Here is a 144,179-nt window from a genome sequence, read left to right on the forward strand (position 1 = left end):
TTTCCCTCGATCCAATGGCCCTTTTCCATGATCACCTTGGTTCGCCCTCCGCCACCTGATCACCATCCTGACCGTCGATTCATCTCATCCAATGACCCGTATGCCTTGTACCCTGCTCCCCATCAGTCACCCAGAGAGGAAAGCCATTGGTTCTGTCAGTGTCTATGGTAGCTAGACAGTTGAACTAAAATAACAGAAGGCATGGCCGAGAAGGGAAAAAAGCAGCAGCATGATGCAACCAAATTAATAGAAAAGGATCATGGAACATCTTAGCACATTTGAGCCACCTGATAGAGTGGTGAAGTGACCAGGATCAGTTACTGAGGTGGTTAGAAATGGTGCCCCTGTACTCATGCTTGTCTAATTATGGCATCAAGTAGTCAACAAGACAGAGGGATAGATTAAGACATCTTGAGCCCTAGAGAGCCCGAGAGCATTGTAAAAGCCTATAAATGGCTGGAAGTTAGATGGATCAAGGGTTCAACTTCTGGAGACTATAGATACTTTGTTCCTTGTAGCTTCTCATCTTCATTCCAGTAATACAAGCTTCTTTTGTTGTTACATGTTCAATGTCCATTTCTCTTCTGTTCTAAACTTGCATTTGGATAAGTATATTCATGATTTCTTTTGTGTCTAATTCCAGATAACTGGCATCTTATCTATGCATTAATAAATTGGATTTATAATTGAATAGGTTATTCACGTTTCTTCTGTGTCTAACGCCAAATAACTATCATCTTATCTCTGCGTTGATAAATTAGATTTTCAAGTTTCATTTACTTCCTATAGCCATCCACTCATATATGTTTATGTATGCATTTTCTAGTACAGTCAGTATTCTCCATCTATCCATTGAATCTATAAACTATTGAGCATTAGTGGTCTAAAGCCTTATCAATTTGAGGGTGTTCATGCATGTCTGGAGTGAAAGAAAAGTTGAAGTGGTTATATGGCTTGATCCAAACCTTCATCCATTCCAATAGTTCCTAGAACAATATTGAAGATTATATGTTACCAGGCATCTTCGATCTACAACCTAGGAGAGTTTCCTGGAGAGATAACAAGAACCATCACTTTTACTTGTGTATACAACACTGTCACTGCCAATTTTGTATGAACCTTGGGTTGATAAAGTAAAGTTGGTAGCCCAGGAGTTGCAATATTCTTGTTGGAATACTAGTGCTCATCATCTGCCACATCTCTTCTCAGAGATAAGCTACCATCACCTGAGCTAGTCTTATTTCCATTTTGTTTGTAAGCATATTTCAATATGTGATATTAATGAAATGAAGTGTTGTTTCTATTGCATCTTTGTATTTGTGGTTACATCTGTAATTTTTTGCATTCTTGTTTAAATTTAGATCATCTAGGTGACTCCCTTAATGATGAGTCTCCTTCTTGACAAGTCATATTAAAGGTCATGGATTCACTTATTGATAATCCTAGGCAGATTATGCCTCTTGATGCTTCCAGTCTCCCTAAATTGAAAAAGATAGAGCATGGAAAAGAAAAGCTTGAATCGACCCAGGGGGTGTATCCTTGGCCCTCCTTGGAAATGCTACCCTTGGATTGATCAAGTCTTGGGTTTCTAATGTTGAACTTGGTAGTGAATTTTCCATCTCATATCCACCTATTGATGAGTTGTACTCCTTTACGTCTTGATAGTCCTTGTCAAGGAGCTCCACTAGCTCACAAGACCACGAACCTTGTATGTCCTCGGGTCATTCCTGATAAAGTTATGGTTCTAGGTATTCCCTATTGTCATCAACAATTAGGAATTGGACACATCAATTTTCTATGGCATGGCCCCATCATGGTGTGCCATATAGTACCTCCACTCCTCCATGGGTTCATGTATGGAAATCCTTAGCTTATGCCTAACAATGGGCACACATTCATGTGACCTATTAGATTGAGTTGTTCTTGTACATATTTTACATAAGAGTGTGATGATTTATCTATTTTTTGGTTTGGTATGTGATGCGAGTATTTATCATGCCTTATCTATGCCAAAAATCAAAAGAAAAAATCATTGAATTCAAAAAAAAATATGGCCCTTTGTTTACATCCTCTGTGTTTTTTCTCTTCCATTATGTCATTTAACCATGGGTGTAGTCTTTCTAGATGGTTTTTACCAGACAAGGTGATATTTTTATTGTCACATCTATTAGACCTTAGGTGTGTTTCTCTTGAACCTAGCATATAGGGGTAGGTCATATATCACCATCACTAACTCATTATTAACCATCAATGCCATCATTATGCCTTAGGTATGACCCTATGAAGTTTTGGAATTATCCACTCTTTTCTATGCACCTTGTAGCTTGGTAGTAGAGCTTACCTATACATGGATGCCCTATTTTAGTACCTCTTTATCATATTGGTGTCCATGCAGTCACTTTTACTCTCTTTCGTAATCCCTCCTTCTATCCCACCATGACCTAAAATCTGAGCCTCGTGTCCTCTTTTTTGTCATATTTCTAGCCTTACCATGGGAGTATTCCACACTCTATCCCTTGTGGTTTCCACTTTTTATTATCATATTTTTTCATGTTGAGCCTTGGTTTCTTCATTCCATCATCACCATATTATTGGCATACCATTCGCTTCCACTTGGTGTTTTGCCTTTTCTTGGGGGAACTATTGTGATGAGTGGTCCTATTAGCCATCTTCTTGTCCTCTTCATGTTTTGAGTAGTTCCACCATGATTGGAACTAGTTGCTACCATTTGTACCACCCATTCCTCTGGGAGGAGTTTCCTTTAAGGTCTTTTTAGGCTCCTTAAATAAGAAACATTGTTGAGTGAACTTGTCTCCTTCATGCTCTTTAAAGAACTTGAACGAAAGTCTATTCAGTATAAGTTTAACCCTTTTCTAGACTAAGTATTTAGTTATGAAAAACTAATACTCTAGTCCTTTATGACTAGAAGGTTCTCCCTTGTATTGTTTTATCTCTTTTTTGGGATTGGGAGACTAATTACAAAAAAGAAACCTATTGAGCAGACTTGTCTTCTCATTCATGCTCATTAGGCCATGAAGGAGACTAAAAAGAGAAAAGGGAAGTGAATATTTATTTCCATTATTCATAAAAATCACAAAATTAGTAGTGTCACTCTTGAACATGGCATCTGTCAGCATCATTATCTCATAGTTGGGTTTTAGCTTTCCTAGGAGTCATGCCATACATATGAGTCTATTTAGCCCTCTAGTTGGTTTCTCTTCCAGTTATATGGAGCATGATTCAATGCCTCCTACATTATTGCATGATATCACATGGTGCTCATTAGTCATGCTACCAAGTCACTCTTGTATCATTTCATTACATGTTCCAGGGAATTCTTTGCCTATGTTGACTATATACAATTTCTTATTGACCTTCTTGATTCAGCCATCCCCGTATCAGTTGTACTTCATGATGTGTTGACTTTATCCATCCACTCCATCATCTCAGTATATTCTATGCCAATTGATGGGGGATACATCAAGGCTCTCCTTTGACAAATCTTCTATTTTCGACTTCATCTCATTATCGAGGAGCTTGATCTAGGAATGAGTAGTACCTTGGAGCTTGCAGACCTCAGTGATAGTCTTCCTCGTGATTGATAGTGGGTTCAAATGATTGATTCCTGATTGGTTGATTTTCTAATTATTTGACGTTAACTCGTTTATTCACAGCTAATGGATTGTACTAGGTACCTTGGGGTATATTTTCCTCATTGGTATATTCCCTCACGTCTCTTAACAATACACCTCATTGACCAATAATTAGACGGTTTCTACCATGCTCAACATCAGCTCATCTATTTTCATATCGTAGATTCATACCATCAGGGTTATGTCGAAGACCCTAGGCAAGGGACATTTTACTCTTATATGGAACCCTGCCTAGGTTGTGTTGGAGTTATGTATCATTATGTACTTTGAGGACTATTTTGGGACACCTTTTATCTATTATGTGTCCATAGTCCAACTGATCTATATTGTGACATAGATCCACAATTTATTTGTTGGTGGCTATGATCTTTCTAACTTCTCACATGGATCCATTATATATTGTACATGGCCATGTACTAGCATTTCATGTTATGGATCCATAGTGTATGTTTTTTCAACCATGTTCGGTATCTCTTTATGATTGAGCATGGGTATACTCGCCTCAAATATGTTATCAGCATAGATGAGACTTCAATATTTGGATTCTTTTGATCTGGTTTCTTGGCTTTGCCTCCTGTTATGTTATGCAACAACCCAACCCATTTATTTATGTATAAATATCTTAGTAAATTATTATATAAATAATTGGGGACCCTTTAAATTTTAAAAAACATAGTGTTGTCTAGGAAAATCCTCTCTGCAGACAAAGACGATCCCTCTAGCCCAATGAGTGGGACTAGCAACCTACGTGACAATCTACAATGACACTTTCCTAAATTACAATCAAAATGGGAGAAGAAGAATATGGCCTACCTCGTTCTAATGCTATAATGTACTCCTTCATTGAAGACCTTGAATCACTTGTACCTTAGGCTCAGCTCTATTTCTCACATCATTTGAATTCTTGCACAAGAGATAAAAAACACAACAACTCATACAAGTACAACTAGCATAATTGAAAGTAATACACTTAACAAATCAAGGAGCATTAAGATAAATGATGCATTAACACAAAAAGTTATGGAAAGTGAACCAACAATTGTATATATTAATGAAATAAAGGAGGAAGCATACATTCAAGCCTTGATGACAATAAGCTATCCTAGAGTGGATGTCCAAGTCCAAGCTCAAGCTCTCCAAGCACTCCTTCTCTAAGCCAGATGACTAGCATGTAGGCACTATCTCAGCATAAGGGTGCAAATAGCCAAAGACCAACCATTTGGGAATGGGAGAGGATGAATATATAGGTAGGGAAAGTGAGTTAGGACCTCTCCAAAGATAGGAGAATTCCCTAATATCAAGGAGGTAGCTCATAGGGATAAGATCAAAGGGAAATATTTGGAGAATTCAGCGAAATCCCCACCTAAAAACCTCCAACTCATCGTTTGGGAATCCATTAGATAATGAAGGTTCTTGTCCTCTTAGGGAAAACTTTCCTTCTAGGGATCAACACAGGTATCCAAGCAAAAATCACGCTGGCATCATGAGGCTAGTATAGTGCAACTAGCGATCAGCACGTGTTTCCACTATCAGGGTCATATTGATCATGAAATTAGGGTTTTATAGATCACTTATTCAGGTAAGGCTCAAGGCATGTTTCCATCAGTGTTTTAGGGAGGATCTGAGTTGTATATTAGGATGGGTACACTACATGATTCCCAAGTTTCAGGCACTTTGAGGTATGACACAGGGAAGTGCAGGAGATGTGACAAAATCATGTGTAACACATGCCCCTTAAAGAATGAAGGCGGAACATAGAGTGATGGATGAGATACTTTATGAGATTTTGTAAGGATAAGAAAAAAAAAAATTGTCAGGAGAACTGCAAATCAAGGACGCATATACATATACATATTTGATATCAAAACATGAATGTGTAGCATGGAAACAACCATCTGGATAGAAAGGACTGTGTGAAAAGATCCACAGTATGGGCACAGCCATCCAAATGAAAAGGATCATCTGTAAATCAAGATCAAGGGCATGAACATAGCCATGTGATATAGAAGGATCATCATCATAATTATAAAGTCCCACAGTATTGTCACAGCCATTTGTATAGAATAAACATGTGTACACTCATTAACAATATATAACTCAATGCAGCTTGAATCATATCAGACAGGACTCAAGGTCTTGCACTCCATCCCAACCCAATCAAGGTACGAATCCTAACATGTGAATGAATGTGTCGAAGTAGAACATTCTAGAAAACCACCTGATTATCGTCCAATGATGTGGATTGTTAAAAGGCACGAAAGAAACTACCAATAATGATAATGGCCCTCAAGGTACAATAGTACAATCCATGAATGTGAAAATGAAGCTAATGTTGAAAAATCATGGAATCATTCGATTGAAGGCCAATGATGTAAACCTATTATTAGATGCGAAGAACTTTCCATTAAGTAATGTAAGCTATAATGTGCTGAAAGGGAGTCTCTAAGTCATTTTCCTAAATAATGAGTTGAATTCGAGAAGAAGTGACCCATTAAAGGAGGGCCATGATGATTTCCCCATCATCGACATGAAACAAGGAATAAAGTGAAATGAATGAGTATGATCAACACTGTAACAAAAGGTCAGACAATGTAAAGGTAACAAACTACAGATAGAACATATCTTGAACACATCGATGACACAACTCCGGATTGTGGTAGCATTTTAATCAACATAGGACTAACAATCATGATGACGAAATGGAATAGTTATGTGAGAAGAAAAATGAAGTACCCAAACCCGGAAAGACAAGTGACTGAGAGAGAATATCCCAAACCTGACATGAGAAACAAATGAGTGTCATGTTCAAGAGTGACATGCTTCCTATAAAAGAGATGTTTCACTTTCATTTTCCCCACCATTTTTATCACAAGCTTGAAGGAGATAGCATATGCTTGTCATATAAGTTCATTCTTCGAATGAATCCATCCTTGTAAGTTTTACGAGTCTTAGGAAGGAAAAACTCGATCTCATCATGGTGACAAGTCTTTCATGTTTAATTTTTAATGAGCCCAATGGAAGAATAACTCGATGTCTTTCTCACATTTAGAGAGTTTTAAAAAGAGACGAAAAAGAAAACTCCATCATGTCCCTTTTCGTAATTTGTCTCTCAAACCCGAAAAGGTTGAAAACAATATTCGAGAGAACCTCTTGATCATATCGACCGAGGTGCACCTTTTTCATAAATAGTTAACCTCTGCCCAAAAAAGGGGTAAACATACACTGAGATGACGTCAATTCATTTAATTTAACAAGTTCAAAAAGACAAGTACTCGGTGATCCTTTCATATTTCGAGAGTTAGAAAAGAGCTTAAAGATGACTCCAGGGGCGTTCTTTTTCCATATATTTTAAACGAGTCTAAAAAAGAGATAAAATAACAACTCATTGAATCAGTCAAAACTAATCACCGTAACCACTGAAAAGAACCTGTAACTACAAAAAGATATCCACACATCACTGATATTGAGGAAAATAACAAAATATTGGTAAAAATGTACTTAAAACTTATAAATAGACTAAAAGTAAAAACATTTTTACCATTTCACTTGGAGTAAATTGGAGAGCACATTTTTCCCTATTTTCCTTGATTCTTCAGGCAAGCAGTGTGGGAGATCCAGGGAATCATTTCACGAACCATTAGTTGTAGGTAAGAGCTCTTCCTTTTTCCCTGCTTTTCATTCTACTTTCATGCCATTTCTTAGGGTTTTTATCAGCCAGAAGAGAGGATTTCAAAATTTTAAATCAGGGGTGATCAACGTGGGTTTTCTCATTAGGTCTACGCTAATCACCCCTGAGCCCAAAAGGCTCTCGCGATGCCAACGCAAGATTAATTAAAACAGTCGTGTTGGTTACAAGGCAGAAAAATTGAAGAGAAATCTTCTCTTTTGAGTGAAAATTTTGAGTTTTTATCCCATGAGAAAGAATTTGATCTTTGTTAATGGTTGTTTTGTAGGATATTTCGACAATATGGTCATCGAATGGAAGGAAAGAGCCCATAAGGCAGAAGATCACCAGGCTGCCTAATATCCTTAATGTGTTAATGCTTTGAGTAACTGCGGGCTACTAAAATTCTTCTTAACCTGAGGACTCAGAGCCCAAAACAAGCTGCTACATTATTTGATCATTTTATGGGATGTCAATCAGGAGATCTTCCTCATTCAAGACCACGAATTAGAGTTGGAAGTGGTAGACATTTACTTCATTACTAGATTATTTAGAAGAGGGGAAAGGGTTAAACTCTTCATATCGTATGCAGGAGGTGAGAACACCAATGCCCTAATCAGAATCCATTTCCCTCGTGCAGAGACAACAATGAGAGGGAAGATGAAGATATTGACTATGAAAATCTTCCCTTGGGGACAATTATACACACCATGGCCTATGTAGTTGGGTCGCAATATTTGCAAGAGGTTTCAAAATCTCAATTCCAGTATGCGGTAGACTGCCTTACTCCAATAATGTTCAATTAGTGTGAGGGACTATTGGCCAACATGAAGAGGCTATTGACCAAAGGCAAGGGTGAAACTTGAAGCAGTTCAGCTATGGTTTGATTTTGGTCACTTTCCTTTTGCAGCGCGTGCCCCAATTTTGGTATCAGTGGACAGATGTGTCGGATCCTGCTCCACAAGATCTGAGGCTAGTCAGTTGGAGTGAGCTCATGCCTCATGGAGGAGGGGGCCAGCAGATGCATTTTCCTCCATATTTCTGTGGTTGGTTGCATAGAAAACTGATGGTTGTGGATGACTATGCCTATGTAGGCACAGACTTTAGATGGGATATGGATCTGCCTCTACCACTAGGTGAATAGTGGACTGATGCAGCTAAAACTTGTTTTTGGATTTTTCAAGTTTTATGAGTTTTTTAATTAAAGTGTATCTGAGAGTTTACTTGTGATAAATGTGCATATGTGGGACCACAAAGGCCTCCACACATTTCGGAAATAAAACAACAATTAGCATGTCAGATAGAGGATGCCCCAGAGGATGCATGTTTTTATCTTCTACTTATGTGTTCATTTATCATGATGATATGATCAGTTTTATAAATTACGCAAATGTCTATCAAGAACATAATTCAATAATGGATCTGTTAATGTATTCAAATTACATGGAATGTGTTGATATGTGATATAATAAAAAATTATTTCCATTAATTGAACTCGTAGATACATACACAAAATTTATGAATTTCTTACTGAGTAATGAATATTTAATTGTAACACAACGAGTTGTGAATCCAACTTAACAACTAAATTTCTAATGCCAAGAGAAACTACTTCTGATAACAATTCAATAATTGCACAGTACTCGGAAATATTATTAGTTGTTCATCAGAGGAAAATACCTTATAAATCAATCAACTCGCCATCAAGGGAAAAGGGTGTCAATGATGCAAAAGATAAATTATGTGTTCTATGACAAGCGCCATCAGCAAAACCAATATAATGGTTTCACGAAATCTTCAAACCGAGCGGAACACAAGGTAAGCAGAGGAAACATGTCTGCAAAGAAAACAATCACACCAAAAAATCAAAACTGCACACCAATGAATTTTCACACTAATGAAAAAAATAATTACACAAAATTCACGCATAATACTTTTTCAGGTAAATCCCTTTACGGGGTTGTGCTAATGCACTACCTTCATAGTCAACTAGCTCATATGTGCCTTTTTGCAAGACACATTTAATAATATATGGCCCATGCCACATCGGTTCAAACTCCCCAGCTCCCAGCATATCGTTGGCTTGGTCATACAGCAAGACCAGGTCACCTTCAGCCAAAATGCATAGAGAAACAGTTTGATCAGAATGAGATTTAACTCATTTTCTCTATGCCTCGATCACCATCAGAGCAATATGATGGGTCTCATTAAGTCTCTTGAGATAAAGTAATCGTTCCTCTTCAAGTGAGGTATCGGGGAGTAGCTCGATAGCTAATTTTAACGAAGGAATTTCACACTCGATCAAGAGTGTCACCTCTGAACCATAAACAACTAGAATGGAGTGAAAGCAGTGGCTATCTTAGGCGATGTCCGGTAAACCCAATGAGATGATAAAAACATGAGATTCCAATCCTTTCTATGTTTCCCAATGGTTCGTTGAAGCATAATAATCAAAACTTTGTTAATTGCCTCAACCTGGCCATTATCTTATGGATAGTAAGGAGTTGAGCTATCGCGGTGAAGATCCAACTAAGTAGTCAGGTTTGGCATCATGTACTAATGAAAGTATTATTCGTGATTAGTGACAATGGCTTGATGGACACCAAAACAGGCTATGACATGGTTAAGGAGGACACGAGTGATAGTGATATTGTCATCATTATATGTAGGCATCACCTTGGCCCACTTAGTGAAGTATTTGACAACAACGATGATATATCCATGCCCCCCAACCAAGTGAGGGTTACATTTCATGATATTTATGCCCCATTTAGCAAAGGGCCAGTGATAACGACTAGGTGTAAGTGTGTTGGCAGGACGTGTTCTTTTCGGTTATAAATCTAACATTCATGTCAATTTTGAACGACTACAATACAATATTTGAAGATGGAAGGTCAGAAATAACCGACGCAAAGGATATTATTAGTGGCATAGCCTGAAAAATGACCACCAAATTCCCTAGAGTGGTAGCCATTCAAGACTTGTTTAGCCTCTTCAAGTGTTAGACATCTACGAAGAACATAATCAACACCGACTTGGTACAAAGTATCACCAATAATCTGATAAGGTTGAGACTAATGCCAGATGTGGCATCGACCACATTGAGACAAATTGGATAAGAATGTTTGGACTTGAAGATAAACAATGATATCAATTAGTGTCAATCTTTGAAACCTTCCACCAGTGATCAAATGGCTCTTACAAAGTAGTCTTAGGGTGTCAAAGTCAAATTTTGTCATTTCAGTGAGTCTTCAAGTAAAATTTGGTCACTAGGTATTAGGTCTAGGCTTTGTTTTCACTCCTTCCAAAGTTTTCCAAGTGTCGGTCCATGTCACCATTCAACTGAGTGTACCATCATTCAAAGATTTGTCATTATCATTTCAGGTTCCAATGGGTCATTTTACACCTTGTTCGTGCTTTAGTTGTGCCTAGGTAAGATTCATTTCCCTCTCTTAGGGTTTTGAAGGTAATTTCTCTTGGATGGTCAAATCATCAACAAAAATTGTATCCTGATGCTCATACACCTTCCCCTATCCTTAATATACCTTATTAAACACTTCCCATCACTGATATCCCTCAAATTCATCATTTTCCCGCAAACCCTAGTTTCTTGCTACAATTTGACAATTTTCTAGGCTAGGCCTGTGTTTTTCCCTTTTGGACCCCTTCCCCTCACTCAATATTTTAAATTCCACTTTACCCTATTTCCTCACATCCCTCCCTACTTCCTAAAACTTTCTCAAGAATTTAGAAGCCCCTTATCCTCTTCATTTCACTTCATTTCGACAAATCCCTTGTTTCACACATCGGGATAGGTTTTACTCAAGTGATGCTTCTGAGCAAGAAAAAAATGAATTTGGAAAAAGTGAGAGAGGTTTTCATCCATAATAGGATAAGGAAGAAAAACCTCTTTCAATTTTTACATAGGTGTCATGGTTTTAGAGAAATGTCAAAAATATAGTTGCCTCAGGAGAGTTGTTGAACCTCTGGAGTGACCTTAGGAGAATCAATATATCTCCTAGATTGGTGGCCAAATGAATTTCTTGATGAGTGAAATGATAACTAGACACAAATAGCTTTCTAATGAGCTATCATGAGCTTAATAAGGAGTTGAGGAACACATTCAAAAGTTGACTACAACAACACTCTGCATTTAAGCAGCCTCATTTTGCACATTTTGACAAGTCTTGCAAGATTTGACTTTTGACAGGGCAAATGAACTCCGAATTGAAAAATTGAAGATGTTAGGAAAGTAGACTCAATAAGCTTTCCAATGAGCTATCCTACACCCAATTGGGAAATTTGAAAGGCCTCCAAAAGAGGTCTGCAAAAGAGCATTGCGCATTAAATCAGTGGCGTTGCGCATTAAATTTTGCAACACAGGAAAATCCAATAGGTGCGTAGCATCAATGGAGCTACACTTTCGATGGGGACCTCTATTTGCAAAATGGCCTACACATTTGGAATCAGCATGGAAAAATAAGTAAACCCAGAAATATTGAGAATATTTGGACAAGGACTTGGTCACCAAAAGGGCAAAAAACACCCAAAAAGTGCCCTCTTTGCCTCTTTTTTGCCACACAGGGAGCAGTCTTGGGAGAACCAACTTTTGGTGGGGCAAATGAGCTCCAAATCAGCAAATTGTTCCAGAAACTAGATAGACAGGGCTTTCCAACAAGCCAAATTTCCCATGATTTGGACACTGGGATGGCCTAAAACACTGTCCTAAAATGGCACTATGCATTAAATTTTTGGCGCTACGCATTAAACTGATTTTTCCAGTTTTGCTTAAATTTCCAGTTTTTTCCTAGTTTTCTTGGAAATTGACTTTTTCCTCATTTCTTGGTAAATGTATACATGGTAAATGATGAATTTGATGTAAATATGGATGAAATATACCTTATAGGATAGATACATCAAGTTTGAAGTGGTTTTGATGATGAATGAATTGGTTTCCTAAGTTTTAGAGGCAAGTTGTTCCACTGCCTACTTTTGTGTTCCCAATTTAAATATGGTTGAAACCACTCCTCTTTTCATGGTTTCAACCCCTGATAGTTATCTTGAGTAGTTTCATTTCCTATATCATGTATTTTTTGATTCATTTGTAAATGTTGGACCCTTGTGGAAGCTCTGAACTCTATTGTATATCTCTACTGTAGTTTGGCAAGGAATATAACTAGATTTCATAGTTATTTTTGTGGAATTCTTGTGACAGTGATTTTGTGTATTGTTTCTTCTTTGTAATGAGATTTTCTTATGTTTTATATGTATCCAAATCTATCTTTCTCTTCTAAAACTAATTGAATCAAGGTGAATGGACAAAATACATTGTTGTGCTTTGCCTTGGGAATGCATTTGGTTTTCAATGTTTTCAAATGTTTGAGTAGGATTCATAGTTTCTTTATGCCCTCCTCAACTCCTCAGCTATATTAAACTACCATCTCAATCCATTTCTAGTACATAAACCCTTGTCTACCTCACCCCACAGAACATGACTGTATCCCTGAGTTGATTTCCCAGACACAATTTGCCTTCTCCAATTGATCCAGCAACCAAAAACTAAAAATCAAACCAGAAACCCTAATCTACTATACCTAGCCTAAAATCAACATTCATTTCAGTCATCTCAAGACATAATTGCAACCATCCTCACTGAGATTGACAAGGAGAGAGCCCTCTCTCGACCTGGTAGGGCTAGCTACCAGGTTAAGCGTGGTTTGTGGTTATCCTAGGATTGCTTCCCTTCAGCCTGAGGTCAATCTAGGCTCCAACAATATCTTCATACCATGGGTCAAGAGTGCTAATGAGAAACAAAGTTTCATCAGAAATCTGCTCAGTAAAATTAGTGGAGGTGTTTGCGGAAGGAAGGGCGCAGATCAATTTGGAAAAAATGAGTGATTTCTTTGATTTTGCAGCAGTAAAATCTAAATCAAACTCTTGCAAGATAAAAAGTCATTTACAGTATTTTCCCCCAATAAATTGACGAGTCAAAATATATGTCATGGGGTTACAATCAGAAATCACTGTGGTCTTCCATAGAAGAATGGAATGGAAAAATCGTTGAACAACATGTGCTGCTTCCAAGGCAAGTTTCTCAACATGACCATATTGAGTTTCAGTTTCAAGAATATTTTGACTGAAATAGTAAACCACATGTTCATTTCCATCATCATCATATTGGACCAGAACCATAGCAATGGTACCATTAGCCATGGAAAAGTACAGGAAATAAGCATTATGATAGTCTAGGGGATGCAATAAAGGAGCATTGATGGGTGTTTTCTTTAGAGAATCAAAATAATTTTGGGAAATTTCATCCCACATGAATGGGATCCCATTTTTTAGCAAGCGAGTAAAACCCTTGGCAAGTTCAACATAATTCGGGACAAAGCGACAAAGAAAATTAGCCTTTCCTTGCAAAATCTGCAATTGGTGCAGCGATGAAGGAAGGGGTAGATTTATAATGGCCTCAACTTTCAAAGGATTGATGCAGATACCTTCTTTGGAAACAAAAAAACCTCAGAGTTGACCAAATGCTATGCAGAAGACATATTTATGTGGATTGAGATGGATATTATAGTGTCGACAACACAGAAAGATTGCTCGAAGGTGGTCTGGATGGTCGTGACACTTGGTAGAATGAGCTGGTAAGTCATCTATATAAGGTTGAACAATGTGTTTAATATCATGAAAGGCATATGACATTTCTCTTTGAAAGGTAGCACCAACGTTTTTAAGATCAAAAGGGAGCTTCTTATAAGAAAAATTCCCCCATGGATAGATGAAAGTCATCTTGTGTTGATCAACGGGTAATATGTTAATCTGGTTGTAACTAGAAAAACCATCAATAAAAGAGAAGATCTCACTACCAGCGCACTCATCAATGATTTGATCAATAAATGGAGTAGGATAGTTATCTTCAGGGCATGTGCAATTGTTTCATGGTAATCAACACAAACTTGAATTGTTCCCTTCTTTTTAGTAACACGTACAATACTAGAGATCCATTCTATCAATGGGATAGGATAAATAAAACCAACTTTTAGAAGTTTTTCAACTTCTCCCTTAACAGCAGCGGCCTTCCCGGGATGCACGGGACGGAGCCATTGATGAATGGCTCTTGCATCAGGATACATGGGTATTTCATGCACCATAATAGTTGGATCAATACCATGAATTTCCTCATATGACCAAGTGAAGACATCACAAAATTCTTTGAAAACATCAATGTAAACCCTGATCTCATCAAGAGAACAGGAAACCCCAATGTGAATGTTCTCAACAATTCTAGGTTTAATGGAAATGTCGATTGGTAGGATTGTAGTAATATTCCCCATATTACCCTCGAACAAAACTTCATTCACCAAAACAAGTGTTTGAAGTGGGTGCATCAGGTTATGAGAGAGAAAATCTTCAAGACACGAAGGAATCTCACTTAGGCTTGGAAGAAACAAGGAATGATGATGGATATCGTTCCAAGGATTTTCCTCAAGAGACATAACCTCAACAATACACTCATCGGTGGGGAGTATCTCGCTCAAAGGATCCATAGAATCCCAAGAACCAAGCCAAGGAGATTATGAATATGTAACCAGGTACATACTGAGAACAACTTGAATTTTTGAAGTAGCCACAAAAGCTGAGACAATTTCATGATAAGCTTGTTCCAAAGGACTTAGCGGCATAACTTCACCAAACGAATCAACTTGATCTGGGGAAGGAATAATCCATGGGTCTGTAGAGACATAGATCAAGTTGATCAAGGCAACATGCAGAGGTGGGAGAGAAAAAGTTCCTATTAAAGCAGAAGCTTTAAAAAGACCTAACCCCACACTCTCATATGGAATATTGGTATTTCCCACTTATGGGATGTAACCATTCAAGGTACCAAAGGAGAAAAAGGACAATTGATCGACAGTTACAATTTTTCCTTCATGGCATGGGTCCAACTTCAACCAAGTAGAAGGTTGTAATTAAGATTCGCGTCTACAACTTCCACTTCTAGCTTGGCAATATTCCCTTCCAAAGTGATGGGAAAACTTGTGAGAATACCATAAGGACAGGATCCTCAGCGATCAAAGGCCTCCAAGGTGTCCAGGAACTGGTTAAGAGGTGAAGAGCCAATATCTTTTCAACACGAAACAAACATGATGTAGGTGGAAGCACCTTCATCAATGATAGTATGATGGATCATCTTTCCTTTTATAATGACTTGGATCAAAAAGGCAATCCAATGAGGAAGACGAGGAACATGGTTTTCAAGATCTAAAGTAATCAAGATGGAATCAGAAAGATCAATGCCTCATATAGTAGACAATAATGATTTCTGTTGTGTTCGACATGTTTGGAGAACTTCTAAAGAAGACATCATCGAAGGTGCTTGAGCTAAATAATCAATAATATTGTAATGTCAAGTAGCTCTAGCATTCAGATTATAGGATGAATTCCAAAGCACACCTTTGGGAGGTGGTCAGATAAGGAATTCATTATTAGGTCTCTCAATATGGAGAGGACCAAAACTGGGTGGAGTGGAAGTAGAAGGTATATCAGTGGCTTCCTTTTCCACTGTCTTCTTTTGAGGGGTTTGATAATATTTTGATTGAGTGGCTACAGAGAGGTAATGAAGCCATCATCCTGTAAACATGAGATCCAGATGAGGTAGAGGATTTTGGTCGGTCTACCAACTGAGTCTACTAAGATGGGAATGGATATTTCAAAACAGTTGGAGTCCCTTGCAATAAATGACTAACTTCAGCACGTTGGGGACAATCCTTCATATAATGGTCATCCTCAAAAATGAGGTAAGGATATTCTGGATTTCGTTTGGAGGCATCATTAGCAGATGACTTAGGAGGATCCTGTTTCAGGGATATCAGATTGTGCTTTACCTTTACCCTTATTCTTACCTTTCGAAACTTTATCTGCCATGGTAGAATAAATGTTATTCACCTCGAAGGTCTTACTAGGATTCGATGGGTTTTTCAAAGGATGACTAGAATCAATATTCGAAACATATTTTTCCTTCGAAGAAGCTTTGGTATAATATTGGGATGCTCAACCAATTATACCATCAAAAGGTGGTACATCGGGATACTTTGAAGATGCTAGATCCGAAGATGTTCTTGGAGCATCAGGAAACATTTCATATAGCATGCTAGATCGTGAGTAAACCAAATACAAATGCTAGGCACGTGCAATAGCCTAGTCCTCGATAAAACAACCACCCATTGTTGTATCTTTAGCAATTTTTTTTACAAATGACTTGGTAAACTATTCAGTCAACAAATCTTCAGGACTTTCAAATTTGATAAGGCAACACTGACATCTCCATTCATGGATATGACCAGAGATATGGGTCACGGTATTTTTCTTCAGAGACGTGAGAAAATGAGTACCAGTTTCATAATGAACTGGTAGTTGGAAGTGGGTGAGGAAGGCCATAGCCAAAGAGTTGAAGTCTGCATAGGTACCTCGAGGAAACTCAACGTACCACTTTGTGGCAGCACCTGTCAAGGTTCACTGAAAGAGGCAAAGATGAACAGAATCATCAACGTAGGAATTGGAAGAACACCATAAGTGATATGTCATCACATGGGCCTGAGGGTCCTCTTTAGCTTTTCCTTCAAATTTGGGGAAATCACTTGGGATTTTAGTGGGAACTGGAGGCCAATAAGGTGAATGAAGAATTGGATCATTAGTAAGCCTCAAGACATCAATTAGTTCCAACATTGCTAAAAATGGAAATTGCGGGTTAAAAGGCATATAAGTCCTTTGATAAGGCTCAGTCTGTGGGTTCCAACCTTGTTGGTAAGGATTCTTCCCCCAAGGTGGAGGATGTTGACCATCGGGGGCTTGATTTTTCCCCCACTGAGGGGTACCTTGACCATAAGGTGGATTATGTCTAGGGTAGGGTTGATATTGACCTGCCATAGGCCATTAGTAATCATAAGGAGCATAAACATTATGTGTGGCATATGGATTATGAGGTTGTTGCACCTGCTGACCTTGGTAATAAAGTTGTTGGCCTTGCTGCTACAGGGGCTAGCCTTGTGCCACCAATTTTAGACCTAGTTGATATATAATTTGACCTTGCAGCTACAATGGTCACCTTGCAGATTCAAGGGTTGATTGGGTTTTTGAACAAATTGTGTTTGTTGTTGCAAAGGAAATTGAAACTGCTGCAAAGGATTCCCCTGCTACTGTAAAGGTTTCCCTTGCTACTGCAAAGGTTTCCCTTGTTGTTGTAAAGGTTTCCTGTGCTGCAGTAAAGGTTGTTGTATAGTCCCTTGAGGGATTCCCTATGGGTATTGGTAATTTCCAAATGGGATTTGAGCATATGCACTGTGAATAGAATTCTGACCAGCTTGCACATGAGGACCTACTTGTGGAATATAAGGTGGATTTTGGAGTGCTAGTTAACCATATGCAACATAAGACTGTGTTGTGTTGTTCAATAACCCCCATTATTATTATTTTATAAATTTCTTATGAAAATTATTATATAAAAATGGGGACCCTTTTTATATTTTCATAAACACAAAAAATGAAACAATATTTCTTTTCAATAAAACATTTTCATTTTCTAAACAAACTTTAGTTTTACAATTCATCTTTATTTTATTTCACAAAAAATAAAATATATATATATATATATATATATATATATATAGAGAGAGAGAGAGAGAGAGAGAGAGAGAGAGAGAGAGAGAGATATTAATAACCCCTGAAACCAAAGTTTAATACTTAGGCTTTTAATAAAACCCCAAGTATTAAACATTGGTTAATACATATTAATCAGAATTGTTTTTTCAAAGTTTAAACTTTGGGCATACCCTGCATCACCAATATAACATGCCCCTTCCTTTCTTTAAAATGCGATTGTGATTTAATACCGACCCGATGGTAAAACTAAATCCTACAACTGCAATACACACAGACCCTTTCCCCGTGGCACTAAGTTTTACACGATTGTAATTTAGCGATCGCCCGGATCCGATGGGATTGTAAACTCCACTCCATAAAGATATCGCATCTTCAGGGATCGCAAAACCAATAAACCAAGTCCCGTGGCTCATCCCCTTTGCGATTGTAATAGCTTGGAACCAACGGGGTCATACACTCCATTTAATAATACCCCCGCATCCGTGTAATCACAAGATCCAAAGGCTTGACCCTGCTCCGCCACTCTGAAATTCAATTTTCGATCAATTTCATACCTCGTCAAGGTTATAAACCACAGTCTAAAATATATCGCATCTGCAGCTATCAAAATCCATGCCACCCGACCGGTACCAACTGCGATTGCGATCTGACTTCATTATTCATGTTAGCTACCATGTTAGATCCCACATCATCTTACAACGTAGATCTGCCATGCCATCAAGACATCACCAATTACGTCATTCCCTAAGTCATTTTGCAAATTTCAATTGCAAGTCTTTTAGGGCTATTAGTGTTGTTCCGATTCATCGATGTGATTGCAATCAGCTCTATCCCCAATCTTCCAGGATTGCGATAATCATGAGATTCAAGGTCCTCACGCCATTTCTTACCATCTCCAAAGAGTGATTGCGATTTGATTCCTTTTTACTATTCCAATTGGAATGTTCTCCATTTGATTGCAATTCTGATTGGAACACCCCCGCTTCTAATGTGATTATGTTATGGCTCACGTCTATCTCCGATTCTGACTATGATGTTGGACTCTATCCCCAATTCCAATGCAATTATGATTGGATTTAGTTTGATTGTGATTCTGATTGAAATGTTCACAGATTAAAGTGTGATTGTGATTCAAATAAACGACCCATATATTTCGATTCGATCTTATCTTTTTCTAAAAAACACAGTTTTGATTTATGTTTGCTTATCCATGGTGTATCTTTTTCCAGGTATAAACAAAGAATTCGATAGTGAAGAAAACAAAGAAGATAAATCTGCACAAAAACAAAAACATCCCAGTTCCACAGAATCTGCAAATCCAAGAATCCTTTGATCAAAAGACAAGGCCAATAAGCCATAATGGCATTTCAAGAGATTATCTTGAAAACTGTTTTTATTTTTTTCAAGATTTGAGGGATTCCATTAATTTCTTCGGCATTGTGCGTAGACCTGTTATTTTTTTTTAAATTGTGTTTCTATTTAAACCCACTTAATGGATCGAATAAGAGGTCCAAAATTCGAAAAATAAAGAATTTTAAGTTTGTACGATTGTACCTCTTAGTCTTTTTAATATAACGATAGGATCTGAATTCTTTTTCTTTTACTTAAAGAGGCTTCGAATAGTAGCCTTCTACACATATGGAGAGCTTTGAGAAGAAGAAAAGGAGGAGGAAGGAGGAGGGCCCTGAAGAATAGCCGAGAGTCAAAGATTCTTTACGGGGGAGATTTTCTTAGACTATTGTAGAATTTTTCTCTTCAAAGAAATTCTAGACATCAAGGACTGTAAAAGAAATTTCAATAAATGATAAGTTTGTTTCTCAATTGCACTATTGTAATTGTTTTATACATATATTATTTGTTTTAATTAATCTTTTTTTAATTAGTACAATCGGTATAAATGAGTATTATTATCACTTTTGTTAATCTTACTTGATTTATGCTAAATTGTTTATTTTTATGAAGTTATCTTTGCAGGAATCTCACTGGTTTAAACAAGATTATGGATAATTCATGGAGATTTATTTGTAACAAAAAATAACTAGTTATTAATTATTTATAAATCTGTTTTGATTTGACTTATCTTGAGTTTGGAGAAATATTCCCCTGACTCGATATAAATCACATAATGAATTCCTGCTAAGTTAAGAATTTGTATATATGCATGAAAATATTTTATACAACTATTTGTTAACATCTTTTCATTGTGTATTTTTCTTCATCATTGTAATACATTGAACTATTTTAGTATCTTTCAAATATTTTAAATCCAAATCCAAATACATTCTCTTCCCTTTCTCATTAATAGTTTTGCTATTGGTTAATAATAAGACTATTCTTACCTTGGCCAAGATATATTATGTTTGCATTATAGGGTAGAATAATTCCATGCTAGTTAAATCTTACACATGTTATCCATAGAAGTCCTCTTTTTGAGGCAATGCTTTAGATTGGTTTGCTTTTTCCACAAAAGAAAAAACTTAAGGGTCATTCTTCTTGCCTGATCAGCTAGTCTGCTAGAATAATTGATCTGATTTCCCTAGCTATTAGCAATCAAAGGAAGATTTAAAGTTGATAGTGATTAGGAAAAGATCATTGGACCTAATTCAACCAGTCAGAGCCACTACCCCAAACGGAAAACGAGTTTCTTTAAGGTCTTGACTGGGTGGTTTTCCCCCATGTTGGTGTAGTGAATTTCGAGGCATCATCATTTTTGGCACTAGAAGGAGAGCATGGAATGAAACTTGTTGTCTTTTGGAATCTTTGTTTTCTAACATTTTATTACTTCACAATGGATCCTCCTAAACTTCCAATTTGCAGTTGTATTTTTGGACATGCATCTCCCAATACTCCACTAGAAGTGGTAAGACTTTAGTCTCAAGTAAAGCTTAATGGTTAAAAAAGTAATTCTGCATTTAATCATGTTTTACAATTCATTCAAAAAAAATCAAAATCACCTTTTCAAGGAATTTACGAAGGTATTTTATGCAGGAGTTTTACTCTTACATTCTTGGAAAAAGCCAAAAGATGGTGTCAATCATTTTCAGTTTCCTCAATTCATAGCTGGGATCAAATTTTTAAAATGTTCCTTTGTAAATTTTATGGTTATGAATACGAATAGGTATGTGATCAAATTGAAGATTTACGAAGACTTGAGTTTGAATCGTTGATTTATTTTACCATTCCATTTCATTTAAATTGCTTGAATTTTAAAATTGAAGATAAACCTTCTGAAGAAGAATTATTAGATTGGTTTGAAAATATTTGTTCTATTCCTTCCATTTTACAATCTTTGATCAATCCCCTTCAAATTATATCATAGAGGTACATACAAATCATGAGGAGGTGGCTTCGGCCATGTATGATAAATTCTTAACATTAGTACACACCTCTCACAATAATCATGTTAATAAACCAAAATTGCATAGCTTGCAAAATTTCACAGATCAACCACAAGAAGATACAAGCAACATTCTTCAAGAAATACAATTAGCCAAGTAAACGATCTGAAATCTGAAATTTGTGATGAAGAAAATGTGCAAGAGTTCTCAAATAGAGACATTTTTAAATCCATTGCTTATGATTCTCATTTTTCACTTTATCCTGATATTTTTGCTGATAGCAATCTATCCCCTCTTAACATTAATGACATTTCAAAAAATAAAGAGGTTGATCTTAATGAATTTCCAATTAGCTTTTATCAAGATAGAGAATTGATTATTGATCATTCTTCTCGCATCAATGAACATGTGCTTCATATGTCTCCTTGTTTTGATACAATGGATACCATCGAAGAGAATTCCAATGAATGTTGCAAAGTCATTTATGATAATTACTATGAAATTAAAGATATTGATTTGTCTTCTTCATGATTAAACCCTCATGATCAAAGTCGGATCATAGATGAAAATGAAGAACACTTTAATTCAAAAATTGTTTCAAAAAAATTCTCATTTTCAAACAACTAATGGTATTCATGATTTCAACATTCAAGAAACCATTCCAATCTATGATTTCTATGATTATCAAGCTCTCATTCATATTCCTATTCATAATCATAATTCTCTTTCTAATTCGCAAGTTGTTATTCATTCAAATTCCAACTCTTCTGAAAAGGAAATTGTTTTAAATCAATCCCAATTGTTTAACTCTAGTGTAAACTACGAATTGATTTCAGATTTCTTTTATGTTTTCAGTTTTCAATTTTCAATTTTTAGATACTTTGTGCTAGCATGTCGAGAAATTTAACATTGAACACTCAATTGATGCATTTCCTAAATGGAAAAATACATTCTAATCATGAACATCAAGAGTCATTTTTTTTCGCAATGCCAATTGATGCTCACCTCTTATCAATTACTTCTTCTATTTCGAAAGCTGTGTCAACAAGAGAGTGCATTTTCACAATGTGACGAGAAATATAATTCGATTAATAATCTTCCATTGTATCTAATAGATTTCCATTCATTTTCATAAATCCATTTGAAAGATATTTGGAAAGTTTTCCTTCACGGAAGATTGTTAATAGTTTAACACTTGCACATAGCACTAACAATTTTATACAGGCCTTTGAATCAAAAAGTTCGTTTCTACAACCTGGCATGTTATCTTATCTTTTGAATCACCTCCAATCATTAATATAAATTCATCAAGATTTCTATTATCTAATCGAAATTCAATTGGAAAGGAAATTCCAAGAGAAGGTAATTGTAACTAAGTTTTTGTCTGTAAATATTTTAGTAATAACTTTATATTCTACATTTAGATTTAAATTGTTTAGTTTAATTACATTTATATTTTTGTTACTAATGTTTAATATGTACATACATGCAGGAATTAAATTTCTTACATGGTTACATTGGAAGTATGACTATACCTAGTCATTTTCCCTCCATTCATATACTAATTAGGAGTAGATTAATTTATATTAGATTATTTCTCATTTATTATTGTAGATTCCAATAAGAAAGTAATGAATTGAATATTTCTGACATATATTTTTCAATTTATGACAAATTAATTCAAAACATATCAGAAACCTATAAATTGCATGGTTGTCTGGATCTAGCAAGAAACTCTATCACACTAATGATAACCTTGCTATAGCTTGACAATATTTTATTTACAGGTACTTATGAGAAGGTTATAGTCACTACTATTGTCATCCTATGTAAATTTGACATGAATGTAATCCTAAAATTCATTACATAGCATTTTAGATTAGATAAAAAGATGATATTAAACATATGGGAATTTGAGAAATACATGGAAGAACTTCAATATCTATAGGTAACTTACAGTTAAAATTCTTCCAGGTATGCATTTTGCAAGTTCATTTTCATCTATCATTAGTTTTTCTTTTCATCATTATTTCTTTTAGAGGTTTTCCTTGTTTTATTTGAAAACTTAAAATAAACAAGCAGTTAACTTTTTATAAATTTGCAATATGTTCAAGGAAATACTAATGTTTCATCAAAATATGAGAATTCCCTAAATTTGTCTTCCCCTCATAAACATCATGATAATCCTTTAACAAGTTATCAAAATATTCATATTGGATCATCAAATTTTGTAACTTTCATCATTAGAAAGTTACAATAACTTTCTCCAATCAAAACGCTTGCTAGTTAATTAAATTATTAAAAGGATTTTTTATCTTAAAGCATAGTATAGTCAAATGTTCTCCTTTTGCAGCAAATGATCTTACTAATTATTTTATCTATGCATGTCCCAAATCTCACAATTTTCCTCATAAATATAGAATATGTAACAAGTAAATTTAATAGATAATGATTAATTCATTTTGAGTTCTCTCTTATTTTAAATTCTTTTACAAATAACTCCATGCTTAGAGATTCAAACTTTCATCATATACTTAAATGATACATCATTTGAGTTTGAATCATTCTCTATATTTTGGGGCTGATATAAATTCAAAATTGAGAAAGAACATTCATCACTGCAATTGATAAAGAAGAATATTTTAATTTTAATTTTTGATAGATTCGGTTTAATTTGATTCCCTTGAACATGACATTAGTTTCTTAAGTTCACTGCTTGCTTTAGATTAGATTTAATAAATAATGAATTTGGGTTAGTTACTTTGCATTGAAGAAAGTCATATATTTATGATAAGAATAAATGACATTGTTCAATGGTAAGTCTCATATACTCACTTTCATTCATTTATTTACTTTTTCAGTTTTGTTTTTAGTTTTTGTTGATATGTAAATTTCTTTTGCAGCTCTTCAAAAGTATTTTCACACCTTCACCAGAGTAAAATTTGAGCTCAAATTTCAAAAGGAAGCAGTAACAGGTTTCATTGAATCAGCCAAAATGGGGGATTTCTAAACCTTAATTTTTTCTTCAAAAAGCATTACTATGATTCAAAAATGGTTAAAATGCTTTGTAAAAGTTTTTCTTTTAAAATATAATGCATAGCAAATAGATATTTCCTAATTCGAACTACACTTTAACGCTTATAACTTTACAAGTTAAAGTTCATCTAAATTTCAACATAAAAAGGAGTGTTTACTTGATTATCTTGTTCATCTTTTTCTAAGAAATTTATATAAAAACCCTTGTTAGAGTTTTCCTTTTAGATTTGGTGTTGGGTGATTTTACCATCATACTTGTGAATGGTCGTATCTTGAGAAAAAAAATTGTCATATCACATTTACATTTTTCTTTTAGATAATAATGTTAATAGCATACCTTTGGCTTTTCACAAACATCTCTTAAAACTATTTTTATGATTTTTCCATTTGAAAGTAGAAATTTTTAAGGAAATGGTTATGAAAATTTAAAATTAGATAAAAATTATACAAATTTGTAATTTTTTCCATTAAGTCGTAAAATCTTTTAAACCTCAAAAATTTATAAAGTCCTTTTTACTCTATTATTGGTTAAGAAAGGTTATCTTTAAAAAGTAAAGACTATCTTATGACTAAGCATCTTCAACTCTAATTGTCATCCAAAACTCTTAAGGATTCAATGATTCTACCCATCCATTAAAATGTAATTTTTAGAGTGTAATTCAAAAATATAATAAATCTAAAAGATAAGAGGTCTCATCACAAGCCTACCTACCATGATCATAGGGAAATAATAAGACTAGCATTACCACTACTGAACTTCAAATCATGGTAATAGCTTATAATTGTTTCAATTATAAGACAAGGGTCTCATCTCAAGCCAGCTTGTTCAGTTTAATTACTACTAATGAATGGCATTGTCGCTATCTGGCCACCAAACCAGGACAATGGCTTTTAGATACTAGTTTAAAAATGAAAAAAAAAAGAAAATAAATTAAAATATAAAAAAATCAAATTTATCTCTAACTACTGCACTATTAAATGGATGGTATACTAAATTATTGTTGGTTAAAAGGTAACCCTATCGAAGCTATGAACAACTGCTGGCAGCAGTGGCTCTACCTATGGCAAATGCATACATCAAAAGCTAAGTTGTAAAAGGAACCCTACTTTATCTTTATAACCGATTAATGACTAATATGGATAAATAGGTATTTTCATCTATGAAATGTTTTTAATAAATTACAATTTAATGAGTTTTTTATGATCAAAGTAATTTTATTTATCTAAATGTTTCAATAAGTAGTTTCCCCTTCCTAAATTACTTTTACTGAATCTTTGAAATTTCATTATCATTCATCAGAGATAACTGGTACTTCCTGTGAATCTCCAATTGTTTTGTTGTTCAACAACCCCGATTTTTATTATTTTATAAATTTATTATATAAATATTGGGACCCTTTTTATATTTTCATAAACACAAAAACTGAAGAAAAAAAAACTTTTGAATAAAACATTTCTATTTTTTAAACAATTTTTAGTTTTACAACTCATTTTGATTTTATTTCACAAAAGATAAATATATATATATAACAAAAAAAAAAAAAAAATTAATAAACACTGAAACCGAAGTTTAATACTTAGGATTTTAAAAAAACCCCAAGTATTGGTAAAGGATCATAACTATTTGAGATCATTGGATCCTTGGATGAAAAAGAAAAATGGCCTCTGCAACTCCCACATGCAAAACCTCCTTTTGTGTGACCGGAGCAACAGGGTTTGTGGCCTCCTCGCTGGTCAAGCTCTTACTGCAACGGGCTCACACTGTCCACGCTACTGTGCATGTCCCAGGGAACGTAGCGAAGGTGCGGCATCTCCTGGACATTCCGGGCGCTGGGGAGAGGCTCAAAATCTTCAGTGCAGATCTGGTGGAAGAAGGCAGTTTCGATGCTGCCATAGACCATTGTGATGGCGTTTTCCATGTGGCTAGTCCCGTCAACTTCAACCCCAATGATCCCGAGCACGACGTGCTGAAGCCAGCAATCAATGGAACGCTGAATGTTCTGAGGGCTTGCTCAAAGGCCAAAACTGTAAAGCGTGTTGTGGTCACATCGTCTGCGTGCACAACTTCCATAAACGAGTCAGAGGAGCAGAATCAGTGCATTAACAAAACTTGCCAGACAGACATGGATTTTCTCTGCAACAAGAAGCCTCTTGCATGGATCAAAGCCCTCAATACAGTTCCTTCCACAATGGCGGGTTCAGCTATTTCTTCTTTTATGAGTGAAGTTGCGAATCTGATCATGTTTAAAAACCCCAGATCTACCATAGAACAATCAGATCGTGCTCTCAACAGATAGATCGGCTATGATCTTGCAGGTCTGACACCTCGGATGGAAAATCGCCATGGAAGATCTGCTCCTGGAAGCACAAGAAGCCCTGGCACTAGGTCTAGGCACTTCATTGACTCTTTTCAGATCCAAATTTCTCAGCCTATAGGCAAAACCATCATGCAATGGGTCAGTTCTTCAGATCTAGTGCTGGACCTCAAACTGGATCTAGAACGGCGGATCGGGATCCCTTCAGGCCTTCAAAGACTTCTCTTTCAAGGTAAACAACTTGAAGACCTTCTTCCCCTCTCTTCTTACCGCATTACTAGGAACAACTCTTTGGTGGTAACCCTTCGTTTGAGAGGAGGTGCAGTGGGACAGTCATCCTCTGCTCATCCCTTCTCATACAAAGATGCAGTACACTCTGAGAACGCCAAACCCCCGGAGGCCCTTAAACCTAAGCCCTTTTGGGTTGATAAGATTGAAGAAGTTCCCTCTTTTGAACTCAACCATGAAGATCTTGCAACCCAACTTCAAGAATTTGCAAAAAGAGACATCATTTGCAGATTTAACGGACTGTGGCCGCGATCTCAGGATCTCTATGCATGGATCCATGTAAACTGGACTCATCATTGTAAGGTCAGTTTTTGTTCAAAAGGTTACTTCATTGTCCTATTTGATAATAGTAAGCATTATGAAAAGGCCTTAGAAGAAGGCCCCTGGTTCATGGGAACTGCGGGGCTTTTCTTTACTCCTTGGTTCCCAGATTTTGATCCAACAACTGCAGTCATTACCAAGACACCTGTATGGATCAGGCTTCCAAACTTACTTTCCCACTTATGGCATACTCGTGCCTATAGAGCTATAAGCAACACCTTGGGTAGTTTCATGATGGGAGACTACTGGCGGGAATCCAAAGGTCTCTACTCATATGCCAGAGTATGTGTGGAGTTAGATTTGAGCAAAGGACTTCCAGACCAAATCAATCTCAAGATAAATGACTTTGTCTAGTCCCAGACACTGGATTACGAAAATACTACATTCTGATGCCGCCATTGCCACCAATCAGGGCATTTGCATAACACTTGCCCATCTCGCCAGGTAAAAAAGAATAAGGATAACCTCTCCAAGCCCAAGTCCAAACGATGGGCCCCTTGCTCTCCACCTCGAGTCTTGGATTCTGATTCCTCCAGCTCTGAAGATGAAAGTAGCGATGCGGAAATGGATCAAGCCCCTCATCCTGTGGTCCCTTCCACCGATGGTCCGGCGCAGTCCTCCGACACAGCTACCGCTCAGAAATGCGTCCATTTGACCTCCTCCTCTGATTCAGAAAAGGAGGGCTCCCCTGTGGAGAACCCCAATCTTCAAGTGGTTATTGCTCATTCACCCCACGACGGTTGGGTCGAAGTCAAAAAAAGGAAAGGGAAAAAGCTTCGTGTTGAGGCTTCTACCCATTCTGGGTAGAAGTCAGTCTTCTTTTGCTTCCAGCCATATGTTGTAGCTTCTTGCTTGTTTCACTTCTTCTCTGGAACCGAGGTTGATAGTCCTATCATTTCTGGTTGCTGGTTTTCTGTCTCTCTTGAATGTATCTTCTTGTACCATATTTTTGATTAATAGAATTAGTCCAATTCAGAAAAAAAAAAAAAAAAAAAAAAAAAAAAAAAAAAAAAAAAAAAAAAACCCAAGTATTAAACATTGGTTAATGCATAATAATCGAAATTGTTTATTCCAAGTTTAAACTTTGGGCATACCCTGCATCACCAATATAACATGCCCTTCCTTTGTTTAAAATGAGATTGTGATTTAATAGCGGACCCAACAACAGACTTAGCCTTATTCCATAAAATCCTGCATCCGCAATGTACATAGACCCTTTCCCCATGGCACTAAGTTATACACGATTTCGATTTAGCGATTACCCGTACCCAATGGGATCGTAAACTCCACTCCATAAAGATATCACATCCGCAGGGATCACAAAACCAATAAACCAAGTCTTGTGGCTCATCCCCTTTGTTATTGCAATTGCCTAGACCCGACGGGGTCATACATTCCATTTAATAAGACCCTCATGACTGTGCAATCACAAAATCCAAAGGCTTGACCCTACTCTGCCCCTTTTAAATGTGATTTGTGATCAGTTTCGAACCCATCAAGGTTATAAACCGCAACCTAAAATATATCGCATCCACGACTATCAAAAGCCATGCTACCTAGCCCATACCAATTGCAATTACGATCTCACGTCATTAGTCATGTTAGATCCCACATCATCTCCCACGTCATCTTACCATGTAGATCTGTCGCATCATCAGGACATCACCAGTTAAATCATTTTGCAAATTGCAATTGCATGTCTTTCAGGATTTTTAGTGTTGTTCTACTCCGTTGATGTGATTGCGATCATCCCTTTCCTCAATCTTCCACGATTGCGGTATCACAATCACGATATACAAGGGCCTCACGCCATTTCCACCCCCATCCAAATAGCAATTTTTATTTCATTCTTCTTCACAATTCCGATTGGAATGTTCTCCATTTGGTTTCAATTTTGATTGGAACATCCCCACTTCTAATGTGATTGTGTTATGGCTCAAGTTTGTCCCCGATTTTGACTACAATATTGGACTCTATCCCTGATTCCAATGTGATTGCGATTGGATTTAGGTTGATTGGGATTCTCATTGAAATGTTCCTAAATTAAAATTTGATTCCGATTTAAATAAATGGCCCAGATATTTTCATTCAATCTTATCTTTTTCTAAAAGACACAGTTTTGATTTATGTTTTCTTATCCATGGTTTATCGTTTTCCAGGTATAAAAAAAAAATTAATAGTTAAGAAAATGAAGAAGAGAAAGTTGCGAAAAAAAAAACAGATCAGTTCCACAGAATCTGCAAATCCGAGGATCCTTTGATCGAAATGTGAGGCCAATAATGTAGAATGGAATTTCAAAATATTATCTTTGAAAACTGTTTTTATTTTTTTCAAGATGTGAGGGATTCTGTTAATTTCTTTAGCACTGTGCAAGACCTATTATTAATATATATCTATATATCTATATATATATATATATATATATATATATATATATATATATATATATATATATATATATATATTGATATTTAAACCCACTTAATGGATCGAATAAGAGGTCTATAATTCGAAAAAGAAAGCCTTTGAGGCTTGCACTATTGTACCTCTTAGTCTTTTTAATAGAATGATAGGATCTGAATTCTTTTTCTTTTACTTAAAGAGGCATCGAATAGTAGCACTTCTGCACATATGGAGATCTTTCATATGAAGAAAAGGAGGAGGAAGGAGGAGGCCCCTAAAGAATATCCAAGAGTCAAAGATTCTTTAAGCGGGGTATTTTCTTAGACTATTGTAGAAGTTTTCTCTTCAAAGAAATTCTAGGCATCAAGGATTGTAAAAGCAATTTCAATAAATGATAAGTTTGTTTTTCAATTGCACTATTGTAATCATTTTACAAATTTATTATTTGTTTTACTTAATCTGTTTGTAATCAGTACAATCGGTATAAATGAGTATTGTTAGCACTTTTGTTAATATTTCTCGATTTATGCTAAAAAATTTATTTTTGTGAAGTTATCTTTGCAAGAATCTCACTGTTTTAAACAAGATTATGAAGAATTCATGGAGATTTATTTGTAACAATAAATAACTATTTATTAATTGTTTATAAATCTATCTTGATTTAACTTAACTTGAGTTTGGAGAACTATTTCCTTCACTCGATATAAATCACATAATGAATTCATGCTAAGTTAAGAATTGGATATATGCATGAAAATATTTTATACAACTATTTGTTAACATCTTTTCATTGCATATTTTTCTTCATCATTTGTAAGACATTGAATTATTTTAGTATGTTGTGAATATTTTAAATCCAAATTCAAACACATTCTCTTCCCTTTCTCATTAATAGTTTCTCTCTTGGTTAAGAATAAGACTATTCTTACCTTGGCCAAGATAGATTATGTTTGCATTATAGGGTATAATAATTGCACACTAGTTAAATCTTGCACATGTTATCCATATGAGTCCTTTTTTTGAGGCAATGCTTTTGGTTTGGTTGTTCCACAAAAACAACTTAAGGGTCATTCTTCTTGGCTGATCAACTAGAAGAATCGATTTGATGTCCCTATCTATTAGCAATTAAAGGAATATTTAAAGCTGGTATTGATTGGGAAAAGGTAACTAGACCTAATTTAACCAGTCGGAGCCACTACCCCAAATGGAAAAGGAGATTCTTTAAGGTATCGACTAGGTGGTTTTCCCCCATGTTGGTGCAGCGAATTCCGAGGCATCAATAGACTCTTGGAGAGGTATCTAGGTTGTGTAAGGCTGTTGATACTGGATATTACCTACCCCAGATGGACCAATGGGATTAGGAATACCACTAGGATTAGGTTGACTCACTCCAACCATGTGAGGTTGTGCTCCATTCACATGGGTTCCACCAAACGCAAGAGGAATATTGGGATTTTTCCCCCCAGGCTATGAATGAGGCAGTCGTACATTCTATCCACTAGATGGAGGGACTAAGAAACTTATAGATGCATGAACCGAAACATTCGGTTGTACCAGAATGGAAGGTTGAAATGACAGTAATGGTTGTGATGAAATCGTTAGTTGAATCGGAACTGAAGTAATGCAAGTTTGCACAGGTACCTAAGAGGTCACATTAGGAATAAAAAGACCAGAAGTAGGCATAGCATTTGATGACCAAATAGGATTTTAGTATAAAGAGGAAGCACTGGTAGTTCCTGAAACTAATTGACCCAAGGTTGTATAACCATGTGGAAGCATGGGCCCGCTATTTTTAGGAGAATATTGAGATAGAACTCTTCCTTCATAAGGAAAGCCTTCCGGAGGAAAGTCACATTCAAACTCATTATGATAAATAAAAATTCTCTTTTTAAATGGGGACACACAGAACATGAAGCTTTTAATTTGATAAAACAAGCCATCATTAATGCTCCCTCTTTAGCAACTCCGAATTTTTCAAATCATTTCATTCTATATACCTTCACTTCCGAGAAATCATATGTAGCCATATTGACACAAGTCAATGAAGAAAAAGTTGAAGCTCCAATCTCTTTCTTTAGCTCCAATTTGTAGGCGGCTGAATTGAATTACTCAGATGTTGAAAAAAAAGCTTTTGCTATTTTCAAATCAATAAAACACTTCATAACTTTTCTCCTCAAAACCCACACTAAAGTAATAGTTCCATTCTCAGCAGCAAAAAATTTGTTGATACAAATGGATGTACGTGAGAAGAGAGAAAATTGGGTGGCAGCTCTGCAAGAATATGACATTGAAATCAGACCAGTGAAAATTGTAAAAGGTCAAGGTTTTTGCAGGATGTTAGCAATAGCATCTAATTTATCAACACCACAAGACTCAGCTGATGATGTACAAGTCTACGAGGTAAGCCTTAATGACACTGAGCCAATTTATGTTGATATCATATTTTCCTTAAGAAATGGATATGCCCCAACACAATTAAATTATAAGAAGAGAAGGGCTTTGAGGCTAACAGCTAGACAATATCATATCATCAATGATGTGTTGTTTAGAATAAATTATGATTATGTTTTACTTACATGTCTTGAAAAATCTGAGGCAGAGAAGGTGTTGCAGGAACTCCATGATGGACCAGTTGGTCGGCATTTTGGAGGAGATACCACCACACATAAAATCTTGCATGCTGGCTATTATTGGCCAAAATTATTCAAGGATACACACAGTGATGTAAGGAGATGTAAAGTTTGACAAATAGCTACTGGGAGACAGAGAAAACCTGCATTACCATTACAGCCAACCAATATTGAACAACCATTTGAGAAATGGAGATTGGACATAATAGGTGATATTGTTCCTCATTCTTCTAAGCAGCATAGATATATCCTTACAACAACTGATTACTTCACAAAATGGGTGGAGTCCATTCCACTCAAGGTAGCCAATTCTGAAAACATCATTGAATTCATTGATCAATTTATTATTACCAGATTTGGTATGCCATCTTCCCTGATGTTTGATAATGCATCTTATTTTTCAGGAAATGTTATGACAGAATTTCCTCTTAAAATAGGTTTTAAGCTTAAATACTCTCCTAACTATTATCCACAGGGAAATGGGTTAGCTAAATCTACAAAAAAAAATCTCCTAAGGATTACTAAATGAACTATTAACCAAAATTAGAAGAACTAGCTTAAGTATTTAATATTTTCTCTATGGGTAAATCGAATAACTAAGAAGACCTCCACTGGCACTTCTCCTTTTGATTTGGTCTATGGAAAAGAAATTGTCCTACCTACAAATATATTTATTCCCTTTCTAGCCCTAGTTCAGTTCATTGAAGAAAATCCTTCCTCTTCTATGCAAGTTAGACAGTTACAAATCCTTAAGCTCGAAGAGGAAATGGAAAAGGTTAGAATCACACATGCACATCATCAATAGTTAGTCAAAGCTTCCTTTGATTCAAATTTTGTAAGTTCAAATCTTTTCAACTCAGATACCTAGTATTGAAATGGGATAAATCCCACGAAGAAAAAGGTAAGCATACCAAGTTCCAACAAATATGGCTTGGCTCGTTTCAGATTGCGGAACAAATAGGCCCATCAACCTTTTTATTGCAGGATTTATCAGGCAAGGGAAAATCTCTACCTGCTAATGGGTAGATCTTAAAGAAATATTTTCCATAGAATATGTTCTCTTCTATTCCCTGTATATTATTGCTTTTATTTTTATTTTTTTTAGAAAGTATAATACAAGAAGAACATTTACTTTTGGCTTTGAAAATAATAGTCTCTTTTTATTTTTGACTTTTCACTTGTATAAGTAAAGATTGTTATGAAAACAACTTTCACACATAAAACATAGGCTTAAGTTCTGTTGCTCTGAAATTGCTTGTTCTCTGCCAAAATTATTTGATCTTTGATGAAACTTAACTTTAGAAAGGAACCTTGCCTCTACATCAATCAACAAAAGTATCAATAACAAAGAAAAGTCTCTTTACAGAAAAGCATCTTTAAACTCTACAACTGTCATCCAGAAGCTCTTAAGGAGCCAATGATTCTCCCAATCTATTTAGTTTTCATTTTTAGAGTGTAATTCTAAAATATACTTAAACTTAAAGGATAAGAGGTCTCATTAAGATTCGACTTACCATGATCATAAGGTTATAACTAGTTGACATTACCAATACTGCATATTAAAACAGGGTAATGGCTTGAGGTCATATTGATCAAAAGACAAGGGGTCTCATTAAGAGCTAGCTTTTTCAGTTAAATTATAATCAAGTGAATGGAATTGTCAATTTTCGTCACCAAACCAAGACATTGTCCTTTAAGGGATAAAAGATGAAATTTTGAAGAAAAATAATTATTTCAGAAAATAAAAAGGCAATAAGTATATAAATTTGAGCTTATCTTTAAAAATTGTATTCTGACTTAGGTGGGATGCTGAATCATTGTTGGTTAAAAGTTAACCCTATCGAGGCTATGAATGCCTACTGGTAGCAGAGGCTCTACCTATGACAACTGAGTATACCAAAAACTAATCTATGGAGAGCCTCCCTGTTTTTATATTTAAAACCAAGTAATGACTGATGTAGACAAAAGTAACTTTCTTATGTGATGAGGATAATCAAAAGAATGATAGTTAAGTGGATGTTGTTTAATTATTCAGAGTGCAGTGTTAATTACCTTATATATCATGTAATTTTTATTTTCTAAACCATCTTTATTTTGGAAGTTTTTAGAAATTTCAAAAAACTCTCAGAGATAATTGGTTCTTCCAAAATAATTACCAATTTTTGTGCTATTCAACAACCCCCCATTTGTAAATAGTAGTAGTCAGTTACATTAATAAATGGGGACCCTTTAAAAAATCCTTCCAAAAATAAGTTTAGCATTTAGGCATCTTCCTTATTAAATTTTGGAATAAAAGAAGATATCAATCAAACACCTTTTCAAAAAGGCTAGTAAATGTCTGCCTTTCCCACATATCGCATGATCAAGCATGATTAAAAGCCTTGCTAATCCGCCAAAACTAGCGAAAAGTGATAAAAAGAGGACTTCACACTAAAACACTTCAAAAATAGTACATTTCTTATATAAACTAAGTCCTAATGCATTTCTTATTAAAACAAAGACCCGCATCGCATATCGCTATTTATAGAGGGCGCACCTTAATGAGTTACCTTAAAACTTGCGAGATGCGAAATTGCGATGACAAAATTTCCCTTATCGCATCACATTTCTGACATTAAAAAGAAAATGCAAACTTACCATTCGACGAGATTACAAAATGCGATTAAGACCCAAAATCACTCTCGAGATACGTCACAAACGAGTATTTAGGTTTTTTGCTTAATAAAAAGTGCTTTACACAAGAAAACTTGACAAATAAGCTACATTTTGGAAATAATAGTAAGCAGCTTGCATTTCGCATCTCGCAGAAACAAAAGAAACGATAAGGAAAGCGTACAAACATAATGTGATAATGTGACTTGTGATATTACATTGCAATTGCAAAATCGACATTTTTGCAAATTAAAGGCTCGCCACCCTAAAACATTTCTTCCCTACTTACGATGCAGACATTAATGAGAAATAAAGCTAAGAGATAACGAACCATTAGTGGGAATTTAATAAAGGTTAATGGCATTTGTGTGTGAAAATTTGTTCAATGTGATACGATATATTCTCACTTGTGTTCAAATAAAACTCCTTTCTTATCATCTTTTCAAGTTATCTGTATTATTCCATCTTACATTCATTCTTGTTGTCCGGATAAATCGTTCTTGCAGACAAGACTGATCTCCCTAGTATCACAAGATAATCTAGCAACAAACAGACAAATAAATCTATCTTTCTCTAGAAATATGCAATTTACAAATATATACTATAGAGGTGTTACGATCCTACCTTAGATCCAACGCTTGTTTGTTGTAGTCATCCCTTGATTGTCTGAAAGAGTTGTCCTTTAAAGACCTTGCAATCACAAACAAGCAAACATCAAATAACACCTACATAGAAAATATAGTAAATCATGTCTATTATGGTGATCAAGGAATCCATAAAACAAACCATTAATGAACATATTATTGAGAAAAACAAACTTATTTGTATTAACTTTGAAGTAGAAGAAACTTACAACCTTTTCAGTCTTGATGTTGAACAAGCTCTTCCTGGGGTCTGAAACAAGAATTTCCTTTACTTTGACAATCCTTGCACTCCTCCAAATTAGATCTTAGAGGTCTGTAATCTCTCCTCATAAAATCTCAACTAAGAAGACTAAGTTCTAGCAGCATTTCACCTCAAAAATATTCAGCTTTCCACCTCTCCAATAACCAGCCCAATGCTTCATTTTATAGTGCAGAGGAAGTAGGTTACAGGTCCACCTATGAAGGGATAGATTCCTCCTTCAAAGGGATAAGCTCCTCACATCAAGGGGTTAGCTCCTTATGGTATGGGATGCTTGAACCTTAAGAGAGCAAACTTGCCACCTCAAGATTCCTTCCAGAAGCTTCTAGAAATGACTGAAAGTGAGTTTTTTAGAATATACTCGCGCCTTTTACTTTTATAGGGGTCTACACCCATAACACAAAGACAGAGTGGTCAGGTGCACAAGAGACATGACCATTAGGTGCGGGACCACAGGTAATGCAAAGAGAAAGTGTGGAACTAGAGTTTTAGAGACTTTTAGAGCTTTTCTCTTACTTTCAAGGCTTGATATGAAGAACTGAGGCTTTAGACTTGCAAAGGAGGTAAGTATGAGTGGTAATGGACTCACACAGATTGCAGAATGTCAAGGTGACAATTTTTAGTGCAACAATTCTTATCTCTATATATCCAATAGTTGTTGTTTTTCTCCATTTTTAGGAAAATTCCACAAAAGGAGTCTTTCAGAGCAATGGCAAAGAAGGGCAAAGCGGTTGTGTCTGAGGAATCAGAAATGACTCATTTATTCAGAGATACTATGTGCAGCAAAGAAGGAGGAACCTCTACATGGGAAACCATGTATGATTTATTAGAAGAAGAGGAACCAAGACCTCTAGAAACAAAGGTCACAGCTGATGGTCACGCTTCCTCAGATGACTCCATTTTTTAGACAACATGCTCATTTCTACTTCCCATAGCTGTGTGACCAAAGATAATCCATTATACAGATATGGTTAAGTGGATAATTGATTAGGTCAATATCGCAGACAGAGAATTTAAGAATAGCAGCCAAGAGGTTATAGGATCTTTTTCGCTGGACAACCTATGGCTTATGTACAACCTACCAAAGCCACAAACGCTCTACAATAAACAGTTCCTCGAGAATTTTGCCAAGGGGAATGAGGACCCAGCAGATGTCACATGGACCTGGTCGAAAAATGAGGGCAAGATCAAAAAGGACAAAATGGGTATGTAATCTACTGCATCTCTTTCTCCGCCTCATAGTTTTACAGCAGCCACACTATGTAGGATGTTCGGCAAGCTTGATAGCACTAAAGTTTCCCTAGAATGGCTCCCCTTCATAGAGGCATCTGTAAATGAAACCATAATGAATTGGGCCCAAATTTTTCTTGATAATTTAGCAAAGGCGATAATCGATTATAGGAGGAAAAGGAGTATCTCTTCGAGGGTTTACCCTCCATTTTTATCAGTCCCTATGTGATGGATGCAATCTTTTTTGGTTCAAGATTTTCTATCATGGGATGGAAGTGGACTATGAAGGATCCACTTCCCATTCATATATATCATAAGGACATGTGGGAGTCTCAATTTCACCCCCATTTCTACAAAATTTGTCATGGAGTCATGTTGCCTATCCATAAACAGGTTTACAACCAAAATGACCCTAGGTTTTCGAAGGAAGCTAAAGTAGATATTGTCCTAGTGGCCAAATGGTTTGGGGAGGAAAAATTCACATATATTAGAGTATTTGGGTGCATTGCCTCACCGCATGTCCTCCCATGCTATGTCCCCAACAAATTGATGGCTAGAGAGATAACCTACCAAATAGCGAGTGAGGGTGGGTTGAGCAAAGGATTGAAGGAGCAGAAGAAGGCCATTTGGCTTACATTTCCATTGCAGTGTGGATAATTTGCACTGCACGATTTTGGACGTGCATGCAAAGAAGTGGAGATCATGAAATCTCTAAAATTACCTAAATTCCTAGGAAAACAACATTGCCAATGCCTTCACTACCATGGTGAAAGTGAAGGCATTCACTCATGAGGAAGATGCATTTGATGATGTCTTCCTACAGAAATAAACATTCACAAATGTGAAGGACATGGCATCACTACTTTTTGACCCAGAAGATATAGAAGCCTTTTATGAATACATATAAAGGAGATTGTTAAAGGTCCCATTCGATCAATTACAGTTTGAACCAAAAAGGGAGCCAACTCCTAGTGTAAGCCTAGAAGAGAGCTCCAAAGAATCTTCTAAATATGATTCTGAAGTAGAGTCCCAAGAGAAGTCTACTAGGGAGTCAGAGCACTCAGAGCAACAGTCACAGAATGGGGGAAGTAAAGGTAAGGAGTCAGAAAAGGATACAGCCGAATCTACAGAAAAAGCAGCTGAGAAAACCTCAGCTAAAAAATAGGCTGAAATTCACTCCACTTCCACCCAATCAACAAAATCCCTGGTGAAAGATTTAGAAAAAGAATGGGAGAATTTTAATAAAAAGCTCCATACAAAAGGGCAAGCACATGAGCTACAGACTCCACAACACAAAGCAACTCAAGGAATTATAGTAGAGAAAACTGTAAGTACTCAAGAGTTAGAGCACATTCCTGCCACTCCTACCTCTGAAATTGTTTTGAGAATTGAGGAGATTCCTTCTTTATATGTGTTCTATAGCCTATCCCACAAAGTTGTCATCAAAAGGCAAAGAAAGAATAGGAAGTTAGATGCTATAATTGCTACTACTCTTGATAATGAATCAACGGATATTTTCTGGAAAGATTCACCCATCGACCCATATGAGAACCTTACTAAACTGTCGTAGTTTGCAGGAGCCTATGCTACAATGACTATTGATAAAGCAATAGAGGTACAAATGTTTCTCAGAGAAAAGGAAAATAAAATTATGTTGTTGGAACAACAGTTAGAGCAAGAAAAATCTAACCAACAAGTGGAATTGAAAATAGCCAAGCTCTAGTAAGAATTCGAGCAGATGCAAATAAAACATCAAGCCAGCTTAGCAGAAAAGGAAGTGCAGATACAAGCAATAACAGATAAGTATAAGGACAGTCCAAAAATTGATCAGTTTATAATTGAAGCGCTCAGCCTTAACTCCCAGCTAATGCACCAAAAAGAACATCTATGCCAAAAGATCTCGTAGTTGAGTCCTTATTGCAAGACCAGTGACAAGTTAACTGTTGGCATTATGATGCATGTGTTGTACTTGATGGCAACCCTCTCATAGAAGAATATCTCACTTATGTATAACTGGGTGAATCTTCAGAAGAGATATCAGATGTGACTGATGGAGGACAGCTCAAAGGAATCAGATGATGAATCTTCAGAAGAGATATCAGATGTGACTGATGGAGGACAGCTCAAAGGAATCAGATGATAGTTCTAAGTGTGACAAGTTAGCTTTGCCATCAAGTCCAAAGGGGGAGATTGTTGGCATTATGAGATAAGTGTTGTCCTTGATGGCAAACCACACTGATGACAAATCATAGTACAGAAGGTCAGCAGCAAGGAATTGATGATCAGACTATAAGAAGAAGAGAAAGTTCATACACGCAGGTTCGTTAAGCCCAAGTCGCGTGTACACGCAGGTTGGCTTCAGCAAAAGCGCGTGTATGTGGAAAAGTACCTTTGGTCCATGGCGGTTAGTCCTTGGAAGTTGTGCCTATGGTTTCGGACCATTGTGTCTCGACGGGCGTGTCGATCCCTAGTTTTGAAGTTGATGGTATTGTGTTACTATGGTTTTGGCTCTTGATATTGAGCAAGGCCTAAGGCTATATAAGGAGAAGGAAATCATTAGGCAAGTGTATCTGAAATGTCTTGAATATCTGAAGAAGTATGAGATCCAGTATGCAGGTTATGGGTTGATGATGCATTGCTTGATCTGAGCTAAGGAGAGATCGGGATCAGATCTCATCGGTTGATGGAGAACTAGATCTAAGGAGAGATCGGGATCAAATGGTTTGAAATGAACTATCTTTATGATGCTTATTCTAGATCTACATACTGACGCATGTATTGTTCTATAAGTATTATGAGTATGATTGATGTCTGGTACAGCTGCAAGTTGATAGAAATTATTTTTAGATCTGTACGCGGGTTTGCTTTGATAAAAGCGCGTATACACGCGGGTTTGATTCATCGAAGTAGCGTATACATTGTAAATCTTAATACTTGAAGTTGCAGATGGATCTGATGGTTATTACAGAGTTCTGTGTCTGCTCTGTGTTCTGGTGACTGTTGTTAACAGGGTTTCAGTGATTCAGAGTTTGATGATTGTTTTGAGCTTCAATGATAGTTATGGGTCCAGTATGAAAATTGGATGAAAAGTGGCCTTACAGATTATGTGTTGTGCTTCAGTGTATCCAGTCTGAAAATTGATGAAACGTGGTACCTGGAGGTGAGAAGATTGTAGGCAAGCACCTACGTACTAGTATCTAAGCTAGTACAAAAGCTAAAGGAGATCTTTGGAGCATTGTAGCAGGTAGCAGCCTGCGTACTAGTAAATGGATCGGCTAGTACAAGAGCAAAGGGGGTTGTAGCTCCCGTATTGGTATAAGACTGCACCAGTACAAATATTGTAAAAGGATTTTCTTATTAAGAAGAAGATTGAGATGACTTGCAGCAGGTGGTTTTCACCCACATTGGGTTTCCACCTTATATCTTTGTGTTCATGTGTGTGGCTCTTGTGTGATGTTCTGTTCTGTTATTCTGCACCTGTTTACTGTTAATATGCTTAATAATGATCTGATGCATTTACTGAAGATTAAGCTAACTGAATTATAAGATCTCTGGATATACGCGAGTTTCATTAGATACAGTAGCGTGTACACGCGGGTTCACTTAATTGAAGTAGCGTATATGTTTCTGAGTATGAAATTGAAAAGTTTGATTGATCTGATAATACTGATTCACCCCCCCCCTCTCAGTATTATTTCCAACAATTGGTATCAGAGCAGGTCCTTTGGTAGAAGCTTGATCGCTTGAAGGAGATCCGTGGAACAATGGGAAAGAAGCTTAAGAAGAAAGCTCATAAGAAGAAGAAGACATCTCAGAAGATCTATGACAGTGGGAGAGTCGATTGGGGATTAGGTATAAGAAGTTCTTTAGATTCAGAATCAGATTCAGAATTAGATTCAGAATCATTATCAGGTATGAATGTGTTATCCTCTGATGTCCCTTCTATATTTCCTTGTGAAAGTGATGGAAGTGATAGTGAAACTACTGAACATGCTTTTATGGGTGAGCAAGAAAAGTGTCAAATAGAGGCAATGTTTAGAAGGCTTGCAGACAAAGTTAAAGATCAACAAGATCTATTGAACAAAAGGGAATGTGCTTTCAAAGAAGAAGTTACCAAACTAAAGGCCCAACTAGAAGAAGGAAACAAGGTAAGAAAGCTTCTCAAGGACAAGGAAGACCAATGTCAAAAATTGCAGCATGAAGTGACATCATTAAGAAAAGAAGTCAACGAAAGAAGCACAACCATCAAGAAACTCAAAGATAGATCCAGCTACTATGAAAATCTTGAAGCTACAATCCTCTCACTAAAAGGAGATCTTGAAGAATCAAAGAAGCAGAATACAGATCTACTCCAAGCTATTGCAAAACAAGAAAACGAAGCCACTAGCTTAAAATCTCAACTAGAATGTGCCTTTCGAGTTCGTCAAATGCAGCAGGATCTGAATGAAGAACAAGAAAAGGAGATTCTCAGACTAAGGCATCAGTTGGAAGAAGGAAGGAAATATGGAGAAGACATGAAGAAGCAATGTCTAGAAAAGGAGGAACAACTTCAAGTTGAGGTAAATATCTTGAAAGGTAAAATAGAAGAAAAGGATAAGCTTTTACGATTTCAAGATAGTTCTAGAGTCTTGGATGATATTCTTAGTAGTCAAAGGTCTCCTGCTATCAAGACTGGTCTTGGTTTTCATGAATCTGTTGAAGGTGAATCTAGCTCACAAGGTGAGGCAAGGAACTCTAAAGAGAAAACTAAAATGATCAACAAGGAGAAGAAAGGTCAACCCCATCAACAATCAAAGAAAAAGTCTCCTCAGAGAAAATCCTTTACTCCTCCTATGAATAATATTGAATGTTATGTATGTCATAATCTTGGACATGTTGCAGCTAGATGTAGAAGAAGAAGAGTTCAAGACTATTATGCGGACAGGTCATCTCAATCAAGGTACTTTAATGGATATTGCTTTGCTTGCAATATGTATGGTCACAAAGCTGCTGATTGCTACAGGAGAAATATGAAACATGTAAGATGTTATGCATGTAACAAGCTTGGACATATAGCAAAGGAATGCAGGAACAAAGGATGGACATCACATCAAAAGGAGAAAACCTCATCACACTTGAAGATATGGAGGAAGAAGGAAGTACAGTCAGCACAATGTACTGAGACACAGCACAGCATAGACATATCAGACTCAGGGGGAGCTGAAAGTGTAAACCTTCAGTGTCCTGAATCTCATACGCAAGTTCCTTAAAGGGAAGTCACGTATATACGCGAGTTCGACACTGCAAAGTCGCGTATATGTCAGTCTGAGGAAAAGCAGTGGGGACAGGCTCAGAAAAGGGATCTGATATGATTCAGTCCATTATTTGCTCTATTGATTAATAGCTTCAGTCTGCTGAGGATGTGTGGAAATGTTTTGGTACTTGTATGATGTCTAGAAGTGTTTTAATCCTAACTTGAGGATGATGATGTTTTGATGCTTATGCATGATCAGATCTAACAGATGGCACTGGTTGAGGGGGAGCATATGCCTTTAGTAATTCATTGTTGGCATTATGGTTAATAATCCTTGGTGATGATTCTTATATGGCTAAATGATATATCTTGCTATTGTGAGTTGTCTATGATAAACTCTCATTTGATTCTTGGAGTTACATAGAAGATGTTCAGATCAGATTTATGGTTGATTCTTTGATGATGCATATATGGTGCTTACATGGTGATCTTCATAAGAACAAGGAGAAGTACAAAGCTTGAATACACATCTTCCTCACTTGATGATGAGTCACTTATATACTGCTGTTGTCATATGCATAAATATCATACAGTTATGATGCAGGCACTCATGCGGATAAGGATTGTTGCTGATGATGATATCAAGAATCTTTGTCAAAAGAATTTGAGCTCAAGATACATAGTGCTGATACATGGATGACTACTCAAAGTTGCTTTATTGAAGACATGGTGATGAGTTCTTATCTATATGATGATAGGTTGATCCTTACATATGTTGATTGATGCAGATGTTCCCAAGTAATGATACTTGGATCATGTAGAGCTTGATGAAATGGCTATGGTGGTTTCACACATGATACAATGTGAATGACTCTGAATTCTGTTCAAAGGGATGAATTGATGCAGACATACCTTGTTATAGGTTGATGACCTATTCTCTACAGGACATTTACAGGTTGCTGATATGGAAATTTGTGTACGCGTGTTGTTTAAAGGATATCCGCGTGCATACGCCGTTTTACAAGGGGATAGTCGCGTATATGGTGTACGCGTATTGCGCAAGGGATATCTGCATATAAATGCTTGTTTATGTGTATACAGACGCGTATATGGAGATTTGAAGGAAATCAGCAGGGACAGATGTTGGTTGCAGAAAGTCTGATATAGGTCTGACAGAGATCATCTGGCACAGGTTCAGGGGGAGCAGATAATCTTCCAATAATGCATTGTTGGCATTATCTTAGAAGCCTTTGGTTCTAGTTCACAAGTTGTTGTTGATTTCAGGTGAATCAAAGTCAGAGGAAGAACAAAAGGATCTCTTGGTTGCTGATCTGAATGCTGATTGACAAGATGCTGGCGATATCAGTTATTTGTGACTTTCATAAGTCTTGGTCTAGATCTATTGTCGCTATGTCATGTATCTCATTTGTGATATCTCTTTTATGGTGTCAAGGTCATGTAACGGCCTATTTTGGTTTCCCCACTATGCCTGGGATGATTGATGCAATATGATTGGTTGTCATATGTAAACTTTTGATGTATCCCCACTTGGTTGGGTGGATGAGTCAATTTTTGTATATCCTCACTTAGTTGAGAGATGGATGTATGTATGAGTCTTTGGTGATAGGAAGGTCTTTTATGATGTATAGAGTCATGTTCTTCTTGAAGAACATCTTTTGCAGATCTTGCCTACAGTCAGGAAGAGCATGTACAACACACTTCAGCGGTACAGAGATTCAGCATGTACTCAGGGGGAGCATGGACAGATTGGTACACCTTGGCATATACAAAGGGGGAGACTATTCAGAGATTTCAGCAGGTACTCAGGGGGAGTATGGACAGTGGAATGATTCAGCAAAGGAAGAGAATATCTTGGTCCACCCTTTGCCCTTGATGTCAAAGGGGGAGAGTGATTTGGTGTTGTTGCCATCAAGTCCAAAGGGGGAGATTGTTGGCATTATGATGCATGTGTTGTACTTGATGGCAACCCTCTCATAGAAGAATATCTCACTTATGTATAACTGGGTGAATCTTCAGAAGAGATATCAGATGTGACTGATGGAGGACAGCTCAAAGGAATCAGATGATGAATCTTCAGAAGAGATATCAGATGTGACTGATGGAGGACAGCTCAAAGGAATCAGATGATAGTTCTAAGTGTGACAAGTTAGCTTTGCCATCAAGTCCAAAGGGGGAGATTGTTGGCATTATGAGATAAGTGTTGTCCTTGATGGCAAACCACACTGATGACAAATCATAGTACAGAAGGTCAGCAGCAAGGAATTGATGATCAGACTATAAGAAGAAGAGAAAGTTCATACACGCAGGTTCGTTAAGCCCAAGTCGCGTGTACACGCAGGTTGGCTTCAGCAAAAGCGCGTGTATGTGGAAAAGTACCTTTGGTCCATGGCGGTTAGTCCTTGGAAGTTGTGCCTATGGTTTCGGACCATTGTGTCTCGACGGGCGTGTCGATCCCTAGTTTTGAAGTTGATGGTATTGTGTTACTATGGTTTTGGCTCTTGATATTGAGCAAGGCCTAAGGCTATATAAGGAGAAGGAAATCATTAGGCAAGTGTATCTGAAATGTCTTGAATATCTGAAGAAGTATGAGATCCAGTATGCAGGTTATGGGTTGATGATGCATTGCTTGATCTGAGCTAAGGAGAGATCGGGATCAGATCTCATCGGTTGATGGAGAACTAGATCTAAGGAGAGATCGGGATCAAATGGTTTGAAATGAACTATCTTTATGATGCTTATTCTAGATCTACATACTGACGCATGTATTGTTCTATAAGTATTATGAGTATGATTGATGTCTGGTACAGCTGCAAGTTGATAGAAATTATTTTTAGATCTGTACGCGGGTTTGCTTTGATAAAAGCGCGTATACACGCGGGTTTGATTCATCGAAGTAGCGTATACATTGTAAATCCTAATATTTGAAGTTGCAGATGGATCTGATGGTTATTACAGAGTTCTGTGTCTGCTCTGTGTTCTGGTGACTGTTGTTAACAGGGTTTCAGTGATTCAGAGTTTGATGATTGTTTTGAGCTTCAATGATAGTTATGGGTCCAGTATGAAAATTGGATGAAAAGTGGCCTTACAGATTATGTGTTGTGCTTCAGTGTATCCAGTCTGAAAATTGATGAAACGTGGTACCTGGAGGTGAGAAGATTGTAGGCAAGCACCTACGTACTAGTATCTAAGCTAGTACAAAAGCTAAAGGAGATCTTTGGAGCATTGTAGCAGGTAGCAGCCTGCGTACTAGTAAATGGATCGGCTAGTACAAGAGCAAAGGGGGTTGTAGCTCCCGTATTGGTATAAGACTGCACCAGTACAAATATTGTAAAAGGATTTTCTTATTAAGAAGAAGATTGAGATGACTTGCAGCAGGTGGTTTTCACCCACATTGGGTTTCCACCTTATATCTTTGTGTTCATGTGTGTGGCTCTTGTGTGATGTTCTGTTCTGTTATTCTGCACCTGTTTACTGTTAATATGCTTAATAATGATCTGATGCATTTACTGAAGATTAAGCTAACTGAATTATAAGATCTCTGGATATACGCGAGTTTCATTAGATACAGTAGCGTGTACACGCGGGTTCACTTAATTGAAGTAGAGTATATGTTTCTGAGTATGAAATTGAAAAGTTTGATTGATCTGATAATACTGATTCACCCCCCCCTCTCAGTATTATTTCCAACATTAACGAGTCAAGTCGTTGACATGAGACTTGAATATGATGAAGTCTTGAAAAGAGTTTCCGACTTCATCACATGGAAAAATTCAGAGGATGGGAGGAAGGCTTATTCAAAAAAACTCGATGAGTCACATAAATAAATTCTATTTTCAGATTGGGATTCTTAGCTTAGACAAGCAGAAAAGGCAACATCGGTCGTAGCAGCAGCAACAACAAATAGTGTTACTGAAAGCATCAATGAGAATTTACACAACACCAACCTGGTGGCAGAGACTGTACTAGGTTTTCTTTCAAATTTCAAACAACTCAAACAATAGTGGAGGCAAGCAACAGAGGAAAAATAGGAAGTAATTAGGCAAATGACCAGGTTAAACTGGGAAGCATACTGGCAATATTTAGTTAAATGTTACAATGAGTGGATGATCATGCGATGCCTAACCACTTCCACGCAGAATATGGTGTCAACGCTGACTGATATCATGTTCACTGGGTAGTTGAAATCTGCAATCGGCTGACTGACACAGCTCAATCTAATGATGAACATCTGTGATCTCAAAGATCAAACACAAAGGAGTTAGTCACCATGTTTTATTTCTATTTTAGTTTTTGTTTCGCATAATTTGAGGAAGATCGTTTAAACCTCCTCAACTATTTTTGTACGAATCTATTCTTAGGATTTATAATTTAGTATTAAATCCCTCTCATGCATTTAGAGAGGGGTCCAGAAATTTTATCAGAAACAATCTTCAAAACATACACTTCTGTCCCTTTGAGGAAGTTCTGGTGAAATGAATGGAACATGATTTATTTTCATTTTATCTAGCATATTCTACTGAAATTGCACTTTTGTACTCCTAGATGGTGTTGGATTGATTGGAAGTAGGTCGATATTTCTGAAACACATGAGCATAACTTATTACAAATGGTACTTTTATCTTGTGATTTTGTTTTATTTTTGTATTAAGCAATAATGTTTTCTTGAAATTGTTTATGTATGAAAGTTTAAATCTTGGTTAGCATTATTGCACTTTTGTATGGTGATGGCCTAGATTTTATGCTAAATATATGAATAATTTCTTATGCAATATATCTTTAACAATCATTTCGGCTAACTATTTATCTGACTTGATTATTATTAAAATGATTTCACTTCTTGTTGCAATTGCATGATCTTTATTACCAATTTCTATAGGTCATTATTGTAGATCACATCAATTTTATTCCCGGGTATAGTCATAGCTAGATAGTGTTTAAATTAGGATATATGCATGTGATTATTAGTTTAAATTAGATCACTTTTAGCTTAAAAATTCCTCCTAACTATCATATATCACCCCATCATCACTATCATAATTTATATTGGGAAATTGGTCCCATTATCCCCAGTCAGAACCACTACACCAAATGGAAAACGAGCTGGCAACCAAGTTCCAGAGCGGGTGGTTTTCCCTCATGTTGTAAGCAACGATTTTCAAGGCTTCAATAGAAGGCTCAAGGCATGTTTCCATTATTGTTTCAAGAAGGTTCTGAGTTGTATATCAAGATGGGTACATTACATGATTCCCAAGTTTCGGGCACTTCAGGGTGTGACACAAGGAAGTGCAAGAGACGTGACAAAATACTGTGTAACAGATACCCCTTAAAGCATTAAGGCAGAACAAAGAGTTATGACTGAGATTATTTACAAGCTTTTGCAAGGATGATAACAAACACTATTAGGAGACTTGCAAACCGAGGACGCATATACATATACATATCTGATATAAAAACTTGAATCCATGGTATGGATGCAGACATCTGGATAGAAAGGACTATGTAAAAGATCCATGGTATGGGCGCAACCATACAAATCAAAAAGATCATCTGTAAATCTAAGATCCAGGCCATGGACGTATCCATCGGATATAGAATGATCATCATCATAAATATAAAGTCCCACGGTATCGTCACATCCATCCGTATAGAAGAAACATGTGTACAATCATGAACAATATATAACTCCATGTAGCCTAAGTCATATCATACAAGACTCAGGGTCTTGCGCTCTATCCCAACCCAATCAAAGCACGAATCCTAACATGTGAATGAATGTGTTGAAGTCGAACATGCTAGAAAGCCACTTGATTACTGACCAATGGTGTGGACCGTTAATAGGCATGAGAGAAACCACCAATAATGAAAATGTCCCTCAAGGTACAATAGTAAAATCCGTGAATGTGAAAATGAAGTTGATGTCGAACACTTATGGAATCATCTAATCGAAGACCAATAATGTAAACATATCGTTGGATGCAAAGAACATGCCATTAAGGCATGAAATCTCTAAGGTATTGAAAGGGAGTCTCTAAGTCATTTTCCTGGATAATGAGCTGAAGTTGACAGGAAGTGACCCATCGAAGGAGCGCCATGATGATTACCCCATCATCGACACAAAACGAGGAATAAATTGAAATGAATGAGTATGATCAAGACTGTACCAAAAGGTTAGACAATGTATAGGTAATAAACTGCAGATAAGACTTCTCTTGAGCATATATGTGACAAAACTCCGAACTGTGGCAACATTTGACTTAACATAGGACTAACAGTCATGATGACGAAAAGGAATAGTCATATGAGAGCAAAATGGAGTACCTAAACTTAGAAAGACAAGTGACTGAGCGAGAATATCCCAAACTCAACACGCGAAATAGATGAGTGTCATGTTCAAGAGTGACATGCTGCCTATACAAGAGATGCTTCACTTTCATTTTCTCCCACTATTTCTAGCAAGTACCCCAATTATTTTTATCACAAGCTTGAAGGGGATAGAATATGTTTATCGTAAAAGTTCATTCATCGAATGAATCCATCCTAGTAATTTTTATGAGTCCTAGGAAGGAGAAAATAAATCTCGTCATGTTGACAAGTCTTTCGTCGTTTAATTTTTAATGAGTCTGATGGAAGAATAACTCAGTTTCTTTTTCAAATTTAGAGAGTTTGAAAAAGAGACAAAAAATAAAACTCCCACATATCCCTTTTCGTCGTTTTTCTCTCGAACCCGAAAAGGTAGAAAACAATATTTAAGAGAACCTCTTAATCATATTGACCAAGGTGTACCTTTTTTGTAAATAGTCAATCTCAACTCAAAAAAGGAAAAGGGGTAAACGTATATTGAGACGATGTCAATTCATTTAATTTAACAAGTTCGAAAAGACAAGTACTCGACGATCTTTTCATATTTTGAGAGTCAAAAAAGAGCTTAAAGATGACTCTAGCGGGGTTCCTTCATGGTAAATTTTAGGGGCGAATTTTAGACCAAGGGCGAAATGTAAGGGGTTTTTCATTTTAGAGAGGCAAAATTTTTATAAAACATCTATTTCATATAGTTAGCCCAAGTTTTATTTAAAAAATAATTATTTTTTTTCATTTTAGCCCAAAAAAAGGGGCGATAAACTATGAAAAGACTCATTTAACCTGATTTGCCTGGTCTGGGAGGTTACTTTCCATTACAATCGCCGGATTTTCTGCTTTGCAATGTTAAATTGGTTTGCAATCGCCCATTTTCTAGTTTGGGAGGTTGTATTTTGTCTCAATCGCCCTGATTTCTTCTGTGAACGACTCCATGTTTTCAAATCTAGTTATGGCAAGGGTGTAAATAAATAAAAATATAAATAAAGTGGAGGTATGGTGAATAAACAAAACCTATTCTTATACTTACGCCAAAGGTATGGTAAATAAATAAAAATATAAATAAACTAGAGGTATGGTAAATAAATAAAACCTATTTTTATATTTAGTCCACAACCCTCTTTCTATTTAAAAAGGCTCAAAAAAGAGGTTTTGTTTGAGTGAATCCTATGGTCCAAATACCATATTTATAAAAGAGGTATGGTAAATTAATAAAAATATAAATAAACCGAGAGGTATGGTAAATAAATAAAACATTTTTTTATATTTACTCCATAAGTCACCTTATATTTACAGCCACTAAAAAAATTCATTATATTTAGGTGAATGCTATGGGAAAAATACCATGGGCCAAATTATTATTAATACCATGCAAAAAAAGCATTGTTAACCCTAATATTATCATTAATAAAAATACATATGGCACATGGTATTGACCCATGGTATTCATGTGGAATATAGCCTATTTAAAGGGGGGAATTAAACCAACATAGATCCATATTTACTCTGGATCTACTAAGTGCCCAAATGGATCAAATATCGTGATATGAAACCCTCTGAGGGCTTGGTCGATCAAGAGAAAAATGGATCTTGTAATTTAATAAACATTTTAACTCAGTTAAAATAAAAATCATTTATTAATTTAATTAATTTTTATAAATTACTAATAGTAGTTTTTAAGATCCATGTTTATGATAACCCATGGTATTGACCCATGGTATTCATGTAAGCATAGACTATTTAAAGGGGAAATGCTATCGGCTTAAATCCATCTTAATTCTGGGTCTACCAAGTGCTGAGAGGGATAAATAGATTTCATCCCTCTAAGAGTTTGGTAGATGTGGAGTTAAGATGGATATAGGTTGGTTTTTATGATAATGAAGATATTAAATAAACTTAGTAAATTATATTGTAAAAAACATATTAAGGTGAATGGTTAATGCTACATTTAGTCACTTCACAAAATTTAGTAAAAAATACCAATATCTCCATTAATATTGGTTTTTCTGATTTAACAAAAAAAAATTCAAAACAGTGAAATATTATCACTCTTGCTGCATCACCCTTGCAGAAGAGAGATAGTCACTGCCCATATTTCCCACCCTTTTTCAAAGGTTCTCAATATGATATCTTCATGAAAAAATTAAGGTACTAATGTTGGATTAGTTGAAAAATATGCTGGTTTGTACAACCTTTCACCTTCTCTGTTATTCTTAGTTTGTCGTAATGATCTATAGGGGTTGGGCCACTACACCATATTGTCCTAAAAGGTGGAGATTGTGCACCAAAAAGGAAATTAATCCACATGTTACAACTCTATTAAAAATGCAAGATGTATGAAGGTAGTGAATTATGCTAATAAGCAATTTAGATTGGGAGAGATGTAATTAAATTTTATTATTTAATTGAAGATTTCCAATTAAAATAATAATAAATCTATGTTTATATATTTATGTATTTATTGGAAGGATTCTAACAACGGTCACTTCTTTCCATTAGATCCCCTTCAGGCCTTTGGGATGCCTACTTCTTTCTTATATTATGTAGTCGAGGCTTGCTACTTCTTTTTTTTTTTCTTTTTTTTTTAATCTCGTAGTTGGAATCTATGGAATAAGAAAGAAATTTGATTGCAATTTCTCATCCTGATAGGTAAATGTTTGTCGATGAAGATTCCATCTTAGCAACTATGTCAAAAGGAAATTATGTATATTTTGTTGTTGCTCAGTACAAAATCAAGCAATTGTTTTTTTTTAAATCAACATTGGTTGCATTTAGCAGAAAATATTTGTCTCCATGTCTTCTTCACACAAGAAAGTTGTATGATCCAACGATCCTACCATATGACTGTTGACAACTAGCTTGCGGTACAAGGCTATATTTGATGATGGAGTGGTAGTAGTAGCTTGGTGGTGGGGAAGATTTGGAAAGTTAAATCTTCAATGAAATCCATGATTTTTATGTGGTTGCACCTAACGAATAATGTTTTTACGTGAGAGGTTCTACAAAATAGGGCAAGGTAGAGTCCTGGAATTTGTACTCTATGTGAAGAGGAAACAATAGACCACGTGCTGATGTTCACTTGTATTTTTGCTCAGGAGGTATGGGGTTTTATTCTCCTCTTATTTGAGGATAGGGTACTTGGCAGTAGGCTTCTTTGTTGGATTGTTTGATGATAGATCACTCAAATAACATAGATCATTGCCCCTGATTGTCTATAGAGCCATTTGGACAGGAAAGAAGGAATAGCAATTTTGTAGACAAGGAGATCCCTCCTATTCAGGTACAACATCAAATAAAATACCTATGTGAAGGCATAAAAATGACTCCAACGGTTAAAGTTTCAAGGTGCGGTTGCAATCTGGAGGTTGATAAAACGTATCCATGGCCTTTCTTTGTTGGTTCTTGCCAATGTGATATTCTTGTTATATATATTATCTGCAAATATGTGTGATATTCTTGTTCTATATATTATCTACAATTCAAAACCAAGTCAGCTACTCCTACATGTGCGATATTATGTTTCTCTATATTATCTGCGATTTGAACCCAAGTCAACAATGTGCAGGAGGCAAATTCAAATTGGTGCTACTTTTTGTGTCTTTCATGTCTACCTCTACTAGAGAATTATCCGCAATGCATCAAGTTCTGGATTCACATGTCTCCTGATATTTGATTATTTTTCACATTTTGAAGTGGACATAGAGGATAGCTCATGTTTCAGGTGCAAACATATTCATTGCAGGTCATAATGTGCAGTGGAGTAGTAGTGTTATCGGGAAATCTAGTGTCCACTCGGAGCTGCTAGTCCCACTAAGACTGGTAGCTATCTTAGAAACAAACAAACTAAAACTACCTTGGTTTTCCTTTATGAGAAGTAGATAAGAGGGGAATGACGGACACCAACCTCAATCTTGCACTTGGTTCCTTGCTCGGTTCCTCTCCCTTCTGATAGATCCTTGCCGCTTCTCCTTCATCTACCAGCTTCAAAGAGCACCTGTGGAATCAAAGCAGCATAATACTATCGAAGAACATATATCTACAATCATAAACAATATAGGACCAGATGTATATTGACCACACAAAAGCATATATCATCAAACGTACAAGAATGTGGAGGAAAACTTGAATAGCTTTATTAATATCAAGAATAGAAAAGAGGATTACAACTAATTGTTCTAACCCAACATCATCCTCTAGCATGGAAGCCTTTCTTTCACCTCATGAAAAGCTTAGATCACCAAACACTATGATATTCCACCAAGAAACCAACAGCACTTCCTTACAAGATACAAAATTCCAGCCTTTGGATCTCTGGGATGTGGGATCCATATATAGATGATTGCAGGGGGATGAGTCAGCTTCTGGGATTTTGATTAGTGGCTTCTCTCTGATAGTTCTTAATTCCACTTGGAGATAGATGATCTCCTACTCATCCCTGGGCGAATTCAGAGAGGCAAATGTCCTAGGAGAAGTTTCTGGAAGATTCTATGATCATCCACGTCATAAACTGTCTCTGCCATTTGTCCACTCTCGCCCATTGCACCCTACATAAGGTCTTTTCAGTATGCATCGCACCCTTTACACTGGGCAGGTGGGATGCATTGCACCCTTAGCACTGAGCAACCTATATGGTCCAGTTTTGACCAATTCTGAGCAGTTTCCTGTCGAGAACTTCTGGGAGATGATGTAATCAGATGACCTTGTTCTTTTAGGGTATGGAACAACACTTTTAGGGACTTAGGAGCCCTTGGTTTATGGACATGTATGATTGGGGTTGCAGTGCCCAAAAATGTCTACAACAGTTGCCCCCTAAAGAATGAGGTCGTTAATCTTTTGATGTCGGGTGAAATACTTTATCATGAGGATCCGAAGTTTTTTCGAGCTGGAAGGCGACCTGTAATAAGATACAATACATTATCTTCATAATATTTTTCATGATCTAGCTGAGGCGGGCATTCCCATGCTCAGCTTTATAAATTCATTTTCATGTACATAAGACAAACAACCGTCTGTGCGGGAGACTGATGATTCTAATAGAGTCATCATATTTTGATTCGGATGATCATCTGTGCAACAACAATGTACATTTGATGTCTTTATTTTCTTGAATATATCGTAGCCTATATGGATGAAACTAGATCCGGGGTCTTCAAACTCATCCAATCTTCACTTGGAGTACAAGTCGATCCATGTGAAAGATGTTCTGAAGTCGAACATGGAAAGACATCGCGTGATTACCATCCAATGATGTAAGCTATTAACAAGCGCGAGAGGAATCACCGATAATGATGATGACCCTCAAGGTACTATAGTACAATTCACATGGTGTGAAAAAGGACTTGGTATCGAAAACCATGCAAAATCTTTCAGTCGAAGGCCATTGATGTAAACCTGTCGCCGGAAGTGAGAAACTTGCCATTGAGGCATGCAAGCTTCAAAGTACTGAAAGTGTTGTTCCTAAGTCGACTTCTCGGATAATGAGCTGATGTCGACAAGAAGTGACCCGTCGTAGGAAGGCCTTAATGAATCCCACATCTACGACACAAAATGGAGTAAATGATTTTTTGAGGTGAAAACGATCTGATGATACAGGGTTCAGGGTAGCGGTCATGAAAGAATGGAGCATGAATGTATTGCAACAGATGAGACACAGGTGAATTCTCTGATCGACTTCTATTGAACATACCAGCGACACTGACATGGATTGGTAGCGTTAACCCCAAATATGGATGGTGCAGTGGACCAATGGTGATATGACCAGTGAATGGAACAACCCAACCCGACTTGGATGTGGAGTGAAAGTGTCATGTTCAAGAGCGACTTGCTACCAATAAAGTTTCTTCAAGTTTTCTTCCCAATTTTTCCCCAGTCATTGCTAACCAGTACCTCTTTATTTTTGTCAAGCTTGAGGAGGATAACATATGCTTGTTCTATAATTTTCCCTTCAGGCAAACCTGTCGCTATGTTTTAACGAGCCTAGTGACAGTGAAACTCGTTCTTGTCTGTATGGACAAGTTTGTCGCTATTTAGTTTTAACGAATTTAACAACAAAGATAACTCGGTCCTTTTCAATTTTAGAGAGTCTGAAAGGGACGTAAAGGAAACTCCAATAATCCTTTTTCATCATATAATCCCTTAAGTCCGAAAAAGTATAAAATAATATGAAAGGGATGAATTTTCAGTAATTTTAATGAACCGAACAAAACAAGCACTCGATCGTTTTGTGTAATAATCCCTCAGGTCCAAAAGGATTAAAATCTAGAGGAGGGATAGCACTTCCGGTAACTTTAATGAGCTGGAGAGGCCAATTGCTTGGCAATCTTTTCATATTTTACGAGTCAGATGAAAAGAGCTTAAAGGAGACTCATTTTTTGAGGAAAGAGTGATAATTTCAGGTAGCAGCTGATTCCAGGTAAGGTTTGGAATTTTCCAATCACGGCAGTGTCACAAGGATGGCTAACAGGATCACTCTTTGTAGCTGTTACTCAAAAGGGGGTAAACAATCAAATGGAGGTGAATGATCGAATAAATAGAGTGGAGGTGATGGTAAGAACACGACTAGGGCTCAAAAGCTGATGATAATGCATTCACAATGGTTATTTACAGGAAATTGGTTCATTTTTTAATGAGCTTAAACTCTGGGGGAACGTTTGCTCATTGATAAGGTTTAATTTTTAACGAGCTTGAACTTCGAATAAAAACTTCTCGTGATAATGGTCATCGATTTAATTTCACCGCTAATCACTTTGTTTCTTCAAAGGTTGTACTGCCTGTTCAATTGCTTCATCAAACCAATTAGAAATGAACAATATATGTTTCAAAAAATGAGTTAAAAGACTAATATTTTACTCGAATTACGTGAAAAGTAATTTAAAAGTGGTTTTTACCCCTCATTTTACCATTTCATTTGAACTTTGGTTTGTTGGAGCTCTGGAGGTGCTTTTCCCCTTGATTTTCACCAGCTGATTCCGGGAGATTCTGTGGACGATTCTCGACGCCGTCTAGACCAGGTAGGAGCTAAACCTGAGCTCTTCAGTTGCATTCCTTCCTTTTTGAATTCTGTGCATGTTTCCCTATTTTTCTGAGCCTCTGGGGTTTGAAAAATTCACCCTGGCTCCATCACACCCTTCCTATATCAAAAGGTGCGATGCATGCTAGCTTAGCCATTGGCCAATCAGTATGCATCTCACCCAGTACACTGCTGGGGGTGCGATGGGCACAAGAAGGGAAATTTTTGCATTGTTTTCTCATGGAATGTTTGCCTATTTTTTTCCAAATCAGGACCCTGACTCTTCTCTTGCTTGTTTTGCAGAGATTCATCGGAGCAAAATGGTTGTTACATGGCGAGAACGCGAGCATGAAGAAGAGGACATGCTTGCTTTACATGATCCGGTTACGGTAACTGCACTACGGAACTGTGGCCTGTTCAAGTTTTTCCGCATCTCTAGCATGAGGCAACAAATCAACTTGTTGCAATATCTTCTCGATGCATGGGATTCTACCAACCAGGTGTTTCAGATCAGAAGAAAATATATCCCATTGACTGTCGTGGACATCTATTTTTTGACCAGTTTATCGAGGCGTGGTGCCCCTCTTTCATTATCAGGTTCCACACGCGAGGGCGAGTCCGTGAGAGATTATATTCGCCGGTATTGCAGAGAGGGATCTCAGCCGAGTAGGGACGGCAAGATCAACATCCGAGATGTTAATGACCGGTCCTTGAGGACCATTTTGTTCACTTTTGCTAGACTGGCTGGTAGTGCGACTCTTCACATGGCTAACAGGTCCTATATGCAGTACGCTTTGGAATGCCTTGAACCAAAGTGTTCAACTAGTGTGACGCAGTACTCCCTATGATGAAAGAACAACTAACCAAGGTAAAAAGTGGAAAATCCAAGAACTTCGGCTATGGTTCTATTTTGAGCGCTTTCGCCTTGGAAAAGATCCCACTGATGCAGCCGCAGTACATTTCACTTGGCTTACCTCCACTGACTGAGCCACAGATGCAGAGATGGGTCGACCTTACGGCCCGACATGCTGGTCAGCCCCAAGTTTCCTTTTTTGATACTTTCTTCGAGTGGTTCAACCGTCAGGAGATGGTTTTTTTTGAGTATCCATATGCTAGTATGGATTTCCGGGGTGACCCGGATTTGGTGTTGCCGGCTGGTGAGCAGTGGGGTGCTATCGGTAAATTCTCTGACCATATCTCTGTTTATCATTTATTTTTATAACGTTCTTGTGCTTTCTTCTATCAGAACTAATCAAAACTCATGTGCTCATGCAGATATTGGACCAGTTCAGCCAGCAGTATGTCTGAGAGTACCAGTTGCCGCTCCAGTAGGAGAGGCTGTGGAGAGGGCTATCATTCGTGACCTTGATGTGGCCGAGACTCTTTCAGCATTGCAGGATCAGATCTAAGGCCTCACTCTTAGTATTCCGAATGTGAGGACGGATGAGCTGCCTCTAAGGTTGCAGCGACATACTACTGATGTGCCGAGTAGATGGACTAGGCTTTTATGCATGATTGCACAGGCAGTGACTTGTTATCACCAGCATCATTAGACTAGGGTGCCCCCCAGCATTTTGAGTTTTGGGTCATTTGACCGATTTTGTCCTGGTTACAAAACATTATGTATGAACCATAAACAGTTATATATATATCTTTGATTTTCGAAGCTTTATTTTGGTTGAGTTACGTGATCTTGATGCAAATATTTGATGAAATGCTTCTTTTATAAATGTTGCAAATCTCTATCTAACACATAATTTGCCAATGAGTCTGTTAATGTGTTTAATTTCCTAGAAATATGCTAATATTGAATAGAATCAAACTACCTTTCCAAAATCCTGACCCTTAGGAACATGCGATAGATAGCTGGATTCCGTACAGAGTAGATGAGTGAGTTGTAGGATGACGAGTTGTGAGTCTAGCCTGACGACGAGTCGGCGTATGCCACGTGTAATGGCATCAGAGAGGATCTCTATCAACGTGTTGTATTCAGCAATATTGTTCGTTGATGGACCAATACATACCCCTTTGAAACTCACTAACTCGCTGCTTCGATCGAAGATGACCCAAGCCGCAGAAGATAGGTTCTGCGAATTACGACTCGCTCCGTCAGCATATCCAACAAATGATTCCAGTAGGTCTGACATCTACAACAAACGTAAAAGTGGATCACTTAACCAAAACAATTACCCTTAGCGAAAACTAAATGTAACAAAAGCATAGGGGTCACTATCTTGAGTCAAGCATAGTAACGCTTAAGGTACAACCCGTTACGAGGTTGTGCCAGTAGAATCCCATCATAATCTACTAACTCATAGGCTCCTTTTGCTAATACATGTTTAACAATATAGGGGCCCATCCATAAAGACTTGAATTTACCTGCTCCTAATTTATCGGATTTCTGGTCGTAAAGTAAGACCAGGTCACCTTCTGAGAAGACACGGCATTTGACATTCTTTTCAAACTGTGCCTTAACTCGTTTCTTATGGGCTTCATTAGCCAAAGTGGCATCACGATGGGTTTCATCCAATTGGATTAGTTCCAAGAAACGAGCCTCCTCTTCTGAAGTTCCGAGGAGAAGGTCGACCGCGAGTTTGAGGGATGAGATTTCACATTGAACTGGTAAGATTGCTTCCAGACCATATGTTGTGGGGAAAAGTATCCGACTCGGATGACCCTATCCCTACTCTAAGGGTGACAGTCCTTAGCAACAACTGAAAGTAAAGCTTTGATATTTTCCTTTATGAAAGTACAGAGAAGGAAGAAAAGATTGACCAACCGGTGTCTTTCGCTTTTGTCGATCCTGTCCTCTCTCTTTGTCTCTTGTTCCCAACTCCTTGCTCCCTTTGCCGGCCCAGCTACACACAGATCCTGCACAAAACAAGAGAGGGAAACTACAAGAAACATGTACTCATAACTGATGCATGGATTAGAGTGAATCAGATATACAAGTAAATACAATACATCAATGCAATACAAGTATATAGGAGAACATTCAAAGCTTTATTGATAGAAGTAAAAGGATTCTGAGAAGGTTACAACCATCAATGGCTCCAATCCAGCAGCACCTCCCCAGCAGCAAGAAATCTCCTCTTCACCTCTATAAAAGCAATCACCCAATAGCTCTAACTGTAAACCAACAGCACTTCCTTGCTTTGCACAAAATTCCAGCCTCCTTAGACCTCATAGAAGAGCTCTATATATAGGAGATTTGGAGAAAGGATGAGTCAGCTTGAGGCTGGCATAAAGCTGACTAGTGTCCTCTCCCACTTTAGTTAAACTTCAGTTCTTAAGTCCACTTGGAGATCCTTGCTTACACATGGAGATCAAGTACCTCTTACTCATCACAGGGCGAATCTCTTGAACCAAGTGTCAGTTTGGAAGCTTCCTGGGCAATTGACACCTTGCAGAATGACTGTGCCATTTGGCCAATCTCGCCCAGCGCAGGTAGCCTTCATTAGATTTGACTTTCAGCGCAGGTACAAGGAGGAGCAGTTGCATTCCAGCGCAGATGCTCAGTGGAGCAGCTGACATGATCCAAAAATAGCCCGTTTCTGAGTGTTTTCAGGTGGAGAACTGATGGGAAGTGCTGTGGTTTGTTGACCTTGTTCTTCTAGGGGTAAGAACAACATGTTTAGGGACTGAGGATCCCTGTAATTATTGACATTTCATGCTCCATGCTGCGAGGCACAAAAATGTCTATAACAGTTGCCCCCTAAAGTATGAGGCCGTTTATCGGGTGAAATGCTTTATCTAGAGGGTCCGAAGTTCATTCAAGTGCTGAGGAGGCGCCCTGTAATACAATACAATACAATACATTATTTTTCATTTTGTTTTCATGATCTAGCTGAGGCGGGCATTCCCATGCTCAGCTTTATAAATACATTTTGGTACATAGAACAGACGATCGTCTGATTGTAGACTGATAATTCTCTGCTGAAATTATCATCCCTTGAGTAGGATGATCATCTGCTGCAATGATGTACATGACAAATGCTTTTATATTTCCTGAATATGTATCGCAACCCGGATGGATGAAACTAGATCCGGGGTCTTCAAACTCGTTCGATCTTCACTCTAAGTACAAGTCGATCCATGTGAGAATTTCGCTGAATTCGAACATGGAAAGACATCGCTTGATTACCGGTCAATGATGAAAACCGTTAACAAGCGCGAGAGGAATCACCGATAATGATAATGACCCTCAAGGTACTGCAGTACAATTCACGTGGCGTGAATAAAGGACTTGGCGTCGAACACCACGCAAAATCTTCTGGTCGAAGGTCATTGATGTATACCTGTCGCCGGAAGTGAGAAACTTGCCATTGAGGCATGCAAGCTTCAAAGTACTGATGGGGTTGTTCCTAGATCAACTTCTTGGATAATGAGCTGAAGTCGACAAGAAGCGATCCGTCAAAGGAGGGCCTTAATGAATCCCACATCAATGACACGGAACGGAGCTAATGATTTTAGTGGAGGTGAAAACAAACTGTGATATATGATTCAGGGTGGCGATCATGAATGGATGAAGGATAATGTATGGCAGTGGATGGGACACGGTTGACACTTTCAGAATGACCTCTCTTGAACATATAACGACACTGATGCGATGGATCGGTAGCATTACCCCAAAATGTGGATGGTTTGGCGAAGACCATGGTGATGAGACCGGTGAATGAAACAACCCAACCCGATGTGGTACAGAAGAAAAGTGTCATGTTCAAGAGCGACTTGCTACCATTAAGCTTTGATGTTCTCCCAATTTTTCCCTAGTCATTTCTGACCAGTACCTCTTTATTTTTGTCAAGCTTGAGGAGGATAACATATGCTTGTTCTATAACCTACCCTTCGGGCAAGCCCATCGCTATGATTTAACGAGCTTAGCGATAGGGAAACTCGTTCTCGTCTAAAGACAAGTTTGTCGCTATTTAATCATTTTAACGAGTCTAACGACAAGGAAAACTCGGTCCTTTTCATTTTTAGAGAGTCTGAAAAGGTACAGAAAGTTAACTCCATAATTCCTTTTTCGTCATCTAATCCCTTAAGCCCGAAAAAGTATAAAACAATACAGAAGGGATGGGTGTTTGGTACTTTTAACGAGCCGAACAAGACAAGCGCTCGATCTTTTTGTGTAATAATCCCTCAGGTCCAAAAAGATTAAAGTCTAAATGAGGGATAGCTCTTCCGGTCCCTTTAACGAGCTGGAAGGCCAAAACTCGGCAAACTTTTCATATTTTACGAGTCTGAAAAGAGCTCAAAGAGGACTCGTCTTTTGAGGAACGAGTGATGAACAGGGATAGCAGCAGATTCCAGGTACAGGTTGGAATTCTCCAATCACGGCAGTGTCACAAGGATGGCTAGGTGAAATCACTCTTCGCAGATGTTCCTCAAAATGGGTAAACACACAAATGGAAGTGAATGATCGGCCAAATGACGGTGGAGGTGACGGTGCACAAACACGACCAAGGCTTTTATGGCTGATGAATTTACGATCTCAAAAAGGTATTTACCGGTTCATTTTTTCTGAATGAGCTTGAACTCTAAAGGAAAGCCTGCTCATAAACTTATGTTTATTTTTTAACGAGCATGAACTATGCGCTAAAACTGCTCGGATCTTGCGTTTATTTTTTAACGAGCATGAACTATGTGCTAAAACTGCTCGATATGCCCCCAGCATAATAATGCAACGGAGGCACATGCCCCCTAGTCTTTATAGGGTCATTTCATTTTTTAACAAGGTTGACACAGTAAAGAACTATCCTTATTTCATTTTTTAACGAGGTTGACCTGAGATAGGAACTATCCTCGAAACTTTAGATCCATTAGAAACAGAAAGTTTCATACTCCACTGTAGCCATTTCTGCCAGATTACTTGGAGGCGGTAAGGCGAAAGTACCCATCAATGGAGGGTTCTTTAGGAAGATGAATCCGATATTTTGGAGAGAACAATTGTTCCCATGGATTAATGGAATGCTTCCCATGATGCGAGGTTTCACAACTTCTGCCGAAGTTGTCGTCGAACTGCTTGGTTGATCATTCCCTTTGCTGTTCGATGACTGCGGATCCTCACAATCTTTTCTTCTTGTCGAAATCAAAGCATCGTCTCGTTGCTTAGAAGTCGACAACATTAGTACTTCGCATCTAGAAGCATCCCTACTATCAACCAGATTTTGACATGGATTTGGAAACGGATCATTTAACACAGCTGGGGTTTGCGAATTCTTTACGAATTTTTTAAACTCAGCTTTGAATGGACAATCTTTCGTCCAATGATCCTCTTCACATATCTGACACCCTGACGGGGGTGGTTTCCTCTTTCCTGGAGAGCCTGAAGAAGTTTTCTGAGGGGATGACTCACCCTGTTTCTTCTTCCCTTTGTTTTGTTTCTTCTTGCTTCCTGGTTGATTGGAGTTTTTGCCTTTATCCGTAGATACAGCATTTACCTCCGAAGCAAGAATCTCTTGATTTGCTTTTTGATTCGAAGTCTTACGGGCTTTCTTATTGGAATCCCTTGTCGATTTAGCGTTTGCAGTTCCAATCACGCCATCACCGGCATGAGAGTCACTATTTGATCCGAGAGGAGGAGGGATTGAAAATTCCGGTCTGGGGGCGTCAGGTATCTTATCATAGAGCGTGCCCGACTGAGTATATACTAAGTCCAAATATTGAGCACGAGCAATAACTTGCTCCTCTGTTACGACGCCTCCCTTGGCCACATCTTCTGTTATAGCAGGAAGAAGCGACTTTATAAACCACTCAGCTAATAGCTGATCTGGAACGTAGGTCTTTACCATTCTGCGACGGCGACGCCACTCATGTATATGATCTGATATATGTGTGGCTGTTGTCTGCTTGAAATTGGTCAAGATCTCTGTCCCAGTTTCGTACCTTATAGGTAACTGAAAGTGTGTTAAGAAAGTCGTGGCTAGGGAACTAAAATTGTCGAAAGAGGCTCTAGGTAATTCAATATACCATTTAGCCGCCGGACCAGTCAATGTCCTCTGGAAAAGGCGAAGCCTTATCGAATCATCATTCAAGGTATTCGACGAACACCACAGATGGAATGTCATCACATGATTCGATGGGTCTTCGCCAGGATTCCCATTGAATTTAGGAATGTCCGAAGGAAGTTTGTGAGGAATCGCTGGCCACCAATGGGCATAGGCGATTGGATCGTTCGTTAATCGATGTAAATCTGGTAATTCTAGGGTCGCCACGAATGGCAACTGCTGATTCAGGTTTGGCGAGGCGTACCCAGGATACGAGGGAATCGCCTGAGCAGTAGGCCTTTACATACCAGCATAATGCAACTGATGTTGATATGACTGATACGGCTGGTGGGCTTGGCCACTGTAAAGTGGTTGATTTAACCCGTTCTGAATATAGGGTTGCCCACTATTCGCAAAGATCTGTTGCTCAGATCCCTGGTATACCTGTTGAAACTAAGGTTGTTGGTATTGCACCATCCATGGTTGCGAAGCCATGTTTTGCTGTGCGACACTAACCGACGGACCAAGATGCGGGGTTATGGTTCCCGTTTGTGTCTGTGTCGTCCCGACAGTTGGCGATTGTGGTTGTGTTGCAGGTTTAATGGGCTGTTGCATTACAACTTGGGGTTGACATACAATAGGCATCGATTGAACTTGCGACACGGTTACAATTGCTGGCGTCGTCGGGATACTAGACATAGGTACACATTGTTGCATGGAATATACAACTCTTGGTTGTTGGGGTAACATAGGTGCCCAACCATTCGTCGTTACTTCAGTCAAACCTGAATGTTGTTGAAAACTGCCGTATGGGTATCCCCCCGGAAGGGGAAGTGAAAGGGCATATTGCCCCCCATACGGTAACAATCCGGAACTCAAGGGTATAGATTGCCTTTGAGGACTGGATGGCCCAAACTGATTTCCAAAGGGATCAATTTGTCTAGTTTCAACATAAGAATTACCGGGTATTATACCGGAAGAACAAACTGGAACATACCAAGTTGTCGTAATAGTCCCTGGGTGGACTCCTTCTAGCTGATGAGAGCTAGTCGGGACAGCTAGTATGCCGGCAAACATCGTTGGATTGACAGCAGGAGCTTCTGCTGTCGCTGTGTCATTTGGTACAGTCCTAGATGTCAACGGTTGCTCAGACATTTTAAGTCTATCCAATAAACTGCCTAACGATTCTACAGGAACTTCCTGTGGCGATGGACAAACTTCTGATGCAGAAGGAAAAAGAGTGGCGCCTACTCCAAAATGAGTTGGAGTATTTGCTTGCTGGTCCTCTACGATTTCCTCTATTGCAATCAGACCAGGAGGAAGAGGAAGACCGTCAGGTCCATAAAATATTTCTGGTGCCGAAGAAGGGGTTGCTTCGACAGCGACAATTGTTTGAGCAACAAGACTTTGTGGACCGGTTTCAGATGGAACTGGTTCAGTTATGCAAGTACTTGTCCTCAGACTGGGATCAGTACAACTGTCCCTCTATTGCTGTTGAACTTCTTCAATAGAGGCAGGGATTCCAGAAATATTAGGAGTGACCAGAATCTCAGATGTTGTCGGAACTGTTGTTCTAACTTTAATGGGAGATTTTGACCCGGTCAAGCGAGTTCGCTTTGTCCGTACTACTCTCGATTCCAGAGACAAAGACGGTTGACTCGCGAGTCTCCTCGAACGACGGAGTTTTAATTGACTTTACTCCACGGTTGCGGATTACTTGATCAACTAAAATACAAATAGGGGAATTATGTTTCCGTATTGAATGAATTTTATTAGACGCTTTTAGACACAACTTTGCTTTTTCATGTTTTAAGAGTCGAGAAAAAGCTAAAGATGACTCTAGTCGCCTTCGATGTATTAACGAGCCCGAAGTGACAAATGCTCGGCTGGACCTTTTCAGTTATAGAGTTTGAAAAGGGCCAAAAGAAACTGCTCTGGAGATCTAGGCAGAGGGTGTGCCAAACCTTTCGCGAAACCACAGAATACGTTTTACGGTACGGGTGGTCGATCTTCGTGAATGCTGTGTTCACTGCATCACGATCAGTAGGGCGGCCGACATGGCTTCCTAAGGATAAAGGATAAATGCCTATAGGGGTCTCCCAATATACGCGACGGTACGCGGGAGCACAAGTCCGTATTAGTGCTATCGTCCCTCAGGAGGAATCACCCACCTTCGTAGAGATCGACAGTCACTACGTTTAACGACGCCGGAACACGTCTCTACCTAGACCTCTATTGTGAGCGTTATGTTACAAAGCGTTTTTAGATTCATTCAATATATTTTAAGTTGATCTTGTTTAGCAGTTTGTCTTTCAGGATCACCACGAGATGTGTTGGTACAACTTCCTAAATGCAGCTAAAATGATAAGCAAGCTTTACAATCTTTTTAGCTTTGAAAATCCTAACTACTGAGGGGAGAGAAAAACACTATCTTTCCACACAGAGCACAAAGCACAAACTAATGCACTTTCTCCTAGATCAATCACGCAAACTTATCAAAATGCAAATGCAAGATGCATGTATTTCTTTTCTTTTCCCTTAATGTTGATGTAGACAAAAGGAAACTGTTGTATAATTTTCGAATTCAATTTGAAGCGTAAACAAACAAGTTTTGTCTAAAATGAAAAGACGCCTTACAAGCACTTGTTTTGACACTAAAAATATATGAATTCAAACCATAAGATGAAAAACAAACAAACTCAAACAGCCATGAACAGTAATAAAACTAGCTCTTAAGATCACAAAGACACTTTTACAGTTCAGGATCTAAGAGGCCACAGCTATACTGGTTCGCTTTTCACAATGGGAAACTGTAACTGAAACAAGAAATACTGAAAGAACAATCACAGTTTCATCACACAACTGAGGCGGAATAATGTCAAGGAAAGTTGGTTTACAGCAAGTACAATGACAAGCAATCAACAGCAAAATAATAGTGAAAACAGGGCTCAGACACAGTGGGAAACCTCAGGAGGACATAGCCTAACTGGATCAGCGCAGGCTCTGGTCTGTCAAATTGACTCTCAGCGCAGTTCCCGAAGGGAGTACCTGCGCTAGAATGCCGACTGCCTGTGGACAGCCTGCACTGAGACACGAGAGTTGCGTTTACAAGGATTTCCGAGTCATAAAAAGCTCAAAAATTCACTGTTTTTGCTGAAATAAAAAGCTATAGGTCAAGTACAAGCTAAGGGATGATCAAGAGGATGAAAAGCTATCACAAAGAGTACAAGAGTCTTTTGTAGATCAGCTCTTCAAATCATGAATCTGCTCAAAAAATGAGCAAGAGTAGCAGCCCCTCTACTTCGCTTTTGATATAGTCAAAAGCTTTTCGATTTGGTACTCTTTTGTTCAGGAAATGAATAGCAAAGATATTACAAACACCAACAAGATACTAGGCTCCCCAGTATGGTCGCCAGTTTGTTGTGGGGAAAAGTATCCGACTCGGATGACCCTATCCCTACTCTAAGGGTGACAGTCCTTAGCAACAACTGAAAGTAAAGCTTTGATATTTTCCTTTATGAAAGTACAGAGAAGGAAGAAAAGATTGACCAACCGGTGTCTTTCGCTTTTGTCGATCCGGTCCTCTCTCTTTGTCTCTTGTTCCCAACTCCTTGCTCCCTTTACCGGCCCAGCTACACACAGATCCTGCACAAAACAAGAGAGGGAAACTACAAGAAACATGTACTCATAACTGATGCATGGATTAGAGTGAATCAGATATACAAGTAAATACAATACATCAATGCAATACAAGTATATAGGAGAACATTCAAAGCTTTATTGATAGAAGTAAAAGGGTTCTGAGAAGGTTACAACCATCAATGGCTCCAATCCAGCAGCACCTCCCCAGCAGCAAGAAATCTCCTCTTCACCTCTATAAAAGCAATCACCCAATAGCTCTAACTGTAAACCAACAGCACTTCCTTGCTTTGCACAAAATTCCAGCCTCCTTAGACCTCATAGAAGAGCTCTATATATAGGAGATTTGGAGAAAGGATGAGTCAGCTTGAGGCTAGCATAAAGCTGACTAGTGTCCTCTCCCACTTTAGTTAAACTTCAGTTCTTAAGTCCACTTGGAGATCCTTGCTTACACATGGAGATCAAGTACCTCTTACTCATCATAGGGCGAATCTCTTGAACCAAGTGTCAGTTTGGAAGCTTCCTGGGCAATTGACACCTTGCAGAATGACTGTGCCATTTGGCCAATCTCGCCCAGCGCAGGTAGCCTTCATTAGATTTGACTTTCAGCGCAGGTACAAGGAGGAGCAGTTGCATTCCAGCGCAGATGCTCAGTGGAGCAGCTGACATGATCCAAAAATAGCCCGTTTCTGAGTGTTTTCAGGTGGAGAACTGATGGGAAGTGCTGTGGTTTGTTGACCTTGTTCTTCTAGGGGTAAGAACAACATGTTTAGGGACTGAGGATCCCTGTAATTATTGACATTTCATGCTCCATGCTGCGAGGCACAAAAATGTCTATAACACCATACACCAGTTGAAAGGGTGTAAACCCGGTTGCATTCCTCACTAGTGTCTGGTATGCCCACAAGGCTGAGTACAAGATTAGGTGCCAACTCCATTTGTGGACTCCAATCATCCTTTGCAGCATCCGCTTCGGGACCTTATTGATTGCCTCAACTTGTCCGTTAGCCTGCGGATAATACGGAGTAGAGCTGTCGTGGGACAGCCCTAACTTGGCAGCCAACTCAACCATCATGTGATTGCGAAAATGCAATCCATGATTTTTGACTATGGCCTGTGGAACGCCGAATCTGGAGACTACATGATTGAAAAACAAGAGGGTTGCCGTTTTGCCGCTGTTGTTTAATGTAGGCATCACCTCGGCCCATTTGGTAAAATAGTCTACTGCGACTATGATATACCCATGCCCCCCGGCCGAGGTGGTGTTACATGTCATGAAATATATGCCCCATTTTGCAAATGGCCCAACAACAACTACTGGTTGCAGAGGTGTGGGTGGTATTCTGGTTTTTCGATTAAAGATTTGACATGCATGGAAACTTCTAACTACGGTTATGCAATCTTTGAACATTGTTGGCCAGAAGTATCCTGCTCGTAAAATCTTTTGCACCATAGCATAACCAGATTGATGCCCCCCACACGTGCCTGAATGGAAAGCATTCAGGACTTTTTTGGCCTCCTCGCGGGTGAGGCACCTCCTCAGAACTGTATCGACACCACGACGGTAAAGTGTATCACCGACGATCATGTAGTCTTTTGCTTGGTATTGAATGCGTCTTTGTTCCGTGTGGGAGGTATTAGACTTATATGTTTGGGTTTGGAGATAGACTATTATGTCTCCATACCACAGATTGCTTGAAGATATTAGAAACAAAGATTCGTCCACGATCTCTTCTTCTGATGTTACATCGTTGGACGATGATGGGAGATCGCATAGTAACTCCGTGAAAACCAGGGATTTCTTCGATTTGGATTTTATAAATTCCAGATCAAACTCTTGTAGAATTGCTATCCATTTTGAATATTTGACCCCCAGCAACTATCGCGACAATATATAAGTCGTGGGGTTGCAATCTGACAGAATGGTAGTTTTCGAAAGAGGACATAGTGTCGAAATCTCTGTATCACTTGAACAGCTGCGAGAGCTAGCTTTTCAATGTAGGAGTACTTGCTTTCTGTATCATTTAAGTTTCTACTTAAATAATATATCAGATGTTCAATTCCATTGTCTTCTTGAACTAAAACCATTGCGATGGTTGTATCCGCTGCAGCCAGATACAAGTTAAAGTCTTTTTGATAATTAGGAGAGTACATTAATGATGCTTTTATTAGGGATTCCTTTAGAGCATCAAAGGAAGCTTGCACGATCTGATCCCAGATGAAGGGTACTTCTTTTTTCAATAGATGAGTATAACCTTTAGCAAGTTCTACGTAATTTGGAATGAACCTCCTCAGAAAGTTTGCTTTCCCTTGGAGTTTCTGAATCTGAATCAAATTTGAAGGTGGAGGCAAATTAAGGATTTCCTGAACCTTACATGGGTCTAGACGAATCTTGTCCTTTGAGACCACAAAGCCAAGTAAACGACCAGAACTGACGTAGAACACACATTTGTGTGGACTGAGTCGTATCTTGTAGTGTCGGCAATGTAGAAATATCGCTCTCAAATGCTACGGATGATCAGTCCGCTTTCGCGAATGAGCTGGAAGATCATCGAGATATGGTTGAACGATGTTTTTGATGTCATGGAAGGCATAATTCATTTCCCTCTGAAATGTTTCCCCTGTGTTCTTTAAACCGAAGGGTAGCTTGCGACACGCAAATGTGCCCCACGGACAAATAAATGCAGTCTTTGACTGGTCTTGTGGGCGGATATTTATTTGATTATACCCAAAAAATCCATCCATAAATGAAAAGATTTCACATCCGATGCATTCATCAATTATCTGGTCAATGAAGGGTGTAGGGTAGTTGTCTTTTGGAAAAGCTTGATTTACATCCCTATAATGAACGCACACTCTAATCGTTCCTTGTTTTTTCATTACAGGAACAATCTTTGATACCCAATCGGTTAGGCAAACCGGGTAAATAAAACCAGCATGGAGAAGTTTTTCAACTTCTGCCTTGATGGCAGTAGCTTTGTTGGGGTGCACCTGCCATAGCCGTTGTCGTACCGGTTTGACATCTGGATACATCTTAATTTCGTGTTCAACTATGCTCGAGTCAATGCCTAGCATTTCATCATACGACCAAGCAAAGACATCTCTGAACTCGCGAAAAAGAGTGTTATATATTTCCATTTCTAAATGAGAACAAGATTTGCCGACATGAATAATCTCTACAACATTTTTTTTGGTCGGGATATTTATGGCGATAGTCTCTTCAATATTGGACAAGTTTCACTCGCAATCCACCGTGTTCACAGTATTTGATAGAAAATCAAAAATTGAGGGATGATAAAGGTCACTAGGAGTATCTTCTTTGTAATCCAGAAGATGTGAACGATGGTGGTAATCTTCCCATGGTGCCCCGTCAATCATCATTGAATGAACAATTCCTTCATCTGTATAATGTACTTGTGACCAAGGATCTGAAGGGGTACCATATTCCTTAGACCTATCTATCCAAATGCTTGATGAGCATTGGTTTTGGTTTGCTTCCCCTGCTGAAAACATTGATTGATACAAGATTTCTACTGGGCTTGGAGGTAATACCTGCATATGATCCATGTTAATATCCTTTTCCGAGATCTTTTGAATAGAAGATATCATATTGTAGGTTCCCATCGTTGTCACTTCCGCCAGATTGATTGGAGGCGGTAGGGAAAAAGTCCCCATTAATATAGGGTCTTTTAGTAGGCCTACTCCGATATTTTGAAGCGAATGAGGGCTTCCATGGATCATCGGAATGCTTCCCGTAACTTGTGAACTGTTGGGGAGAAATGTTTGTTGGTTGACGATTGTAATTCCTCCTTGAAAGGGAAATGCAATCTTCCTGAAATAGGTCGACACAACGGCTGCCATAGCATATATCCAGGGCCTTCCCAGTAGGATGTTGTAATCGAGGTTTCCATCAATTACTTCAACATCTATTTCTATTGTTTTGCCCCCCAGTTCGACCTGTAAGTTACTTAAAATCCCGTATGGGGTGTATGTTCATCCATCAAATGTTTTTAATGTCGTCGAAGATCGCAACAAGGGTGGAGATCCTAAAGTTTTCCAGCAACTCATCGACATAATACATGTAGATGCCCCCTCATCGATAATTGTTCGATGAACAGTTTTGTTGAGGGCTTTCACTTGAATGAGGAAAGCTAGTCGAGCTGGTAACTGAGGGTCATATCCTTTGTGATTAAAGGACACAAGATTAGAATCCGTTGGGTCAATCCCACCTATCTCTGATAATAAAGCCTACTTTTGGGAGGGGTAATTTTGCAGTACCTCAAGTGTTAACATAGCGGATGGCGAATGGGCCAGATCTTCCACTATATTATAATGTTGTGTTGCTCTAGCACTAGGATTAAATGTTGATTTGTGTACTACTCCCTTTGGCAGTTTTATCGTTAGTTCAGGAATGATGGGTGGAACAACTTCGGTCGAAGTTGTTTTCAAACTACTAGGTTGATCATTAGCCTTGTTGTTTGACAGCTATGGATTCCCATAATCTTTATTCCTTGTTGATATCAAAGCATAATTTTAATACTTCGAAATCGACAACATTAGCACTTGGGACGGGGAAGCATTGTCACTAGCAACTAGATTTGTTCCTGGGTTTGGAAACGGATCAGTCAATACCGCCGAGGTTTTTGAATTCTTGAAGAATTTTCTAAGCTCGGCTTTATATGGACATTCTCTTGTCTAATGATCCTCATCACATATAAGGCATGGACGATTTGGTTTCCTCCACAATATCTTCTATAAGGCATGGAAGATTTGGGATCCTCCACAATCTCTTCTATAGCAATCAAACCAGGTGGAAGAGGTAGACCATCAGGTCCGTAAAATATTTCCGATGCTGAAGAAGGTATAGATTCTGCAACGATAGATGTTTGGGAATAACACCTTCTGAATCGGCTGTAGATGGAGTCGGTTCAGGTATAGAAGTGTTTACCCTCAGACTAGGATCAGTTCTACTGTCCTCTAGTGGCTGCGAAACTTCTTCTGTAAAGGCAGGGGTACCAGAAATGTTTGGAGTAACCGGAGTCTCTGAGGGTGTCGAAACACTTGTTCCAACCCGACCAGGTGACTTTGAGCCGGTTAAACGAGTTCGCTTTGTTCGGAATGGTTTTGATTCTGGAGACAAAGACGGTTGAATCGTAAGTCTCCTCGAATGATGGGGTTTTGATTGACTTTCCTCCACGATGTGGATTACTCGATCAACTAAAAATTATGGGGAAAAATGTTTCTGAATTAAATGAATTTTAGACGCTTTGACACAACTTGTTTTTTCAATTTTTAAGAGTCGAGAAAAAACAAAAGATGACTCTAGTTGCCTTCGATTTTTAATGAGCTTGAAGTGACAAGTGCTCAAATGGACCTTTTCCTTTAAGGAGTCTGAAAAGGAATGAAAGAGACTACTTTGGAAATCTAGACAGAGGAATTACCAAACCAATTGCAAAACTGCAGAATACTTTTTACGATACGGCAGTCAATCTTCCTGAATGCTGTGTTCAGTGCATTGCGATCGATAGGGCGGCAGACACGGCTTCCTATGGATAAAGGATATAGCCTATTGTGGTCTCCAAATATATACTCGATGGTACATGGGAGCACAAGTCCATACTATCACTTGTTGTCTCGAAGAGGAGGAATCACCCAACCAACAATGAAAGCAACAGTTACCAGGCTTTACGACACCGGAATACGTCTCTAGCCTAGACTTCTAGATGTTGTGCATTAGGTTCCAAAGCGTTTTTATGTTCATTGAATTTATTTTACAGTTGATATTTCTTAAGAAATTTTCCTTTCAGTTTCATGCATGATGTAGATATATAATTCCTAAAATGCAATCTAAGATGATAAACAATCATTTAACCTTCTTTTTGCAATGAAAATCCTTGCTACTAAATAAAGAGAGATGATATCCTTTCAACATAGACCAGAGAGCACACACTAGATGCACTGTCCTAAATCAAACCAACAAGCAGTCTAAATGCAAATGCACATGCATGTATTTGTTTTCAGCTTTCTTAATATGTGAATGACAAGAAGAATGCTATTTACAAATCTGAATTATCTTTTCAAAGCGACAATATTAACAAATTTCTCTTCAAAAACCAAAGGAAGATAATGACGACACTTTGCTATTTTGAATTGAAAACTGCTTTCGACACTTGAAAAACTACTAATTCAAATCAAATACAAGAGTAACTGTATAATCGATCGTCCAGAACAATAGAATTATTTTCTTTGACTGAAAACAACATTTGCGACACTTTCAAATCAGAAGACGACAGTTTGATTATGCTACTTCTTTGTAAAAGAGAACTGAAAATGGCACACAATACATAAAAACATTCACAGTTATTTGCATAATGGAGGTGAAATGATGGAAAGGAAGGGAGTTTCCACAGTGGTATACTGATCACAAACAGCAAAACTCCTGAATAAAGCTGAAGAGAGTGAACACAGAAACCAAAATCTGAGAGCAGAAGAGGTCTTGTCTAATCAGCGCACCTGTAATAAGGGGAAAGTGCGATGTAGTGCACCTACTACACACGGGAGGTGCGATGCATCCAGATTCCCAAGAGGAGAAGGTGCGATGGTCCAGGGACGAGACTTCAACTGGGTTCTGGGTCACAGTTTGCATCTCAGTTTAGGGATTTAGGCCGAGCAAGTGATGTTCAGTAAATATAAATCACAGGGGTTGATCTAATGAGGTTACTAGAGCCACCACTAAGGAAATTATAAGGTTTACAAATCGATTGTTCAGTTTATAAACAAAACCCAGAGATAGACTGAAGCAGCATTGATCTACTTTGCACTTGCATAGCAAATGCAGTTCGAAGGCTAGCTGGCTTGACTTCAGGCTCCGTCTGTAAGTTTATAAAACAAACAAATATAGACAAACAAACAATATATTCACTCCCCAGTGGAGTCACCATTTTGTTATCGGGAAATCTAGTGTCCACTTGGATCTGTTAGTCCCACTAAGACTGGTAGCTATCTTAGAAACAAACAAACTAAAACTACTTTCGTTTTCCTTTATGAGAAGTAGATAAGAGGGGAATGAAGGACACTAACCTCAGTCTCGCGCTTGGTTCCTTGCTCGGTTCCTCTCCCTTCTGACAGATCCTTTCCGCTTCTCCTTCATCTACCCAGCTTCAAAGAGCACCTGTGGAATCAAAGCAGCATAATACTATCAAAGAACAGAGATCTATAATCATAAACAATATACGACCAGATGTATATTGACCACACAAATGCATATATCATCAAACATACAAGAATGTGGAGGAAAACTTGAATAGCTTTATTAATATCAAGAACAGCAAAGAGGATTACAACCAATTGTTCTGACCCAACGTCATCCTCCAGCATGAAAGCCCTTCTTTCACCTCATGAAAAGCTTAGATCGCCAAACATTATGATATTCCACCAAGAAACCAATAGCACTTCCTTACAAGATACAAAATTCCAGCCTTTGGATCTCTGGGATGAGGGATCCATATATAGATGATTGCAGGGGGGTGACTTCTCTCTGATAGTTCTTGATTCCACTTGGATATTGATGATCTCCTACTCATCCCTGGGCGAATTTAGAGAGGCAAGTGTCATAGGAGAAGTTTCTGGAAGATTCTATGATCATCCACCTCGCAAATTGTCTCTGCCATTTGTCCACTCTCGCCCATCACACCCTACAGAAGAGATTTTCAGTATGCATCACACGCTTTACACTGGGCAGGTGGGATGCATCACACCCTTAGCACTGAGCAACCTGTATGGTCCAGTTTTGACCAGTTCTGAGTAATTTCATGGGAGAACTTCTGGGAGATGATGTAATCAGCTGACCTTGTTCTTTTAGGGTATGGAACAACACTTTTAGGGACTTAGGAGCCCTTGGTTTATGGACATGTATGATTGGGGTTGCAGTGTCCAAAAATGTCTATAACAACTAGGGATGGGCTTTTTGGGTCAATATAATTTGAACCCAACTGCAAATTTGATGCCCAAAACTTCACAACTAGTTTTGGGGGTTCCCTGGAAACATAAAAGAAGAAAATTAGGAGGTTTTAAACTTTAAGGTTGTGCCCATCATATAAACCTTTTTGTATTACAAAAAGCTTGACAATGTGAAATCCTTTGGCGTTCATGCTGGCGCAACCCTACAACTTCCCAGGGGTGCATGTTGTCCACAATTCACGCTATGATTTATTTATTTATGTATTCGTTTTTGGTTGAAACTGCTACATGTATAGATATCCTATGTGACATCCTTGATAATCTTTCCATTTGAAGACCAAGTGAAGAAAGCACAGATAATAGTTGAATATAGTTTAACTTGGAGGTGTTTAGAAGATTCATTTGTGAAATGAGTTGCTGCAAATAAGCTTCTTATCTTCATTTAATGAACTATGTCAAATACCTCGATTGTATTTATAGTTTTGTTTAGTTAATGGTTAGTGAATGGCTTGATAAAGACTTTTTTCTTGATCTAGATTCCCCTCGGATGTCAACAACAGAAATTATAGACCTCAATAATACAATTAATGCTCCTGTCAAACCATGCCTCAGTTAGGGTACTAAATTTATTGTGATTTCTTTATCTAGTTTGTAAATTACTCCATGCAATGGAAAGGTAGAGCTTTGTATATCCTCCTCTGAGTGAGCTCAATCCTAAAATGAATGTGATAATTGAGAAAGAAAAGTAGTCGCAATGAAATGGCTTGGAACTTATTTCTTCTGAAAATTTTACATCATGAGCGGTTATGGAAGTTGTTGGATCATGTATAACAAACAAGTATTCAGAAGGACTCCCTGGTAAGAGATAAGTGCCTGAATATATAACTTGTTGGTCGTTAGTCAAATTTTGGCACATTTTTTACAGCTCTTGCTCACCTCATTTTTGAGCTTACTTTTGTGAACAGTTTATGTAATGTGAATTTTATTTTGATAATGGAGATGAAACATTTTCTAAGTCAATAATGATTTCTTTTAGAGGGCTGAAGATTTTGGGTTAGGGCCCAACACCTCTTTCTTTGTACTCATATGTTTCTGCTTCAGTTCATGAATTAATTTCTGTTAGATAGATTCATTTTTCCTTAGTATAATAGGTTGCTTTTGGTGGTTTACATAGTTGTTTCCATTTCAGTTGCTGAAGTAGGTTAAATAGTCATAAGAGAAAGATACAAAAAGGACATCAACAGAGCCTGGCCTCCTTTCCTCCTTTGGGGACCATGAATTGAGGTCAAAATCTGTTTGCTACCTTAAAAACATAGTTTTGCTTTCGCCATGCAATTTCTAGTGTTATAGTTTGATTCAGAGGTTAATGTTTTGCTTCAGATACATTTCACCATGCTCATTTATGTTTTTGCAATAGGTCTCTTTACATGATTTCCTGTTCATATAGCATTGTTCAGCATTTTATGTTTCTAGGTCAGAATTTAGGTTAACGTAAGAGATAGCTTTGTTCTTTCAGTATAGCTAGTTCTTTTCTTGCTCAATTTCAGTATTTTTACTTGCAGCTCTCTTACAACACACCTCTACTCGTAATACATCAATAAAGCATCCATCATCATCTCTTTTCTCACAGGTTTCACAAGTCATTCACAGCCCTTCACGAATCTTCCCTAATTTCTGCATTCTTCTCATAAGCTTCCCTTTTGTCTCTTGAACAAATCCAACCATCATTTCCTCTCCTAATCATCCTTGATAAGCTTCAAACACCTTGACACCTCCCTCTAATATTCAGCTACCCTTTCCCACCATTTTTCCACCTTTAAAACCTCTAAAAATAGCTCTCGGCATCCTCCTGTAAATCCTCCTATAGATCCTCCTATAGATTCTCCTGTAGATCCCCTGCAACCTCCTGTAGAATTTCTTGAAAGTGAATTTTTGAAGTCCAATTGCAGAGGAAGTCTCCAGAAGGTTACCAGATGCTTCTTAGGACTCCCCCACACCTTCCTACACCTCTGCAAACCTCAAGGTTTCCTTTCGTCGCCACTAAATCTCTGCCACAACCACAAACAGATAAATTACAAGCATAACAATTTCACATAAAATACAGAAAAACCCAAAAAGATGTTTCTTTCTCATTTCCTTCCAGAAGTAGCTTGAATAGATGTAATTTGCTTTCTCAGTAGTCAATGGCACTCATTTCATTAGTTTTCATCTCTTTTTCTGCAAGCGTAGGGTTAGTTGGAAGAATTAGGGTTTGCTTTATACTCTAATCTTCTTTCTCTTTCTGCAAGTAGGATAGCCTCTATAGAGTTAGCTTTCTTTCATCACGGTTAAAAGCTTCTTCTAAAAACTCATAGAAGTTGGCTTGAGCTTCTAGTGATCTTGCGCCAGCTGACCAAGTGACAGCCTGCAGTAAGAACTAGTACTTGTGCATACAGCACCATCGCTTCCAAGTTTGTTACGAACTACCGGGTTGATAAAAGTAAAGTAGGAAGCCCCAGGATTTGCAACATTTTTGCTACAATACTATTGCTCATCACTTTTTGGCGTCGTTGCCAGGGAAGCGTTAGAGTATTTTGTGATTACTGCTTTTCTTCTATTTTCTAATACAACATTCTGTTAAGTAGTTCATTTCAACGAAAGTAGAGTAGTTGTTTCTTTCAAATTCTGCATTTCCTTGCTTTCATTTCAATTCTGCAATTTCCATTTCAGCAAAAGTAGATTAGTTCTTTCAATTCTGCAATTTCCATTTCAGTAAAAGTAGATTAGCCATTTCAATTCTGCAATTTTCATTTCAGCAAAAGTAGATTAGCCCTTTCAATTCTACAATTTTCATTCCAGATTAGTCATTTCATTGCTTTCATTTCAATTCTACAATTTCCTTTCAGCAAGTTCATTTTAGTTAGTTGCAATTTGTTTGTTCAATCAATTTCAATTTTGCAGGTACAAGCAGAGAAAAAAACAAAAATCACCCCAAAAAAGAGATTCCCTTTCATGCCTCATAAGAACAGAGATAATTCAGGGAAATTCCTACCCAAAACCCCCACGACATCATAAATCCACCCTTCTCTCTTCTTCAGTGGCAGTGATCTAGAAGATCCTTTAGGAGAACAACATGAAATATTTGAAGAACCTATAGGAGAAGAAGAGGAAGAAACCATCCCTCCTAAGACAATGGCTAGAAACAAAAATGCTAGGGGGAATGGAGAAAGAGTAGAGGGTACCTTTCCCATCCGAGAGACCAATGGGGACACTAAAATGAAGAACATAAGCCCTTCAGTCCTACGTCACTTCCATGGAGTAACTACAGAAGATCCTGACACCTTCCTATTTGAGTTTGTTGTTATTTGTCGAACCTATGACTACGCAGAAGATGAGCAGAAGTTGAAACTGTTTCCTTCTACCCTCAAGGATGCAGCATTACGTTGGTTCATGGGGTTACCTGGCAACATCATCACAACGTGGGCTCAGATGCAGCAAGCCTTTAATAACAAATATTGGGACTACTATAAGTCAAAAGACACCAAGGAAGAAATATTCTCAATTACCATGGGAAGTGATGAATCCTTGGAGGATTATGAAGAGAGATTCTAGCTCAGTTATAAAAGGGCTAGGTTCACACTTGACCCCAAATCTCTTAAGTTGGTCCTACTCAAGGGAATTTCAAAATACCTTCTAGACAACCTCCATTTACTGGATGGGGGAGACATCTACCAACTACCTTATGAAGACATAAAGACTATCTCTAGAAACCATTCTAGCACAGCCAAAAAGAGAGGAAGGGGGAGTCAACCCATGGCCAGTACCTCCTCATCTAGTTCGTCCCTCAAAGGTGAATTTGGAAACATGCTGGAAGATTTCAAGAGTGAGATGCTGCAGAATCTTGCCATGCAAATGGATACCTTGCATATCAAAAGGTAACAAGAGGAAGCAGAGAGGGCTTTGGCCATTTTTTGTCCTAGGTGCACCAAAAGGCATCCTAGGAATGAATGTCCATTGAACTTTATAGAGGTGTGTTCAGTCTGTGAAGAAGATCATCCTACAGATAAGTGCCCTTCCTTGCGCAGACTTAAAGCTATATACCAAGGAGCCGAAGGAGCCATTGAATCAGTCTATTTCATAAACCAAAGGAGGCCGCATGGACCTAGACCTTACCAGTAGGGAATGCAAGGGACATCGCACGCATACTACAACCCCAATCAGGCCACTTTCATGCCTTCTTGGGCCCCCCCTACTCATCCTTCTTGGTCCACACCTCCTCCTTGGTCATATCCATCTCAATATCATGCTCAACCAGCTGCTCATTCATTTCACTCCTATGCTCAGCCACGGCATCAGTGGAATGCACCTCATCAGGGGTGGAGGACCTAGTACAACTCTCCTCCCTCTCTTTTGCCTCCACCACTTGCTCAACTGTAACCATTACATCCTGGTCCACCAAGGCAACCCCAAATGCCTGCTCAACCGAACCCGAACCTGAATAATAGACAAACTCAGCAAGTATATAGTGGGGAACCATCATTCCCAACCTATGTTGTGGAGATTTAGGAGATTAACCTATGATCTGGGAAGGTTCTCCCAGATAGCTAGCCCCCCCTAAGGAGGATGAGGAAGATAAAGAGGAAAGTGAACCGAAAGCAATTCCATCCTTTCCTAAGAGATTATCTAGAACAACACAGCCTACCCCAGAAGAAACTGAACTTCTGGGAGAATTGAAACAATTATGTGTAAAGATATCACTTCTCTAAGCCATAAAGGATGTGCCTATATATAATAGGATGATCAAAGAGAAGTGCTTCAGGCATCTAAGCATGCGCAAGAGAGATGCCCCAACCATCAATGTCATAGATCAACTATCCGACCTGATGTTGGGGTAGGTAATCTGTTCGAAGTATCTAGACCGTGGAAGCCCAGTAGTCGATGTCCACATCAATGGCACCGTGATCCCCCATACCCTGATTGATTTGGGCGCTGCCATTAATGTGATGACCAAGGACACTATGCTCAAGCTCAACCTCCAGGGCTCCCTGAGAAAAACCACAATAGTACTGCAGTTAGTAGACCACTCCACCGTGACCCCTAAAGGGATTTTGGAAGATGTAATGGTCTCCATCGATTCTTGGGAGTACCCTGCTGATTTCCTGGTTCTCCAGCCAAAGGAAAAACTCATTGGGTATCCTCTTATCCTAGGAAGACCCTAGTTGGCTACTACAAATTCCTACATTAGCTGTCAAGCTGGGAACATGACAATTAAGAATGGGCATATGTCCAAGCAGCTAGTCCTATACCCTCCTGCCCAACCTTTGCTAGAACATGATCTACCTCTCTGGTTGGAGGAGGAAGAGCAGGATGAATTTTATTCTGCACCACTATGTGCAGTAGAAACTGCCATGGGGGGGGGAACCACAAACTGAGGGTGATATCATTGAAAACTTAATTCAGAATCCACCCCCCAGTATGTTTCCATTAGAAGAGCTAGTGAAAGAAACCCAAGACAATCCTTTAGCTAATTTGTGTGTGGTTGACCCACCCTATCTCTGAGTTAAGTATATAGAGTTCGGCCCAGAAAGAACCTTGAAAAATCAACTCGTCCCTATCCACCTCCCAGGAGAAGGAACTGTGTAGCTTATTGAGAACCCATTTGGATGCCTGGTGTTAGATGGTCTGGCAGGGAAAAAGTTTTTCTCCTTCCTAGATGGGTTTAGCAGGTACAATCAGATCAAAATTAGCCTGAAAGACCAAGATAAGACCACTCTCACTTGTCCTTGGGGTACCTTTGCATATCAGGTCCTTCCTTTTGGGTTTTTCAATGCTCCCGCCACTTTCCAGAGAGCAGTATTGAGTATATTCTCTGAACTGGTTCATGATGCAATGGAAATATATATGGATGATTTTGCTTGTTATGGTTCTAACTTTCAGGAAGCTTTATCTAACCGAGGAAAAGTTTTGGACAAGTGTATTGAAATGAACCTGTCCCTCAGTCCAGAAAAATGTGAGTTCTTGATGACTGAAGGGACCGTGCTAGGTCATGCAATCTCTCAGCAAGAATTACAGGTGGACCCCAACAAAATTGACATCATCCAAAGGGTCCCACCTCCTCAAAAGGTGAGAGATGTCCGAAGCTTCCTAGGTTTAGCGAGATATTATAGAAGATTCATTACAGATTTCAGTAAGCTAGCCTCTCCATTGTTTGGTCTTTTGGGAAAAGATGTTGAGTTCATATGGACTGACAACTGCCAAGAAGCCCTAGATACCTTGAAAACTAAACTTGTGACTACCCTAATTTTTAGAGGACCAAACGGGGCCCTACCTTTCCACATTCACACAGATTCCTTGAACAAAGTGATAGGAGCAGCCTTAGGGCAAGCTGATGAGAAGCTACCTTATGCCATATACTTTATAAGTAAAAACTTGTCAAAGGAAAAGTTAAACTACACTGTAACCGAGAAGGAACTCCTAGCTATAGTCCATTCCTTAAATAAATTCAAACATCACATCACAGGCTATCAAACCTTCATATACACTGATCATGTTGCAATTAGGTATTTAATGAACAAACCAGATGTAAATACTCACATCATTAGGTAGTTGCTTTTATTGTAGCAATTCGATTTAACCATTGTTGATAAGCCTAGTAAGGAAAATGTTTTTGCTGACTTTTTGTCTAGAATAAATCTTCTTATAGGTGAGGAAGGAATGGTGGATGATCAAAAGCCAAATGAACACCTATTTTCTATCTCAGTACTCTCTCCATGGTTCGTTGATATAACAAATTACTTGGTTTCAGCACAATTCCCACCACACCTGTCCTCAAAGCAAAGAGCAAGGCTGTGAGGAAAAGTGCCCCTTTCACTTGGGTTGGGGGCAATCTCTTCAAACTTGGCCCAGATCAGATTTTGAGACGATGTGTCAGGGAGGAAGAAGATTTTGACATTCTCCTGACCTATCATGATGGGCCTTGTGGAGGCCATTTTGCAGCAAAGAGGAGTGCCTTCAAAATTCTGCAAGCAGGATACTATTGGCCCACTCTTTATCAAGATGTGAGGAGATATATCAGTCAATGTGATTGGTGCCAGAGGATGGGGAAACCTATTCCAAAGGATGAGATGCCCCTACAACCTCAAGTAAGTTTTGAGCCATTTGAAAAGTGGGGTATGGAATTTATGGGTCCTATCAACCCTCCTTCAAACCAAAAAAAATACATCATTGTGTGCACTGATTATCTAACAAAACATGCAAAGACAAAGGCAGTTAAGGCAACAACAAAAGAAAAAGTAGCTGAGTTTTTAAGAGAGAACATATTCTATAAGTTCAAGTATCTAAGAGAACTGGTTATAGATCAAGGCAGTCAGTTCACCTCCAATCTAATTGAAGACCTGCTCACACATCATAAAATCAAGCACTGGACCTCAACCCCCTACCATCCACGATCCAATGGACAAGTGGAAGTCACCAACAGAGTTTTAGAGTGAATTTTGACTAAGGTAGTGAGCAGCAGTAGGAAACATTGGACAGATCAATTTGTTGAGGCCACCTGGGCCTACAACACCACATGGAAGACCACCACAGGTTTCACACCCTATGAGCTAGTCTATGGGAAGAAGGCTTTGTTGTCCATAGAATTTGAATACAATACACTAAGGATGGCAGCTCAGCTAGACCTAGATCTCAGCCATGCACAAAGGGAAAGGTTACTCCAACTAAATGGATTGGATGAACAAAGATTGCAAGCCCTTCTCCACACAAAAGTAATCCAGCTTCAGAGGAAGATATGGCATGACAAAAACATCAAGGAGAAGCAATTCCAAGAAGGAGATTGGGCACTTATGTATGACTCAAGATATAAATATTTGAAGGGCAAGCTGACGACAAGATGGCTGGGACCCTACACGGTAGAAAAGTGCAATGACAATGGTTCAGTTCTGATCAAGACCATCGATGAGGAAGCCATCCCCATGCTTGTCAATGGGCATAGGTTGAAAATCTACAAAAAGCCCCTCTCCAAGCAAGAATTTATTGAAGATCTAAGTAAAACAGTGTTGGTAGTGGAGCAAGTCTCTGCCTCCACTCCACCCACTCAATAAAAAAAAAAATTAATAAGGACTCCAGTAAAAACCTCTATGAGGCGCATGAGTCCTATCATTAGGCTGAAAACTTATTTTGAGGTGGCCCAGTGATGACAAAAACAAAAAAAAATGAAGAGAATAAAGATCCCTGGATGAAAACCTCCCTTGGAGGCACCTAAGGCAGGCAGGTAAGGTGAAAATCTCCTAGAGGCGCCTTAGTTTTCTTTTCAAAAAAAAAAAGAGAAAAACAGAAAAAGAAAATTGTCTTTTTGAGTGCATTGAAGGTCAGAGATGGACCCCAGGAAGCAGGGGGACATTCCACCAAGCCTATTACACATCTTCTAGACTCTTACCCATCATATCTAGTTTTTTTTCCATCTCTCAGTGTTTTTTTCTAAAGACTGTGCATCCTACAAGAAGCCCTGTGTATTCTACAGGAGGCTCCTATAGAAATCACATAGAGCTCAAAATAAAGCTAAAAAATGATTGAAGAGCTGGGAATTTTCACAAAAATCCTATAGGCCATCCTACAGCCATCCACCATCCTAACCCTCCATCCCACACCTACACCACCTCATTTCCAATTATTTCTTTCCTTCCTGCAAACAAAAAAAAAAAAACATAGAAACCTATTTCTCAAAAAAATTCGAAAAAAAACAACACCCCTACAACTCACCCACAGCGTACCAAATGCTTCTCCATTACCATCAGATTCTTCAAGAAGCCTCCTCACAGCCCCTGCATAAGCCTCAGCTAAAAATTTTAGAGGGGGAAGCAGCTACAGGAGCTCTTGTAGGACTCATGTAGCAGCTAATCCCCTTAAAGCTCAAGCTCCAACAGCAAAATAGTTGCAGCCACAGGTATGTAGAAGATGTCCAAAGAAAGATCTAGCAAAGGAGCACTTGTACAAAGAAACTGAGCCACATATCAAGAAGCCACAAGCATATGGCAGTAGGAGTACAAATGTGCAGCACCAGAGTCTGAGCATGTAGCAACAGCAAAGCCTTGCAACACTGTAGCACGAACATTTCGACTTGTAGGTAAGTGTCTAAACCTGTTCCTCTATTGCATCTATATGATTCAAAACTGCATAAATGAATGGAATGGTTGGGATTACACTAGAAAGGTGGCCAGTTAACTGGCCACCCTTGTCTAGTTCGATCGCACTCATCCGGAGATCACACTGTATGTGTGTCTAGTCAATTCACGAAAAAAATCTGAAAAGACAGGTAGTGGCGGATGTTTTGAACTCCAGCTCCAATGATGGGGAGTGATTGTGGGTAGAAAGCATAAAGTATCATGATGACACTACAGTGGGGACCAACGGTCCAAATAATGGTAACATACCCTTTCTGCCACCTCACCTCGTCACTAGAAACCTCTCCTGTAAGCATAAGTACGCTCTCTCGAGCTTATTCACCACCTTTGTTTCCATTTTTATCATCGTGCCTTCAACTGTAGTGACCTCCCTACCACTTCCAGAGCCTCAAAAACATCACTCTCTGTCATTTTCAGAACTTCTCTTCTTATCAAGTTCTACAGGGACATTATCGGTTCTACAGGAGTAGTAACAGGTCCTACAGGAACCCTTTCTACAGGAGGACCAGTGAGCAGTCTTGCAGAAGAAAAAATGGGAATTTCATTAAAATTCGGGCTCGAAGAGGTAGGCTCGGTGCAAATCCACTCTGCATTTTCATATATACTAGGGGTGATGTGATTTTAAGAAGGAATTGAGCCTGAAAAGCAAGAGGAATTGTATTCAAAAAAACGCAGTTTTTGTCTGTTCTCTGTTTCTGAAGTATTGTCTCCTTCTCCACCTTGGTACAAAAAGTAATGCAATTCTAGGGAGAATTAAGCCTAAAAGAAAGAGAAATTGCATTCAAAATTTTGCATGTTTCTTAAAGAAAAACACAGTTTTTTCCTTTGTTTCCATAGTTTTTGAAAATTGTTGTCTCCTTCTCCACCTAAGGCATCCAAAGAGTCTAAACATAATGATAGGAGGATTTATGCGAAAGGAACCTCTAAACTCAACCAGGCTACATGAACACCCCGAGGTAGTAGCTCTTTTTACCGGAGCCAATTGGATGCCATTCTTTGAAAAACTTTGGGGGTATGATGAAGAAGTAGCGCAAGAGTTTTCTCTGTCCTTGATACCTCACTCAAAAGCCCATGCCACAGTTAGTTTCAGGGGTCTCACCAAGGAAATCACCCCAAAGTTCATCAGTAGGGTTACCTGTCTCCCACTTAAGACTACCCTGGAGTAAGGAGGAAAAACCACTAGGTCAAGTTGCCAAGAAAACGTTCTTCCAGCCAGATGAGCATCCTGTAGAGGAAAAAAACGGCATCAGGAGAACAAGCATACCTTACCCTTGGGATGAGGTTAGTTATCATATTATCAAATACATCTCTTGTCAAGGAAAGTACAACATAGTTTATGGGTACCATTTCAGACTATTGCATGAGTTAAGATATGGCATGGATCTTCCTGCACCCCAAAAACTCAGTATTCCCTATTTTCTCCTCTAGTCCCTAATAGATTCCAGCATCAAATTGAAGGCAGGAGTTCCAGACCAATTGGCTCACCATGGGCTAATTAAACTGATGGTGGAAGAGGCCCTACACACCTTCACAATGCCCATAGCCTGGGAGATTTTTAGAAATATGACAAGGGAAGATGATGTAAAAGCACTCACATATGACCTCAGTCCATCTGAAAGTGAGGGAGAAGAAGAAAAAGGGGAAGATGAGGAGGAAACAAGAGAAGAGGAAGAGAAAGCACAAATAGAGAAAGAGGAACCTAAAATAGGGAAGGAAGAAACCCAAACAGAGGAAGAAAAACATGAAACAGAGAAGGATAAGACCACATCAAAGAAGAAGAAGGAACCTAAGAAAAGAGGAAAAAGGACTAAAATAGAAAGGAAAAAGACTAAATCAGTGAAGACAAAGACTACAACAGAGAGGGCAGAAACTAAACAAGAAGAGGAGGAAATTAAAACAGGGATAGAAGAAACAAAACCTACAGAGGCAGAAAAGACAAAAGAAAAAGAAACAAAAGCAAAAAAGGCTAAAGTGTCTCCTAAAACACTGGAAATGGAGGCAGTAGTTGTTCTTGTTACACTCAACACCCCAGTTAAGCCCAAACTAAAGAGAAAAAGGCAACCATCCATGTATTTCAAGGCTCGAAAAAGCACCAAGATAAAAATAGGGAAGCCACAACCACCCTCAAAAGAGCCCATCACCATTGAGGATTCTCCTACTGCCAAAAAGGAGGAATCTCCATCCAAAACCCCCATCACCTATGAAAGAGGAAGCCCTAGATCTTCCACTTGAATGGAAAGGATAAAACTTCAGGACTCCAAAATTGTCCCATAGGAGGTGCAGACCTGTTTCTGGGAAAACTATTGTCTTGTCGAATGATTAGCCCTCTAGGTTTGGAAACTACCCTAGAAACAACAGTTTAATGCAATTCAGTGATTTCTTCTATGTGTAACGGATAAGAGAAATATGAAGGAACCAACCTAGAACTTTTGCTTAATCCCTTGCTTGATCTCTCTCCCCCTTGACAGAACTTGCAACTCCTCCCGGTACTTAACCCACTTGCAGAGTACCTGTAGAAACATAATAACAATGAACCGTCAAAGCATCTTGATCTATTACAACATAAACATTAGAGAATTAGATATATAATGGACATATAATAGCATTCACAATTGCACAATCATATGGAAGAAAACTTGAAGAACTTTATTAAATAGAAGGGAGAATTACAACCCATTTGTCTGAGCCAGCATCATCCTCCCAGCATCAATCCCTCTTCACCTCATGAAATAGCAAGAACACCCCAACAATACAATGCTCCTTCCTCAATTACAAACTATCAACACTTCCTTGCAATTCACCATATTCCAGCCTCTAGATCTCTTAGATGAGGGATCCATTTATAGATGTGTGCAAGGGTGTGAGTCATCTCTGGGATTTTGATTAGTTTCATTCCACTTGTTACAATTGGTTCCACTTGGATATTTCTTTGATCTCTTACTCATCCTTGGGCAAATTCAAAGAGGCAAGTGTCATAGGAGAAGTTTCTAGAAGATTCCATGAGCAACCACTTAGCAAATTGTCTCGGACATTTGTCCATCCTCACCCATTGCACCCTATAGAAGGCCTAATTAGTATGCATCACACATGAGCAGTGTACCACTCAGTATGCATTGCACCTGGCCAATGTAGCAGTCAGTATGGTTCAGTTTAGGCCATTTCTAAATGATTTCTCAGGTGGAACTTTTGGGGAATGATGTAATCAGATGACCATGTTCTTTTAGGGTATGAAACAACTCTTTTAGAGGTTGATGAGCCCTAGTTTATCAACATATAATTTTTTGGTTGAAGTGCCCAAATATTTCTATAACAGTTTCCCCCTAAAGCATGAAGCCGTAAATCTTGATGTCAGGTGAAATGCTTTCTCATGAGGATCCGAGGTTTCGAACTAGAAGGTGACCTGCATAAGTTACAATACAATACCTCATCGTAATATAATTTTCATGATCTAGTTGAGGTAGGCATTCCCATGCTCAACTTTATAAATTCATTTCATGTACATAGATCAGATAGTCGTCGGCAGATGCAGACTGGTGATTCCTGAGATGTAGAGTCATCATCCTTGGTTCGGATGACCATCTATGCAGTGTCTTTGTACATTTGATGTTTTCATATCCCTGAATATATCATAGCCCAGATGGATGAAACTAGATCTGGAGTCTTCAAACTCATTCAATCTTTGCCCGATGTACAAGTCAATCCATGTGAAGAGATGTTCTGAAGTTGAACATGGAAAGACATCGCCTGATTACCAGCCAATAATGTGAGTTGTTAACAGGCGCGAGAGGAATCACCGATAATGATAATGACCCTCAAGGTACTACAGTACAATTCATGTGGTGTGAATATATGATCTGATGTTGAACACCACGCAAAATCTTTCAGTCAAAGGCCATTGATGTCAGCCTATCGCCAAAAGTGAGAAACTTGCCATTGAGGCATACAAGCTTCAAAGCACTGAAAGGGGTGTTTCTAAGTCAAATTCTTGGATAATGAGATGATGTCAACAAGAAGTGACTCATTGTAGGAGGGAATTTGATGTATCCCACATCTACAACATGAAACGAAGAAAATGATTTCTAGAGGTGAAAACGATCTCACGACACAAGGTTCAGGAATGGTGGTCATGAAAAATGAAGGTTGAAGGTATTGTAGTGGATGAGGCATTAACTGGATTGTGGTTTCTCAACTGAATGACTTCTCTTGAACATGTCAATGACACTGAGATGGATTGGTAGCATTAACCCCAAAAGATGGATGGTGTGAAAGATCAATGGTTAGATGACCGGTGAATGGAATAACCGAACCCGACTCAATAATGGTGATGGAGTGAAAGTGTCATGTTTAAGAGCGACCTCCTACCATAAGTTCTTCAAGTTTTCTCCTTTTTTCCCCAGTCATTGTTGACCAGTACCTATTTATTTAGGAGGATAACATATGCTTGTTCTATAATTTTCCCTTCGGGCAAACCTGTCGCTATGTTTTAATGAGTCTAGCGATAGTGAAACTTGGTCTTGTCTAGAATGGAAAAGTTTGTCACTATTGTTTTAACGAGTTTAACGACAAGGATAACTCAATCCTTTTCGTTTTTAGAGAGTTTGAGAAGGGACAAAAAGGAAACTCCATAAGTTCTTTTTCGTAAAATAATCCCTTAGGTCTGAAAAAGGATAAAATAATACAGAAGGGATGACTTTTCCGATCACTTTAATGAGCCGAAAAAGACAAGTGCTTGAAATTTTTCATGAGATAATCCCTCAGGTTTGAAAAAGATTAAAATATACAGGATGGATGACATTTCCAATCACTTTAACAAGCTGGAAAGGCCAATTGCTCGACAATCTTTTCATATTTAATGAGTCTAAAAAGGGTTTAAAGGAGACTCAATTTTGAGGAACGAGTGGTGTCTAGGGTAGTGACTGGTTCCAGTGAATTTGGAACTTCTCAAAACATGGTGAATTCTGTGAAGAGGCTAGCTAACAAGACCACTCATCGCAACTATTCCTCAAAAAGGGTAAATAACCAAGTGAAAGCGTATGATCGACCAAAAGAACGGAGGTGATGAGAGGTACACAACCAAGGCTCAAAAGGCTGATAGAATGGCGATCACAAAGGTTAATTACTAAAGGTGGGTTCATTTTTTGACAAGCTTGAACCATGGGGGAATTATGCTTGGATTCGATTTCATTTTAACACAAGCTTAAAACAAACAAAGTTTGCTTGGGTTTGGTATATATATATATATATATATATATATATATATATATATATATATATATATATATATATATATATATTTATAAGCTCAAAATGACAAAACTAAAAATTGAAAATGAAATTGAAAAAATGGTTTGCATGCCCCCAGCATGATGAAAAGGAGAGTCTCTTGTAACCAGATGGAAATCAGTGTGGTTAGGAAGGATGGTTTCATCCAGAAGACAAAACACTTCCTTGGCTTTGTCCAGAATAGACAAAGGTGAATGGTGTGACAGTCCGGTATGACAGACGAATCACATAACCTACAGGGAAACTTATTTTTACAGCCAGGTGTGTCCAAAATAGACAAGGGTGCATGCCCCCTAAGCTTTGTAACATTCACTAGACTACTCATGGCAATCAGGTGGATGGAACGAAGGTTCAAGAAATACCGCTGATGTAAAAGGACAATTTAGGGATGACGATTGACTTGTAGCTATGCTTTGACCGGGAAATGAAAGCTAGCCAATGGTGATGATCTTGCCTTCATGTGGGAAACACATCACTCGGAAGAGTGTTGAAACAATAGCTTCCATGTTATAAACATAGTCACGTCCAAGGAGTAGATTATAATCTAATGGTCCTGGGACTATCATCACATTTAGATGAACGGTTTTCCCTCTCAAAGTGATTGGTAACTTAGGAAGGATCCCTAACGGTCTACTAGTTCCCTTGTTAAAGCCTAACAGATTCTCTGTTAGGCATAAGCGATGGTGACCCAAGTGCTTTCCAAGTAGCTGAGGAAAGGATACTCACTGATGCCCCTTCATCTATAATAGTGCCAGACACGATCATTTTACGAATTTGTACTATGATCCGGAAAGGTATATTAGAAGGAAGGCGGGATCTTGCTAGTCGATTCCAATCAAAGGAGGTGACTAGACTACTTGGAGGGGGTACCAAATAAACGGGAGAAATAAGCCCTTGAGTTACGAGAGCTGGAGGGTTTTCCTCTTGTCTAGATGGAACAGGCGGATTGCCCCCAAGGTAGTTAGAATCTGAAGTAACATAAAGAACTTGAATGGTATCATCTCCACTCTCTTTGGAAAAGGTATGATTTTTTGAAGTTAAAACCGATTCAACTGTCACCTCAACCTATTGACTTTGGTCGGGTAAGGACTCATAAGATTCATATTCGGAGAGAGTGGTTTCGACTAACGATTGATTTGAGTCAGTCGGTTTTTCAACTATTAAAGGACTTGAGGAGAGTTTCTGTAGCCAGATGGAAGTCACTACAGTGATGCAGGATAGTTATCCCACACTCTTTTGGCTTCGTCCAAAAAGGAACAAAGGTGAAGGGTATGGTTTCCTTCACATAACCTACATGGAAATTTGACCTTTCTCGTCTGTCCATGAACTTTACTATCACTAGTTGAAGGTGTGTTATCAAAATGATCTCCATAAGTTGATGACACAGGATATCATGAATGGGGAGACCATTCTTTTAAGATCCAAGGAAAGCAAGGACAGTCTCGAGAAAAATGGTCACCCGCACAAATTACGCATGGAAATTTGGCTTTGGAAAGTCTAATGTGTGGATTTTCACCAGATGATGCATTCAAAGCAATGGTTGCTTGGTTTCCCCCTTGCTGAATTGGCTTCTTCTTCTTCTCCTTCCCTTTCTTCTTCTCAGCCACCTGGTTACTGGCATCATTACTTTCACCAAGCGAAGAGGAAGAAGTTGGAGGGAGAAACAACGAAGAAGAAGGTGAAGTGTCAACTTCAGTATCAACTTGAGGTTGATTCGATTGTAGAGGAATCACGGCATTTTAAACCACAGAGGTTGAAGACAGCCATACTGGCAGGCCAATGGTAATTCCCGAAAGGGACAATGTAGCCATATATAGAGCACCAATATTTCCCCAAGAAGAAAAAGGACTAGGATTCCCCTCAAAAGGGATTCCTTGATTGGCGGATCTCAGATTTGTCTCCATATATCTCAACCTAAGATCAACTAAGGAACATGGATGTTATTCTGAATTCAATTAATTTTAAATACGCTTTGACACAACTTTACTTTTTCAATTTTTAAGAGTCGAGAAAAAGCTAAAGATGACTCTAGTCTCCTTCGATTTTTAATGAGCCTAAAGTGACAAGTGCTCAGATGGACCTTTTCTTTTAAAGAGTTGAAAAGGAACGAAAGTGACTACTCTAGAAAATCTAGACAGAGGGATTACCAAACCAATTGCAAAACTGCAATATACACTTGATGATAAATTAAAGAGAAATTACCAAGGACTTATGTATGGCAGTCAATCTTCCTGAATGCTGTGTTCAGTGAATTGCGATCAATAAGGTGACAAACTCAGCTTCCTATGGATAAAGGATATAAACCTATTATGGTCTCCCAATATATACGCGACGGTACAGGGAGCACAAGTTCATGCTAGCACTTGTCGTATCAAAGAGGAGGAATCACCCAACCTTTGATGAAAACGATAGTTACTAGTTTTTACGACACCAGAACATGTCTCTAACCTAGACCTCTAGATGTGTTGCATTAAGTTCCAAAGCATTGTTAGGTTCATTGAAATTTATTTTAGAGTTGATCTTGTTTAGAGTTTTCCTTTCAGTGGTTCACCACATGATGTTGATTTGAAATTCCTAAAATGCCATCTATAATGATAAACAATCTTTGTTTATTTTGAGCAATGAAAATCCTAGCTACTAGGGAAAGAAGATGATAATTCTTTCAAACAAAGAGCAAAGAGCACACAATAGTGCATTTTCCTAAATCATATTTTCACACACAAAATAAATGAAAATGAAAATGCATGTATTTGTTTTTCGTCCTCCTTAATGTAAAAAATGCCAAAAAGGAAAACTAAATGCAGCAAAGATCTGAAATATTTCTTTCAAAATGACACTTTCGACAATTTCTTCTTCAAAAGAGAAAGGAAGACTAAATGTCACTTTTCAATTTTGAATAAAAAATGCATTTGACACTTCGAATATAAACAAATCAAACCAAATACATGACAAAAATTTCAATCGATTATCCAGGGAAGGAAGAATCCACGACACTTCTCTTTTCGACACAAAACGACAATTACGACACTTTTTGTACCAAAGCGACAGATCAATTTAAGCAACTTTTCGACAAGGGATTGTAAATGATGGACAAATACATAAAAGCATTCACTAATCCTAATGAAATGGAAGCTGATTTATGTGATCCAAGTATGCTTCAGTAAGAAGGCATTATTCATAAACAACAAAACAACTGAACAAAACTGAAAATAAGGTCAAAAACCCCTAATTTCTACAATGGAAATAGGTTCAGTCAGTCATCACACCCAAGCTTCACAAAAACAAGGATGCATTGCACTTTACACACTTAGGAGGTGCGATGCATACTGGGTTACAGTGACAAACAGTGCGATGGGCCAGGGAGCGCAACTAAAGTGGGTTTTGGCTCAGATGTGCAGATGTTTTTAGTGAGTTAAGTTGAGCTATGATGGAAAGTAAAGAGCAAAGTACAAAGGAATGTCTTGAGAGGTTACTGAGCTACCAAAAGGGCATCTAGAATACTTGTAATTCAGATGTTTAATTCATAAACTAAACCAGAGATTGACTAAAGCAACATTCATCTACTATGCAATTGCAGAGCAAGAGCAGTTTGAAGGCTACCTCGTTGACTTCAAGCTCTGTCTATAGTTTATAAAACAAACAATAACAACAAACAAACATCTATTCTGTCCCCAATTGAGTCGCCAATTTGTTTCTAGGAAAACTAGTGTCTTGTCCAACAACTAGCCCTCTAGGTTTGGCAGCTACCCTAGAAACAACAATTTAAAGCAATTCATCGATTTATTCTGTGTAACAAATAAGAGAAAGATGAAGGAACCAACCTGGAACTTCCACTTAATCCCTTGCTTGATCTCTCTCCTCGACAGAACTTGCAACTCCTCCCTGTACTTAACCTGCTTGGAGAGTACCTGTATAAACACAGTAACAATGAACCATCAAAGCATCTTGATATATTACAACATAAACATTACAGAATCAGATATATAATGGACATATAATAGCATTCACAAATGATAGCATTCACAATTGCACAATCATATGGAAGAAAACTTGAAGAATATTATTAAATAGAAGGGAGAATTACAACCCAGTTGTCTGATCCAGCATCATCCTCCCAACATCAATCCCTCTTCACCTCATGAAATAGCAAGATCACCCCAACAATACAATGCTCCTTCCTGAATTACAAACTATCAGCACTTCCTTGCAATTCACCATATTCCAGCCTCTAGATCTCTTAGATGAGGGATCCATTTATAGATGTGTGCAAGGGTGTGAGTCATCTTTGGGATTTTGATTAGTGTCATTCCACTTGTTACAATTGGTTCCACTTGGAGATTTCTTGGATCTCTTACTCATCCCTGGGCGAATTCAAAGAGGCAAGTGTCATAGGAGAAGTTTCTAAAAGATTCCATGAGCAACCACTTAGCAAACTGTCTCGAACATTTGTCCATCGTCGCCTATCACACCCTATAGAAGGCCTAATCAGTTTGCATCACACGTGAGCAGTGTACCACTCAGTATGCATCACACCTAGCTAGTGTAGCAGTCAGTATGGTTTAGTTTAGGCCATTTCTGAATGGTTTCTCAGGTGGAAATTTTGGGGAATGATGTAATCAGATGACCATGTTCTTTTAGGGTATGAAATAACTCTTTTAGGAGTTGATGAGCCATAGTTTATTGACATATAAGTTTGGGGTTGAAGAGCCCAAATATGTCTATAACAAGACCACTCTACAGGAGACCTTGACAAAGCTACAAGAGACTAGGAAACTTGAGAAAAGAGAAGAAGAGCAGACCAAGGGGAAGGATGAAACAGCAGGGATACCAGAACCTAACCCTCAGCCTAGTTTAGGCTCTTATTACAGCCTTCTGGAAGGAGGGAAGATCATCCCATAGAAGTTTACAGTCCCTCTTTTCTTTGAGCTGGAAAAAGGAAGAGTAAAGAGCCACCGATGGATGCAAATTGCAAATTCCAAAGGGGTGGAAGACATTGGCCACATGGAGAGCAAGCTTAGAGAGATGGGCAGAGAGCTAGCCACTATAAAATATGCAGAAGCAATCAAAAGATCTCACTTGGAAGAAGAGAATGAAATGTTAAGAAAATAGATGCAAGAAATGGGAAACCTGGTAGAAACTGAAATGTTAAGAAAATAGCTACAAGAAAGGGACACCCAGGTAGAGACCAAAGTGTTGAGAAAACAGCTACAAGAAAGGGAAACCCAGTTAGCATGCATGGCCAGTTGGGCTATGGAGGCACTTCAGTGTAGGAAACTAGCCAAATATTATGGAGTATACCTCAAAGATCAGTGGCTATAGTTCCATATCAAGACTCTAGCCCAGAGAGGCACCATACCTTTTCAGGATTATGGACAATTCATGGATCTATGTGACCACAGTTCAGCAGAGGAAAAAGTGAAGTTGGCGGAGTTTTATTTACATAACATGGCCCTTACTTATATGAACCTATGGGACCCCAATGCTGGGTTAGGAGACTTACAGTTGATGGCCATGGCATCTTGGATGAGTCATGAGGAGAAAAGCACAATAGAAATCAAGAAGTTAATGGAAAAAGAGCTAAATGAACCCTTAATGACCCGAGCTAAGCTAGGAGACCCCATGGCTCTCATTAGTGCCCACCAACACCTTGCAAATAATCCTCAAAGTGTCCCTAAGTATATCAATGAGCAGGCCCATGTTATTGCACATTTTGAAGACATGGAGATATTGTTTGGAGATGATTGCATTCATGCCTGCATGAGAAGGTGGAACACATTTCCACATAGCCTACAGATCAGGAGTATCACTCGCCACACAGGCTGAGAGAAGCCTTGAGGAGAGTGTCGCTATATAAGCACTCTATGCAAAGTTTGAAGGCCAATTAGATTGGCCCCAAATTCAGTCCTCCACTGTTGCTAGGACTACTGGAAGGTGTAAAAGAAAAAGAAGAACAAAAATAGTGGGAAGAGGTGGATAGCAAGGCAGGATTCCATGATAAGGAGGAGGATATCACATTAGAAGCATGGGATGTCAGGGAATCCATCAGGGCCATCAAGGATGAGGAGATAGACTAGTTGCTCAGAGGATGAGCAACCCATTCAGTAGGGGGGTGATGATGAGCCCCAGAAATGGGTAATTATATGGGATCCTTTGGCCTCCTAACTCAGCTTAATCTACCATTCTCATTAGTTTATTGCATTTTTTTATTATATTTATGATAATAGAGTGAATTGGGTTAGTCATTATGCCATGAAGTCTAATGTGTGCTTTATGCAGATTTTTGGTCAATTTTGGGACAAAATCAAAGGATTAATGAGCATTTGGCAGCCAATATTTGAGGAAAAAAAGGGAGAGGATTTGCAGGAGGGTGTTCCCCCCCATTTATGACTCCCTACCTAGAATCCTCCTTCTGGAAACTTGGAGCACAAGAAGCCACATAGATGCATCAAAGGGGCAGCCGAGCAAGTGAAGAAGAACTGTTGTCTATCTCTAGTCTTGGGAGCCAAGCCTCCTTGATTTTAGGAGAGCTGTTGGAGGCTCTAGTTGTATAAATAGGAGGGCTTAGGTTCTCAGTAGTTTAGTTGGTTGTTAGTCAAACCTTCACACCTTTGTTGCAGCTCTTGCTCAGCTCATTTTCAAGCTTACTTTTGTGAACAGATTATGTAATGTGACTTTTATTTTGATAATGGAGATGAAACATTTTCTGAGCTAGCACTGATTTCTTTTAGAGGGCTGGAGCTCTTGGGTTAGGGCCCAGCCCAAGCTTCCCAGCACCTCTTTCTTTTTACTCATGTTTTTGCTTCAATTCATGAATTAATTTCTGTTAGAAAGATTCATTTTTCCTTAGTAGAATAGGTTGCTTTTGGTGGTTTACATAGCTGTTTCCATTTCAGTTGCTGAATTACGTTAAATAGTGGTAAGAGAAAGATACAAAAATGCCATCAACAGAGCCTAACCTCCTTTCCTCCTTTGGGGACCATGAATTGAGGTCAAGATCTGTTTGCTACCATAAAAACAGTTTTTCTTTCCCCATGCAATTTCTATTGTTATAGTTTGATTCAGAGGTTAATGTTTTGCTTCAGATCCATTTCACCATGCTCATTTATTTTTCTGCAATAGGTCTCTTTACATGCCTTCCTATTCATATACCATTGTTCAACATTTTATGTTTCTAGGTCAGAATTTAGGTTAACATAAGAGATAACTTTGTTCTTTTAGTACAACTAGTTCTTTTCTTGCTCAATTTCAGTATTTTGACTTGCAGCTCTCTTACAATACACCTATGCTCATAATACATCAATAAAGCATCCATCATCATCTCTTTTCTCACAGGTTTCACAAGTCATTCACAACCCTTCACGAATCTGCCCTAATTTCTTCATTCTTCTCATAAGATTCCCTTTTGTCTCTTGAACAAATCCAACCACCACTTCCTCTCTTAATCATCCTTGATAAGCTTTTGGCACCTTGACACCTCCCTCTAATCTTCAGCTACCCTTTCCCACCATTTTTCCACCTTTAAAACTTCTAAAAATAGCTCTCGGCATCCTCTTGTAGAATTTCTTGAAAGTGACTTTTTGAAGTCTGATTACAGAGGAAGTCTCCAGAAGGTTACCAAAGGCTTCTTAGGACTCCCCCACACCTTCCTGCACCTCTGAAAACCCCAAATTCGCCTTCCATCGCCACCAAATCTCTGCCACAACCACAAACAGATAAATTACAAACATAATAATTTCACATAAAATACACAAAAACCCAAAAAGATGTTTTTTTCTCATTTCCTTCCAGAAGTAGCTTGAATAGATGTAATTTTCTTTCCAGTAGTCAATGGCACTCATTTCATCAGTTTTCATCTCTTTTTCTGCGAGTGTAAGGTTAGTTGGAAGAATTAGGGTTTGCTAGGGTTTGCTTTATACTCCAATCTTCTCTCTCTTTCTGCAAGTAGGATAGCCTCTATAGAGTTAGCTTTCTTTCATCATGGTTAAAAGCATCTTCTGGAAACTCATAGAAGTTGGCTTGAGCTCCTAGTGATCTTGGGCCTGTTGACTAAGTGACATCCTGCAGTAAGAGCTAGTACTTGTGCATACAACACCGTCACTTCCAAGTTTGTTACAAATTACTGGGTTGATAAAAGTAAAGTAGGAAGCCCCAGGAGTTGCAGCATTCTTATTGCAATATTGGTGCTCACCAATAGCCATTATGGCTAAGGGCTCTATGAAAAGAACAAAATTAAAATATTTTATAGAATTTATTAAGTCAGACAATTTCCAGCTACGAAATAGCATTGTTGATCTCAAAAAGCAGGTTGAATCATTTGCTAGCCAATTTCCATTATCTGGTGTTGGCACTGAAAATATTAGTTAGATATATGACATGCTCACAAGATCAGAAGTGTCATTTATTAACTTTTAGGTTGGGCTTCAGTGATGATAACCAGGTTGGTAAGATTTGGTTCCATGTGTATATTATAGTGTTCAATAATGTTTTAAGCTGAATTTTGTCTACATTTATGTACTTTCCCATCATTGACGTTAACAGATTCTATTTCGATGTGTTGGATGTTGAGTTTTCCATTTTATTTATTGGAAATTATGTACAACTCTCTTTTTGTTCATCACAAGAATTTTGGGTTGAAAAATATTGATAACTTGTATGGAAGCTATTATAAGAATTATTTATGTGGTGTGACTATGGATATTTTATATAGCCTGGAAAGCAATATTCCATACTTCTCAAGGGCCCAAGTATTGGGCCAATTACACAGTTTCATAAAGTGTGTTCACTAAGATACTTCTACACATGCTTAGATTTCATGTATACACGACACATTTGCAATCAATTGGACTTCTAATATTTTATTGTTACATTCATCATCTCACATAGGCTGGAAAGAATTGGTCCCACTTCTAGATTATAGCAATAAACCATGTTGAGATCTGTATTTTTCTTGAAGTTATGTGCTTTCCCAGTATAAGCATACAGATTCTGTTTTGGCATGATGGATGTTGAGTTTTCTATTTTATTTATTGGCAAAAAAAGTCTACATATTTGTATGGTACACCCTTTCAATCCTTAATTTTCCTTAGCAGTTATTTAGACTCTCTTCTGTTGGTTAGGACTAAGTAATATGGATAGTAGACATAAAAGATTAGGTAGGAATAAATAGAAAGAAAGTGTTACTGTTACACTTATTGTACACACCCTTGATAGAATGAATTTACCACCCTAGCCATGGTTTATAGATATAATTTACGTAGCTTGAGTAGGCATTTACATAGGGTTTGATTACTGAATTTACCACTTTACACACCCTGTCTGTGTTTGAATCATTTGAATGGCTGCCTACTCTTACTGTTTTAAATTATATTAGTATTAGTCAGCATATTATATCGATTGGGACTTACACTATTGGGAAGCCACATCTTGATTTTATTGAGTCTATAGAATCGAGCTCTCATTTAGTCTATAGGACAGAAGAATGCAAAGTATATAGAGACAAATTTGAGAGCCAAAAACACAAAAAATTAATTGGAGTATTTGATCCAATTACTATTGGATTCACTTATTCCAAACAAGTGTGTATATAATTTGTTATGGAGTTTTATAGGGTTAAGAAAAAAGTGCAAAGATTGTTGAATTAAGGTTGTGAGACGTTATGTGATGTGCCTGAGCACTGTAAAATATATCATGACTAGGTGGTATCTATTTTTCAAAAATTGCATAGGACTTGTAATTGGTCCCATACACAATAAGCAGCCCCTTGTGGAGGTATGTCAGTCCATGAGAGGCAAACATGTCACTTGGGGGAGTTGAACCCCAATGGGCGTGATAACAACACCCCTCTTTCATTGACCAGGTAAGACCCTGTTGACAACATTTTTTAGCTTTTGATTTAATAGTCTTCTGGTCTTAATTGTCTTAACAAGAGAGGGTATTATTCAATGGAATCATAGTATCTAAATGATGAACATGGGTTAAGTTTTGTTTCAAAATATTTGACTCTTGAATGCTCAAATTTTTGTGTGACCACCAAATGCAAGGCCTTTCAACCAATTAGATGTTCAAAGTGGCACAAATTATAGTGAGTGTGGTCTCACATTGCTAGATATTGTTTTTAGTTGGAAGTGTTGGAAATAATAATGGGAGTTTGCCAAACTAGGATTGTGAAACATATGAGTAACTGCTTCTATACCTTGGTTAACTTTCATTTTCATATACATATATTCCAACTAATATCTCCTTGAATCAGCAGGATGTAAAAGCTTTTTTTAATGGTGGGCATGGTGTATTGGGATGTTTCCATTAACTCAAGTTCCGAACATCATGATTGAGTGTCAGGTAAAAACTTGATATGTTTTGAATTAGTAATAATTTCTTTCTCAATGCAAAATTTTCATCTACATATACATCCTAGTTGGTCTCTCTCGAAAATGGCAGAATATAAAACTTTTGTTGTTGTGTCATGGATGGCATAAAGTAATATCATTTAACTAGCTCGGGTTTTCATTAGGTCAGGTGTTGAATATCGAGATTGAAAGTTGTCTACAACGATGGTGGTTTATCAAATAGTAATGGTGTTTTAATGAGAAACCTTCATCTGTATGTACATTCCAATTTGACTCTTTCATAAATGGTAGAATGTACTTTTTTGTTTTGAGTTTTATTGGTCGAACAAGGTAACATTATTTAGGAAACTCGATTATTGCATAGCAGTCATGATTTTCCTGTGTCTAGTCATCATCTCAAATAATTATGCTTGTTTTTATGGTGTAGACTGTAAATTGAGAGTTTTTTTCTTTTGATCAACTACTCTGATTTTTCAATGGAAATTTATGTCTAATAATGTGGTGATTTTGCATGATTTGTTTTAATTCCTACACAGCTTTTGTGATATGTCATTCATGAAAATATAACATTTTTTTAAGTCTGGATTATTTTTCATTACTCCGCTACCAAAACACAGATGTCTCTGTTGGGTTATGCATGTATTTGATTCTTGAGATTTTGTGTTGGAAGTTCCCCTGTTGTTCATTGTAATACATTTAAAATTAAACATGAGGTGCTATTTGTGGTCTAATAATACATTTGAGATTAAACATGAGGTTGTTTGTGGGACAATACATTATTCTTAAGCAACACCTCTTGTTGATCAATGCTTTGAATCTTTTTGTGTTTAATGTCATGATCCCCAGTTGTTCTTGCTATAATGTGGATCGTTCTCACAAGCATTATTGCATGCTTAATGTATTTTCCTGATACAATGACCTAATTATGTTTTTTTATTATTGCAACTCCATTGATATTATTGTCAAGTTCTCATTGGTTCTATTCAATTGTAATCAATGCCTCATGAGTTTGTGATTCTGGAGCAGGTGATAAACTAGGGGAGGGAAGCTAGTAGTGGAATGGGGACCAATAGTGGAGATAGAACCTGACCTCTGAAGCTATAACAAATCAGAATAAAGCACACTGATAACACATTATAAAAGTGGTATTAAAATAACGAAGAATGCTCACAAGTTTAAAAATAGTCCATAAACTCACTAGGCATACAATTGTCTAGAAAGTGACTCTTAGTTCAATACCATACAAAACATCATGTCCAAACACATCTTTAAATTCTCTAATGTAAAGACACTTCAAATCCTTAGACATTAAGAACCATAAAATGTTTAGTCCAACAAGGTTCAGTTTTGATGTACAGATTACCTATCACATCTGATAGAGAGGTTGATTGCTGGAGAATGTCTACAGTAAATGATGTTCCAATATGTATAACCTCAATTCCATATAGATCCCAATGCTTCTTTCCCCTTGTGCATTTTATCAAACATGAATAGGTAATGCTTATCATTCAATGCTTTCCATGACACACCCCTAAGTTTGCAATCTATAATGAAAAGGAGTAACTTATTCAACTATGTCCAAAATTACCATTAATCAAATCAATCTACGAGGGCCATTAAACTTTTTATAAGCACCGACATTGGCTAGGAGAAACTAAGAGCCCCTATATCATAATCAAATCAATCCTAGACACGGATATCATCATTCTGCATATGCAATCCATGTCGATGACCATTCACCACTCAACTTTCCAATGGAATGTTATACATTTAATCTATAATTCAGGGAAGCACCATTGTGGCAACCTAGTTTACAATACTGCTCTCTAGATCACTGTTAGAAGTTCATACAATGTATCTTTATTTGTGAGACTCATCAATCAATATTTCCAATGGAGCACTATAAATCTAAACCATCATTAATCGAAGCCCCATTTCTTCAACTCATTTTACAATATTTCTCTATAGGTCACTGCAAACATTTCTCTCACCACAAAGATTTAGTTAGGGGTCAGCACTATTTCATAAACTCTCTCCTTTTAAAGTTTTTTTTTCTTGTCACCTATGTTTACCTTAAATTTTTGCACTTCCTTGTTGCTATGCACTGCATCAACCTCTATTATTCCACAATATTTGTTTGTTTAATGTTTTTCTGTCATTCATGAGGAAATAATGTTTCTCTTGTGAGGGTAAGAATGCAAGTGACAAGGGTTGATCATCTACAAAACTCTTCCTCAAATGAGGAGTTAAATTCGGTAGGTTTTGAAGAGCATAATGATATAAAAGTTGAAGGGCATATGAAGTATATGTTGAAGGTGGTGCTTCTGCATGAATTATACTACAAGGTGCAAGTTTAACTAAGAATATTAGTGTTAACAAAGGTCGAACTAAAGCGGATATGCTGAAAGAAATTGATGACGTTGACTTCAATGGATGCTTACTAAGAGTTGCAGTGAGAAATCTGGAACTCACTAGCATCAATACATTATTGGCTAAATACCGCATGCAAGGAAGAAGAAGAAAGGGCTTATTACAGTTTTAATTAAATAAAAGGAGTAAATAGTTGATTGGTGTAAGGAGATACTTGAAATTGGCAATGACCTAGAGTTCATACAACTTGAGGCTAATGTTGCTCCACTTTGAGTCCATTCAAAGATGGATTTTGGGGAAATCAAGGTGTGCAGGAGTTAATAAAATATATCAAGATCTGGCATTATGAACAATTGGAATCCTAAATAGAGACAAAGCTATGGATTTACACCCTACAATTCTGACCAAGTTCTATTACACTCTATCCAAGGCATACAAAGATCGTTCATATAGTTTACAAAAAGTATATGCAATTGTGATGAGTTTCCTTTCCAAGTTGGAAGGAATTGTGGCATGCGGATAAATGCCAAGAGAATGAGTGAAATTGTGCCAAAGTGTTTCCTAACAACAGCGTGGATAACTATATTTTGTTGTGAAATTACAATTGATTTATCAATGTCTAGGCTATATTTGTTTTAGGGAAATAAAAATATGAACATGCCATGAATTGTGAGCAAGGAATATCCATGGTTGCACATCCTAATGCATGGATGACTAAATAATTGGTTTATGATTTGGCTATACCATTTTTTCACCTTTTACCTAGAGGCATATATCTTACAAACATATACTTGTTAATTTTTTATGGCCATCACAACAACATTGTTTTACAAACCACATAGGCAAACATGATAGGCATACATAGTGTTGGAACTGCTTAGACATTACTCATAAGTTGCAAACCCTAGAAGTGTGTTTGGGCCTTTTAAGAATTATTTAAGGTTTTAGAGAATAAATTGGATGGCAAAGAACCCATGGAGAGAGGTAAAAAGGTTAGAAATAGTTGAAATTTCTAGAATATCTATTGCAAGGACCTTAACACCCTCTAATATTAATGTGGAATGTAGGTGCAATGTAATTTGGCTAGTAAATTATGATGCTCTTACCAATGATGAGGCTTGTAGCCAAGTTTTTGAAATACATGGTGATAAAGATGAAAAATTTGTTATAAACATGTTGAGTCTACCGCAAGGATGTTATCATGTATTAGGTGATGATGATGAACATTGCAATGCTACTTAAGAATATGATGGATAAATTCAAGAAAAAATAGTAATTGTTGATGATAAAAACCACATACAAATTTTACAAATCTTAATCAAAATGAAATTGTTCAAATGAATATGATTGAAGTTAGTCAAGTGATGGGAATCATTAATGAGAAATTTTCATTTCCAAGCCAAGTGACCCTACATGAGTGGTTAGTGGAAGCCATGATGAATATGAATTGAAATGATATTTATGAAGACTAATGAAGAAATCCTTAACATGCCTTCATTCGTGTTGGGCCATAAGGTGTTCAATTGGTGGGGACCAGAGTTACATAAATCTTTTATTGTTGGTATATTAAACTCCATCATTCAAGGTAGGAACCATTTGTTGGTTAGGTAAGATACAACTATTCAGGTAAGAGAAAGGAAATTCGGTAAGTAAGGGGGCCCTGTTTCATTTTCCTACTTGCATAAAACCTGCTTGAAGGGGAGGGACTTTAACACAATGACTCAAAACAGAAGATTGCATCGTAAGACCACAGGTAAGGTTCATGGGTATGGGATTCCCTCGATTCAACACTTCATGACATGGTAGAATGACTTTCATAACTTATATATTTCTTGAAGAACAGAGTGTAATGACCAAATATCATATGGAAGGATGAACTACCTGAAGGTCGATGGCTTAAAAACTACCTAGAGAGTGAATGAAAGTGTTTATAAATTGCCCCTACAAATATAACAACTTCTCCTTACAATGAGGCTGCAAATTTGTAGAAGCAAGAAAGTCCTTTGTCACAGTTAGGCTGGCATTTGAGAAATTGGTTTGATATGGAATCAACAAGGTAGTGATGGAAACACTCAAGGAAACAAAAGTTGGGAGAAAAGTAAAACAAAATTTGTACAAACATTAATCTCTCATAGCTTGACAAAAGTGGTAGAGAAAAGATTAATCTCTCCTACCTTGATAGAACTGTTGGTCAAGATCAACACATACAAGAACTTTGTTGTGGAATATTATCAAAACTAATAGAAGGATATGAAAGAGTGTACAATAAGAACTTTGAAAAACATGACCACTGAAACTTGCGACATTGTTTGTAGGAAGAGAAAATTATGTTTCTTTTTTCCAAACATGTATGTTAGTATAGTACAATTTAATGAATAGTTTTCCTATTATCATATATGGTTTCATACTTTTAAAAAATATTCGCCAAGACTTCACAATGTTTTATTATTCAATGAAACATTTGCCAAGATCTTACAAGGTTTTATAATTCAGTGAAAGCTTCGCCATGACTTTACAAGATAATATAATATGGTGAGAGATTCACCAAAAATATTATATATACATATTATATTATTGGTCAAATCAATTCCCATTTTTCCTATGTATCACAGGGATTTTCTCATTTATTATACATATAAATTTAGGGTGGTTCTTAAAATTTTCCCTGGGTTCCTTTTTCGTTTATTTTAAATGAGTCTGAAAAAGAGATAAAACAACAACTCATTGAATCAATAAAAAATGATCACTGTAACTATTGAAAAGAACTTGTAACTGCACAAAGATAACCACACATCACTGATATCGAGGAAAATAATAAAATATTGCTAAAAACATATTTAAAACTTATAAATAGACTAAAAGTAAAAACAATTTTACCATTTCACTTGGCGTAAATTAGAGAGAACATTTTGACCTATTTTCCTTGATTCTGTTGGAAATAATACTGAGAGGGGGGGTGAATCAGTATTATCAAATTCTTTTCAATATATCTTTCTTATTTATTCTTTGAATTATTCTTCAGATATTGATCGTTACTTTGTATGTCAGTACCATAAAATAATGAGCATAAACAAGAAAAACAGATAGTCACACCAAAGAACACCAGATATAAGGTGGAAACCCAATGTGGGTGAAAACCACCTGCTGCAATATGTCTCTATCTTCTTTCAATTAGAAACTTCTTTTACAATGATTTTGTACTGGTGCAGTCCTTTACCAGTACGCAGGCTGCAACCTACAGAGAGCTACAACTCTCTCTCGTTTTCCAGTCTCTCCTGGAAGGGAGCTACAACCCCCTACTTCTTTAACTTCTTTAAGGACCACGATTCATTAATTTTCAGACTGGATCCAAGAACATCAAATAAACATCAAGTACATGTGAATCAACCAATCTCCTTATACAATCAATCCAATGAGCCACCCAAGCTTCTCAGAATGCTGTGAACAGAAAACCAACACCAGTAACCTAAACCCATAACACAGCAGCAAATAGAAAACAGGCAGCCAAAAATATTTCAAAACAGGTCCGCAACTTCACCAATATAATCCTGTAGATACCCACACTTCACCTTCAGCTGCGCTGCGTATACCCGCACTTCGTCTTCTTCTGTACTATGTACCCCGCACTGTGCCTTCAGCTGCGCTGCGTATACCCGCACTGCGCATTCTTCTATACTGCGTTGATCCAGGTGGATATTGGTGGCCACCTGCCAAGTCCACCTGGACCCCCACCATTGTCTTTCTCAGCATTTTCAGTTTCCTTAATTGTAGCACAACTTACTATTTTTAGCAGTTTTCGGGTCCTGAACTTCCGGAGCCATTTTGAGGCCCTAAACGACGTTTTTTGGGGAATCCGAGGGCAACATGGGTCCATCGAATGGACCGATGTTGCCCGTTCCAACAATGATAGTGCTCAGATAGATATTTCTAATGAGCTATTGTACGCGTCAAACGGAGATCATATGCCAAAGTTACGACCCCGGGAAGTTGATGTACCAATTTACCCCAAATGGGGCCCACAGTTTGGCGTTTCATCTCCTAGGGTTAGGTTTTGGAATGTTAAGGGTTTTCCATTGTTTCTCAACAATAAATAGGCCTTCGAGCCTCATTGTAACACAGTTCAGAGGCATGTAGCCACCCCATCTCTTCTCAGAGATAAGCTACCATCGCCCTAGCTGGTCTATTTCCATTTCTGGTCGTAAGCATATTTCGGTATTTTCCATTAATGAAATGAAGTATTATTTCTGCTGCATCTTTGTGTATATGGTTATCGCTGTAATTTGTTGCGTTCCTGTTTAAATCCGGATCAGTGGTATCAGAGCGGTCTGCTTTTTCTCTGTTTTTCTTTGCATGTCCCCAACAAGGTCGGGATATAAGGAGTTAGGGCTTGAACTGGTTGAACCTTTGCAAGATCAGCCTCGCAAATCCCGACGGCCTCCCATGGCGGACGAGAAGAAAGACGAGGGGGCAGGAGATCCCATCAAAATCTTGCTCGAAGAAGCCCTCGAGCGACAACGGAACGCGATGATGGACAGCTTTGCCCAGATCCTTCAGCGGCTACCCAGAAGCAACGCATCGGCTTCCAGCAGCTACTCTGGAAACGCCACACCCTTTAAGGTACAAGTTAATTTTGAAATCCCCATATTCGAGGGTCAGATAGATGCAGATGCCGTAGATAAATGGTTAAATCTGCTAGAAGGTTATTTTTCTGTTCATGTCGGGAAAAGATTGTTTTTGCTCTTCTCAAAGCAGCCCCCCACGTCAAGGACTGGTGGGAAACCTACTGCGAGTAGAAGGATGAAAGTACTGGCTCACTATTTTCAGCCGCACCCACCTGGGATTCATTCCAGGATGCCATCAAGGAGCAGTACTACCTTGTCGGAAGCTATGAGGATGAATACATAAAGTGGACCACACTGCGGCAGGGAAGGGACCAAGACGTGCCGGAGTTCACCAATCTTTTCCATACCCTTCGCACAAAGTTGGGTATCAAAGATTCGGAGCAACATTTGATACTCAAATACCGTGGCTGCCTGCACAAGTACATCCAGGAAGAAATACAATTCCTAAACATCCCCTTGCTCGGCGCAGCATACCGATATGCTGTCAAGGTCGAGCAGAAGTTTAAACAAAAGAAGCGAGACTTTGGATCTGCAAATCCAAAGCAGGGGAAAGGTGCTCCTAAACCACAGAACAAAGGACAAAGCCAAGGCGGGACAGCCCAAGACAACCAGCCGAAGTTGCAAGCAAAGAACAGCGCCGCAAAGACGAGAAAGGACACTGGAAAATGGTGCGAGTTCCATAAGAGCTCCACTCACAACACAAGTGAGTGTCGGGCCAAGCAGTCACTAGTGGCTGAGCTAAAGGTTTCAGAATCAGATGCATGTTCCGACTCTGAGTCAAAACCTGATAAGGGGTATGAAAAAGGGAAGCAGATCATTGATGCGAATCCCAGCGCCACTGTTGCTACCGCAAAAATCCAGAAAAATGAACCCGAAGATCCAGAGGAGGAGGAGCGTCTCTTCCACTCCCAGATGTGGGTAAAGGGCTGCCCGATACAGTTCATTGTTGATAGTGGGAGTCAAAAGAACCTCATTTCGGCAGAGGTCGTGAAGCGGTTGGGCTTACCGACCACAGCACATCCACAACCATACACCATTGGGTGGCTTCACCAAGGACGAGATCTTCGCATGAGCCAGCAATGTCGCCTTCCATACAACATCAAGCCCTTCACGGATGAGGTATTGTGTGACATTGCTCCCCTTGAAGTTTGTGATGTATTACTAGGACAACCATACTTGTGGAAGTGACATGTTGTGTATGAATCAAGGCCCCGTGCTGTTATTATTACACTAGGAAATAAGTTGTTCAGGATACCAGAGGTAGCACCACCTGCCGCCATCTCTTTGATTACTGCAAAACAATGCAGTAAGATCATTTCCAAAACCAAGAAATTTTTTTTCCTGATGATACACCCTCAAGGAAAGAAGAAGACAGTGGTCGCGGCCTCCAAACGGGGTCCCTCTGCATGACAACTACAGATGGACAAGATTGTGGAGTAGTACGAGGACATCTTCACCTCCCCGGCAGGGGTTCCTCTGCACTGTCAAGTTAAGCACTCCATCGATCTGACCCCAGGTGCGCCGCTACCCAATGGACCAATTTATCGGCGCTCCGTTCTGGAGAACAATGAAATCAAGAGGCAGATTCAGGAGCTCCTGCAGAAAGGTCACATCCATCCGAGTTCATCGCCCTGTGGGAGCCCGATCGTGTTGGTACAGAAGAAGGATGGGACGTGGAGACTCTGTATTGACTATCGGGCGCTGAACAAGATCACTGTCCGTAATAGGTACCCGATCCTGCGGATTGATGACCTCCTAGACCAACTAAAGGGGGCGAAATATTTCAGCAAGATCGATCTAAAGTCAGGATATCACCAGGTACCAATCGAACCCTCAGATGTGTGGAAGACTGCCTTCAAATCCAAGGAGGGCCTCTTCGAATGGTTGGTCATGCCTTTCGGATTGACGAATACTCCTGCAACCTTTATGAGGCTAATGGATGACATCTTGCGGCCATTCACCAACTCCTTTGTAGTAGTATACTTGGATGACATTCCTTCAGCCAGAGTTGGGAAGAGCACCTCCACCACATCCGCCAGGTTCTCCAAACACTGCGGCAACACAAGCTATGTGCCAATTTGGAGAAATGCACTTTTGGCATGACCCAGGTTCAGTATCTGGGATACATCATTGATGAACAGGGGGTGCATGTCGATCCAGCCAAGGTCCAAGTCATTCGGGATTGGCCCTCTCCAACCACTCTAACAGAGCTCTGCAGCTTTCTAGGTCTTGCCAACTTCTACCGCAGGTTCGTGTTGGGGTTTTCTCATATTTCTTGGCCCTTGAGTCAAGTCACCAAGGGAGGGGTGAAAGCAAAATTCTTTTGGTCTGAATCTCAACAGAAGGCATTCAGGGAGTTGAAGGATCGCCTCTGCACGGCACCAGTGCTCGCATTACCAGATTTACAACAACCATTTGAGGTCGAGACAGATGCCTCTGACTATACTATTGGGGCAGTCCTTACTCAACATGGACATCCAGTGGCATATCATAGTGAAACGCTTTCAGACACAATCCGGAAGTACCCCACTTATGATAAAGAGATGTATTCCATTGTACAGGCCTGCCGATAATGGAAGCATTACATTTTGGGGAAGGAAACGGTCATCCACACAGACCACCGACCCCTGCAGTTCATACAGACCCAAGGGAAATTGCAGAATGATCGCCATCAGAAGTGGTCTACATACCTGCAACAGTTTCACTTGAATATCAAGTATAAAAAGGGCAACACCAATAATGTTGCAGATTGCCTCAGTCGACCACCGATCATGGCGCTGACCACCGTCCTCAACTCTTGTGGGCATGAGACTTCTGATTGGCCACTTCTCTACAAAAGCGACCCAGAATTCGGCCACACATACCAGACACTCTTGGAGGGTCGGCATGTTGCAGATTTTCACCTCCAGGATGCCCTATTATGCCACCTCGGTCACCTTTGTGTTCCTTCAAGCGAGCGTGCCAAGATGATTTGGGAAGCACACTACAGTCAGGCTGCTGGGCATTTCGGGGTCGAGAAAACAGTGGCAGTACTGCAAAATTATTTCTATGGGCCGAATCTTCGACAGGATGTTGGGAAGTACATCCGATCATGTACTGCCTGTGCCATTGCCAAACCGACCATTAAGAAGCACGGCCTCTATACCCTGTTGCCTACCCCTAGTCGTCCTTGGGAATCCATCTCCATGGATTACATGTCAGGCCTTCCTTCCACTAAGCATGGAAATGACTGTGTTTTTGTGGTCGTCGACAGGTTCTCGAAGATGGCCATTATGGTGGCCTGCAAGAAGAATATCATAGCAGAAGCCACTGCTAAACTCTTCTTTGAACGAGTGTGGGTGCACTTTGGGATCCCACAGTCTATCATCTCAGATCGGGACAGTCGGTTTCTCAGCACATTTTGGTCCAGTCTCTGGTCAATGCTGGACACCAAACTCACGAAGTCCACAGCCTTCCATCCTCAAACTAATGGCCAGACAGAGGTTGTCAATAGGATGATTGTGCACATTCTGCGCATGTATAACTCAAAGCATCCACGCACATGGGACGAGAGCCTCCCCTATGTTCAGCACAGCTACAACCGAGCTCTTCACAGCTCCACTGGCCATAGCCCTTTTCAGGTGGGTTTGTGATTCCAGCCACTATGCCCCATTGATGTGGCCATGCCACTTGCAGCAACTCACATGAATTCAGCTCATGTCCAGTCCGAAACAGATAAGGCCACCAGCTTCATTGAGTGCATCCAACATATTCGCCAGCAGGTCCATGACATTCTTGAGAAATCAAATGCCAAGTACAAGCAGCGACATGATCAACATCGGGTGCCACACAAGTTTCAGGTGGGCGACAAAGTCTGGTTGCATTTGCAAAAGGAACGCCTTACTGGAGCCTATCGGAAATTGAGACCACTCCGATATGGTCCTTACACCATTACTAAGGCTATGGGAGACAATGCATTTGAGCTCAGCATTCCCCCATTCCTTGGCCTGCACCCAGTGTTCAATGTGGACCGCCTTCGGCCATACTTTCCACCATTGCTAGACACATCCGACATTGCAGAACAACTCAAACCCACAGAATTAAATCCAGATTGCATGGAACAATCTGCAACTGATCTGATCATGGACACACAGATCAAGAACACTCGCCAACAGAATATCCAACTGTATCGAGTTGTCAAAGCAGGCCAACTCCTTCAGCAAGGCAAGTGGCTCACCAGGGAACAAGTTCAGCAGAAGTTTCCTCATCTCATGGAGGAGCTCAATGCAATGGGGACCATTGCTTCCTAAGGGGGGAGGAATGATCCAGGTGGATATTGGTGGCCACCTGCCAAGTCCACCTGGACCCCCACCATTGTCTTTCTCAGCATTTTCAGTTTCCTTAATTGTAGCACAACTTACTATTTTTAGCAGTTTTTGGGTCCTGAACTTCCGGAGCCGTTTTGAGGCCCTAAACGACGTTTTTTGGGGAATCCGGGGGCAACATGGGTCCATCAAATGGACCGATGTTGCCCGTTCCAACATTGATAGTGCTCAGATAGATCTTTCTAATGAGCTATTGTACGCGTCAAACGGAGATCATATGCCAAAGTTACAACCCCGGGAAGTTGATGTACCAATTTACCCCAAATGGGGCCCACAGTTTGGCGTTTCATCTCCTAGGGTTAGGTTTTGGAATGTTAAGGGTTTTCCATGGTTTCTCAACAATAAATAGGCCTTCGAGCCTCATTGTAACACAGTTCAGAGGCATGTAGCCACCACATCTCTTCTCAGAGATAAGCTACCATCGCCCTAGCTGGTCTATTTCCATTTCTGGTTGTAAGCATATTTCGGTATTTTCCATTAATGAAATGAAGTATTATTTCCGCTGCATATTTGTGTATATGGTTATCTCTGTAATTTGTTGCGTTCCTGTTTAAATCCGGATCATGCGTACCATGCACTGTGCCTTCAGCTGTGCTGCGTATACCCGCACTGCGCCTTCTTCTGTACTGCGTACCCTCGCACTCACGTTGTAGATTGCCTGCGAACCTCTGATTAGGGCCAAATTAACAGTCCTCCAATGTACCACAGATAGTCAGATCCACAGATCTGATCATGCGCCCGAGAGATCACGACTTAGCAATAGATTTGCCTTTAAATTTTACCTTGATTTAGATCTAGCTTTTAAAACTGATAACCCAAAATTCAGATCTTAAGATATTCAAATTTCAAAGATATCTCAGCCAAGTGATCTCCTTCCCTATTTATAGTCAAGCCCTTATTCACACCATGGGATAAAACCATCGATAACCAATACAAAGGATCCAAACCGGGGCTAAATTAGATCCTATACCACGGGCCAAAACCATAGGATCATGAATGACGGGCTAAATACCACGAGCCAAACATAAGAAACCCCACGTGAGCGCACTTTTCTGCCTTGAAGTGAGTGAACTGGGGGACCGCACTTTCTGAACGGGTAACCTACGGGTATGACCGCACTTCATGAAAGACGACCCTGCGGGTCCGCACCTTTTGAACCATTCACCTGCGAACCTCTTAATTTCTATCATTTTGAGAGCCTGAACAAAGTTTTGCCACTTGAGTGAGTTGCCATCAAGTACAACACCTGTATCATAGAGCCATACCAGAATCATAATGCCAACAATCTCCCCCTTTGGACTTGATGGCAATCTCAAGATCCTCAATGTCATTCTCCCCCTTTGACATCGAGGGCAAAGGGTTATGCTCCCCCTAAGAACATGCTCCCCCTGACTATAAACCAGATCTGCAAAGAAGAACCATAATCCACCAAACACCATAAATGACCATGAAAGAGATAGAGACATATTGCAGCAATATTCCTTCTGTACTTCCTCCATAATGCCAACAATGCATTATATGCTCCCCCTGAACTTGTACCATTCAATCTTCAACCAATCCGCAACCCAGAAAATGTACGCGTATACCCCAGATGAACCTTGCATACAACCAACAATCTCTTGAAACAGAAGAGATTCAACAACAAGATGATGCATCAACAACCCCCAGCTTTTGCCTGAGGTATTCAAAGGTCTCCCTGGGCAATGGTTTGGTGAGTATATCAGCAACTTGTTCCTTAGAAGGAACATACTCCAACTTGACCTTTTGTTCAAGCACTTGTTCCCAGAGAAAGTGGTACTTGATTGGTATGTGCTTGGTCTTTGAATGCATGACTGGGTTCTTTGAAATGCTGATTGCACTTGTATTATCACATAAGATGGAGATAGGTGGTATACAAGTGATTTGAAAATCTTGCAAGGTCTGCATCATCCAAAGGAGTTGAGTGCAGCAAGATGCAGCAGCCACATATTCTGCTTCAGTTGTAGACAAAGAAATCGAACTCTGTTTCTTGTTGAACCAAGATACTAATCTGGAACCCATAAAGAATGCACCACCACTTGTGCTCTTCCTGTCATCCACGCTTCTGGCCCAATCTGCATCTGTATAAGCATGAAGTGTGAGATCTGTATCTTTAGAATACCATAAGCCATAGTTTTGAATCCCTTGAAGATATTTGAAAATTCTCTTCACTACCTGAAGATGAGTTTCCTTTGGCTTTGCCTAAAATCTTCCAACTATTCCCACTGCATGCATGATGTCTGGTCGAGTACCTATCAAATAAAGTAGACTCCCAATCATAGATCTATAGGTTGGTTGATGCACTGCTGCTGATTCATCATTTGCACTGAGGCTACATCCTGTGACCATGGGTGTACATACTGTTTTTGCATCTTCCATGCCATATTTCTTCAAAATCCGCTTGAGATACTTGGTTTGAGACAAAAAGATCCCTCCTTCATTTTGTTGGATTTGCAATCCAAGAAAATATGTGAGTTCTCCAAGTAAAGACATTTCGAATTCTTTCTGCATCACCAAGGCAAAGCTTTGACTCAAAGCTTCTTCATTGCTACCAAAGATAATATCATCTACATACACAACAAGTATTAGCAATTTGTCATTTTCAATTTTTATATAAAGATTGCTATCTGCTGATCCTTTTGAAAAACCTTGTTGATGAAGATATTTGTCCAAACGATAGTACCAAGCCCTTGGAGCTTGTTTAAGACCATAGAGAGCCTTTTTCAGTCTGCATACAAGATTTGTATCATTTCCAAGAATGAAACCATCTGTCTGCTCAATGTATACTTCTTCTTCTAAGTCTCCATTCAGAAAGGCTGATTTCGCGTCCATTTGAAATACTTTGAAGTTTTCAAAGCTTGAGAGAGCAAGGAACATTCGGATGGCCTCAAGTCTTTCAACAGGAGCAAAAGTTTCTTCAAAATCTATTCCTTCTTGCTGGGCATACCCTTTACAAACAAGTCTGGCCTTGTTTCTAATTACTTCCCCATTTTCATTCAACTTATTCTTGAAGATCCATTTTTTCCCTATAACATTCTTATCCTTTGGTCTAGGAACCAACTCCCAAGTGTTATTCTTTTCGATCTGCTCAAGTTCTTCATCCATTGCTTTGACCTAACATTCATCTTTGCATGCCTCTCTTACATTTTGTGGTTCAGTGGAGGAGAGTAATGCCAAATAGCTTGAAGCTTCTGCAATTGTTCTTCTTGTTTGTACACCTGCTTCTTTCTGCCCCAAAATCTGAGATTCTGGATGATTCTTCTGAACGTACCTTGATGGAGTCTTCTCTTCTATCCTTATCTGTTCCTCTAGTGCTCCTTGAGGTTCTTCTTCTTCATCATTCTGTCTTTGAGGGTAGCCTTCATTTTCTTCGATATTTTCATGATTTACTTGCCTAGGAATGTATCCTTTTTCATCAACCACTACATCAATACTGTCAACAATTCTTCGAAGTCTTTTATTGTAGCACTTATATGCTTTGTTGTGTGGAGAATAACCAAGAAGAATGCCTTCATCTGCTCTAGGTTCAAGTTTGCCAAGTTGCTCATCAGTATTCTTAATATAGCATTTGCTCCAAAAAATTTTGAAATGCTTTACCGAAGGAGTCTCACCATACCAGAGCTCATGAGGAGTTTGAGTGTTGTTCACTCGGACATTTGTTTTGTTGAGAATAACAACCGTAGCATATGCAGCTTCACCCCAGAAAGTTGCGAGAGTTCCTGACTCATCAAGCATAGCACGAGCCATTTGTTGGACTGTTCCATTCATCCTTTCCACCACTCCATTTTGCTGAGGAGTTCTAGCTGTAGAGAATTCCCTTCTTATCCCATGTTCTTCACAGAAATCAAAAAATTCATTTGAGGTAAACTCCCCACCTCTGTCGGACCTGAGGCACTTAATTTTGTAACCTGATTCATTTTCAACCAAAGCTTTGAAGGATTTGAATTTTTCGAATACTTCATCTTTGTGCTTCAAAAGTCCTAACCAAACAAACCTAGAGAAATCGTCAATGAATAATATCAAGTATTCTTCTCCTCGAGGTGACCTTGTCCTGAAAGGACCACAAACATCTGTATGGACTAGTTCAAGAGGCCTGTTAGCTGATCCTTCCTTCTATGGGAAGTTGGTTCTGGTTTGCTTACCAAACTGACATGATTTGCATATGGTGTTGTCTGGAATTGATATCTGGAAGACCACGAACTGTTATGCTCTTAACCTGCAAAGCAATACCCAAACATAGAATTTACAAAGAAAAGATACCAAAAACACAGAATATGCGAAGAAAATATACCCAGAACACAGAATAGCGATGATTTTATTATTCAAAGAGAAATGTTCACAGGCCTCTTCGAGGGGGCAACCTCCAATAGAGCAGAGCTCGATTACAAAACAAGACACGATGCTCCTCGCAGGGAGTCTCTATCCTTTATATATGACTCATACATACAATACCACGGGCCAATATCGTGGGTTTTATTAATACCCTCTATCTAATACTACCGCCCATTTACCATCTATCTAATACTACTGCCCATTTGCAACTAACTGTGGTCCCGTCATTAATTGCGGGTTAACCACTTACAAATATTAATATGGGCTTTATTGACTCTTTGACTATGACGTGATCCCATGACATAAATAAGGGGGTTAGGGTGGGACCCTAACATGCCCTCCCCCTTAAGACTAGCCTTGTCCTCAAGGCTGAAGCTGCGGAAACTGCTGAAGAATAGTGGCTGGTTCCCAAGTTGCATCTTCCGGAGAGGTGTCTTTCCATTTGACGAGGACTTCCTTAATCATGCGGCCGCGCAGGTGCTTGTCTCATGTGTCTAGAACCTGTTCAGGTTGAAGCCAGATTGACCCTTCTTCGTCCAATTCAGGTAGACTGGTTTGAACTCGGCAATTGTTCCCAATCACTTTCTTGAGGCACGATACATGGAAAACTGGGTGGATTTTTGCTGTAGGTGGCAAAGCCAACTTGTACGCCACTTCTCCAATGCGCTGAAGTACTTGGTATGGTCCGTAGAATTTTGGAGAGAGATTTTGACAACCCTTGTCTTTGAGTGATGTTTGCTTATATGGTTGCAGCCTCAAAAAGACCTGATCCCCTTCTTGAAATTGGCGCTCTGAGCGATGTTGGTCAGCCTGTTGCTTCATACGGTTCTGATCTTGATGAAGATTCTCGCGCAGATGGGCAAGCATGGTTGCGCGGTGTTGTAGGAGTTGATCCACGGCTTGTACTTTGGAGCACCCCGTGAGATAAGAAGTAGGGGAAGGCGGAATTTTTCCATAGACTGCTTCATAGGGAGTCATTTTGGTGGTGGCATGATAGTTGGTGTTATACCACCATTCTGCCAGAGGTAACCACTGTACCCAAAGGTGTTGCTTTTCTGAAGTGAAACACCTAAGGTAGGTTTCTAGACATTTGTTGACGGCTTCGGTTTGACCATCTGTTTGCGGATGATATGAAGTACTGAGTTTGAGTTGAGTGCCTTGTATTCTGAAGAGCTCTTGCCAAAAATTACTGGTGAAGATTGGGTCGCGGTCGGACACAATAGAAGTGGGCATGCCATGCAATTTGAAGATCTGATCCATGAAAGTTTGAGCAACCAGAGTTGGTGTGAATGGTTGGGGTAGGGCGCAGAAATGAGCATACTTCGACAGTCGGTCCACAACCACCATGATGACTGACTTGTTCCCAGACTTTGGAAGTCCTGTAATGAAATCCATGGAGACCTCCGTCCAAATTGACGCCGGAATGGGCAATGGTTGTAATGTTCCTGGTGTGTTGACGGTTTCCCCTTTGTGGCGTTGACAGACGTCACATTCTGCTACGAAAGTAAGGATGTCCTGTTTCATGCCGGTCCAAAAAAATGATCTTCTGGTGCGAGCATACGTCTTTTGAAAGCCCGAATGTCCTGCAATGGGAGATGAGTGCAATTCTGCCAAAATGCAACTTTTGAGGGTGGATGTTGGTGATATTACGACTCTGTCCTTGTAGCGAAGAATATCATTCTACCACGAGTATCCCTTGCTGGAATTAGGATCTACCTGCAATTGAGAAATGAGTTGGGAGAGCCCGGGATGTGAAAACCATTCCCTGCGAGCCTCTTCAATCCAGTCTGGAATGGGGAGGGAAATTGTGAGCAAAGTACTTTCCTCCTCAAATTGGCGCGACAATGCATCTGCTAACCTGTTGTCTTTCCCTTTCTTGTAAATGATCTCATAATCATATCCCAGCATTTTGGCTAACCATTTATTTCGTTGTGGGGAAGATAGGTGTTGCTCCAAAAAATATTTAAGACTGTGATGATCTGTGTGGATTTGGAAACATCGCCCCAACAAGTAAGGTTGCCAGGTCTCGACTGCATGTAAGATGGCCATCATTTCCTTCTCATAGGTAGATTGTCCCAGATTCTTCCCACTTAGTTGTTGGCTGGTGAAGGCCAATGGTCGCCCTTCCTGCATTAAGACCGCTCCAATACCTGTTCCCGAAGCATCACATTCAATGACAAATGATTTGGTGAAGTCCGGTAGTGCTAAGACAGGAGTGGAACACATGGCGGTTTTGAGAGCGGTAAATGCCTGTTGTGCTTCCTCATTCCAGAAAAATGAATTTTTCTTTAGGAGTTGCATTAGGGGCTTCGCTATGCGGCCATAGTTGTGGACAAATTTACGATAATAGCCTGTGAGACCCAAAAATCCTCTCAAGCTTTTCAAGGCCTTAGGTTGAGGCCATTCTTGCATTGCCTGGATCTTTTTGGGGTCCACCTTGACACCTTCACGCCCCACAATGTGGCCCAAATACTCAACTTCTTCCATGCCAAACGAACACTTTGACATCTTGACAAATAATTTATGCGTGCGGATCAGTTTCAAGAGTAGATCTACATGCTGAAGATGTGCCTCCCAAGTGCCACTATAGATGAGGATGTCATCGAAGAAGACAAGGACAAATTTTCTGAGATATGGTTTGAGGAGATGATTCATAAGGCTCTGAAACGTAGAGGGGGCATTACAGAGACCAAATGGCATGACCAGGAACTCATAATGGCCTCCATGAGTTCTGAAAGCTGTCTTGGGAATGTCGACTTCCTTCATGCGAATTTGGTGGTAGCCTGAGTGAAGATCCAACTTAGTGAAGAATTGAGCCCCATTGAGTTCATCCAGCAAATCGTCAACCACTGGGATGGGAAATTTATCTTTGACTGTTAACTTATTGAGGGCCCTGAAGTCGGGACACATCCGCCACTCCCCATCTTTCTTGAGGACCATGACCACTGGAGATGAATAAGGACTAATGCTGGGACGAATGACACCTGCTTCCAACAATTCCTTGATGATTTTTTCTATTTCATTCTTTTGGGTGAACGGATATCTGTATGGCCGCACATTTGGGGGTTGGGCCCCTGGAACCAATGTGATGCTATGATCATGTTCCCCTCATGAGGGTGGAAGCTCATGAGGCTTGTCAAAGACCGTCCGATGTTTATTTAAAATCTGTTGCATCTCAGGATGAATTGGCGAAGACATGGTGTCTACTACCTGGATGGCATTAAATTGAGCTACCACTCCATGATGGCCCTTTTTTAACAATTTTTCCATCCTATGCGAGCTGATGATAGAGGGGGCTCCCGCCTGTAGTCCACGGAGGGTATGGGTGGAGTTGTTTTGCTTAAAACTCATATATAACTCCTGGAAATCCATTGTGATTGGCCCAAGAGTGCGGAGCCATTCCGCGCCTAGGACAATGTCGCAACCCCCCATGTGTATTGCAAACATGTGGGTTTTCAATTGATAATCCCCCATTTGAATTTTGACATTTTCACAGCGACCTTCACATTTCATTGTGCCCCCATCTGCAATCTGGACTTGGAAGTTAGAAACTGCCCGAACGAAACAATGTGCTGCTTCAGCGATCTTTTGGTGGATGAAATTATGGGTACTTCCACTATCAATCAAGACTACTACTGGGCGATGTTTAAGAAAACCCCTGATTTTGAGAGTTTGAGGGGAAGAAATTCCTGCCAATGCATTTAGCGAAATAATTGGCTCATCAGATACAATCTCCTTTCGGTTATCTTCTTCGATCGCCTCCGGTTCCTCAAGTGGTGGATCTTCCTCGGTGGAGCTGTAGTCAGTGGCATCTATTTGAAAAAACTTGTGCTCTTTGCATTTATGACCCGGGGAATATTTTTCATCACAGTAGTAACATAGTCCTTGCTTCCTTCTTTCGGCCATTTCCGCAGGTGACACCTTTTGAACCTTAAGTGTCTGAGTCATATTGGGAGCCTATGAGGGATGACCTTTAGCGGGGAAGTTGGGGCGGCTGGATTAGGCTGTTAATGCACGTTCCACCTTACAGGCTACCTGGCAAGCCTCTGTCCATGTGGGAGGGTGGTGGAGTAGAACCTGAGCTTTGATTGCTTCTTTAAGACCGCTGATAAAGCATTCCATGTAGAATTCATCTGTGAGACCCTTAGTGTGGAAGGCTAAGGCTTCAAAAGCAGTAATATATTCCTCAACTGTACCCATCTGTCGGAGCTTAGTGAGACGCCCCAAAAAAGAGTCTTCTTGTTCAAAGCGACTGCGAAGAGTTTTGGCAAATTGGGCCCAATTCTGAAAATGTCCATTGCAACGCTGATGCCATTCCTTCCATTGCCATCGTTCATTGTCCAAATACATGGTGCCCACCATAAGCTTAGTCCCCTCATCTGTGATATGATTCAATTGGAAATACTGCTCCATTTGTGCTAGCCATGCGGACGTGTGAGAATCGTCAAATTTATGCATATCCAACTTGGGAGGTCGCTGACTGGGTGGTGGATGGGAGTGCCAAACGTGAGGAGAGTGGCTAGACTCACCCTCATGGTATTCATGGCCATTATACGCCTCCTCGTGGGCTGGCTCCTTGCCCTTTGGGAGTGCCTCCTGTATCTGGTTACTTATTCCTTTAAGCTCAAGTTGTATCTGGTTACTCATTCCTTGAAGCTCCAGTTCGATCTTGTTCACCGCAGTTTGGAGGGAGTGCACATGGTTTTCAATTTTGTCGATCCTTTCATTGGCCATCGCTTGAGCGCGAGTTTCTACCATACACCAACCTGATGAAAAATTGGGACCGCCTAAAAATTTTTACTAAGAAATTGAATGGTACCACCTTGCTCAGCTCGTCGTCCTAATACTGATGGGCTAGGTCACCAATAAGCGCCCCGGAAGATCTCAGACTCTTTTTTTTTTTTTTTGGAAAACTCCTAACGGAGTTTTACTCCTTCCTGATCAATACTGCAGTCGCCAAATCCTCAAAATGTCAATGCCGCCAAAAGTCCTGCGAAAATTATATCCAGGTACAGGAACCCTTCACAACTACTCCGATCTGGTGGATCTGAGAGATATGAATGGTGGAACAACTGCTACTGCTGATCTGGAATATCCGATCTGGTGGATCTGAGAGATCTGAATAGTGGAACAACTGCTGCTGCTGATCTGGAATATCCGATCTGGTGGATCTGAGAGATCTGAATGGTGGAACAACTGCTGCTGCTGATCTGGAATAGATGATGTGTGATCCCCCGATAGAAAGGGAACTATGGTCTTGGGGAGTGTCAGGTGCTACAGATCGCAATATACATAAGGGTCTGACAATAGTACTCGGCCCAATGTTTCAGGGCTCTAACTAAGGAGGATCGACCGTACCCTTAGCCGTACAACCCGACTACCCTATCGTATAGCGAGTAATCTCTCTGAGTGCTGTTCTCCATGTACTGTAGCCACAAGACGACCGAAGGTTTATCTATGGCGAGGTTTCAACAGGAGCTAGGGGGCTTCCTATATACCCAGAGGGTACGTGGAAGACAGTCCGTGTGCAGTTCTGTCTAATGCGCTACTACTCGAAGGGGTACCCACAGGGGTTACAAGGGAGTCCAACAGACATGACCACCTCTTGTATTTCCTGCGTGCATGCCTCCCCAAATCCGCAGGTTTATGCGCTTAACGACAGATCCCGTGGTTTAAAGACACCGGAACACGTCTCTAGCCAAAAAAAAATTTGCTAAAATTTGAAGATCCCACCGAGCCCTGGAAAGTGCTCTGATACCACTTGTTATGCTCTTAACCTGCAAAGCAATACCCAAACATAGAATTTGCGAAGAAAAGATACCGAGAACATAGAATATGCGAAGAAAATATACCCAGAACACAGAATAGCAATGATTTTATTATTCAGAGAGAAATGTTCACAGGCCTCTTCGAGGGGGCAACCTCCAATAGAGCAGAGCTCGATTACAAAACAAGACACGATGCTCCTCGCAGGGAGTCTCTATCCTTTATATATGACTCATACATGCAATACCACGGGCCAATATCGTGGGTTTTATTAATACCCTCTATCTAATACTACCGCCCATTTACCATCTATCTAATACTACCGCCCATTTGCAACTAACTGTGGTCCCGTCATTAATTGCGGGTTAACCACTTACAAATATTAATATGGGCTTTATTGACTCTTTGACTATGACGTGATCCCATGACATAAATAAGGGGGTTAGGGTGGGACCCTAACACGAACTGCCTGATATTTGCATGCCTTCCTTATTTGTGAAAAGCTTAGATGCCCCAACCTCCGGTGCCATAACCAATGTTCATCATCCTTGCTCAAATAGCATTGTTGTTGTCCTTCTTCAAATATGTATAGATTATTTGGAGTTCTTCTACCTTTGATCACTGTTTTCCCTGTATCAAGATCACGAACACTACATCCATTTGATCGAAATATTACCTCGGTTCCTTGATCACACATCTGACTGACACTTAGAAGGTTATGCTTCAAGCCATCAACATACAAAACATTTCCAGCTTTGACCTTTTCTTTCAACTCAGCTGTGCCTTTTCCTTTTATAGCTGTAGGAGTATCATTTCCAAAAGAAACTTTCTTTCCCTTTTCTAAAGCAGGATATGATTCAAGTTTTTCTTTATCACCTGTCATATGCTTCAAACATCCACTGTCGATGTACCATAGATTTTCCTGTCCCTCTGCATAAAAGGCTATCCCACATCTTTCTGATTGTGGTTCCTTTATTCTCCATGTTCTGGTGCATGAGGCTTGTTCCTTTGTCTGCTGAAACCTGCTCCTACATTCAGAATCTTCATGACCGAAGTTATTACAAATAGAACATTCAATTTCATTTTCAAGAGTCGAAAAGTTGTTATAGGTCCTTTTTGTAATCCCAGTCATACTTCTTTGTTTTTGAGCTTCTCTAGTCATGATTGTTTTATATGCAACACATTGAGCTGCTTTGTGACCAAAGTTATGGCAAGAGAAACATTGGCCATTGAAGAAACTTCTACGGTTATCAAATCTATCAGCCAAATGATTGTAATTTCTGTTGTCATCCATTCTTGAAGAAAATTGAGAAGATTTTACCTGTGGTTGGTTGTAGCTTTTGTTCGTCCTTAAGACCGATTGCCCCTGGTTTACCTGGTAGTCTTTGTTGGTCCTTGATGTAATTCGTCCCTGCTTTACCTGGTGATCTCCATTGTGCTTTTGCTCATTCCTTCTTGCTGCATCAAGATAACTCTTTGAGGTGGATGCTTGAGATGTTTCTCTATTATACCCCAGACCTGTCTTGTTTAGCGGAGAATGTTGTACATTGATGATCTCATCCAGAGTTTCAGATCCTTTGACAAACTTAAGATTGATAGCCTTTGTTTTCTCAATTTCTTTTCTAAGGCCAACAATTTCACATTCTAACTTTTAAAGAAATTTTTCTTTTTCATCAATTTGAAATTGTAGAGTATCAATGATCACATTCTTTTCTTCTATACATGTCTTGAGTCTAGAAATCTCTTCATAAAAGCTTTCCACATCTATAGCATCCATGTAATCATCATCTTCAAAGGCCATTAAAAGTTTATAGTCATTACCTCGTTCATCTTCATCACTATTTGATAGACCATCATTGTCTTCATGAGTGTAGTAGCTTTTCTTATTTGCATTCTGTTTCTTATTCCATCTAATAGGTTCCTTTCCCTTGTCGATCTTATCCTTATGAGGACATTTGGCAGCATAGTGACCTACTCTTCCACAAGCAAAGCATTTGAAGGGTAACTTACCTCTGAATCGTCCAGCGCCCCGTTGAAGATTTCTGACAAAATTTGATTTTTCTTCTTCTTTTGACCCATGTCCAGATTCATAGTACTCTCCTTTGCCTGAAGCCTTGAAGGCAGCTTCTCTCCTGTCCGATGGACCTCCTTTCCTCATTTCATAAGCAGTTAGAATTCCATGCAGTTGTGACATTTTAAGATGTTGTAGATTCTCCTTTTCTTCTATAGCAAAAACTATAGATTCAAACCTAGGTGACAAAGATCTTAGAACTTTTTCAACCACAACAGCCTCTTTTATTTCTTCACCCAAATTTTTCATACAATTAACAATCTCATCCACACGAAGAAAATAGTTAGCCACACTTTCATCATTATACATCTTGAGATTTTCATACTGAATCCTAAGGGTTTGAATTTTTGCATGTTTTACCTGATCATCTCCCTCATAGCTCAGAACAATCTTGTCCCATATTTCTTTTGCGGATTTATACTACATAAATTTCACAAATTCTGATTGAGATAGACATCCTAGAAGAGTATTGACCGCCTTTGCATTTGTTTCATATTTCTTCTTCTCATCTGGATCTATAGGAGTAGCTGATGGAAAAGTATACCCTGTTTCTATGATGTCCCAGACTTCTGTACCCAAAGATTGAAGATAGGCAGTAACTCTTACCTTCCAATATATGAGGTTTGTCCCATCAAAAATCGGTGGCCTGATTGATGCTTCCCTCTCGTAGTTGCTCATGATGAAAGATCTTCCTTCAAGTGATCAAGCTCCTTCAGAAGGACCTGCTCTGATACCAATTGTAGGAAATAATACTGAGAGGGGGGGTGAATCAGTATTATCAAATTATTTTCAATATATATTTCTTATTTATTCTTTGAATTACTCTTCAGATATTGATCATTACTTTGTATGTCAGTACCATAAAATAATGAGCATAAACAAGAAAAACAGATAGTCACACCAAAGAACACCGGATATAAGGTGGAAACCCAATGTGGGTGAAAACCACCTGCTGCAATATGTCTCTATCTTCTTTCAATTAGAAACTTCTTTTACAGTGATTTTGTACTGGTGCAGTCCTTTACCAGTACGCAGGTTGCAACCTGCAGAGAGCTACAACTCTCTCTCGTTTTCCAGTCTCTCCTGGAAGGGAGCTACAACCCCCTACTTCTTTAACTTCTTTAAGGACCACGATTCATTAATTTTCAGACTGGATCCAAGAACATCAAATAAACATCAAGTACATGTGAATCAACCAATCTCCTTATACAATCAATCCAATGAGCCACCCAAGCTTCTCAGAATGCTGTAAACAGAAAACCAACACTAGTAACCTAAACCCAGAACACAGCAGCAAATAGAAAACAGGCAGCCAACAAATATTTCAAAACAGGTCTGCAACTTCACCAATATAATCCTGTGGATACCCGCACTTCACCTTCAGTTGCGCTGTGTATTCCCGCACTTCGTCTTCTTCTGTACTGCGTACCCCACACTGTGCCTTCAGCTGCGCTGCGTATACCCGCACTACGCCTTCTTCTGTACTGCGTACCACGCATTGTGCCTTCAGCTGCGCTGCGTATACCCACACTGCACCTTCTTCTGTACTGCGTACCCCCGCACTCAAGTTGTAGATCGCCTGTGAACCTTTGATTAGGGCCAAATTAATAGTCCTCCAATGTACCACAGACAGTTAGATCCACAGATCTGATCATGCGCCCGAGAGATCACTACTTAGCAATAGATTCGCCTTTAAATTTTACCTTGATTTAGATCTAGCTTTTAAAACTGATAACCCAAAATTCAAATCTTAAGATATTCAAATTTCAAAGATATCTCAGCCAAGTGATCTCCTTCCCTATTTATAGTCAAGACCTTATTCACACCATGGGACAAAACCATCGATAACCAATACAAAGGATCCAAACCGAGGCTAAATTAGATCCTATACCACGGGCCAAAACCATAGGATCATGAACGACGGGCTAAATACCATAGGCCAAACATAAGAAACCCCACGTGAGCGCACTTTTCTGCCTTGAAGTGAGTGAACTAGGGGACCGCACTTTCTGAACGGGTAACCTGCGAGTATGACCGCACTTCATGAACGACGACCCTGCAGGTCCGCACCTTTTGAACCATTCACCTGCGAACCTCTTAATTTCCATCATTTTGAGAGCCTGAACAGAGTTTTGCCACTTGAGTGAGTTGCCATCAAGTACAACACCTGTATCATAGAGCCATACCAGAATCATAATGCCAACAGATTCTTCAGGCAAGCAGTGTGGGAGATCCAGGGCATCATTTCACGAAACGTCAGTCATAGGTAAGATCTCTTCCCTTTTTCCTTCTTTTCATTCTATTTTCATGCCATTTCTTATGTTTTTTATCATCTAGAAGAGAGGATTTCAATCTTTTAAATTGGTGGCGATCATCGTGGGTTTGCTCATCAGGTTCGTGCTGATCGCCCTTGAGCCCGAAAGGCTCTCGTATTACCAAAGCGAGATTAATTAAAACAACTACACTGGTCGTAGGGTGGAAAATTTGAAGAGAAGTCTTCTCTTTTGAGCAAAATTTTTGAGTTTGTATCCCATGAAAAAACATTTATTCATTGTTAATGGTTTTTTGTAGGAGATTTCGATAATATGGTCATTGAATGGAAGGAAAGAGGCCATAAGGCAGAAGATCACCAGGATGCCCAAGATCTTGAATGCGTCAATGCTTTGAGGAACTGTGGTCTACTGAAATTATTTTTAACCTCGAGACTCAGAGCCCACAGCGAGGTGCTACACTATCTGATCATTTTATGGGATGTCGATCAGGAGATATTCCTCATTAGAGACCAAGAATTAGAGATGGAAGTGGTAGACATTTACTTCATTACTGGATGGTCTAGAAGAGGGGAGAGGGTTAAACTCTTCAGATCTCATGCAGGAGGTGAGAGCACCAATTCCCTAATCAGAAGTCATTTCCCAGGTGCAAAGACAACAGTGAGTGGGAAGCTGAAGATACTGACTATTGACAATCTCCCTTAAGGATAATTCTACACACCAATAGCTAGGTAACAGGCTTTGCACAAGGTTTCAAAATCTCAATTCTAGTATGTGGTAGACTTCCTTGCTCCAACAGTGTTCAACTGGTTTGAGGGACTATTGGCCAAAATGAAGAGGCAACTGACCAAAGGAAAGTGAGGAAACTTGAAGCAGTTTGGCTATAATTCGATTTTGGTCACTTTTGTTTTGGAGTGCGTGCCCATATTTTGGTATCATTGGACAGAGGTGTTGGATCTTTCTCCATAAGTTCTGAGGCTAGTCAGATGGAGTGAGCTCATGCCTCGTGGAGGACGGGTTCATCAGATGCATCTTCCTTCGCAGTTGTTTGGTCGGTTGCACCAACAACTGATTGTTGTGGATGATTATGCCTATGCAAGAATAGACTTTAGATGGGATCTGAATATGCCTCTACCACCGAGTGAATAGTGGACTGATGTAGGTAAAACTTGTTTTTGTATGTTTCAAGTTTTATAAGTTTTTTTATTAAAATGTATCTGAGAGTTTACTTGTGATAAATTTGCAAATGTGGGACCAGAAAGGCCTCCAGGCATGTCACCAATAGCACGGAGAGTAGCATGTAAGATAGGGGATGCCCCATACGAGGAAGGAATAGATTCTATGCTAGAGATGGAATGAAATCTTGAAGTGATCCCCCAAAGGATTCCAGGGTACGCGACTATAGATGATGTGCCACTATGATACAAGAGGCATATAGTAGGGGTGTCTGCAAGAGTGTTTCGGCTTTTAGGCTGAGTGATCAAAGAGGTCTCATGATATCGAGAGCATCATGTGGGCGAATAGCCTTTTCTAGTCATGCTTTTTAATTATTGTAGGCTTTCAAAGCCATGTGTCCCGGAACACTTTATTTTTTGATATTTTGATGAAAAAATTTTGACAAACGCGATATATATGTGTGTGTGTGTGTGTGTGTACACACACACACACACATATATACATATGCATGTTTTTATCTTCTACTTATGTGCTCATTTATCATGATTATACGATCATCTTTATAAATGATGCAAATGTCTATCAAGAACATAATTCACTAATGCATCTGTTAATGTATTCAAATTGTATGGAATGTCTTGATATGTCATATAATCAAAATTTCTTTCCAGTAATCGAACACGTAGATACATACGCAAAATTTGTGGATTTCTTACCGAGTAATGACTATTAATTGTAAAAAAACGAGTTGTGAATCCAACTTAACAACTAAATTTCTAATCCCAAGAGAAACTGCTTCTAATAACAATTCAACAAATGCATTGTACTTGGCAATATTATTAGTTGTTCATCCCAGTTAAATACCCTATAAATCAAGCAACTCACCATCAGGGGTTGTTGGGCCTCGAATATGCCCATTTTTCCATCATACAAAACCACCATTTATAACCTAAATTCTGACACCAGTATACTCATTTCACGTCATAATTACATCATTTATCATCAAATCAGATCTTATGCCTCATGGTTGATTATCATTAGTTTTATAACTTTTCGATGATTAGAAATGATTTAGCCATTATTTACTAGTGATAGTTTCACCAAGTTCATTTTTCGAAGCATTCTATTGCCAAAAGTCTCCACAAGTCAATTTTAACTAGTTACCAGGTAGTTGAGTACGAAAATGTTGTAGGTGAAAATATGAATTTTGTGATTAAATGGTGAGCAATGTTGAAATTCAAACACGTGGGTTTTGTCCAGGTAACCCAAAAACGGTTTGGAAAAATTCGACATTATGCGGAAGTTACAGTCAGGGGAATATTCCAACACTTCTTAAGTACACAATGGACGTGAACGACCTGAATGGGTCAATTCGGGTTTGGCTATGCATGTCTTTTGTTGAACGACCTTGTGCTAAACAAGGAAGTGTTTCCTCTATCCTTGCATTGATCAAAATGAGTGCAATTGTGATCCATTTTAAGACTATCCAGAAGATCTTATACAACTTGTTTTAGCCTTACTATTGTATTTGATTTTTTCTGAGTTCATTGGGTGTGAATTGTTTCCATCGGCTGCACCTTATAAAAGCCAATTCTCTCTACATGTACATTGGTGGTGGTAGAACAAGAGGGAAAAAATAGGAGCAACAAAAATAGAACTTTGATGTAATTTTGTTTACATTAGAAGCTTTGATGTATTTTCTCTGAACCATTAATACATAAGGTTGATTCAACATTTAAATCCTCTATGAGTATTATGGATTTTTTTTTAGTTTTTAATAGTATTGAATTAATTTAAACTTGTTCCAGGAGTGGCAAGGGCCCACCACCACCTGGAAACAAGTTCTTTAACTTATTTAGATTGTAGGATTTGTATTCAAAGTGTGGATTTGTATTATGTACTTAGAACTCTGTTTTGTAAATCTGAATATTAAATACCCCAGAACTCACTCTTCAAACATTCAAGATTGATGAGAAATTATGCTAAGATCATGATGCTTGAAATATGAATGATTTCCTTCAGAAGTATAGGCTATTGGAAAATACTTTAAGTTGGAAATGACTCAGGAGTAATTTCCATAAGTCGAGAACAAAAAAGTATTAATACTCTGTCCATTTTATCCGAAGTCCATAATGTTACATTGTTGTGGGGAATGTTTTAGGATGCAAAACTGAATGCAATTAAATTTAATTGGTTTTGGAGTTAATTTGTTTGAGAGAAAGACTAAGTTAAAGATTTCCTGAAGGTTTGATTGATATCGTTCTGAGTTAGAACAGAACTTAGATTTTGGATTGTATATTTGATGTTGTCATTGTGTAAAATGAGTGTGAATGGTGTGAAGTCCTTTTGAAATGATTGTAAAACAAAACGTTTTTAACCCAGGATTTAGTTCAGCAAATAGATCTCTTTTGATTAAAAGCCTTCTTGTTTTTCATAGCATAAGAATTTCTCTATAGAGTAAATCTGGGTGTGAATTTAATTGTGCAGTAGAGACATCAATTTAGTATAGTTTGATCTAGTTTTCATTTAATTCTGAATTTTGATTATGAGTTTCATGATTCTAAAGAATGAGTTTTCTTTCGAGTGATTTATTTCATCTAGATTAGGAGTTTTGAATTGAAGGTTTTCACAAATTAGTTGTAATGAGTTTCTTTTAATGAATAGGACCTTTTAGTCATAGGGTTAGAATTGTTATCATAGCGCAGATAGGTGCTCTTTTACAACAAGTGAATGGTGTGTTCTTTCATAAGAGTGATTAAGTGTGATCTGAACTGTAGGATTTGGAATAGTGTGTAGAACAGTTTCTTGTATCAATTAGTTGTTTGCCTTGCTTATGAGTGTGTTCTTAAAATAGGTCAATTTATTTAAAGTTTTAAGAAATAGAAATTAGATTTAATAGGTTTCTTCATTCTATATTTCATGATGTTAGTTTAGGTTAGATGCTTTGATCCTGCATTACCTGCGCTTGTGCCTCGAAGCTTACGAGTCCCAGATTGATAATTTAATGTTGGAATTATTACACGTATAATTTCCCCAACAGGGGCAAAGAGTGCTCGAGTTGTGAAAGATAAATTTTTTGTGCTATGACAAGCACCATCAGCAAAACCAACATAATTGTTTGATGACATCTACAAACCAAGTGGAACACATGGTAAGTAGAGGAAACATGTCTGCAAAGAAAACAATCACACCAAAAAATCAAAAAAGCACACCAAGTAATTTACACACTAATGTACAAAAGTAATTACACGAAATTCACGCATAATACCTTTTCAGATAAAGCCCATTGTGGGGTTGTGATAATGCATTACCTTCGCAGTCAACTACCTCATATGTGCCTTTTTGCAAGACGCATTTAATAATATATGGCCTGTTGTGGAGGTAAATCCTCTCTGCGGACAGAGACAATCCCTACTAGCCCAGACCGGGTCTAGCAACAATCAAACATTGCTATCACGCAAGTTCCTAATTGAAAATAAGAAGTGGATGATGAGAACCTACTTGGATTCCAACGCTAATATGCGTAGAAGAGACGTCGCCGTCGTTCCTTTGCCTCGGCCGGTCACGATCCCCACAATCTCCATGATTGGACACCTGCACATGCAAAGAACAACACAAATACAAGCATAAAATCCAATAGATGCAACTATATATCAGTCAGAAAAGATATAACTCAACATCAATCATAAGACAATGAGAGTGGAACCATAATGATAGTCATCTATTATTGATAAATAACAAAGAAGAATACAACCATTGTTCTGACGTCAAATCCTCCTTTGGCTAGGTAGTCAACTACACAAGTCTTGCAAAGCTTGTTGGGATGGGAACAAGCCTCTCTCTCTTAGGTGACAAGAATCTCCTCACTTAGATTTGGCCTTATGGGTTCAAAGAAGGCTCTTGCAGGTTCAAGATCTTGAACTCCTAGTATTCTCTATCACTATGTTGGAACTAGAACTAGTTTGCTCAAGGCATAGATACAAGCTTTTATAGATAGAGAGGAAAGAGATAGGATCAACCACATTATTCATGGGATTGGCTTTATCACTTAGAAACTTCCATGAAAGGTGGCAAACCACTTCCCTTCTATGGAGATTCGAAGCTAAACCATCCTAGCTCAACATAGATTCAGTTGGTGAATGGGTTAAGGAGAACCTTCGGAAGCTTGTTGGTTGAAAACTTTACTCAATTCGGTTGGCGCGAGTGCGACTCTGAGACAGAGTGCCAATAGCGCGCCTTTTTTAGAGGATTTCCCCCATTGGTGCGGGTAGTAAACTGTGGACCCACGCTAATGCAAAAAGAGCTGTTTTCATGGGTATTTTGCAGGAGATGTCTTCAAGGCATATGAAACTCATACTTAGAGGAATATGATGCAAGTGGTTTCAGGTCATGTCACTTCTCACAAGTCCTGGAATGAGTCCTCCAGTGTGCGGGAGAGGGGTAACAGGGACAGTGACAAACGGTGACAAATTGCTGTGTAACATGGCCCATACCACATCAGTTCGAACTTCCCATCTCCCAACTTATCATTGGCTTGGTCATACAACAAGACCAAGTCACCTTCAGGGAAAACGCGTGGAGAAATAATTTGATCAAAATGAGCTTTAACTCGTTTTTTTCTATGCCTCGATCAACATCAAAACAATACAATGAGTCTCATTAAATCTCTCGAGATAAAGTGACCATTCCCCTTCAGGTGAGGTATTTGGGAGCAACTCGATAGATAATTTTAACGAAGGAATTTGACACTCGATCGAGAGTGTCACCTTTAAACCATAAACTAGCTAGAATGGAGTGAAACTAGTGGTTGTCTTAGCCGATGTCTCGTAAGCCCAAAGAGCCAAGAAAAGCAAGAGATTCCAATCCTTTTTATCCTTCCCAATGGTTCGTTGAAGCATAGTAATCAAATATTTGTTAATTGCTTCAACCTGACTATTGGCCTGTGGATAGTAAGGAGTTGAGCAATCATGGTGAAGACCCAACTGAGCAGTCAACTTTGCCATCATATACTGATGAAAATGTGATCTGTGATCAATGAAAATGGCTTGAGGGACGTCAAAACAGTTTATGATGTGGTTAAAGAGGAACTGAGTGGTAGTGATATCATTAGCATGATATGTAGGCACTGCCTCGTCCCATTTAGTGAAGTAGTCTACGACGATGACGATATAGCCATGCCCCCTGACTGAGTGAGGGTCACATGTCATGAAATATATGCCCCATTTAGAAAAGGGGGCAATGACAACGACTGGGTATAAGGGTACTGGCAGGGCGTGCTATTTGCAGTTATAAATATGACATTTATGGAACTTTTGAACGGCCAGAATAAAATCTTTGAAGATGGAAGGCCAAAACTAATCAGCGTGAAGGATATTTTGAGCAATGGCATATCTTGACAAATGACAACCACATGCCCTAGAGTGATAGTCATTCAAGACTCGTTCAACCTCTTCAAGTGTTAGACATCTATGAAGAACATAATCAAAACCAACTCGGTACAAAGTATCTCAAATAATCCAATAAGGTTGAGACTGATGCCGAATGCGGCATTAGTCAAATCGAGACAACTCAGATCAGAAGGTTTGGATTTGAAGATAAACAATGATATCTCTATACCATGGGTCAAGAGTGTTGGTGAGAAACAAAGTTTCATCATGAATCTTCTCAGTAAAATCAGTGGAGGTGTTTGCGGAAGGAAGGACGTAGATCAATTAAGCAAAAATGAATGATTTCTTTGATTTGGTAATAGTAAACTCGAAATCAAACCCTTGCAAGATAAAAATTCATTTAGAGTATTTTCCCCCAACCAATTGACAAGTCAAAATATAATTCATGGGGTTGCAATCCGAAATCATTGTGGTCTTCCCTAGAAGAATGTAATGGCGAAATCGTTGAACAGCATGTACTACTACCAAGGCAAGTTTCTCAACATGAGCATATCAAGTTTTAGTGTCAATACTATTTTGCTAAAATAATAAACCACATGTTCATTAACATTGTCATCATTGTGGACCATCACCATAGCAATGGTAGTGTCAGCCAGGGCCAAGTACAAGAAATAATCATGACGATAGTCAGGGGGATGCAATAAAGGAGCATTGATGAGTGTTTTCTTTAGAGCATCAAAATATTTTTGGGAAATTTCATCCCACACAAATGGGATCCCCTTTTTGAGCAAGCGAGTAAAACCCTTGGTAATTTTAGTGTAATTTGGGACAAAGAGATGAAGAAAATTATACTTTCCTTGCAAACTTTGCAATTGGTGCAGCAATAAAGGAGCAGGTAGATTTATAATAGCCTCAACTTTTAGAGGATTGATGTGGATACCTTCTTTGGACACAACAAAACCTAAGAGTCGACTAGATTCTACGCAGAAGACACATTTATGCGGATTGAGATGGATATTATAGTGTCGACAATGAAAAACTATTGCTTGAAGGTGGTCTGGATGGTCACGACGCTTAGTAGAATGATCTGGTAAGTCGTCTAGATAAGTTTGAACAATGTGTTTAATATCATGAAAGGAATATGAAATTTCTCCGTGAAAGGTAGCACCAAAATTTTTAAGACCGAAAGGGAACTTCTTATAAGAAAAAGTCCCCCATGGATAGATGAAATTCGTCTTGTGTTGATCAGCAGGTAATATATTAATTTGGTTGTAACCAAAAATACCATACATAAAAGAGAAGATCTCACTCCCAACGCACTCGTTAATGATTTGATCAATAAATGGAGTAGGATAGTTATCTTTAGGGCATGCTCGATTGATGTCACAGTAGTCAACACAAACTCGAACTATTCCCTGCTTTTTAATAACATGTACGATATTAGAGACCCAATCCATTAATGGGATAGGGTAAGTAAAACCATCTTTTAGAAGTTTTTCAGCTTCTCCCTTAACAGTAGCAGCCTTCCTGGGATGCATGGGATGGAGTCGTTGACAAACAAGTCTTGTATCAGGATACATGGGTATTTCATGCACCACAATAGCTAGATCAATACCATGCATTTCCTCATACAACCAAGCAAAGACATCATGAAATTATTTGAAAACATCAGTGTAAACCATGATCTCATCTGGAGAACAGAAAACCCCAATGTGAATGTTGTCAATAATTCTAGGTTTAATGGAAATTTTGATTGGCATGGTTGCAGTAATATATCCCATATTACACTTGGACAAAACTTCATGCACCAAAACAGGTGTTTGAAGTGGGTGCATTGGGTTATGAGAAATAAAAGCTTCAAGACACAAAGGAATATCGCTTAGGCTTGGAAGAAATGAGAAACGATGACGGATATCGTTCCAAGGACTTTCGTCAAGAGACATAACCTCCATAATACTCTCATCGGTGGGGAATATCTCATTCAAAGGATCCAGAGAATCCTAAGGACCAAGCCAAGGAGATTGTGAATAGGTATCCAGGTACATACTAAGAACAACATGATTTTCTGAAGAAGCTGCAGAAGCCGAGACAATTTCATGATAGTCTTGTTCCAAAGGTCTTAGCAGCATAGCATCACCAAACGAATCAACCTGATCTTGAGAAGGAATAATCGATGGGTTTGTAGAGATATAGATCATGTTGATCGAGGTGACATGCAGAGGTGGGAGAGAAAAAGTTTCAATTAAAGTAGAATCTTTAAAAACACCTGCCCCCACGCTCTCATATGGAATATCGATATTTCCCACATATGGGACATTGCCATTCGAGGCACCAGAAGAGAAAAAGGGTAATTGATCGACAGTGAAAATTTTTCATTCATGAGGAAAATGAAGCACCCGCAACAAAGAGGAAACCACACAAAACATGGCATGGGTCCAACTTCTCCCAAGTAGAAGGATGTAACTCATATTCGTATCTATAACTTCCACTTCTAGCTCGACAGTCTCCCCTTCCAAAGTGATGGGAAAACTTGTGAGAATACCATAAGGATGGGATTTGTTGCCATCAAAGGCCTCCAAGGTCTTAAGGGATTGGTTAAGAGGTGGAGAGCTAATAGCTTTCCAACACAAAACAAACATGATGCAGGTGGAAGCACCTTCGTCAATGATAGTTCGATGGATCGTCCTTCATTTTATAATGACTTGGATCAAAAAGGAAATCTAATGAGGAAGACGCTGAACATGGTTTTCAAGATCGAAAGTAATCAAGCTTGAATCAGCAGGATCAATGCCTCCTATAGTAGGAAATAATGATTTTTGTTGCATTAGACATGTTTGGAGAACTTCCAAAGCAGATGCCACCAAAGGAGCTTGAGCTAAATCTTCGATAATATTGTAATGTCGAGCAACTCTAGCATTCATATTATAGGATGACTTTTGAAGCACACCTTTGGGAGGTGGTCGGATAACAAATTCATTGTTAAGTCTCTTCAATATGGAGAGGACCAGAACTGGGTGGAGTGGAAGTAGAAGGTATATCAGTGGCTTTCTTTTTGGCCATCTAATTTTGAGGGGTTTGATAATATTTCCATCGAGTGGCTATAGAGATAGGTAATGAACCCATCATCATGTAAACCTAAGAACCAGATGAGGCATACGAATTTGGTTGGTCTACCAACTGATTCTACTAATATGGGAATGGCTCTTTCAAAAAATCGGGGTCCCTTTCAATAAACGACTAACTTCGACATGGTGGGGACAATCCTTGGTATGATGGACTTCCTCACAAATGAGGAAAGGATGTTTCGGCTTTCATTTGGAGGCATAATCAGCAGATGACTTAGGAGGATATATATTTGTCTTTACCTTTACACTGCTTCTTACCTTTCAAGGCTTTATCTGTTGTGGTAGACTAAATGGTATTCACCTTGGAGGTCTTACCAGGATTCGATGGTTTCTTCAAAGGATGACAAGAATTAGTGTTCGAAATAGATTTTTGCTTCAAAGAAGCTTTGGTAGAAGTTTGGAACACTGATCCAATTATACCATCAATAGGTGGTACATCAGGAGATTTCGAAGTTCCCAGATCCAAATATGTTCTCGGAGCATCAAGAAACATTTCACATAGTGTGTTGGATTGTGAATAAACCAAATCCAAATACTGGGCACAAGCAATAGCCTAGTCCTTGGTAACACAACCACCCATTTCTATATATTTAGAAATTTTGTTTACGAATGACTAGGTAAACTATTAGGTCAAAAAATCATCAGGAATTTCAAATTTGATTAGGCAACTCCAACGTCTCCATTCATCGATATGATCAGAGTTATGGGTCGTAGTATCTTTCTTCAGAGATGTGAGAAAATGAGTACTAGTTTCATAATGAACTGGTAACAGGAAGTGGGTGAGTAAGGCAATATCCAAAGAGTTGAAGTCTACATAGGTACCTTGAGGTAGCTCGTCGTACCACTTTGTAGCAGCACCTGTCAAGGTTCACTGAAAGAGGTGGAGACGAACATAATCGTCAACGTAGGAATTTGAAGAACACCATAAGTGATATGTCATCACATGGGCCTGAGGGTCCTCTTTAGCTTTTCCTTAAAATTAGGGCAATCGCTTGGGATTTTAGTGGTAACTAGAGGCCAATAAGGTGAATGAAGTATAGGATCATTAGTAAGCCTCGAGACATCAGGTAGTTACAACTTTGCTAAAAATGGCAATTGCGGGTTAAAAGGCATATAAGGCCTTTGATAAGGCCAAATCTGTGGGTTCCAACCTTGGTGGTTTGGATTTTGCCCCCAAAGTGGAGGATTTTGACCATAGGGGGCTTGATTTTTCCCCCACTAAGGGGTACCTTGACCATAAGGTGGATTTTGTCTAGGGTAGGGTTGATATTGACCTGCCATAGGCCATTGGTAACCATAAGGAAGATAAACATTATGTGTGGAATATGGATTATGAGGTTGTTGCACCTGTTGACCTTAGTAATAAAGTTGTTGGCCCTACTGTTGTAGGGGCTAGCCTTGTGCCTACAAGGTTTGACCTTGTTGATATACAGGTTGAGCTTGTTGCTGCAAGGGTTGACCTTGTTGCTGCAATGGTTGACCTTGCGGATTCAAGGGTTCATTGGGTTGTTGAAAAATTTATGTTTGTTGTTGCAAAGGCTATTGAAACTACTACAAAGGTTTCCCATATGGTTGCAAAGGTTTCCCTTGCTACTTTTAAGGTTTCCCTTGTTATAGTAAAGGTTGTTGGACGATCCCTTGAGGGATTCCCTATGGGTATTAGTAAGTTCCAAATGGGATTTTACCATATGTACTAGGAATAGAATTTTGACCAGCCTACACATGAGGACCTGCTTGTGGAATATAAGGTCGATTTTGTAGTGCTTGTGAACCATATGGAACATAAGACAGTTGGAGGGGTATCTGGGCCATGTAAGTGTGTTGATACTAGATATTACCTTCCCTGGATGGACCAATGGGATTAGGAATACCACTAGGAGTAGGCTGACTCACTTCAACCATGTGATGTTGTGATCCACTCAAATGGGCTCCACAAGACACAAGAGGAATATTGGGATTTTTCCCCCCAAACTATGAATGAAGTGGTGGTACATTATGTCCACTTGATGGAGGGACTGAGAAACTTATAGACGCATGAACCAAAATAGATGGAAGGTTGAAACAACAATAATGGTTGTGACGGAATCGTCTGTTGAATCAAAACTAAAGTAACAATAGTTTTCATAGGTATCTGAGAGGTCACGTTAGGAATAAAAAGACCAGAAGTAGGCATAGTATTTGATGACCAAATAGGATTTTGGTATAAAGAGGAAGCACTGGGAGTTCCTAAAACTAATTGAGCCAAGGTTGTATAACCATGTGTTACACCGTATTTTGTCACACCTCCCGCACTTCCCTATGACATACCCCGAAGTTTCCCAAACATGACCATCATGCAATGTAATCATTCATATATGCAGCTCATATCCTCCCTAAAACACTTATTTGAAAATTCCTTGAGCTTCCCCTGAAGGAAATAGCTCTAAAGCCCTAATTTTAGAGTCATCGCTCTTATGATACTGAAAATCATGATGGTCACTAGTTCCATTATACTAGCCCCGCAATGTCATCGCTATGTTTTCTTGAATACCCGCAATGATCCATAAAAGGCAATTTTCCCAAAGAGGATGTGAAGGTTTGTGATCTAGAAGCTTACAGAGCAACGAGCTGGAGGTTGTTCAGCATGGATGAGGTAAAATTCTCTCAACTTGACCTTTTGGTCTTATCCCTATGAGCTACCTCCTTGAGATGAGGGTCTTATCCTATCTTTGGTGAGATCCTAGCTCCCTTTCCCTACCTATATATTCATCTTTTCCCATTCCCAAATGGTTGATCTTTGGCTATTTGCATCCTTATGCTGAGATTGTGCCTACATGCTACTCATTTGGCTTGGAGAAGGAGTTCTTTGAGAGATTAAGCTTGGACTTGGACATTCATTCAAGGAGAGACTATTAACATCAAGGATTGGTAGTATGCTTCCTCCTTTATTCTATTAATATACAGTTGTTGGCTCATTTTCCATAAATGTGTATGCTTATGTATCATTTATCTTAACGCTCCTTGATCTATCAAGTAGGTTACTTTTGATTATGCTATTTGTATTTGCATGCCTTTTTGTTTCTTGATATCTTACCCAGGTGTTTAAACATTGTGAGCAGCAAGAATGAGACCGTGATGCAATTGATTCAAGATCTTAAAAAAAGGAAGACGTGATAGCATCAAAACGAGGTAGGTCATCTTCTTTGTCTCTCATTTCAATTGTAACTCAGGAAATTGTCTAATAGATTGTCACCTAGGTTGCTAGTCCCACTCGTTGGGCTAGAGGGATTGTCTCTGTCCATAGAGAGGAATTCCTAGACAAAAAAATGGTGACTCCGCTAGGGAAGCTATAACCCTTTCCATCCAATCCTTCACCCTGATTTTGTGATGAGTTTGACCAACCGTCAATTTTTTTATTTGTTTGCTTCTCTCTAACTATTTTCATTTGTTGGTGATTGCTTGAGGACACTCATTTTTGTCTGGTCTTGAATCTTTATTATTTTTCCCTCATTTTTCTTGCCCATCATGGGTTTACCCTTCATAGTCGTGATTCCATCGGTAATTCTTTAATTATAGTTACAATTATCACTCTTTCATCACCCTTTTGCCTATAATAGACACAACGATCCCAAAGCATAAGAGAAATTAGGGTTTCTCTTATTCTTCTCGGTATTTTTTCCTCTATCAGTGATTTTTCAGTGTGTCTATGGTGTATTTGTCTTAATTGTCATATTTGACTATCTGCAATTGTCCCTTGATTTGGTTTATGGGTGTTTGAAGCTTGTTTTATTTCTAGGATTTCTAGGGTTTCTAGATCACCCTCCACTCATTGATTGGTCTACTTCTCAAAGATCGATTACTCCTGTTCAAGAGTCTTCTGCATCAAGACATCTTTTACAAGTTGCTTTTGGTTCTTGGGTGTTAAATCGTTTTTGTTAGTGTCAAATAATATTGATGTTTTGAAGATCACTTTACTTACATTCTCAAACATAGATCACAAATTGTTTTCTTTGGTTGAATTGAAATAATGTTCTGGTTATCATTCTTGTGTTTCGGAAAGTGAAAGTTCTTATCATTGTTGGCTTGTTAGGGCTTGACCCAGGTTCGGAGATGATTTATCCAAACAAATCCCGGTATTACTAGCCCTTTCGGCAATAGTTCGTGGAGCGCGAATTGAGGTCTCACCCGAAGTAGTATGGGAGGGTGCTAGAGCTAGGTTTCTGCACCCTAGGGATGTCTGATGGGTTCCAAGTGGTCCGTGGTTTGACCCTACGTGCATGTCGCTATGTGCACTTATCAGTACCTCGCAACCTGTGATGTTATCTTCGTGCAGTGTTACTCGGGGGCCGAACAGCGTTAATACCCAAGGCCTTATTAGTAACCCATTATTAGTTGATTAAATTAGATTATCTGTATGCTTTCATTTATACTTAACAATATTCACCATTCATACAAAGGTGCATAGTAAATAAATAGCATAATTGCAATTGATATCAAACATGTAATACCATTAGAACAGATACACGGAATTCAGATAAAACTTCTCTTTATTATTCTTCCTCCTCGGTTACAGATCAACTCCACCCTGTGCACTTAGTTGCAGGCGTTCGTGGACTCAGTTGCCGACTCTACTAGGCCTTTGTGCACTCAGCTACAGAGCCTCTTCCTACTACTATGACCCAAGATACTTAGGCTCTTCCTTAATGCTCACTATCTTATTTTATTTATCAGATTCCATCCCTTCAATTTTTCATTTACAACTTAGAGCCTCACTTTATTTATACAAACCCATGGTCCGCAGACCATGGGTAGGCCGACACTACATTCGAAACTTAGGGCTGCCAGCCCTATGACTCTAACATACACTTCGCTCTCCGTGCCTGCAATTCGTGGAGTCTTTACAACAATATTACTCAAAACTTGGGCTTTGAGCCCCAAACCATGTTGTGGGGGGATTCCATGCCCAACAGGCCCCCCAACACAAACATCGTGACTAGCCCTCGAGTCACTCTGCCAGTGCAGTGATCTTGGTGAGGAATCCCTCCAACTATTCCCGTATGGTGCTGATGTCTTTAATGCATTGAGCTGCTGCTTGCTGAACCTGTTGCATTCTCTCTTCTGAGACCTCTGTTTCTGGCGTGCTACCCTGTATCTGTGCATGCATCCCCTAAATCTACGCAAGCTTTCCTTCAATATGTACCATGATTGTGAAGGCTTCGTCAATCCATGGTTGGATGTGTGCTTTGAGAACTACTTCCTTGTGGCATGTTGCATCCACCTGCTCCTTTAATGCCTTGGCTTGTTGCATCCTCGCAAGTCGCTGAGTGAGGACTATTGTCTACGCAGTCCTTCTGATGTTGTCATACCATTTCTGGAGTTCGCGAGCCTCTATCTCCAGCCACTAGATGTTTGGATCCTCTTGCAAAGTCGTGAGGACCTCCAGTGCCTGTTCCAACATATTCATACAGTTGCACACTGCACCTCCAATATCTTCCAACCCTGCTGCAATAGTGTTGGCACGTTTTTCATTGATTTCCAGGGGAGTGGAAGGTTGCGCCTTCAACCGTAGCTCAGCAATCTAGAGATTCAGCTCCAGTTGCACCCTTGTTGTCTCTTCTCTCACGCCACGAACTCCACTTGCCAAACTGTGGATCCGGACTTCTACCAATAGTTCTGCCACGATGGCTAGCTCCGAGATGTGTGGCAAGCATCGTCTACTATATTCACCAACTGTTGATTTTGTGACACCAACTCATCGTGCTACAAGCTGAGCTATTCTATGTTAATTTTTTGCTCAATGAGAACCTAGATCATGCGGCTCTCCCTGGCCCATAGCTCTGTCGTTATCCTGTCCTATAACTGATATAACATTTCCCAGGGAAGGGAAGCTAGGTTAAGGCAGATTTCTTTCATCAAGTTAAGCGACATCTAATCCATCACATTTGGCGGCACTAGAGCTCCCTCTGGAAACACTATTATTTTTTCCATCCTTGCGTGCAACATCTGTTCTACTGTTGAACTTCCTGTTGCAACGTGGGTAGACAAGGTACCTTCTTGAGGGGTCTACACCTATAACGCCTGTAGCTGTGCCCTGAGGGCCCCCAACACAGTTTGGTGCTCCATCATAAACTCTTAAAGCGCTTCACTGGTGACGTCACGAACCATCTCGCCAATGTCATGGAGATCACCTTTGGTTAAGGTGATCATGTCAATGGCCAGCTTCGAGGCCTTGACCTTCTTCCTTGGGCCCGATCCTTCTACAATGCGTGGTTTTTTGAGTTGTGTGGACATGGTCCCTAGGTCCATGCTCCCTTCTTCTATTTATGTGTCCTCTACCTCCTGCCCTGAGGACGTTGCTTGGCCCTCCTCTACTTGTCCCATTGCTGCCTCTACTTAATGCGCTATTGTTGCTACTTCTACGGCCTTTTTCTGCTCCATGGCTTCCTATGCTGCTTTGAGTACTGCCCTTACCTCAGCTGCTACTTTTTCATTCCACCCTCTCGCGACCAGTTGGGTGATGTGTAGTTTGACATCATCCTTATTTTTCTATATTGCTACTTTCTCCAGTTCCAGCAAATCTTGGGTGCGCCACTCGAGAGGCCATGTCTCTAATAAAGTGAAGATTGCATCGTCAGTGGCTATAAATGGTAGCTTTTTCCACTACTTCATTGGGTCCTTTCACACCCTGATATAAATGTTGTGCATATCCGCCTTGAAGTCTGCAAAACTCTGCAGACTATTGTACACCATAGGTGACAAGTGCGGCCTCCTATTGATCCACATTCGGATGCTCACCTCCATGAGCACCCAGAAAATTTTTGTATCGTGAATCATTTTTGCATCTTTGGTAGCCCAAAGCAAAGCGTACTTCGCGGCCTCTAGTAAGTGTCGATCAATATTGGGGAACTGGCTGTCCTTCAGTAGTTCTCCCGCTATCAACAATATGGATAAGAGCAACCACGCATAGTGGAAGGTCTTACCCTGCTCCTGGGCTTCGTGACAGTTTAACAAAAATTCCTCGTAGAGGAATTCGACCTAGTTGAACTAGACCCCCTCCGCACACTTCTCGGCCAACGCGACCACTGGCATTGGCACCTCATTGGCATAGAATTTTCTCATCACTTTACGGGCTAGGAGTTGAGTTTTTACACACACTCCCTTGTCCTTGATGCTGGAGATGGTGTAGCCCCACTTCTTTTTCTCCAGCTTATATTTCACTTTCATGGCTTCTGGCTATAATTGTGGGGTCCTTTCCCTTACAGGGAAGCCGAGAGATACGGTGGATGAGGTCTGCCGTGATGGGAATAGGCTCCTCCAGCCATAGATACCCATCATGCACCAGGCAGAGCAGCTGCCTAATGATGAAAATGGTGATGGGTGCATGATGGAAATGTGGAATCCATAACAAGTGCAGCAAATTAGTCTTTTCCACATTGCACATCCATTTTCGCAGCTCTAGTTTTATCACCACCCCCTCGGTGTTCTACTTCATCAGATTCGTCGTCTCTAGGTGTGGGAACTTTTCACTATCAAGGAGGTCCCAATATACAAATTTCATGGTGGGCGCGTGGCCCATGTGCATGCCCTCAAATACAATTCCATCGGCGAGGAGCGGGGTCTGGAGTGAACTCTTCATTGCATCGATATCCTTTGGTACTTTGGTCTTCCCTTTCCATGGAGGGACATACGCAGGTCATTTTGCTGTAGAGCGAAACTGTTGGATATCCTCCTCCACGTCTTCTTCTTCTTCTGTGGTGGCGATCAGGGCCTAGAAGTCTTCTTCTTCCTCATCTGTTTCAATTGTGACAGCCTTCCCCTTTTCTTCCATTGATAATTTGTTGTGTCGCGGATTCCTCGGGGACATGCGTATTGGACCCATCGCCTGTTTATCCTTCTTCAGCCGCAGCGTCCACGGTGCTTTGGGGATTTTTGTGACCACCCCAGCACCCTCGTGAACATCCTGCACCATGGGGGTCTGCACTGCCTCGCCGGCGGTTCCCTCTTCAATTCCCAACCCATCCTTAATGGTCGTCATCATCTCTACACTATATTTTGTCTCTCGTGAATTTAGGGGCTCAATTCTCGCTCGGTTCTCAACACTCTGTGATCTGATCAAATTATCAATTCTCAAATGACCAAGTATTGTTTGCTGGCCAGCCCTATGAGTTTTCTAGCACCTTTCGAATTTGAGTTCGACTGTTTCCCCCAATTTCGGGCCATTAATGCTTTCTTGGTGGCAGATTTTCCCAAATCTTGCCCATAACTCCTATCTTAAATGCCAACTGCCCACTCCATTTGGCCTCAAATCGGAAATCTCGTCATGAATAGTGACACCAACAGTCACTTCCCGGCCAACCCACGTGGCAATGCAACCCTCCATGCGTGGTTGTGAACCCTGTGACGTCTTGCTCCTACGTGCATATCTCATATCACGCAGCCCCCAGGCAGAGTATTTTATAGTCCCATGCTCCCTTTCAACTGCCCAGAGCGCTAAGGCTATCCTTCCTATGGCTATTCAAGTGGATACACCGCCCGTGCAGGGCTTCATCTCATCCTCCACCATGGTTCACAGAGAATCCCCATATTCCATTGTAGTGATCGGTATCACGCACTCTACTATTTTCACTGCGCTACCCTGGTCACTACGTTTGGCGAGATGTAGTCTCAGCCATGGAAGCAGACTAACCAATTCACAACGATACCTTTCCAATTTGTCAGTATGACTCTACACACCTTGCCTTTCCATCCTCGATTTTTCGATGATAAATGCTTCCTTTATTTCGTTTTCTAGCTTCTTGACCTCTGCGTCCATTAAAGCACTTTTCTCCCTTAGTCGTACCAAGTCTTTTTCAAGTTCGAGAAGTCTAAATTTTCTCCATTAGATTTCTTCCTTAAGTCTTATATGTTTTGTTTCGTGCAACTGTGTGATTTCTTCATTCCGGTCTACATGGACCATCGTATCTACGGGTGTTGTTATGCACTCGTCTTTGCATGCTCCACAGGGAATACAACCCCTACTTCATACTTCAGCTTCAGAAGCGCTTACATGGTCAGAGTTTTGTACATGGTCCTATAAGTCCATACAACCACTGGTACACATGGATCCCAATCGGTGCGTCTCACACGGTGGACCCTGTTCAGCACTCGTACACCTTGTTAAAGGCTTCCCCGTGTATAATTTTTGGCGCGCTAGGTTTTATCATGCTTCATCTCTAGCGCACTTGTCTTGCCTGCTTCTGCTTGTTGTTCCTATTTCCTATCATGATAGCCATGTGAGTTCATGCAGGTCGCGTACCATACGCTTGTACCCATCTGGAAAGGTGGGTGCGCAAGCTGTTTCGCCCCTCATAACTGGCTCTCATCTGTAGCTGGGGTTTTCCAAATTATAGGCACATCATCCTTCTGCATTTGCGCTAGTTCTCAAATCTTCTCTCATGCATACCCCACCACCTTGCGGGTGCCACGCGTAGTGCCCTTTTCAAAGTATCGAACCGTTGCTATTCTAGCACTTCGCTTTCAAATTTGTTCAGGAATTCATCCACCGCTGTCAACCCATCATACATAGGCAGATCCCTTACCTCTGTTGTCACACAGCGTAGTGATCATACCA

The 144,179-nt window shown here is 39.2% G+C and overlaps 1 pseudogene; it reads left to right on the forward strand.

Moving 5' to 3' along the window:
* Nucleotides 1-26,011: 26,011 nt before the first annotated feature.
* LOC149157530 (putative anthocyanidin reductase pseudogene) lies at nucleotides 26,012-26,650 on the forward strand (annotated as a pseudogene).
* The last annotated feature ends 117,529 nt before the right edge of the window (nucleotides 26,651-144,179 follow it).

The sequence above is a fragment of the Pinus tabuliformis genome, chromosome 5_2, assembly GCF_031772625.1.
Source record: "Pinus tabuliformis cultivar Carrire ecotype Pingquan chromosome 5_2, CPIR1, whole genome shotgun sequence".
In the NCBI taxonomy this organism is placed as follows: domain Eukaryota; kingdom Viridiplantae; phylum Streptophyta; class Pinopsida; order Pinales; family Pinaceae; genus Pinus; species Pinus tabuliformis.